This window comes from Sorex fumeus, unplaced genomic scaffold (genome assembly GCF_029834395.1).
Source record: "Sorex fumeus unplaced genomic scaffold, SorFum_2.1 ptg000035l, whole genome shotgun sequence".
Taxonomy (NCBI): Eukaryota; Metazoa; Chordata; class Mammalia; order Eulipotyphla; family Soricidae; genus Sorex; species Sorex fumeus.
In genome coordinates this window covers 34273445-34417623 of record NW_026606092.1, presented here as the reverse complement: position 1 = coordinate 34417623, position 144179 = coordinate 34273445, and the positions used below count along the sequence as shown (strand labels likewise).

Sequence of the window (144179 nt, the reverse complement as noted above, 5' to 3'; positions counted from 1 at the left end):
CTGCAAATGTTAATGCCAACAGGGCCTAAGAGAAGCTACTGAGAACTCCGGGGGCTCAGCTTTCTCTCGTGGCTTATGCAGCCCAATTATCATGAACATTTTGTTTAGGTTAACGTCTTTAGAACCAAACCTAAAGTCCATTTTTGGTAATTTCAGCAATCACAGAATGATATCACAGAATGATAACCACTGCTGGTTCTCATTCCCCTCTGTTCTACAAGTCTGCTTGATTGATTCCATTAGGTTCTTGATTTGTTGATCGATTAGGTTCTCTTCGGCTTTTATTTCATCGTATTAATCCCTCTTCTGTGCTTATCAGGTCCTGAGCTCATTACAACACACCCCAGCCCTCTGTCTAGAGAGTCCTGCCCGTGGCACTGGATTTCTCAGCCTGGTGTTAACTTTCTTTATGGAATGGTGTGAAACCCAGTAGCGCACAGTTTCTCCATAGCCTTTTCCTTTTGGCTGCTATTTAAAATAGGCATCCCTTCTCTTAGCAAACCAGTCCATTGTTTCTTGTTTATTTATTTATTTATTTTTCATTTTGCTGTGCTGGGTATTAACCTAAGGACTCACAGATGCAAGGCAAATGCTCTACTTCTGAGACACATCTCTGACCTTTCTTCTGCTTTTGAAACCCATCACTGTGGGTTTTATTTTTATTTTGTTATTTATGTATGTCTTTATTTTTGCTTTTTGAGTCACACTTGGCAATGCACAGGGTTTAATCCTGGCTCTGCACTCAGGAATTACTCCTGGTGGTTCTTAGGGGACCATATGGGATGCTGGGAATTGAACCCAGGTTGGCATTGTGCAAGGCAAATGCCCTACCCACTGTGCTATCACTCCAGCCCCCACTGTGGGTTTTAGTCAGAAAGAGCACTTCACCTCTGTCCTGGTTTTTGATGATCTTTTCCTTCTCTGAATTTTTTACAATTTGTTTTATTTTTTAATTTTTGCTCAGTTGGGCGTTCGCCTTACAAGCGGCCAACATGGCCGACCCGAGTTCGATTCCTCCGCCCCTCTCGGAGAGCCCGGTAAGCTACCGAGAGTATTCGATATGCCAGACCCAGTAACAACAAAGTCTCCAATGGAGACGTTACTGGGCCCGCTCGAGCAAATCGACGATCAACGGAAGGGCCTTTACCTTTACCTTTTTATTTGTTTTATAATCACACCATTAAACAGTGTGCTCAAGAGCTATTCCTGACTCTGGACTCAGGAGTAACCCCTGGCAGTGCTTGAGGATATGTGGTACAAGAAATTGAACTGCTGTAGACTGCAATTAAGGCAAGCTCCTGCCTTCTGTACTATCTCTGCAATACCCCTTTTGCCTTCTTTTTTAAAGACCAAGGACATAAAAAGCAAGGTAGAATTATTGTGAGGTTAACAAAGGTTAACTCTAAGTAACTCTTACTTGGATAGCCCCTCTAAGATTATATGCCTAATTTTTTATTTATCATTTTATGGGACTCTTTTTGTTATAAATTTGTAATTTATTTGTTGATCAATTCTTATCTGCAGTGACTACAGATTTTTGAAAGAGCCTGTTTGGTAGATTTTCATCCTCAGTATATTTCTTTGACAACTGCACACAAACACAGATGGAATACATCTTCTTTATCGCCGGACAACTTTGATGAGCCTTAGAACAGGAAAGATTAAAGTATCTATCTTCTTCATGGTGAACTTCCATTTCTCTTTCAGTGCTTGAAAGGACACTTCCAGAAATTTGCACCGAGATGTGCTTATGAGTGTTGGTAGTGTAGTTCCTGGCTAATATGTTGCTGTTGCAGAAAACTCTCCTTATTAAGTACTTTGAGGGAGATATTCTGCAGAGTTCACATAGGAAAGGAAGAGTGTGATATGTTATGAGTCAGGGAAGCAAGGTCTCAGATACCTGCATTACTTTTTTTCTAAAAGATCTTCCAATGGGCCCACATAATCTGAATTTAGACATTTCCTTGAAATGTTTTCTAATTGGTTAATGTATTAAAGTTTTCTTGCTACAAGCTTTTGTTTATGTAATGTTATATAAATAACATGGTATTTAAAGGAATCCTTGGTGGGACCCATGAACCTACAGCCAAGTATCACCTTTGACATTCCTACTTGAATGGCAAGTTTTACTTTTTAACTTTATCGAGACTGTTTCCTTGTCTGTAAAGTGGAAATGAATATATTGAGGACTGTCTTCGACTTTCAGAGTGTCTTGGTAATTTGGGGGGGTCAGGAGGAGATGACCACACCGAGTAGTTCTCAGGAGCTATTCCTAACTTTGTGCTCAAGAGTCACCCCTGGCTGTGTTCAGGGATACTTATGTGGCAGTAGATATTGTAACCTGAGTTGTCACAGGAAAAAGCAATTACTAACCTTCTGTACTATCTCTTTGGCACCATGTGGTACTTTTACCTATATAGGCCATGTCCTCAATTTAAAAATGGAAAATTAAATTGGGCAGGTGATAGGTCAGGCAAGGGACCACTATATACACATAAATGGTCACTCTGAACCAGGACCAGTCACTGAAAGGAGGTTAAGTGACATGAATGATACCCTATCAGTAACAGTTTTGTAAGCCACAGTATCTAAAAAGTGAGAAGGCAGGAAGATAAAGATAAAATTGCCTGCCATAGAGCTAGGCTTGTGGGCGGGAGGGAAACTGGGGACATTAGTAGAGGGAAGTGGACACTGGTGGAGGGATTGGTGTTGGAATGATGTAAGCCTATAACTAAATCATGAATATTGTAACTTTATAATTCACGGTGATTCAATGAAAAAATTTTTTTAAATTCACTGTCACTGTCCTCCCGTTGTTAATAGATTTGCTCGAGTGGTCCCAGTAACATTTCCACTGTGACACTTGTTACGTGTTTGGCATATTAAATATGTCACGGATAGCTTGCCAGACTTTGCCGTGAGGGTGAGATACTCTCAGTAGTTTGCCATGCTATCCGAGAGGGGCGGAGGAATCGAACCTGGGTCGGCCAGGTCGGCTGCATGAAAGGCAAATGCCCTACCTGCTATGCTATCACTCCAACCCTATAGTAAAAAACAAGGCAAATTATTGCATTAATATAAAGACTAATATAATCCTGGAGCCAGAAAGATAGTATAGTAAGTATGGCACTTGCTTTGGCACATGGCCAACCTAAGTTCGATCCTGATACCCCCTCTGGTTCTCCCAAGCCATACCAGGAGTGATCTCTGAGCTTAGAGACAGGAGTGAATCCTGAGCTCTGAGAAAGGAGAAAGAGAAATGACCCCAAAGAAAGCTCAAAGAAAGAGAAATGGCCCCCAAACAAAGCATTGTCAAACATTATGACTAATATGATCCTCTGGATCATATTAGTCATAATATGATCATAATATTTCTTTTATTCCCTTCTGATTCTAAATAAATTAAAACATTCCAATGGACCTCTGAAAGTACCATGGACCTGGGCATTATGCCTAGTGAATTTAGTGGATCAGTTGACTCAGATGGCAGTCTTTATGCTGTCTGTGCAGTCTGTTAATAACACAGTACATGTAAAGCCCTTTACTAGCTGCCCGACAGATATTAGTTACTTCATACACATTGGTCTTATTAAATGACTTCTTTGTGTCCTTTACAGTGATAGAATATGCCTGTTTACTAAATTGGTTTGAATAGAATATATTTTATGCTAAACTACTTGGAATGTTTAAAAATAAAGAGGCATATTAAATATATTCATATCACCTAGACCAAAATAGTTGGAATAAAATGATTATTTGATAAAATATCATGTCATGAAACAGTTTTATTAAGAATACGGAAGGAGGAACCAAAGAGCTATTACAAGGGTTAAGGTGCTTTCATTGAATGCAACTCCTGTTTGATACCTCACTCTGTGTATGATCTACTTAGCATTGATCCCTGAGCACAGAGTTAGGAGTAATTATTGATCACCAGTCTCTGTTGCCCAAATATCAAACAGAGAAGAGTAAAGAAAGATTCAACACTAGGATAAGTGGTTCTACAAGGTGAAATAAAATAAACACACATTTACATGCAATCTTACCCCATTAAAAAACACAGCCTTGACATATGTTAATCACCAAATGGAGAATTGAACATATATTTCTTTCACAGTGATGTGTCAAATATTCAAAACATTGCTAAGTATAAATAATAATTTCTTTGGACTTCAAGAAGGGAAAACGGTAACACAGAATAGTGAAATAATTTTCTAAGGTCATATAACTGGCAAGTGGCAAAGTGGGATTCAAACTCAGCAAATCTATTGCTAGTCCTCAGCTAGCATTTAGAAAGAGAAAACTTTAGAATATATTTACATTAAAATATTTAAAATAAATCAGCATACAATATTTTAATAATATAATTTAAGAAGTTATAAATAAAAGGTTAAATTTATTGAAGCACAAATAAAGATTATTTCACCAAAAACTTTGAAATACCTTGTAAGATAGACTTCTTAAAATATTTAGGGAAAATGAAAATGAGAGAGATAGAAAGAGAGAGAGAAGCAAAAGAGGCATGATTAAACCTGACATTTAAATGTTATTTTATAAATAATTTTGGGCAATAAACTTAAAAACAAACATTTCCAGACTTTACCAAAATAATTAAAACCTAGGCTAGAGAGATAGTACAGTGTATATGGTGCTTGCCTTGAGTGTGGCCTACCCAGACATTGCATATGGTCCCTCAAGCATCACCAAGAGTGATCCCCTGAGCACAAAATAAGGAAAAAGTCCTGAGCCCCACTGGGTATGACAGCAAAACCAAATAAAAAAAAACAAACAACAGCAACCAACAACAACAACAAAAAAAACTAATAAACATGCATAGAGTAGTAAACAATCTCACATCCCAACCTTACTTTCTCCATTTACAAAGAGAGAAAGTATAGACAAATTTACTGTGCAATTTTAATGAACTTTTTTTCTTTGCTGGGATTTTTTTTTTGTTTCTTTATTTTTGGACCACACCTTCACCTGTTGATGCTCAGGGGTTACTCCTGGTTGTTTGCTCAGACATTACTCCTGACAGTACTCAGGGACATGCAACTGCTGGGGATCCAACCTGGTCTGACACATGCAACGTAAACACCCTACATGTTGTTCTATCATTCTGGTCTCTCATTTTAATAAACGTTCAAGAAAAGTACATATGTTAAAGATCTTAGAGACTTACAGAAAAGGAAATGGAGGATCAGAAGAAAAATCACACAGCTTATTTTGTGCGTTATAATTACCACTTGATCACTTGACATCCCATTACTCATCAATTTGCTCCAGCGGGTGCCAGTAACGCCTCCATTCGTCCCTGTCGCACGCCAGTGTAGCCCCATGGCATCCTAGAATAAAGGAACACAAACAGCCTCAAACCGATCATTCAGGGTCTTGATGAAGAAGTCTGACCATCTCATAGGTGGGCGGCCACGCGATCTTTTGACGCCCCGTGGAATCCAGTCGGTAATGGCTCTAGTCCAGCGGTCCTCTCCAAATCTCATTACGTATCCAGCCCATCTGATTTTCGACGCCTTGGCAAATGAGACAGCATCCCTGATTCTTGACTGTCGATGGAGGTTGGAACTCCGGATTCTTTTTCTCATTTGAGTGAAGCGTGATACTCCAAGAATAGCTCTTTCTATTCCTTTTTGGGAGACCCAAATAGCATTCTCATCCTGTTTTCGCAGGGCCCAGGTCTCTGAGGCATATGCAGGAAGATCAGTGGAATTGAAGAGATGTGCCCAGAGCTGGAAGTTCTTCGTCCTCTTATCTATTTCTTCGATGCCTTTGAAGGTGTTCCAAGCTGCTCTCTTCCTCCTGTGCAACTCAGTTACCAGGTCATTCGTCATGTTGACTTCTCGACCGAGGTACACATAACAGTTGCAATTGGAGATGTTCGTCCCGTTGAGAGTGAATGGAACATCAGGAATGAGATCATTTTTCATAAACATTGTCTTCATGAGATTCAGCTGTAGTCTGACCTTTTCATGCTCATGGTCGAAGTCAACCAGCATTTGTGCCACTTGGCTGATGTTTGGTGTTATTAGAACGATGACATCAGTGAAGCAGAGGTGGTGTAGTTGCCAACTGCCTATCTTCACTCTCATTCCTTCCCATTCCAGTCCTCACATGACATTCTCGAGGGTGGCACTGAAGAGTTTGGGTGAAGTGGTATCACCCTGCCGAACCCCTCTCTTGATGTCAGTGATCACCTCCCTGTAGAATGGTGAGATCCTGGTAGTGAATCTGCAATACAGCTCACGGAGGATCCTGATGTATTGAGTTTGAACGCCCTGTTTGGCTAGGGCCTTGATGACCGCTTCAGTCTCAACAGAATCAAAGTCCTTCTTTAAATCAATGAACGTTAGACAGAGCAGCATCTTGAGCTCCCGAGAAACCTCAATCAGCTTGGTTATCATGTGGATATGGTCGATCGTGCTGAATCCTTTGCGGAAACTGGCTTGCTCACATGGTTGTCCTTCATCTAGTGTTCTGCCAATCCTATTCAAGTGAACAGCTTGTAGATGACAAACATCAGGCAGATCGGGCGATAGTCGTCGATGTCGTGGATGTCTCCCTTCTTGTACAGTAGTACAGTCCTACTGGTTTTCAGTTGGGATGGAACCTTGCATTCAGAGTTATAATTACCATGACACCAAAAATGGGACAACAACAATACAAGAAATAGAATTGAAGATGAAGAGCTGCTTAATATTAGCTAAAAGTCCTTTCGTCTGAGCTCCAGTGGAATCTGTCACCTGGAAGTACAAATCAAGCAAAAGAGTTCTTATCTCAGTGACACTTCTGGGTTCTGCATAGTGCCTGGGTTTGCAATTTTGAAGAATTAGGCATCCCCTATAAAATTATTATGCTAGAACAATTTTATTTAATTGTTTAAATTTTTTTCTATTTGGGTCTCACCCAGTGATGCTCAGGGGTTATTCCTGGTTTTGCACTCAGGAATTACTCCTGGCAGTGCTCGGGGGACCATATGGGATGCTGGGAATCAAGCCCGGGTCGGCCGCATGCAAGGCAAATGACTTACCCGTTGTGCTATCGCTCCAGGCCCTAGAACAATTTTAAAAGGAATTTTCTATAGTTCAGGGAAATGAGCTATCAAGTTCCACTGCTATTACTTTTGATACTTTGATGTTCTTCATGATGATAGGTGATTAAAGGTGCCTGGGATACCAATCACCATTAAACCTCACATTGATCCTATAATTGGTACTATGCAATCAGTACTCTATAGGAAAGATCATGTGAAGGAACAAAACTTTCCTTAGAGCTACTTTCTCCATAGAATGGATGAAGTCATGAAATTCACATACATGTGGTACTACATGGAAAGTATCATGCTAAGTGAAATGAGTCAGAAAGAGAGGGATAGACATAGAAAGATTGCATTCATCTGGGGAACATAAAGTAACAAAATCAGAGACTAACACCCAAGAATAGCCGAGATAAGTACCAGGAGGATTACTCCATGGCTTTGAGGACAGTCACGCACGCTAGGGGAAAAGACAGTTCAGATAGAGAAGGGAGCACCAAATAAAGGGTGTTGGGAGGTTCCTCTCAGGATGGGAAATGGGTGATGAGAGTAGACTCTAGTCTGAACAAGATTGCCACTCAATGTCTCTTTTGCAAACCACAGCACTCAAAAGGAGAGAGATAACAAAAGGGAATGCCCTGCCACAGTGGTAGGGTGGGATGGGGGAACGGGGGTGGGAGGGATGCTGGGACTGGTGGTGGTGGAGAATGGGCACTGGTGGAGGGATGGGTACTTGATCATTGTATAACTGAAACCCAAGCACAAAAATTTGTAAGTCTACAACTGTCCCTCATGGTGTTTCACTAATAAAAATTTAAGGGGGAAAAAAAAAGAACTACTGACTGACCCCATACTCCTTCCTCCATGCCCCTTTGATTAGATTAGCTTGTGCACAGCAGGGCTGATCATGGCTTCAGCTGCTTTTGTCCCCAGATCCTTAGTACATTCATTGCTGCCTTATTTCTATTTTTACAGTCAACTCTTAGTTAAAATGGGAAGCTCTGAAAGCTACTTACTTGGTGTCAGTTGTCAAACTTGTTTTGTTTTAATTGAATGTTCCTTATGCTATGAATAAAACGACTCTTTGTTCAAAGGTGGTAATTAACATGTTTTAGCTCTTCCTGCTTTACAATAAATTGATTAGAATTTTAAGAGCCATTAATTCAAAGAGAATAGACATAAGTAAATCAGTTGTTAAAAGCACATGGGATATAACATTGAATATTCATTACAGATGAAGACTTCGTTTTCCAAAGTACTTGGATTCGAATCATGGTTTCAGTAGAAAATGGTCTGGTGATACATACCCAATTTTTCAGACAGGTTAGATCAGGCAGGGGAGGTTCCAGCATTCCACCTTTAATTTACTCCACTTGAGAATATTTTAATTTGTTACGATGTGTATATGTATCTTCGCAATTTAAGAAGAGGAAGGAAGGAGGAAGAGAAACAGTTCTGCCACTAAAGGCAAGCAATTCTTCCTCTCTATCCTTGTCCATAATATTGAGAATTTGGAAGGATTATGATGAAAGCTAGATGAGATAATATAAAAAATTATTTTGCACTTTACCTGACAAAAATTCAGAGTCCAATGAATGTAGGCTGTTATCACCAGGTGAAGTCTTTAACTAAGTATAAGATATGATAATGGTACATTAAAAAATACCCTGATACATTACAAAAATATCTTCAAAAACACAAAACATAGCATTTGTGTGTTTTTATATTTTGCACTCCATCATTAATACAATTCTCTAAGTAAATGATTCCACTTAAATAATGAATAAAAATGAAAATAAACTTCTCTAAGAAGTGGTTTCTGGAGAGAGGTCTACAAAAAAGGAAGTTAAGAGTATGAAGTATGAGACATTGATCAAAATATACCCCCATTTGTTTTTGCGGAAAAGGCCTGTGTGTGCAGCAGAAAACAGAAATGTAATAGTGACTATTATATTTTTGGTACATATTTGTATACTTTTCTATATGTTTATATATTTAAATACAGTGCTAGATATATATGTTTTCAAATACATAGGATAGTTCTATAATGATGCCTAAGAAAGTTGAGAAAATTGCTAGTTCCAAAGAAGAAACTGAGTTACTAGAAGGCATAGGATGAAAAAAGAGTTTTATACCTTGATATTACCATTTTGATTCTTTTGTATTTTGTGTAATATTTAGGTATTATCTATCAAGTGATTTTAAATAAAGACTGTGTAGAGTGTTGGAGATCCAATTTGGAACCAATGAAAAAGAGTGAGCATTTGTTAATAACACAAGTGAAAGCAGATGGAGAAAGAACTTGTACTGAACAATTCTCCAAATATAGAAATAATCTACTGGAGAAAGTCAGACAAATATGTCATATTCAAAAATCTGTTTCTAGCTTAAAGGTTATCTTTTTATGGAGTGAGGATTATCACATGACCCATTTCTTCTTTTCTTTTCCTTCACAAAACTAAGTTAAAGTGGTATTTTGTAGGGATTGTGAATTATACTGTCATTTTTAAAAATTAATTAATTTTTAAGAAGTTAGCATTGATAGCACATCCATATCATGGACTACTACTCAGCAATAAGGAGAAAGTATTGATAAATATAACAATTTGGATGGATCATCAAGGCACTGTACTGATTGAGAGGATTCAGTCTCAGATTACATGCTTTAAGACTCCCTTTATATGACATTCTCAAGGACAAAACTGCAGTGAGATGACCTGTGGTTTTCAGAGAGTAGGGAAATATCTATAAACAAACAACAGAATAGAGTTGGGGGGGCGGGTTGGTGGTGATAAATTGCTTTCCATCTTAATTATAGTTGCATAAATCTATACAGGTGTCAAAATTCCTAGAATTTTAAATCAAAAGAAAGAAATACTGTGTAATAAATTTTCTCTTCCTTTGCTGTTATTGTCACATTTTCCCCAAGGAGTTCACTCTTAGTTACACTTGTTACAGTTGGCTGTGCTGTACCCACACTTGGTTGTGTCCCCTGCAATGACACAAGTGTAGTGGGCATCAACCTCAAAGATATGGGCTTAGGAGCTGGAGTGATAGCACGGCAGGTAGGGCTTTTGCCTTGCACGTGGCCGACCTGGGTTTGATTCCCCAGCATCCCATATGGTCCCCTGAGCACCGCCAGGAGTAATTCCTGAGTGCCGAGCCAGGAGTAACCCCCTGTGCATTGCTAGGTGTGACCCAAAAAGAAAAAGAAAGAAAGAAAGAAAGAAAAAAGATATGGGGTTATGCTGGGGATCACACATGCAACTTGAACTGTTTTTTTTTTAACACATGTATGCGTATTCTTATAAGGAGATAGCCCCAAATAAAGCTCATAATTTTATCATTTAAATTTAATTCTTCGAGTAATTCTATTTTGAATTGATTTTGTGACTGTCATTGTCCTTTACTCAGCCAGTACGGTAGCTATTAGTCCCCATTATTTTGTCAGAAAGAGTAATTACTTCAAGGTGTAATTTTAATTTTATCTTTAAAAACAAAAATAAAGGGCTTGTGTTTGGTAATTGGCCTATGTGAGTGAGCTACTCAAGAAAATATTGCAGAATGGTCGGGACACACCCAGTAACACCTCTTTGCAGTTCATTGTCCCAGCACACCCTAGGTGGGGGCATAAGGGTGATTCAACATGAATGAAGAGTGAGGAGTCTAGGACAATGTGAGATCTGGAAGAGCACAGCTGCTTTTGCCCACAGTGTCATAGCAACTTCAGGCTTAGCAGCTTCACAGCTATTTAAGGTGGAGAGGAAAATCAAGTCAAACCAGCCTTCCTGAGACAAGGTGTGAAATGCAAGATGCCATCTTTGTTTATAGTGCTGACACTGAAGAAGTATCGTTGATAGGAACTATTAAATTTTATCTTTACCTAAGCAGTCAAAAGTGAACCATCTCTGGGGTTCTGAATGTAGCTCACTGCCCTGCAAGTGTGAAACCCTAGGTTTGGTCCCTGACACTGCCCCTCCCCACAAAAGTTCATCACCTTCACAGGTGTGGCCCTAGTAACCCTTAAACATGAGCCCCACCTGCCAGCCCTAGCTCCAACAATGGCCCTGACAATTGACATTCATTGACAATCAGCACCAATGAGTCTGACCCCTATAAAAGAAAGCTATCCATCTCTTGGGAGTTGCAGAGAGAGCAAAATACCTACCTGTGATGCATTTTTCCCCAGTGTTATTCTCAAATAAATCACCCGTTAGATTCATTTGTCCAAGAGTTCATCCCAAATAACTAATAAAAAATCCATTTACTGTTAACTTCTCTCTCCTCAATTTTCTCTGTATTAATTGAAGATTAAAGCAACTCAATGAACTGTGATAAGATTAAATATGATGTGACTAGGTAAATTAAATGTGATAATGGATATAATGCACATAGCACCAGACTTGACATCTAGTGTATATTCAGGCAGTGTGAGCTATTTTTACATGCTAGGTTGTTAATGACATATTCATATAGGTGAACATGAAGGGGTAGGAAGGTCTAGGAAGCATATTTAAACTTTTGGTGCCCATCCCCCAGTCTTCTTAGGATGATCTACAACTTTCCCGGAGAAAGTCGGCCTGCTTCTCTGCTAGATTGGTGTCCAGTCCCCTTGCATCCTTGTGCTCACTCCTGACAGTGCTCAGGGGATACCAGGAATGGAACCCGGGTCAACCATATGCAAGGCAAATGCCTTATCCGCTGTACTGGTACACTATCCCTTTGGGTCCTTTGCCAATTTGTCCAGAAGTCTAGCAAACTGATCATTGTGAATAGATTAGAGACTTTATTTGATTTACTGATTTAAAGCCAATAAATCTGCAAGGGCCACATAATAAATTTCAGGTAATGCCTCTTGCCATACAGATCGGCCTTGCTTTCTGGGCTGTGGCCTTTGTGAGAATTGATCATTCTGCATTAGTGGTGATTGGGTTGGTAACCAGGCCACGCTTTAGTTCTGGAGTCCTTGTGTTGCTGGAGGACAGCTCTCAGGGAGGACTTAGTTGTTAAAGAGATCCAGAGTGAGTTTCTGCTTCTCCATATGGAATTGCCCTACCAGTCCCATGAAAGTAGCACTCAGGCTGCACTCAGGTCTCTCAATCTTCATGACCTGGCACCCTGCAGCAAAGGACTTGGGGGTGGGGGAAGTCATAGAACTGGAACCCGGATATGTTTTACCTTTCTGGATTGAAGTAAGCAAGTGACCTCAACCAGGACTCGTTTCTCTGTCTTCATTGAAGAAAGAAATCAAGGACGTTTTAGGGAAGTGTACATAAAAGTAAAGATTTTTTTTAGCTTTTCTACGTATTCACAAAAGACTTAGGTGCTGAGACTTTCAGTAGAGTATCATACATGCCTTTGGTGAGATAGGTGTATTATAGGGTGAGTTAACTAAGGCACAAAATATTCATGAAGGGATTGGGTTAGTCTGGGCAGTACTGCATTGTGCAGACTTCTTGGTATTGTAGGTTTGCTCATACATTAAATGTATCATTAGCATCTCATTATACAGCTAGTGGGCATGTGAGTTAATATGTATTTTGGTCTTCCTGAAGGCAAAAGATAAAATCAGGGTCAACATTCTCTTTATGCATGCACCAGTAACCTCTCTGAACTAGTTCTTCTGAGTTCCCCTATTATTAGAAGCTGGGAACTGCAAGAATCACAGAATGTTGGTGAGATTTTCATCCTCTTGGCGATTTTCTGCATGCCTCTTCTACTTTTCTTCTGTGCATTTGTCACTCAGCTATATTTTCCTATTCTTTGTTCTCTCTCTCCACTTCCAGATCAGAACGGAATGGGGTCATTAAAGCTTTATAGGAAGGGTTCCAGTAACAAATTTTAGAAATGGGTCTTAGTCTAAAGAAGAATTGTTAGTAAGGATGAATTCTATGTTTTGGGAGTCTCTGCCCCTGATTTGTATTTAATATTTACTGGTTCCTCATAATATTTGGGTTCAGTCTTGTCAATTTTAGGAAGAATGGGGAAAAGTCCTATGAATATTTATTTATTTATTTTTTATTTATTTATTGAATCGCTGTGGGAAAAGTTACAAAGCTTTAAGGTTTAGGTCTCAGTCATGCAAATATCAATCACATTTCCCTTTACCAATACTTATTTTTCACCACGAAGAACCCCAATAAACCCCCACCGCCCACACACCCCCAATGTCTATGTGGTAGATGAATTCTAGTTAACACTCCGTCTACTTTGACTAGCTTCATTGTTTTGATAAAAGTTGCACCATTATTATTTAGACTTTACACCCCCCCCAAATCAGCCATGCTGAAAAAGCATTGTGAAATGATCTGCTTTCTACAGCTGGGCTCAAGAATTAAATGATGTCACACGGCCACTATCACGGCCACGTGGTTTTGGATTTCTGCTATTTTATTTATTAACCCTGCAAGTATTTCTACTGAGAGTCAGATAATTAAGAGATTGGTCTCTGTGCTTCTGGGGCCGTGGCCATGCCGGAGAGCTGCTCGTGGGGGGCAACTGGTGACCTCGGTCGGGCGTGAAGGACGGGCCAGAGCGCCCCCCGTCCCATAAGGTACCCATCACGCCACCACCCCCGGCTCAGACCTGCTCTCCACAAGGCTCCCGTGCGGCCACCATCTTTCTTTCCAGAGAGGAGAGGGCGAATGGGGCAACACCCTTTCCCCTCCGGGCAGGCAAGATGGCAAGGATTAATGCATAATCCGTTCGCTTTTCTGCTCCAAGCTGCTGGATTTCTGTATTAAGTCCTTGTGCTTCTGGGGCCGTGGCCGTGCCGGAGAGCTGCTCGTGGGGGGGCAACTGGTGACCTCGGTAGGGCATGAAGGACGGGCCGGAATGCCCCCCATCCCATGAGGTATCCATCGCACCCCCACCCCCGGCTCAGACCTGCTCTCCACAAGGCTCCCATGTGGCCGCCATCTTTCTTTTTTGAATATTTATTTTTTATCACATAATGTGTTTACTTTTTAACTTCCACGTTTGTGTTTATTATATAAATTATTAAAAAGAAATAAAAAATCATCAGTACTGCTCTCAGGCCAAACATACTAATGTATAGCAATATATTGGGCACAATAGTATACAAATTGGAAAGGTCGATCCTAGAAGAATTTGATGCAACATAATAATGACACACTATTAAACATGAAACTTTTAGAGCCAGGGAAATAGTACTAGGTTTAGGGTGCATGACTTGCATGCACTTGACCCCTGATTAACCCTGGTATCACATAGCACCATTAGCACTCATTAGAGGGTGTTGCCCTGGAAGCCCCAGAACAGTGTGAATGGGTGCGGGGATTCCCAGCATTGTAAAACTTCAGCAGCACCAGGTCCTCAAGTGATAGCATGCAACTGCTGAGAACTGCTAGGAGTGACCCTGGGCCCCCTGAATACAGTCTGGACCCCTACTACAAGGGAACAATGAAACAATTATGAATTTCCTAGGACCCATGAATATATTATGGTACATGGCAAGACAGTAGTAAGCTACAGATGGAATTAAGCTTTCAATGAGTTGAACTTAAATTATTCAAAGTCTTATGCTTTCCGGAAGGGATCAATATAATCACAAAGGTACTATAAAGAAGCAGGAGCATGAAGAATTCAGAGAGTAATTTGAAATGCTCTGCAGAAAGAATTTCATCTTTCTTATTATCTATTCAGGTGTATCTCTGTTGCTCTCTCTTCTCAAAGCTGGCTCAATCTCTGTTCTCTGCCTATATTTTCTCACCTTTCATTCATGACAATCAAAGTTACCTCACTTTGCTTTCAAGTTCTACTGAAACTGATTTCCAAGGTCACCAATGGTCTCATAACTAAAACCAGCAACAGTTTTCCAGTTTTTCTTGAAGAAAGCTGAGAACCCTTTTCCCTGAGACATTCTCACCCATTCCTTTCTTCTACCACTCTAACTCTTCCTTCTCAAACTTGACATCACCACATCCTCTACCTGTTCCATTAATGATAGTTTTGTCTTTTGAAAATAATCGGGTTTTTTTTTATGTTTGGCAATATGTGTAGCTATTTGAAACTGCACGCTATTTCACATTCTGAAAACTTTCTATATATTCCCTTAAGTTGTATGACTAACATTGTTATATTACAGTGGACACTCCTTTTCTTTATTATGCTCCTTGCAAAACATGTATATTCACAAATTCAATGAGAAAATTTATATTGATGCCTGCCAAATATATGCCTCCAACACAGATTCTGTTTCTGAGCTGCAGACCTTCATATTCATTTTACCTTCTGGAACATCCACTTGCTTATTTCACCAACATCTTCACCTTAAACTCCATTACTCTGACTGATGTACAGTAGTTTATAGTTCCCAGGATGCATTCTAAGGGAATAGAAGAGTTGATAGGGTTGTGTACACAGCAAGTACTGATGCTGGCACTTGGGGCTCAACCTCATGGGGCATGCTCTGAGACACTTGGTGAAATAGAAAGTTAAAGTGTTTGTTCCTCAGTTCCCACTGCTAACTGTTGGTGTTCGCTGTGGGACATTAAATCCTGTTACCTTCCAGCCCCAATCACTAGTCAAAGGATGAGGTGAGATAGAGAGTTGCAGAAACTCTTTGCACAGTTAGGAACTGTCTGCAGCAACTTCAATGACTAACGGAGGGTGAACAAGTGGGTTGCTGACAGTTTATATTGTATACCTAAGATCTCATCCAAATTGAAATCATGGATAGGGCAAAAGCTTAAGGTGCCGAAGCACATGCCTTGTCTGTGGAGACCTCGAATTTGACCCCAGCACAATACGATCCTCTGTGAGCACTGCAAGTGTAACCCTGTTGGACTGGAACATTGGACTCAGACTACTCACTCCTGGGCTCAACCTCTTGTCAACCTTGTGTTCAAACTAATGTTCAAGTCTGAAATCTTAGGATCATGGATGTTTCCCTACTTTGCTGCATCATCTATATCATTCCCCAGCATCTATTATGCCTTCTAAATTTGCCACAAATCTGTTCGACTTGTGCCTATCACCATCAATACGTTAGCCTCAGTTACCATAATCTCTTGCCTGGATGACTACATAGCCTCTGTACTAGTATTTCTACACCCGTCTCTGACTTTCTCTTTCCTAATCCACTGTCCTTCCTTCTCTTCCCTCTGTTGATGTTGCAGTGTCCTGGGGTCACACACACACACACACACACACACACACACACACACACGTGCCAGCTAGTGGTGTTCATTAAAAGGTAAAGGTAAAGGCCCTCCCGTTGATCGTCGATTTGCTCGAGCGGGCCCAGTAACGTCTCCATTGGAGACTTTGTTGTTACTGTGTCTGGCATATTGAATACTCTCGGTAGCTTGCCGGGCTCTCCGAGAGGGGCGGAGGAATCGAACTCGGGTTGGCCATGTTGGCCGCTTGTAAGGCGAATGCCCTACCCGCTGTGCTCATTAGATTGTGGTATTCTCCTGGGATCACACATATGGTTCAACATTCACAAACACAGCCTCAGTGGTTGCTGGGGACTCTACCCTTTAATTGTGGTGCTCATCCGTGCTTGACGTTTACAATCCTGCATATAGTGCTCCCATATCTTTTCAGTCAGGCGCTCACTAGCACATTTCTACTGACTGTGTTTTTGTACACATGACTGTAGTTCCAGGCATCACAGACAACAGGATCTCCAGGCATAAACAGTACAACTCTTAGAATCATGCTCAGCACATGCTGGCAACACAAGCAGTCAAACATACGAGCTCGTTGTTTCAAGGCACAATGGTGGTTTTTGAGCCACACTGAGCTTTAAACCAACAACAGCAACAACAAAAACGCATTTGGTCTTGAGGCCACACACGAGTCACTTCCTTCAGCATCTCTCCTAACCTCTTCCGCTTAAGGATTTTGAAAAGTTTTACTATACCCTGTTTTGTATTGTCATCATGAATACATTCTTATGATGATTTGTGGATTATTTACCTGTCTAGATCTACCTCTCCTCCAAGACCAAATTCTATTACATATCGACAACATCAAACAAACAAAAAACAAACACTGTCCTCCTGTTGTTCATCAATTTGCTCGAGCGGGCCCAGTAACGTCTCCATTGTGGAGACTTGTTGTTACTGTGTTTGGAATATTAAATATCTCACGAGTAGCTTGTCAGGCTTTGCCGTGCGGGCAAGCTACTCTAGGTAGCTTGCTGGGCTCTCCAAGAGGAGCGGAAGAATCAAACCCGGCTTGGCAGCGCTGGCTGAGCACAAGGCAAATGCCCTACTGCTGTGCTATCGCAATATCAAATTTTTTTTAGTCTTATGTGTTGGGCCACTCCCCATGCCACTCAGAGTGGCACAATGGGTAGACTTTGCAGGTGGCCGACCCGGGTTCAATTTCTCCATCCCTTTTGGAGAGCCCAGCAAGCTACCAAGAGTATCCCACCCACACAGCAGAACTTGACAAGCTCCCCATAGCATATTTGATATGCCAAAAACAGTAACAACAAGTCTCGCAATGGAGATGTTACTGGTGTCCGCTCCAGCAAATTGACAAACAATGGGAGGACAGTGCTACAGTGCTACAGTCTTATTGTTGGGCTACTCCCCAGCCACTCAGAGGGCCATGTGGTGCCAAGAGTGGGATCAATATGTAAATTTAACTAGCTCTTGACTCTTTTCCAACTGACTGGAAGTTGAGAACTCAACACAGTTTTTATAGTTTCTTTCTACATAGCAAAGATACGCCTTTTTTTTTAAGTCAGTGGGTCAGAGAAAGAGGGATTTCAATAGACCTCCCTCCCACCTGCTGCTAGAGGAATTTATTGTAACTCTGAAGAGTATCCAAAAAAAGATATGTTTCCCAGAAAAATCAAGCCAGTGATCTTTCCAGAGTGCCTACTTTTAGTAACCTGGCACAATAGGTGTATTCATCTTTCTGGTAATGATTTTTTTTCTTCTCAAAGCATTCAATTCATTTTATATAGCTGACATGAAATCCAGAAATAATAGAATTTGGTCTCATATAACTCATATCCAGAAAGGGAAAGTGCCAACACCCCGGAAGTAAAGCTCTGAATTAAGTGTTACCAAAAATAATTCTCAGTACATCAGGGAATATAAAGAGGCTTATTCAATGTAGTTGGTGTTTTTTTCTTGTTGTTTATTATAAATATGCCTCCACAATTAGGAAGAGTTAAATTTGAATTTGACCATCTCTACCCTGGCAGTCTTTGTTTCTTATCTGGACATAGTCCCAATTTTTACATTCTAATTAAATCCTGTTCAGAGGTACTAAAATTTGAATCAGTGCATAAAACCCCTAAACTCTCACAGTGTGGCAAATGAAGTCAAAACAGATGGCCAGAGCCCCGGGGAGTTTGTTACACTGGCAAGAAATAAATCTGTTGTTTTCACCACTAGGATTTGGGGGTTCTTTATTTCTATGGAAGAAATGATACTGTTCTGTTAAAACTCTGAGTTTAAAATCAATGGAAGGACGAGGAGATTATTTAAAATCTTAGAGCATATGCGCGGCAGGGGCAAAGTCCTGACTTCAGGCACCACATACAGCCCCCGACCCTATGCTGGCACTGCTGGCCTAAGCAGCACAGCATTACTGCCTGAGTACTGAATTGTCAGGCCTGTACAGCTGGGGAGTGTTCCTCAGGCTCTTGATTCCTGCTTCCGAAACCCTACCTCTCCAAGATACCTGTTGAGAAGTGAACTTAAGCCTCAAACATTGTGGTCAGAGAGATAATAGAGGGATTAAAGCAATCGCCTTGCATGCAGCTGACTCTGGTTTGATCCCTGACATGATGTAAGGTCCCTGGGCACCACCAGGAGTGATCCCTGAACCAGGGAGTAAGCTCCGTACGTGTTCATGTGTAGGCCAAAGCAGAATATTCAGTTAAAAATATATCTTAGTACTCAGTACCAATACTCAAAGGCCAGTTTGTAGAATGAAACAATGAAACATAGAAAATGTCCAAAATCAGTTTCTAGTATGGCTCACTCTGTCTTGACCAAGTCATCACAAACTTCAGATTCTTCCACTTCAAGTCAAGGTTCTACTGTAGAGAGCTTACATCATGAAGACACAGAATAGAAGATTCTCAAGGCAAGGAGCCCAGAAAAATATCAGTACAGAAGGATGGCTAAATATGCAAAAGTAAGATCAAAATTAATTACAGACCTCAGTATCAGACCTGAATCCATAATGTACCTAGAGGAAACTACGGCAGAGCCCTCCGTGACACTGAAGCTAAAGGCATCTTCAATCGAAACATCACTAACCAAGCAAGTGGAAATAAAGATAAACAAATGGGACTACATTGAACTAAGAAGCATCTGCACCTCAAAGGAAACAGTGACCAGGGTACAAAGGCAGCAGACCACAAAATGAGAAAAATTATTTACCCAGCATCCATATGATAAGGGGTTAATTTCCAAGATATATATAAGGCACAGGTAGAACTTTATAAGAGAAAGACACCCAACCCCGTCAAAAATGGGGAGAAAAAAAAAATCAACAGAAATATCTCAAGAAAAGTGTGTGTGTGTGTGTGTGTGTGTGTGTGTGTGTGTGTGTGTAAAACTTGCAGTTCAAATAATGAAATGCCAGTCTAACTCAGTCCAGGAATAAAATCTAAAAATTTGTAAGGCCTTCTTTTGACTGAAATTATTATTTGATGAGGGCATGACTGGGAGTGCTGAAGAGACCACTGGGTGCCAAATATTCAACCTGGGGCTTCTGCATGCAAAGCATGTGCTCCAATCTTCAGGCCTTGCCTCAGATTAATTGTTTTAAAGGCCAGCGTTGTAACATAGCATCTGTCCTGGAGCCAAAATGAAAGGCCATCTCTTTATTTTTAGGGGAAGAAGAGTCCTCTATGTACTTCAAGGATCTGATTTAAAAAAAGGTGATAATAGGTTCATCTGAGTTCTAAAAAGATACTTGTTTGCCTTTGTTTGGGGGGCACATCCAATGATGCTCAGGAGTTACTTCTGGCTCTGCACTCAGGAATCACTCCTGACAGTGCTCGGAGGCACCATGTGGGATGCTGGAGATTGAACATCAAAGGCAAGGGTCTTAGCCGCTGTACTATCTCTTCAGCCCTTCAATGAAGATTTGAAAGAGAAAAAGTTCCTATAGAACAACAGGATGGTTGTTTTTTGACAGTATATAGCAGGGCAGTGGGGATGGCTTTCGACCTATCACCTCAGGAACTGGAATCTGATGCCCATCCTTTTCCCCAGTGACCCTCTTCAACTGCTGCTTCCTTCATTGGGTAATGAATAGTTTTTAAAACTGCATTAAATCTTGGATATGTTGTAGGAGTAATAATAGAAGTATTATGGCCTTTAGTTCATGACAACAAAGAATATTGCTGAGAAATAAGACACCACTGAAGCTGGATAGTTTTCAGCTAGAAGAGAAGAATCATGCAGTGATACCTAAGAGAAAAAAACAACCAACGGGTCTTATGATTGTCATGTGGGATTTATCTACTGAGTAATAAGCACATGTTCATGTGCAGAACAACAAAATACCTTTGGCCTCTGTAAAGTAGTAAAACATACACACATTCTTAATAATCAATTAGCAGAGATAAACATATAGGGAGAAGGGAAATTAAAAGGGGGAATGTTTGTCCTCCTTTCAACAAATTTATAAACTATATTAACAAACTGAGTCATTTTTGGTCAGATGCCTCTCTTATGTGTAACAGCTAGGAAACCACGAGGCCATCATGTGGAAAGAAAGAGTTTGGCATTACATTCTAAATTGTAATTATCTTGTTCGCATAATATTGGAGAGAAGGTTTTCATATTAGTTTATTTTTGTAAAACAGTCTGCTTCAGCTCATCCTAAGAGGACACCACTTCATGAACTAAACACAGAGAAGCAAAGACACTGTCAGGGTAGGCCAACATCATTGTTATTGCTATTGAAACCTACTGTGTTTAGTAAGAAAAACTTTTCTTACTCTGTGTTTAATATCTTAGCAATAGCTTGTTTATTATTAACTAGATGCCTGAATAAAAAATGGAAAAGCATACTTCAGATTTATTTTCATATGATGAAATTTTCCCCAGAGGTCAGCTAAAACTCAAAATTAATGTTTCTCATTGCAAAAGAAAGTATGTGTTTTCAAAATATTGTTAGCCAATTATGAATGACTGCTATTTTCTCTGTAAAATGCAAGTAATTTCATTTTGTTGGGTAAAATGATAATCCATTGATGTTAAATTCCTCATTCTGATATTTTATTGTGTTATTTTATTTTAGTATAATAATTATCTTAGTGTATTATTTTAGTATCTGTCACTGTCACTGTCCTCCCATTGTTCATCCGTTTGCTCAAGTGGGCCCAGTAACATTGTGAGACTTGTTACTGTGTTTGGCATATTGAATATGTCACGGGGAGCTTGCCGGGCTTTGCCGTATTTTAGTATATTATATATTTTGGTTTAGTATATCATGTTTTAGTCTGAGTGTGGCTTATAAATTTTATAAAGTGGATATTTTAGAGTAATGATCAACTTCTAGGAAACTTTTAGTCTGAGAACTATCTAGAAGTTTGAGAATACTCCATACTTATAGGCATTTGTTGGTTTTTATGGCAATAACTTGTTGACATTTATTGGTTTGTTGGCATTTGTTTTCTTTGGTTTTTTTTTGTTTACTTATTTGGGCCAAAACTGGTGATGCTTAGAAGCTGTGCAGTGTGCTGGATCAGAGGGCTCCTGTATGCAGAACATACACCCCAGTCCCTTACGCCTTCTCTCCAATCCAAAAAGCATGTTATTTATGCTATACACTTTGCTGTGACTTGAGTCATGTTCTCTGTTGCTTTATTGGTACTTTATTCATCTGAATTATGATTTGCTGTCTTGGATTCTTGGGTCATAGATTCTGCACTGTGGCCATTCTTCCAAGGTATATACGAATAGCAAAGAGTCTCAAGAACCTGAAGAAAGAGGTGGGGATGGAGGGAGGGAAAGGAAGTCATTTAAAAAATGAGCAAAAAAGAGTAATCATTTCTGCCCCTTGTGACTGGTGATGAATACGTACAGACAGCTGTTCTCTATGGATCATTTACTCCATGTGTTAGTCCTAGAGTAATTAATCATTCTAATTTGTCTAATACTGAGGGAGTTATAGGGACATAGATTATCTTTTTTATTTCCTTTATTATTATTATTTTCCTTTTTGGGACACACCTGGTGATGCACAGGGGTTACTCCTGGCTCATGTACTCAGGAGTTATACCTGGAGATGGTCAAGGGACCATATGGAATGCTGGGAATCTCACCCGGATCAGCCGCATGCAAGGCTAACGGCCTACCCGCTATGCTATTACTCCAGCCCCCCCCCCCATATTATATTATTATTATTATTTTTTTAGCTCTTTTTTTTTATTAGTGAAACACCATGAGGTACAGTTGTAGATTTACAATTTTTTGTGCTTGGGTTTCGATTATACAATGATCAGATATCCATTCCTCCACCAGTGCCCATTTTCCACCACCATGGATAATATCCCTCCCACCCCCATCCCTTCCATCTCCCCCTGCCTCTGTGGCAGGACGATCCCTTGTGTTCTCTCTCTCCTTTTGGGTGTTGTGGTCTGCAAAAGAGGCATTGAGTGGCAAACATGTTCAGTCCATAGTCTACTTTCGACATGCATCTCCCCTCCTGGGAGGATCCTCCAAACACCCTTTATTTGGTGCTCCCTTCTCTATCTGAACTGCCCTTTCCTCTAGGATACCCGGCTGGCCTCTAAGTTATGGAGTAATCCTCCTGGTGCTGATCTCAGCTATTCTTGGGTATTAATCTCATATTTTGTTACTTTATATCCCCCAGATGAATGCAATCTTTCTATGTTATATTATTATTTTTTAATTTGGCCACATCTAGCTCTGTTCAGGGATTACTCCTTCCAGTGCTCAGGAAACCATATGTAATACTGGGGATCAGACTGGAGTTGGCTGCTTGCAAGGCAAAATGCCTTACCCTGGACTACTTCTCCAGTCCAGATTCTTAATTCTTAGCATCCTCAACAAGACCTCTTTTATTTTTCTTCTATTTTTAAAATTGACTTTGGGAACAGAGTGGGTGTGAAGTCTTCTTCATTGTGAAATTTATTCGCACATATCTAATGACTAATGATTTTTAATATTCTTTCATGCAATTATTGATCTTATCTTCTTTAGTTGAAATATCTCTTCAAGCTATCTCCTTTTTACTAAATCAATTAAAACATAAAAAACAAACCACATTTGGTGAGCTGAATTTACAGCTACAGGTTAATAGGATTTTAGGTCTCCTAAATGTTCATTTTTCTGTCATGTGTGAGATAAATTAATCTTATGACAAAACCACAGTTGTCAGGGAATTTATCTCTGACTCAGATCCTCTATAATAAAGTGGTCAACAGATCCACATTCCTTTATCTGGGAACTGGGCAAGTGGCACTGTGGAGCAGTTCATGGCTCCCATATCTGACGCCCTGACTTTGATTTCTGGCATCCAAAACCACCCAACTCCTTCACCTAACAATTCCATAATTTTTTTAGAATGATTACATTTAGACATCCCACAGAACTGGTAAGGTGCTGATCGATATGATTCATTTGTCTGTCCAAGCATATAATGCAATTATTCTTCCTGTCACAAGTCAGCAAGAAGGGGATGGTGAGGTTGTCTTTTGGCTGGAGTTTAGAAAGTAGGAGGTCTTGAGTGCCCAAGAACAGATGACTGGTTAAAGAAACTTTGGTATATCTATACAATGGAATACTATGCAGCTGTTAGAAAAGATGAAGTCATAAACTTTGCATATAAGTGGATCAACATGGAAAGTATCATGCTAAGTGAAATGAGTCAGAAAGAGAGGGATAGACATAGAAAGATTGCATTCATCTGGGGGATATAAAATAACAAAATATGAGATTAATACCCAAGAATAGCTGAGATCAACACCAGGAGGATTACTCCATAGCTAAGAGGCCAGCCGGGTATTCTAGGGGAAAGGACAGTTCAGATAGAGAAGGGAGCACCAAATGGAGGGTGTTTGGAGGATCCTCCCAGGAGGGGAGATGCAGGTTGAAAGTAGACTGAACTGAACATGTTTGCCACTCAGTGCCTATTTTGCTGATCACAACACCCAAAAGGAGAGAGAAAACAAAAGGAAATGCCCTGCCACAGTGTCGGGGGGGGATGGGGGAATGGGGGGGAGGGATATTATCCTTGGTGGTGGAAAATGGGCACTGGTGGAGGGATGGGTATTTGATCATGGTATGACCGAAATCCAAGCACAAAAATTTGTAAGTCGACAACTGTACCTCATGATGTTTCACTAATAAAAAAAAAAAAAGAAAGAAAAATAAATAAATAAAAAAAGTAGGAGGTCTATTGTTCATCATTAAAACTTCCATTGGCTACCATTGGAAGGAATAAGGACAACCTTGTTACCCTGGAGAGACAACATTTTTCTCCATTCCAGTTAACCAGTTGTTATGATTTTGACTTAATAGAAAGCATTGCAGAACACAATGCAAAAAGTTTGACTCTATAAAATAGAAATAAGAAATGTCCTGGAATATTGAGTAGTGGATAAACTCTAATGAGAAAAGGCTTAGGGTGACTGTAGTTGGCATAAAAATATGCATAAAAGCAGACAGAGTATACAAGGTAACTGAGTCCATTACTAACTGTGTCACTCAGAATAAATAGATCATGTCTGATCATTGTTTATTATTCTCCTCTAGCTCAGAGAAAAGCAGAATAGGAATAAACTTCTTTTAGAGGGAAGGGAATTATGAGATTGATAACTCATCAACAGTAATTCAAGGTTTCATTTGGGAAGATCAATCCAGGAATCCATTTCAGAGCAGCCTGGAAGTTGTCAGTGTCCTTTAAGAACTTCACCTTGAGCTAAATTGCTCTGGTGCAAGATAGTTGAACCTTGTGACAGACAATTAAGCAATCTCTTAGAAGAGGCAGTTGGCTTATCAATATATCAATATGCTATTTCTTAGCTCTTACATAGTGAGTACAAGTGAATACCATAAATGCATGAAACTTTAATTGTTATAGCAACGAAAAATGATTGAGAACTTACAATTATCCAAGCATCCTTAATTTCCCCTAGAGATTCTTATCCAATTTGATTTCTGTTTACCTAATATTCAAAAACTCTTAAAGAAAATCCATCTACATGCTTACTAATAAAATTTTGTTTTTACCCAAATAGTACTTATAGATGGTAAACCAGTGACAAAATGAAACCTGGACTTGAATCATATGACAGTATGCATTTTTTTAAAATAGCAATTTGGAAATTTTCCCCATTTGCAAACAAAAATATATCTATTTCTGCCCCCAGATTTAGGTAGCATTGATTAAATTTGCTATAATTCTGTGGTTTGCATAAGAATAAAGTTTCAGGCAAAAAAGGGTAATCTGAATCCTTTGTCTACTTAATAATTCTTTTGGCATTATATGTCTTACTTGCTTAAATGTTCTATAAACTCAATTCTTAAGCAAAGACTTTGGGTCCAAGACTCTTTCAATTGATTAATTTAAATTTAGTAGATGCTGTTTAATTTATTTTAAAAATGTATTGAGTACCCAGTATGTTCCAAGTATTTGTCTAAATGTTGGAGATATAGAAGTTTTAAAAAAGCCAATAATCTGAGTAGATTTTAAATATTAAATAAATCAAGTAAATAATTAATAACTTTCTAAATTAGAAAACACCAAGCCCAAATGAGTTTACTATCAATTCTTCCAAACATTTAAGGAAGAAATGAGTTCAAATTCTCTACCATTTCTCTCTAAAGATAAAGAGAGCATTTTTTCACTGATTTTAGGGTGCCAGCATCACCATACCAAACCTAGATTAGCCAACACAACATTGAAGAAGAACAAAGTCAAAGAATTGACAGTATCCATCAAACTTGTGGTGAAGCTATACTATCCAAAATAGTGTGTAATAATTGGCAAACAGAACAATAAGGTAGAACAGGGAAACAGAAATAGACCCAAAAATTATAACCAAATAATATTTAGCAAAGGAGCAAAGGTTATGGGATGGGAAAAAGAAAATCTTTTCAACAAATTTACAGCAACAACCAGATATGCATGTTTAAAAAATACATTTAGATATTAACCCAAAATAAATTATAAACCTAGTGTAAAATGTATCACTATAAAGTTCTTTCAGGTAACATGGAAAAATTTAGATGACATAAAAAATTTAGGATTTGACAATGCTTTATTGATATGACACCAAAGCTGTGATACATGGGGAGATAATTGATAACTTATTAGGATAAAATATTTCTTATCTGTAAAATAAAATACCATCATGAGCTTATAAAAAAGAAATCACAGATCAGGTATTCTTAGAAATATTTTCAAAATGTATATTTCACAAAATATTGTTACCCAGATTATACAAAGAATTCTTAAAACACAGCAACAAGAAAACAAATTTTAAAAATGGTCAGAACAAATTGGGCTGGGGAGCAAATAGATAGCGGAGCATTCAGAAGCATATGCCTAGCATGCATGCAACCCTGATCTGATCAAAATAATCCCCAGAGCCTCTCTGATGTAGCCCTAAAGGTCCCCCTATCTGAACACCAGTGTGACAATGGTGGTCTCTAACAATGTGGGATCTGAGCAGCGCCACAGTGATCAACACAGCTCCGTTACTCAGGTGTCTTTGAAAGTGGCCTCTGGACAACCTGCACAACTTGGTAGGCCCCTCAAAAACTAAAATAAAAAGAAATTTATGGGACCAGGGATAATGTGATTATGTGGCAAAGTACATGACTTACTTGCATGTGTGAGACCTGGGTTTGATCCATGACACAACCAAAAATAAAGAAAAAAATGAATAAAGAACAGACAAAACACACACAGAAAAACCACTGATGAAAAATAATATTTCCTGGGTAGCTTGCATATTGTATGCCACCCAGGACATAGAAATTAGAATAACAACGAGATACGACTACACCACTGTGTAATGGTATCTCTTTATAGTGGTACCACTTTATAGTGATAAAGTCAAAATCACAAACACTGTCAACGTTAAATGATGGTAAGAAGTGAAACAATAGTAACACTCATTTGTTGCTAGGGGGATTGCAAAATGATTTGAATACTTTAGAAGACAGTTTGAAAGTGTTGTACAAAGAACAAAAAAGAACTGAACGTGTACTCACTATTTGATCCAGCAGTTACTTCCCAATGAAGGTGAAAATTTAAGCCTGTGCTAAAATTCTGCATGTGTGAACACACACACACACACGTGCTTTGATCATACATGGTAAATTTCCTTCCAGAGCCTGAAATGGAAAAATTGCACACTCCTTTCTATTTCGTTTCCTTATGATATGGCCACATCGGGGGCCAGCTGGGTCAGTGCAAATCTGGGGGTCTCCAGAAGTTTTATGACCTCTCAAGTGTGGAAAATGGGGAGGATGGAGCAATGAGGAGAATAGGTCATGCAGAAGAACAGGACATAGAAATTGCGTGATCTCAATGCCTGTGTTGTGTTGAATGGGACTCACTGGAGTTAAAGGGATAGAAACAGGAGATGGCAAAGTTAATGAGATGTTCATGTAGCCTTTGTAGGGACACATTTTCTCTCTAAGAAGCCACTGCGATGTTCCCTCTTGTGAACAGGTTTCAGAGAGGGAAGGCAAGGATATTAGGGCAGAAGCAGGGAAGAAGTTAGGAGGCTCTATGCTAGTATAGGAAAGGGATGGTGCTGCCGCTGCCTCAGGCTGCAAGTAAAAACGTGATTGGATTTGAACACTTTCAAACAATGCTACCATTGTACCATCCCCGGCATACATTTTTCACTCACATTTTAGCATTTCTGAAATCATGATGCATCATGAGGGATGGCATCAAGACTGTTAACAACTCACTGCCAATAGCTGTGGTGGTGTGGCTGCTTCTTTCACACCATAATTCCAGAGAAACCTTCCAGCAACTGTCACCGTCCACACATACAAACAGGCAAGTTGTGAAAAATTCTGATTCCAAGTCATAAAATTTTATTTATTTATGTATTTATGTATTTATTTATTTATTTTTGAGTGTCCGGAAAGCATCCTAGAGTGTGTCGGCGGCCAGGTACTAGGGGTAGTGGAGGTAATGAAGGTCTGCCAGGCTGCTGGGAGGCCAACTTTGACCGCGAGTGTGGAAAGGTCAGACTACAGCTGAATCTCACAAAGACAGTGTTTATGACAAATGGTATAGTTCCTGATGTTCCATTCGCTCTCAACGAGATGAACATCTCTGAATGCAACAGTTATGTGTACCTAGGTGAAGAAGTCAACATGACGAATGACCTGGCACCTGAGTTGTGCAGGAGGAAGAGAGTGGCTTGGAACACTTTTAAGAGCGTCAAAGACATAGCTAAGAGGATGAAGAACCTCCAGCTCTGGGCACATGTCTTCGATTCCACTGTTCTTCCTGCATTAACATATGCCTCAGAGACCTGGGTCCTACGAAAACAGGATGAGAACGCTATTCGGGTCTCCCAAAGAGGAATTGAAAGAGCTATGTTTGGAGTATCATGCTTCACTCAAGTGAGAGAAAGAATCTGGAGTTCCAACCTCCATCGATGGTCAAGAATCAGGGACGCTGTCTCGTTTGCCAAGGCATCGAAAATCAGATGGGCTGGACACGTAATGAGATTTGGAGACGACCGCTGGACTAGAGCTGTTATCGACTGGATTCCATGGGATGTCAAAAGATCACATGGCTGCCCACCTACGAGATGGTCAGACTTCTTCATCAAGACCCTGAATGATCGGTTTGAGGCTCTTCGTGTTCCTAGAACAAGCAGACGCCATTGGGCTACATTAGCACACGACAGGGATGAATGGAGATGTTGCTGGCACCCGCTCAAGCAAATCCATGAGTAACAGGATGTCAAGTCATCAAGTGATTTTATTTTTGCTTTTTGGGTCACACCCAGCGATGCTCAGGGGTTACTCCTGGCACTGCACTCAGGAATTACTCCTGGTGGTGCTTGAGGGACCATATGGGATGCTGAGGATTGAACCCAGGGGTCGGCTGTGTGCAAAGCAAATGCCTTTCCTGCTATTGCTCCAGCCCCAAGTCATGAAATTTTAAAGTTTAGTATCTTTTTTCATTCATGCATTATAAATGTGACTTCTCCACGTAGTACTACCTTATTCGTGGCCTTCCTCCTTTAGTTTGTGAACTTTGACTTCCTCCAGGTTGCTCCAGGTTTCCAGCTGCCCACCTGCAGTAAGCACTGCATACTCATGTCTGAGTTATTTTCCTAAGAATTAGTGTTGCTCAGTGCATTGAAAGTCAGATGCTTTGCGAAAACAGTCATTCCAAACCTTTCAGCTTCTTTCAAGACCCTCACAATCCACCTCCCATCTTTACTGCAGCCTTCTAGTGCAATTGAACTCTTGTTTCCTCCTTGGTTAGGACCTTGACAGAGTTGCCCACTTTACATCTGCTTTTCTTAAGTATCAGTCTTAAATATTCACCTTCTCACAAAACATGCTGCATCAAAATGCAGGTCATTAGTCTACCTGCCCATCTCTTCCTGAAAATTGTGAGTTGGGGACCTCATTCACTTTTACCACATAGAATTCCTAGCATAATTATGTACTTGGCACAGAATATCAATGCAATATTTGTAAAGGTCTATTATTATGACATTGAGTTTGGTAGAACACAGTTCTTGTATAATATAAATAATTATTTTATATACCTCATAATGTTGCTTTAGGAGTTTTGATAATGTGAGATAATGCATAATTCAGGTTTTAAAGAACAATGATTGGTATATAATTGTTAAATAAATGTTTTGCTTGAAAGAAATGTATGTTACACTAATGCAAAGTAAATGATGTTACTATTATACTTTTAATTATTTTAATATATTTTTAACCCCATCTGAAATTGTACTATGTATTTTCAAACTTAAAATGGAATATATTCTATCATGGAAACTTCTCGTGTGTTCATCAAAAAAAAGAAAAAAAATCGCAGTAAAATGAGGAGGTAACCCCATTTTATTTCTCTCTTGATGACTAAGTGCTAGGATCTATGCCTATTTGCTTCTAATTATAGAGCACTAATGACCCAAAAGCTCTCCTTAAATTTAATTTTTTCTAATAGCTTCTGAAAAAACACTCCCAGGAGTGTCTATTTAAGTGTCAATGTAGGTAGTTTATGTCATTTACAGCAGTGTATTATATTTTGTCACACTGGCTTTATCTTACAAGAGTCTGTTCATGTCCAGCTTGTTTTGGTCATGATAAATAAATGCATCAGCTAGCGGTGTTTTTTAGTTTCTATGCTAATACAGAAATAAGCAATTTAGAGCATTGGTTAAGTTACTAAAATCAGTTTTGTAAAGTCTGATTAAGATGCATGACTATGTACAAGACTTTGGGGATGTACTTCTTTCTCTGACTTAGGAATTTTCCTTATTGCAAATTATGATGACACATTTTGATACTTTATTTTTAAATTCCCCTTTGACATTTAGTAAAATTCTTCAACAGATTTATCTTGACTGACTTTTGTTCTTAATACTTAAATTGGTTTTCCTTATTTTAAAATTTTGTTTAGAACAATGAGAAAACAGATTTTAATGGGTTAATGAAAGGCTATATTTGCATAATTTTCATATTAGTTTATGAAATGTTTATGAGAAACAGCCTTGTTCCTGACGCTCCATTCGCTCTCAACGGAACCACCATCTCCGAATGCAACAGTTATATATACTTAGGTCGAGAAATCAACATGATGAATGACCTGGCACCTGAGTTACGCAGGAGGAAGAGAGCGGCTTGGAATGCCTTCAAGAGCATTGAAGAAATAACTGAAAGGACAAAGAACCTCCAACTACGAGCACATCTCTTTGATTCCACTATTCTTCCTGCATTAACATATGCCTCAGAGACCTGGACCCTACGAAAACAGGATGAGAACACTATTCGGGTCTCTCAAAGAGGAATCGAAAGAACTATGCTTGGAATATCACGATTCACTCAAATGAGAGATAGAATCCGGAGTTCTGATCTTCGTCAACACTCAAGAATCAGAGACGCTGTCTCATTTGCCAAGACATCAAAAATCAGATGGGCTGGACATGTAATGAGGTTTACAGACAACCGCTGGACTAGAGCCATTACTGATTGGATTCCACGAGACATCAAAAGATCACGTGGACGCCCACCTATAAGATGGTCAGACTTCTTCGTCAAGACCCTAAATGATCGGTTTGAGGCTCTACATGTTCCTAAAACGAACAGATACCATTGGGCTACGCTAGCACGCAACCATGAGGAATGGAGACGTTACTGGCACCCGCTCGAATAAATCGATGAATAACGGGGATTAAGTGATTAAGTGAAGTGATTAACCTGAGATGTAAAATATTCTGGAGAATCATTCTAGTATGTTTCAAATCTCCCCTTTCCTCCCCCTCCTTCTTACTGATGACCTTCATGAGAAATAGAAGCACATAGGTACTCTCTCAACTTCCTCTGCATCTCTGTGGCCTCTTGAATCACTACCCATTTGGTCTTTAAATTTGCTGCTCTTGAGGAAGTGTCCCTGCTTCTACCTGAAACCCTGAGGTCTAGATCTCATTCACTTAACTTTCTTTATTTATTTTTTCCTTATTTTAAAATAAGGAAAACCAATTTAAGTATTAAGAACAAAAGTCAGTCAAGATAAATCTGTTGAAGAATTTTACTAAATGTCAAAGGGGAATTTAAAAATAAAGTATCAAAATAACAGGGGTTATTTCTGTCTCATGCACTCAGGAATCACCCCTGGCGGTGCTCAGGGGTCCATATGGGATGCTGGGAATTGAACCTGGTTCAGAAGCATGCAAGGCAAATGCTCTACCTTCTGTGCGATCTCTCCAGCCCCACCCCTTAACTTTCTTAAGGATTTTACTCCTGCAAAGAGACCTTTATCTCCTGAATTATCAGTTTCCTCTCTCCATAGGGATATTTTCCATTAGTAAACCAAATTGCTCTTGGCCTCCCATTCCTCCTATTCTTATCATTCTTTCCTCCCTTCCAATAAAACTTCTTGAACAAAAGGGTTTCCCCATGGCATCATATACTTTCTTTCCTCAATTAATTTCAAGTAGACCTTTACCACATATGAATCTTCTAAAAGGTCTGTGAGCTCCATGTCACGAAGTACAATTGTCAGTTTTTGTTTATCTTACTCAGCCTCTCAGCAGCATTGCTCCTAAATGATTAATTTCTTCTTGAAACTCTCACTTTTTGGTTCTCATGAAACTATGTCCTCGATTTCTTCTAACACTGTCTACTCTGGTCACTATAAATTGTTAATACCTAACTGTGTTTTTCTAGATATAATTGCTTCCAGGTTTACCAAATCAGATACCACTTGACAACTCCATTTTGTTGGCTAATGAGTTTATACCAGTTTGTTAGGGAAAACCTTTCTTTGAAAGTAGACATTTAGGACATTTAGGATCTTTCTGATGTTTACTCTGTTCAATATTCCCTCTTCTCATTCTTTTTCTGTTTTCTTCTTTTCCCCCAAACCAGCTACCAGTTGATCATGTAATTCCATAGCACCCAGTAATTTTGCTTTGTGGTAATTAACACACGTCACATTAATTCTATAGTGCATTGTTATTTGTTTTATGTCAACTTTGCTCTTTTAGTCTCTAAGGACATGGAGATCAGACATTTTCTGTGTCATTTATTATATCCTTGAACTCCAGCAGAGACTTGGACTAGTAGGAGCTCAATAAATATAGGGGTTTTTTGAAGGGGACAGGGTTAGGGCCACAACCCATGGTACTCCTGGCTCTGCATGAGCTTGGGGGACCATATGGATTGCTGAGGATAAAATCTGGTTGACTGTGTGCAAGGCAAATAGCACATATGTACTATCACCCAGCCCCAAATCATTACAATTATATTAGATTCTGAAACCAAAAAAGAATATTAATGTTTTAAGTAGTGAAATCTGAATACAATGTGGAGTTTAATTAGTAGTACTCTTGTTGAAGTAATGGATTAACTGGCATCAGAACTTTATTTATACCAGTGATATGAGTGAGGGCCATAATAATATACCCAAAACACAGGTTCAACAGAACCGAAAACATGAGATTTAAGAGGCCACCACTGAAGCTTTGTAATGAGCCTGTTAAGTTAACAGGCAGGGGTGAAGTGGGGGTTGGGATGGGAAGAAAATATGGCAACACCGGTGGAGGAAAGTTGACACTGGTGGAGATTCGGTGTTAAATTATTGTACGCCTAAAGCGTGACTATCAGTAACTTTGTAAATCATGGCTCTTTAATAAAAATTTAAAAAAATAAATTAAAAAAGAGTACTCTTACTAATGTTTTAGTTTTAACTAAGAAGCTATACCTTGGTGCTATTAGATGCCCATAATAAGAGAAACTGGGTGGGGATATATGGATATTTTCCGTAAATCTAAAATTATTCCCAAAACACCAGTGTGACTTTTAAAGGTATTAAAAGTTTTGCTCTAAGAAATGTTATGTATCTTTATTACCCTGTCCTTCTATTTTTATTTAAAAAGAAGAAGAAATGATACGCTTTATGTAATTTAAGCTTATCTTTTTTTTTCCTTTTTGGGTTACACCTAGTGATGCTCAGGGGTTGTTTTTGGCTCTGCACTCAGGAATTTTTCCTGGCAGTGCTCAGGGGACCATATGGGATGCTGGGAATCGAACCCTGGTTGGCTGCGTGCAAGGCAAACGCCCTACCCACTATGCTATCACTCAAGCCCCTATTTAAACTTATCTAAACAAGAAAATGTCATTTCTTACTTTGTATTGATTCTTCTGGATGTCATAACCTATCTAGAATTTTGCAGATTTTAAATTATATGAGGTTTAAGTACTTATCATTTGAGTATAATTCACTACCGCTAAATTATATATTTATATCCCATTTTGAATTCTGAACTAATAAAATTGAAGATTGAATCATAAGCTTAAAATAAATCTCTCTTCCCAATAAAAACTAAAACCAAAACCCAAACTCTCTTCTGGTTTCTGACATCAAAGGTATAGCAATAAAGTCTTATTGACCTCTGTCATTTTTTTGCAAAAACTTAGAGGCCTGGAGCTAAGTGTGGCAGTGATAAGGTAGAAAAGGTGATCGGGTGGTGCTCTAGCATAAAACTCCAGGAGACAGAAGTGTAAGCACTTTCATCCAAAGCTTTCTGGGTCAATCATAAATCTATTAGGAATTTGGAGTTCGCCCATTCAATTGGCAGAATTTTCCCTTCTTCTTTGGGGTTCTCTTCCATCACAATATGTTGGAAGTGGGCAGGGGTATAGGGAGTATTTTTTCTTCCTGTGTAGAGTTCATGTCTTGAAATACTGTGATGAACTCCCCTGTACCTCATTTCTTATAATCTCTCTCTGAACGGAGTGTTCTTTAGCTAAATAATGATGTAGTATTTTACAGTGCTCATGGATTAGCTCTGTGGTCAGGGTTGTCATCATTTCTCATTTTTTTGTAGTTTGCTTCGTAGTTAATACTTACAGCTTTATAGACTTCAGAGTTATACAAAATTTCGGTAATTTAAAATCTAGGTGATTCAAGTGTTATACTTTCTACTTTCAAGTGTTTTTCTCTCTGTCTAGAGTTTATATCTTGAAAGACTATGGTTAATTCCCTTTTGCCTCATTTCTTATATTCTCTCTCTGAAACAAAGTAGTCTTTGGCTAAATACTAATGTAATATTTTAATTTAAGTTAACCGTTTTGAAATACTGTGCAATACAAATATTATTAAAGTATTAACTTATACACATATGTTGAAATAGAGTGAATTTCCCTTACCCCAAGTAAAAATTGTTTATGGTACATAAAAGATTTAGTTTGGGGTTGGGGAAGGTGCTACCACCCATCTTCTTTTTCCCAAGGATTGCTTTAGCTATTCATGGAAATTTATTGCTTCATATGAATTTGAGGAGTGTTTTGTCTATTTCTTTGAAAAATGTCATGGGTATCCTGATAGGGACCACATTAAATTTGTATAGTGCTTTGGGTACTATTGCCAACTTGATAATGTTAATCCTCACTAACCATGAACAGGGAATATGTCTCCATTTCCTAGTGTCCTCTTTTATTTCTTGAAGTAGTGTTTTATAATTTCCCTTGTATAGATCCTTCACCTCTTTAGTTAAGCTGATTCCAAGGAAGTTGATTTTATGAGTAATATTGTGAGTGGGATTGTTTCTTTAATGTCTCTTTCTTCTCTTTCATTGTTTGTATATAAAAAAAAGCCATGAACTTTTGGGTGTTGATTTTATAGCCTGCCACTTTACTATACAGAGCTATTGTTTCTAGGAGCTTTCCTGCAGAATCTTTAGGGTTTTCTAAGTATAGTATAATATCACCTGCAAATAGTGAAAGTTTGACCTCTTCCTTTCCTATCTGTATGCCCTTGATATCTTTTTCTTGCCTAACTGCTATGACCAGTACTTCTACTACTATATTGAATAGGAGTGGCTAAAGTGGGCAACCTTGTCTTGTGCCCTATCTTAGAGGAAAGGCTTTTAGTTTTTCCCCATTGAAAATGATACTTGCTGTGGGCTTGTGGTGCACAAAGCAGTAGTAATTAAAACAGCATGGTATTGGGCTAGAAATAGAACCGCAGACCAGTGGAACAGAGTTGAACATTCTATCATAGACTCCTAAATATATGACCACTTAATCTTTTTTTTTAATTTTTATTAGTGAAACACCATGAGGTACGGTTGTAGATTTACAAATTTTTGTGCTTGGGTTTCGATTATACAATGATCAAATACCCATCCCTCCACCAGTGCCCATTTTCCACCACCATGGATAATATCCCTCCCACCCCCATGTCCCCCATCCCACTCTGCCTCTGTGGCAGGGCATTCCCTTTTGTTCTCTCTCTCCTTTTGGGTGTTGGACCACTTAATCTTTGACAAAAGAGCAAGAAATATGAAGTGGACCAAGGAAAGCCTCTTCAACAAGTGGTACTGGGAAAACTGGATAGCTACCTGCAAAAAAATGAACTCTGACCTCTGTCTAATGCCGAGCACAAAACTTAGATCAAAGTGGGTTAAAGACCTCAATATCAGACCTGAATCCATAAGGCACATGGAGAAAAATGTAGGCAGAACTGTCCATGATATTGAAGCTAAAAGCATCTTTAAGGATGAAACACCACTGACCAAGAAAGTGGAAACAAACATAAACAAATGGGACTACATTAAACTAAGAAGCTTCTGCACTTCAAAAGAAATTGTGACCAAAATACAGAGAGAGCCCACAGAATGGGAAAGAATATTGGCGCAATAGCACAGTAGGTAGGGCATTTGCCTTGCATGCGGCTGACTCAGTCAGCCGAGGTATGATTCCTCCACCCCTCTTGGAGAGCCCTGCAAGCTACCGAGAGTATCTCGCCCGCACGGCAAAGCCTGGCAAACTACCGGGCACTACCAGGTATTCGATATGCCAAAGACAGTACCAACAAGTCTCACAATGGAGACGTTACTGGGCTCACTTGAGCAAATCGAGGAACAAAGGGAGGACAGTGCTACAGTGCTACCCATCTGATAAGGGATCAAGATATAGGACATACAGGACACTAGTAGAATTATATAAGAAAAAAACCTCCATCACCATCAGAAAATGGGAAGAAGAAATGAACAGAAGCTTCCTCAAAAAAGAAATACAAATGACCCAAAGGCACATGAAAAAATATTCCACATCGCTAACCATCAGGGAGATGCAAATCAAAACAACAATGAGATATCCTCTCACACCACAGAGACTGGCACACATTCAAAAGAACAAAAGCTAGCAGTGCTGGCATGGATGTGGGGAAAAAGAGACACTCTTTCACTGCTGGTGGGAATGCCAACTGTTCCAGCCTTTTTTGGAAAACAATATGGACAGTCCTTCAAAAACTAGAAATTGAGCTTCCATAAGACCCTACAATACCACTTCTGGGAATATATCCCAAGGGTGCAAAAAAGCACAGTAGAAATGACATCTGTGTACCTATATGTTCATTGCAGCACTGTTCACAATAGTCAAAATCTGGAAATAACTCAAGCGCCCGAGAATAGACGATTGGTTAAAGAAACTTTGGTACATCTACACAGTGGAATACTATGCAGCTGTAAGGAGAGATGAAGTCATGAAATTTTCTTCTAAGTGGATACACATGGAGAGTATCATGCTATGTAAAATGAGTCAGAAAGAGAGGGAAAGATATAGAAGGACGCACTCATTTGTGGAGTATAAAATAACATAATATGAGACTGACACCCAAAGACAGTAGATATAAGGGCCAGGAAGATTGCTCCATAGTTGGAAGCCTGCCTCATGAGCGGGCGGGGAGCAGACAGTTGGAATAGGGAAGAGATCACTAAGAAAATGATGGTTGGAGGAACCAGTCGGGATGGGAGATGTGTGTCGGAAGTAGATAAAGGATCAAACCTCTCAATATCTGCATTGCGAACCATAATGCCCAGAAGTAGAGAGAGTATGGGGAATATTGTCTGCCATGGAGGCAGTGGTGGGGTCCGAAAGGTAGGGGTATACTGGGGATATTGGTGGTGGGGAATGTGCACTGGTGGAGGGATGGGTGCTTGATCATTGTCTGATTGTAACTCAAAGGTGAAAGCTTGTAACTACATCTCACGGCGAATCAATAAAATTTTTAAAAAAAGAATAAGTTTGGGGCCAGAATGATAGTACATTGGATAGGGTATTTGCCTTGCATGCAGCCGACCTGGGTTTGATTCCAGCATCCCATATGGTCCCCTGAGTAAAGCCAGGAGTGATTCCTGAATGTAGAGCCAGGAATAATCCCTGAACATCCCTGGGCGTGACCGAAAAAGGAAAAAAAAAAAGAAGTTTGATATAATCAATGCATTACAGTGACTCAAGTTTATAGGCATTGAGACAGTTATTTCTGTGTTACACTTATTTTCAGGAGAAAGATATTTCTAGATGTCTTATGCGTATTTTGAGCAATGTTATATTTATAGAAGCAATTCCTAGAGTGACTCTCCAATGAGTGGATGACCTCTTTCCACTACTGTAAATCTGTTTTATTATTATTTTGATGTGATTTCTAATGATAAAAAATTAGGTGTTGCTTAATCCTGAACTCAGTACTATGTTGAGTACACAAAGCACTTAACACAGTACAGGAGTGATAATTATTCTGTTATCTATGAAACAGAAATCACTATATCTTTTCCATTTTGTAATGAAAAGTCTCATGGTTGTCAACTTCAAATAACTCTTGTCCAAGAGAATTTTGTTGGAGTTGGTGCTGGAATAAAGATTTCTATCTCTGTCGGTTTCGAGAGTTTTGCCAATCAATTCAATATTTTCCACATACCCTTCTCTTTTTTCAGTCTAGACTAATTTTTGTTTCTGTGATTGGGGTTGTTAGTTTCAAGTTTAATCTGCTTCATGATTCCAAGGCCATTCATTGCCTAAGGCAGTCCCAGGTGATGGTGGTACAGAGAGAATAAGCCATTTACCTTGAAAATTATTCCAAACTAAAGAAGTCGTTTAATCTTACTGTTTGTTTGTTCACTTTTTTTTGTTTGTTTGTTTCATGTTTGAGCTTTTCTCTATTATTTGAAATTAATGTGTCCCCCCCCACACACACACACCTTGTGGGGGTTCCCCTCCTCCCCTTTCCCCTCCTCCCCTTTCCAGAGTTCTTTAAATAACACTGCTTCTTTTGTTTTTGTTTTTGGGTCATGCCCAAGGTACTCAGGGATTAGCTTTGTACTCGGGAATCACTTCTGGTGGGCTCTGGAGACTTTACAGAATGCTAGGGATCAAACTTAGGTTTGAAAGGCAAGCACCCTACCACAGTAATATTGCTCCAGCCCTAAATTATACTGTTTCTTTTCTTTTCTTTTCTTTTCTTTTCTTTTCTTTTCTTTTCTTTTCTTTCCTTTTTAAATTTTATTCAATCACCGTGAGATAGTTACAAACGTTCATGTTTGGGTTACAATCTTGCAATGATCAAATACCTTCCCTCCACCAGTGCACATTCCCCACCATCAATATCCCCGGTACAACCCCCCCTTTCCCACCCTCCCCCTGCCTCCAGGCAGACAATATTTCCCATACTCTCTCTCTGCTTTTGAGCATTATGGTTTGCAATACAGACACTGAGAGTGATGTCGGTGGGCCCCACGGGTGACTTATGTAAAGTGGGGAGGAGAAAGACGTTCACTTTCTCCCCAACCACCTCTGCCACCCGGGACCCAGGGTTACTGGGTTCTTGTCTTGCCTCGCAGAAAGGAATTTCAGGAGTAGACAAGCAGTGAAATAAATAGATTTTATTTGGAGGATTTTTAGGTATGGAGGGAGAGAGAGAGAGAGAGAGAATAACGTACTCAAGAGAGAACACGGGCTTCTCCAAGGGCGGAGAGAGACCCTACACACATCTTAGCATTAGACACAAAAGCATAAAAGTACAGATCTCAAGAGGGGAGATGTGGACACACATGTGCGCGGGCACCAGATGTGCTCGGCCACGTGGGCACAAGCGGCACATGGGCTCGGGCAGCATATGCGCGCCCTTCCTTTGTTCAGGGTGGCCTTTATAGGGTTTCTCCAACCTTCCCCCACGTGGGGCTTCTTCCCAAGTAAAAGTCCGTTGCTAAGGAGGTTACCAGGGAGGTTGGGAGTAAAGGGGAGGTCCAAAAAGAGGAACTTCAAGGAGAGGAGTCCTATATCCTCAGGGTCTGTGGATGGTCTTATCAGGTCTTTGTTTTCTGTATCCGCAAGGTGGGTCATTCCTAGAATTCTTCTTCCATGAAACTTTGTTTCCTTGCAAAGGGCCTTTCCCTATCTACCTGCCTACATCAAGAGGTTATCATGTTTGGTCCTTAATCCACTCTCAGCACACATCTCCCATCCCTCCCGGTTCCTCAAGCCGTCCTTTTCTTAGTGATCCCTTCTCTATTCCTGCTGCCTTCTCCCCTTTGCTCATGAGGCAGGCTTCCAGCTATGGAGCAATCTACCTGTCCCGTGTATCTACTATCCTTAAGTGTCACATGAAAAAATGCTAGCCATCAGGGAGATGCAAATCAAAACAACAATGAGATATCATCTCACACCACAGAGACTGACATACATTCAAAAGAACAAAAGCAACCAGTGCTGGCGTGGATGTGGGGGAAAAGGGACACTCTTTCACTGTTGGTGAGAATGCCCACTAGTTCAACCTTTCTGAAAAACAATAAGGACAGTCCTTCAAAAACTAGAAATTGAGCTTCCATATGACCCTGAAATACCACTTTGGAAATATATCCTGAGGGTGCAAAGAAGCACAGTAGAAATGACATCTGTACCTATATGTTCATCGCAGCACTGTTCACAATAGCCAAAATCTGGAAACAACCCAAGTGCCGAGAATAGACGACTGGTTAAAGAAACTTTGGTACATCTACACAGTGGAATATTATGCAACTGTTAGGAGAGATGAAGTCATGAAATTTACTTATAAATGGATACTCTTTCTAATGATAAATTTATTTTTCCCAAACAGTAGTTAATATTTTGAGTATAAAATAAAAATGTCTTTTTAACTTCCCTCTAACATTTGTCTTTGAAAAAAAGGATAAACTCCTCCTTAAAAATGATGCATAGCCCTAAACAAGGAAGAACTACTTTCCAGTTTTTTCCAATTTGCAAATGGTTAAACATCAGGACTGGAAAAATGTCAATTGAGCTAGAATTTGGACTTTAATGCACTACACCATTTTACCAGAAATGTATAACCCCTTTTGTAAATTTGTATTAATTAAAAACTAATGTCCTGATTCTGCTCCTTTTAAAGTACTGTAATGATGTTTTCAAAACTATTATTAATGTGTTTTTTTGTCACTCAACAAACGTGAGTTTCATGAAGATGGATATTTTGTCATAGAAGACTAACATGTACTAAAAATAACATTGATTTTTAATGAATACATTATTATTCAACATTGAAATCTATTTAAAGTAACTTCAAAAGGAGGAAATATGTAGAAAACGGCTAATTAAAAGAGTTCTGGAGAGGAGCAGACAGATGAAGCGCTTGCCTTGCACGTGGCTGATCCAAGTTTGATCCCCCGTTCTTCCTATGACACCTCACTCACTATTCGCAGTGACGAGCACAGAGCCAGAAGGAAGTCCTGAACACCATTGGTGTGACCCAAATCCCAAACCAAACAAACAGTGGCCTTTGGTCTTTTGGAACCAGGCATGAGCTTTGAAGTTTTGTAAAACAGGACTTAGAACAGCAATAACAAGTGAATGTTAGGCCAGAATTACTGCCTGTGATGATGGAAATTAGCTAATTTAAAACATTTTAATGTACCTGTTCAGTAATTATTTTATGCTCCCTGTAGTACTCTTCAGAATCAACTCAGCATAATAGTTTCAAATTGATGTGCCTTATCAATCTTTATTTTCTTCAGTAAATCACTTCTTTCACATGCTCTACTACCAGCACCAGAGACCTGACAGTCATTGTATTTACTTTTTATTCTAGAGAAAACATATTGTGCAAGTAGTTTCTCCCAATCATATTTACATAATTATCTATATCCATACATAATTTCTATAATAAAAATGTTCATATTCATTGTTACAAATTTAGAAATAAAAGAAAAATTTTATGCTAGAATATATTTTAAATATTTATGCTATAATACTTTATTATGTATTTGTTTAAATATATGATTTATTTTTAACAATCACTTCCATTTTCTTATGACATAAAGTAATCAATAATATTCTTGTGATCTTGAATAGAACTTTGCTAAAAGTATAAAAGCTACTCATTTATTTTCTTCATTAATGTATTTATTTTGAAGTGGATACATTCATTCTCTGTTATAACAGCCACAAGGCTTCAGGGCCAGTGCAATAGTACAGCAGGTAGGGAATTTGCTTTACATGCAGCTGAGCTGACCCAAGAATATTCAATCCCATATGCTTTCCCAAACCTGTCAAGAGTGATCCCTGATAATAGTGTCAGGCAGCCCTCAGCATCCTCAGCATCATTGGGTGTACCTACACCCCCACACACACACCACCACCACCACCACACCCAAGGAAAGAGCCAATAGGCCCGTATGACTAGGCAGACTCAGTGGTTCACGAGGTTGATGTTAGGGGTTCGCAAAATACATTTGCTTAAGGACTCACTGGTGGGGTCAAGTCTCACCTATCGACACCCAAAGCCAGGAACCTTGTTACCCAGGCCCTTGATGGGCTGCCTGTGTGGGCAGGCAATTAGGCAATGGCAGGTGCACCCAGAGCTTTGCCTAGCAGTTTGGAGCTACCTTCTACACCCTGCTTTTATATTTCCTCCACAGTCCAAGTGACATCTGAGGGTTGCTTCCTATCCACACAGCCACCTCAGGGGAGACCATGCTCTGAGAGTAACCCTCTGGCTGGCAGACTGGTAGCATCTTTCTCAGATATGTTGGCTAAGTTTTTTTTTTTTAATTAGTGAAACACCATGACTTACAAACTTTCGTGCTTGGGTTTCAGTTATACAATGATCAAGTACCCATCCCTCCACCAGTGCTCATTCTCCACCACCAATGATCCCAGTAGCCCTCCCACCCCCTGTCCCCTCCACCCCTCTCCACCTCTATGGCAGGGTATTCCCTTTTGCTCTCTCTTTCCTTTAGGGTGTTGTGGTTTGCAAAAGAGGTATTGAATGGCCATAGTGTTTGGTCTATAATTTACTTACAGCATGCACCTTGCATCCTGAGCAACCTTGTGAACCACTGAGTCTGCCTAGTCATACGGGCCTATTGGCTCTTTCCTTGGGTGCGGTGGTGGTGGTGGTGGTGTGTGTGTGGGGGTGTAGGTACACCCAATGATGCTGAGGATGCTGAAGGCTTGTTCCTGCCTGACACTATTATCAGGGATCACTCTTGACAGGTTCTCTTCTCTATCTGAGCTGCCTTTTCCCCAAGCATGTGCTGCCAGCTTCCAAGCCGTGGAGCACACTTCCTGGTACTTATCTCAACTCTTCTTGGGTGTTTGTCACCCATTCTGTTGCTTTATATTCCTCAGATGAGTGCAGTCTTTCTATGTCTGTCCCTCTCTTTCTGGATCATTTCACTTAGCATGATACTTTCCATGTAGAACCGCTTGTATGTAAATTTCATGACTTCATCTTTTCTAACAGCTGCATAGTATTCCATTGTGTACCAAAGTTTCTTTAACCAGTCATCTGTTCTTGGGCACTCCGGTTTCTATTACAAAGCAGTAATAATTAAAACAGCATGGTGCTGGAACAAAGTCGGAGTCGCAGACCAATGGAACAGGGTTGAATATACTGACACCACCGCCCCCCCCCCAAATATATGATCAGCTAATCTTTGACAAGGGAGCAAGAAATGTGAAGTGGACCAAGGAAAGCCACTTTAACAAATTGTGCTGGCAAAACTGGATAGCTACATGCAAAAAAATGGGCTCAGATCTCTACCTAACACCATGTACAAAAGTAAGACTCAACATCAGACTGGAATTCATAAGGTACACTGAAGACAAGGTTGGTAAAACCCTCCATGATATTGAAGCTAACAGTATCTTCAAAGATGACACGCCACTAGCCAAGCAAGCGAAAACAGAGATAGACAAATGGGAATATTTTAAACTAAGAAGCTTCTGCACCTCAAAAGAAACAGTGACCAAAATACAAAGACAGTCTACAGAATGGGAAAGGAGATTCACCCAATACCCATCTGATAAGGGGATGATATCAAGGATATACAAAGCACAGGATGAACTCCACAAGAAGAAAACGTCCAACCCCATCAAAAAATGGGGTGACAAAATGAACAGAAACTTTCTCAAAGAAGAAATCCAAATGGCTAAAAGGCACATGAGAAAATGCTCTACATCACTAATCATCAGAGAGATGCAGATCAAAACAACAATGAGATATCATCTCAAACCACAGAGACTGGTCCACATCCACAAGAACAAAAGCAACCGGTGCTGGTGCAGATATGATGAGAAAGGGACCCTCCTTCACTGCTGGTGGAAATGTCGACTGGTTCAGCCCTTTTGGAAAACAGTATGGACGTTTCTCCAAAAATTAGAAATTGAGCTCCCATTTGGCCCAGCAATACCACTCCTGGGAATATATCCCAGAGAGTCAAAAAAGTACAGTTGAAATGACATCTGGATTTCTATGTTCATTGTTGCACTGTTCACAATAGTCAAAATCTGGAAAAAACCCAAGTGCCCGAGAACAGATGACTGGTTAAAGAAACTTTGATACATCTACACAGTGGAGTACTATGTAGCTGTTAGAAAAGATGAAGTCATAAAATTTACATACAAGTGGTACTACATAGAAAGTATCATGCTAAGTGAAATGAGTCAGAAAGAGAGGAACAGACATAGAAAGATTGCATTCATCTGGGGAATATAAAGTAACAAAATAGGAGACAAACACCCAAGAATAGCCGAGATTAGTACTTGGAGGTTCACTCCATGGCTTAGAGGCCAGCCGCACATGCTAGGGAAAAAGGCAGTTCAGGTAGAGAAGGGAACACCAAGTAAAGGATGTTGGGAGGATCCTCCCAGGATGGGAGATGCATGCTGAAAGTAGACTATAGACCAAACATGATTGCCACTCAATGCCTCTTTTGCAAACTGCACCCAAAAGGAGAGAGAGAACAAAAGGGAATGCCCTGCCACAGAGGCGGAGTGGGATGGGGGGTGGGGATGGGGGAGGTGGTAGGGATTCTGGGATCACTGGTGGTGGAGAATGGGCACTGGTGGAGGAATGGTACAATTATTGTATAACTGATGATACAATCATTGTATAACTGAAACCCAAGAACAAAAATTTGTAAGTCTACAGTGTACCTCATGGTGTTTCACTAATAAAAATTTTAAAAAAATTAAAAATTGAGCTCCCATTTGACCTAGCAATACCACTCCTGGGAATATATCCCAGAGAGGCCAGAAAGTTCGGTTGAAATGACATCTGCACTTCTATGTTCATTGATGCACTGTTCACAATCTCTAAAATTTGGCTAAGTTATTTTGAGCAGAAACCACACTTGCTCATATTTCAACACTCAATTCTTTCTCTTCCTTGGCTGTTTCAAGTCCACCGCCATGTTTTGAAAGAGCAGTGACCTTTCGTGACCTTGAATCTCTGTAATAGGACTAGAAACAGGAGGTGGGGAAAAATAATGTTAGTTTAAAGCATTCAATATATTTAGATATTTTGTTTCCTATAATTTTTTTTTTTTGCCACACTGGGTATTTCTATAGTTAAACCTCTACACATATGTGAAGATTATTCTTGCAGGAGAGCTTCCTAAGTAGGTCAAATTTAGTAGACATAATTGAGCACATTTAGGTAATTAGGGATTTTATATATACTGTTAAAGTATACTACAGAAGAATTTGAAAGTTTATAGTCTTATTAGCAGCATGAAAAATAAAATGTATGTATTTGTATATGTAACATGTGTATTGTATTCATATATTTGTGTGTGTTTCTTCTGGTAAGGTATAACATTGCTTAGCCTAGTAACTACTTTGGAGTAACTCTAGCTGCTACAATAAATAAGGCCTAAACATAAGGACTGTTCCCCCCTTTTTGCTCATGTCTATTTAATGGGGAGTTCCTAGCTGGGGACGATGCTTCCTGAAAGTAATTTGGAGATTCAGGCTCTTTCCATCTTGTGTCTAAGGCTTTTCTAGTGCCTCACTATTGTTATTTTCATCTGGAGGGTGGGTAGTAAAAACTAAAAGACAGAGGCACAATTTTACATTCAGTTGTCTAGAACTAAGTCACATGGTCTGCCTCATTGCAAGGGAATATAGCAGATGTGAAAAGGAGTTGCTGCCAGTTTAGGTGGTATATCTCGGAATGACCAGAGTGGTCTCATAAATAAAAAACACGTAGCTAACAGTCATTGACATTTATTAGCAATGACACTCCCACAGACACAATAAAACTGATTTAAAATTTTTTAATTATGGCCATTTTACATATTATTAAATTTATCATGACTTTCCACCTTCATGTTTTCAAATGTTTGGGAGACTTTTATTTATTTATTTATTTTTTAATTAGTGAGACACCATGAGGTACAGTTGTAGACCTACAAATTTTTGTGCTTGGGTTCCAATTATACAATGATCAAATACCCATCCCTCCACCAGTGCCCATTTCCTACCACCACGGATCCCAGTATCCCTCCCAACCCCCATTCCCCCACCCCCTCTGTGGCAGGGCATTTTCTTTTGTTCTCTCTCTCCTATTGGGTGTTGTGGTTTGCAAAAGAGGCATTGAGTGGCAATCATGTTTGGTCTATAGTCTACTTTCAGCATGCTACTCCCATCTGTTTGGGAGACTTTTAAATCAATTTTATACTTTTTAAGGAGGTCTTTCCCTGAATTAATATTGTAAGCTTCCACTGAATATAATAAGTATTATAATGTTATATAAAATGTGTTAAATGTCACATTAAAATAATCATGCGCAGATTATGATTTTTCATTTTATAGTGTTATGTTTGTTTCTCTATTGTAGTGCCTCAAACAATACTCAGACAGGCAAATTTGCAGGTTCATTGAAAAACCATAAATACTGTCCTTATATTTTATAGTTATGAATACCTTTGTCCTCTTTGCTTGACAAAGGTATACTTAAGGTCAAATTGTCAAAGTACTAATGGCTTTGTTTATTTTTTCTCCTTTTACATTAAGTGCAAGGTAAGCACTAGGCCAATATCTTCATTAAGTGATCTCAGAAATGTCTTTTTAGGACATTCAATGAGATTTTCACAAAACTTGCAAGACTACACTTCTCTCCCTATCAGTTAGCATCAGCATACTTTTGTTACAAAGAAAAATTTAGGAAGAACAGAGTAAAGAACAGACTAAGGTTTTTGTCTTTTAAAAGACAAAACATTAATTCATTCCTAAATAACTCTCTGGCTTTGTTGACTATGCAATTTTGTCTTTACAAGTTGAACTGTGGTAGATGGAGAGAAAAGAAGCTTATCTTTGCTCCAAAGCTGTAAATGTGCCAAAGGGAAGAAACTAAAAAGCTTAAAGCCAGACTTTGTTTTGTTTGTAGACCACACCTGGCAGAGCTCAGGGATCACTCCTGGTAGTGCTCAGAGGACCTCATGGGATGCCAGTCATTGTACCCAGCTGTGTGCCAGCAAACGATCTACCTGCTATCCTACCACTCCAGTCCCAGAGAGCCAGACCTTGGGTTATGTTGTGACAGATAGGTAGAGATATATGTTTTCAGACCATGTTGTTTTCAGACCAGACATATGTTGAATACCATGTTGTCACTGATACTTTGCTATTGTTTATAGCAACAATGCAGGTGACTGGACAGACAGAGGGTGTAGAGAAGAGGAGGCAGTGAGCAGGGGAGCCAGAGATAGTGGTGGAGGGAAATGGACACTCGCTTACAGGATAGTGTTGAAATATTGTATGCATGAAACATATCAATGACAGTATTGTAAAATCTGTAAGTCATGGTGACTAAAATAAATTTTTTATGGAAAGTATCGTGCTAAGTGAAATGAGTCAGAAAGAGAGGGACAGACATAGAAAGATTGCATTCATCTGTAGAATATAAAGTAACAAAATAGGAGACTAACACCCAAGAATAGCCGAAATACGTACCAGGAGGGTCACTTCATGGCTTGGAGGCCAGCTGCACATGCTAGGGGAAAGGGCAGTTCAGAGAGAGAAGGAAACACCAAGTAAAGGGTGTTGGGAGGATCCTCCCAGGATGGGAGATGCATGCTGAAAGTAGACTATAAACCAAACATGATTGCCACTCAATGCCTCTTTTGCAAACCTCAGCACCCAAAAGGAGAGAGAGAACAAAAGGAAATGCCCTGCCACAGAGCAGGGATGGGATGGGGGGATGGGAGGGGTGGGAGGGTTACTAGGATCACTGGGGGTGGGGTATGGGCACTGGTGGAGGGATGGGTACTCGATCATTGTATAATTGAAACCCAAGCACAAAAACTTGTAAGGTCAACAACTGTACCTCATGGTGTTTGACTAATAAAAAATAAATGAAAAAAAAAAACATGCAAACCAACAAAACAAATAAAGTATGCCCAAGAGTGTAGTCTGTTGGAAAACATGAAGTAGATTTATTTATAATGTTACTAGTAGAGAAGCAATGTAAAAAAAATTCTTTTTTAAAAAATTTACTCAGCATCCACGGACCAAAAAGTTTAGTAAATAGACATATGAAGTTGTCAAAATAAAAAAGCTATTTTTTAAAAAGTAGGTGGATATAATGTACTAGAATATTTTAATGGATAAATCAAGTTAAAAAAAATAACCTTTCCTCTTGGGTCGCCCTTAGAGATAGTACAGTGGGTAGGGAACTTACTTTGCTTGCCAGGTTCAATACCCAGCATCCCATATGATTCCTTAAGCCTGCCAGGAGTAATTCCTGAGTGCAGAAACAGGAGTAGTCCTGAGCATCACCGGTAGGCCCAGCAACAAAAACAAAATAATAACTCCTACTCAAATGTATGTATGATGTGTTAATAAACAAAACTCATGCCAGTTTTTTGCTTTAGCTGTGAGACTATGATGCATCTCCTTTCTACAATACTGTGTTTCTAACACCTTAAACAATAACAGCAAAAAAAAAAAAAAACCCTCTTGAATCATGAAAGTGGCCCAGTTTACCTGTATTCCAGGAAATAGCTGTTCTTCCTCAAGCCCCTGTTTGTTAGTTAATTTCCAGTTATGCTCTGATGGGCATCAGATTCAATTCAATAAGAAAGATGTGACTTTTAACTGCACAGCAGGAATCCTAGAAGCACAAACTTGTGTCTGGACTTGAGTGTTATGTGGGATGGGAAAACCATTTACATTTTATTGCCTAAAGACCTTGAATGATTATTTTGTAGCTTCACACTGGGAAGAAAGTGAAATAGAACAGAAGCACTATAAAATATTTCGTCTTCCAATTGAACTTTTTTATTTCTGAGATTAGTTTTATTATTTTTAAAATTACATTTTATGCTTTGTGATTTTGAAAGACGCCCTGAAGTTTGTTAGTGGCTTTCCATTATTAATTCATTGTTTTCTATTTGTCTAATCGCTCCTTGTTCTTCTGAAAGTTATAATTATGCACCTTTCCTTTTTGTATAATCACCTACATCAGACCTTGAATATGATACCTCAATATCTATCTATTGCTATTGTACTTAAAGCAAAAATTGGATCTTATATATTTAGCCTCAATCCGTTATTTTATGACAATTCTTTCCTGACTTCATTTCATTCCTTCCTTTAACCACTCAAAAAATATTGACTACATACTACAGAGCAGATGCTATTCTCAGTTTTGAAGATACAACTGTGAACAAAACCAATCACTGTTCTCAACATCTGATATTTGAGCATGGGGATAAAGATAATAAACTATGTAGTGTTTACAAATATCCATGAAGAAAAATTAAAAAATAAAATAAGGACCAAGCATGATATCATAGTAAGGAGAGTATTTTTATAGAGTCAAGAAGGTAACATGAAAATAGACATTCAGATTTCTCCTTTGAGAAAGTTTCTATTCATTTATTCTCTCCATTTTTTTGATGGGGTTGGGTGTTGGGTTTTTTTTTTTTTTTTTTGTAAATACTGACAATGCCTTGTATATCTTTGATACTAACCCTTATCGAAGAGTGTTAGGTAAATAGTTTTTCCAATTCCATGGATTCTCTTTGTATGTTGGTCACTGCTTCTTTTGAGGTACAGAAGCTTCTAGTTTAATGTAGTCCCATTTGTTAATCTTAGCTTCCACTTGCTTGGCCAGTGGTGTTTCCTCTTTGAAGATTCCTTGAGTGCCAATGTCGTGGAGCATTTTGCCTATGTTTTCTTCCATGTATCTTATGGATTCAGGTCTGACACTGAAGTCTTTAATCCACTTTGACCTGACTTTTATGCATGGTGTTAGGTAGAGGTCAGAGTTCATATTTTTACATGTAGCTGTCCAGTTTTCCCAGCACCACCCACTTTTGTTAAAGAGGCTTTCATTGCTCCACTTCATATTTCTTGCTCCCTTATCAAAAATTAGATGATTTTATATTTTAGGGTCTGTGCCAGGATATTCAAGGCTGAAAGATGCTCTAATCATCACTAATCATCAGGGAAACGCAAATTAGAACAATAATGAGATATCATCTCATGCTATTGAGACTTGCACACATACAAATGAACAAGAACAACCAGTGCTGGCACAGATACGGGGAGAAAGGGACCCTCATTCATTGCTGGTGGGAATACCAACTGGGCCAGCCTTTTTTGGAAAACAATATTAACATTCCTCAAAAAACTAGAAATTGAACTCCCATTTGACCCAACAATAGCACTTCTGAGAATATACCCTGGTGGTCCAAAAACACACAGCAGAAGCACCACACGTACTCCAATGTTCATTGCCGCACTATTCACCATAGCCAGAATCTGGAAACAACCTGAGTGCCTGAGAACAGATGTATGGATAAAGAAACTATGGTACATCTACACAGTGGAATACTACGCAGTTGTTAGGAAAAATGAGGTTGTGAAATTTGCCTCTCAATGGATAGACTTGGAGAGTATCATGCTGAGTGAAATGAATCATAAGGAGAGGGACAGATATAGAATGACTGCATTTATTTGTGGGATGTAAAAAAATCAATATAAAACTAATATCCAAGGCCAGGGAAAATGGGCCGGAAGGACTGGTCAATGGTTGGTGAATGGTGTGGGAGATGGAGTGTAGTTAAGACAGAGGAGGATACATTATGATAATACTAGTTGAAAATTATCACTCTGGACAAGAACTGAGTGTTGAAAACAGGTAAAAGGATATACAGGATAACCTTTCAGCATCTGTTATTGCAAACCATAATGCCTAAAATGAGAGCAAGAGAAGAGAGAGAGACAGAGATAGAGAGAGAAGAGAGTTACCTGCCGTAGAGGCAGGCTGGTGTGGTAGGTGACTTGAAGGGGTGGGAGGGAAACTAGGGACACTGGTGCTGGGAAATTACACTGGTGAAGGGATGGGTATTGAAACATTGTATGCCTAAAACACAATTATGAACAATTTTGTAATGCTCTATCTCAAGGTGATTCACTTAATCACTTAATCCCCGTTATTCATCGATTTACTCGAGCGGGCGCCAGTAACGTCTCCATTCATCCCGGTTGCGTGCTACCGTAGCCCAATGGTATCTGTTCCTTCTAGGAACATGCAGAGCCTCAAACCGATCATTCAGGGTCTTGACGAAGAAGTCTGACCATCTTGTAGGTGGGCATCCACGCGATCTTTTGATGTCCCGTGGAATCCAATCAGTAATGGCTCTAGTCCAGCGGTTGTCTGTAAACCTCATTACGTGTCCAGCCCATCTGATTTTTGATGCCTTGGCAAATGAGACAGCGTCCCTGATTCTTGAGTGTTGACGAAGATCAGAACTCCGGATTCTATCTCTCATTTGAGTGAATCGTGATATTCCAAGCATAGTTCTTTCGATTCCTCTTTGAGAGACCCGAATAGCGTTCTCATCCTGTTTTCATAGGGTCCAGGTCCAAGGTGATTAAATTAGAAAAAAACAGATATTCAAATGAGTGTAGGAAACATGGGAATTGAGAGATAAACTATTCCAGCAGAAGGTATGTCATTGCCTCTATTTGTTATATATTGTTGCAAGACATATTATCTCAAGTATTAAAACTCCTAAAATAATAATGAATATTTATTATCTCAGAATTTCTGCAGGTTTAGAATTTTGAGTAACTTGACTGCGTAGTAAATTCTGACTAAGGTTAGCTCAAGAAGTTTGAGACAAGTTGTTAACCAAAGGTACAATCTCTGCAGGATTTATAGGGGCAGGAGAATCCACTTCCCAAATGATTCTCTTGCAAGATTCTGGGAGATAAGAAGAGCATCACATCCTCCAAAAGACGACCTCCCCATAAACTGCTTTGAACATCTTCATGGCAAGAGTAGCTAGTTGATCACTCCTGGAACAAATAGTCCCATCTGGTGGCAAGACAGGAAATATATATTATACATACATATGTATCACTGTCACTGTCCTCCCATTGTTCATCGATTTGCTCCGGTGGGCCCAGTAATGTCTCCATTGTGACACTTGTTACTGTGTTTGACATATCGAATACGTCACGGGGAGCTTGCCAGGCTTTGTTGTGCGGGCAAGATACTTTCGGTAGCTTGCCGGGCTCTCCAAGAGGGGTGGAGGAATCGAACCTGGGTCGTCCAGGTTGGCTGCATGTAAGACAAATGCCCTACCCGCTGTGCTATCGCTCCAACCTATATATGTATATATGATATATATATTTTATCACATACATACTTACTGTAATTACTTACCTAGCATGGAAGTCATCTCTGCAAAATTCTAATCATTTGCCAATAAATCCTATTCATTGTAGGAGGGGACTTTATTTATTTATGTATTTTTTATTTAGTATTGAACCACAGTGAGATGCTCAGTTACAAAGTTGTTCATGATTGGATTTTAGTCATATAATGTTCCACCATCCATCGTCCTTTCACCAGTGCACATTTCCAACCACCAATATCCACAGTTTAGGAAGGGGCTTTATAAGGGCATGAATGCCTGAAATGTGAATCACTGGGAGTTATCTTGGAGTCTGACTGCCTTAAGGGACTGATAAGGAGAGAGACGGCAGAGGTCAAGGAGCATAAAGAAGCAGAGTATGATTACAGGAGAGGATGTGAGAGAAGAGGTGAAATCTAAAGGATACACACAGAAAGGTCAAATCGTATTGGACTCTATTAGGTCAAAAAAGGGAATTATAATTATTTCCTAAGTTAGAAGGATGGCCATTGAAAGGTACAAGTATGATTTATTGAATTCCTACACATTTCCTATTATTCCAACATTTTCCTTTCCCCCTAATTTTCTTTAGATGTTGTCACTCTGTGCCTCTGGGCTTCTGATGATTCAGAGCAGAAATAGCTTAATAACACAGGGACTCAGTGGGGCTAGTAGAAATTAACTTACTGGAGACTGGAGAGTTTCAAAAGTTTTCTCTTAGGTTATCTGTAGTAAAGTATAGGAAATATTGCTTTGAGAAGCTTCAAGGCTGGGAGGTTATCAGAAGCTCTGTGACTCCAGGATGTTGTCCCGGAGTGTGCCCTTGCAGTGTGACTGGAAGAGCATGGAAATGGTCCTGGGGGTTCTTGGGTGGGCAAGACTGAAACAAGGGGTCTCAGGATATGAGTATGATTTCCAAGGCAGGTAATTCAACAGCAACTAACATAGCACTGTATCTTAGACCTTTAAACAATTCTCCTTGCTAGTGAGGTATCCAAAGTCGTTGACACTGAAAGCAGTTCACAATGAGGAGTAGATGACTTAAAGAAATGTAACATTTCTTTTGTGCACGGATACTCATTTATAACACAGAGTTTCACTGTGTCCCATGATGTTAAAGTTTGCTGGTTACAGCAGAGTTATAATCCTTGGTTTATTTATTTATTTTTTTAATAATTTATTTCTTTATTGAATCATTGTGGGAAAAGTTACAGAGCTTTCGGGTTTAGGTCTCAGTCGTGTAAGTATCAAACACATTTCCCTTTACCAATACTTATTTTTAACCGCGAACCCCAATAGAACCCCACCTCCCACCCCTCCCAATTCCTGTGAGGCAGATGAGTTCTAGTTAATACTCTATCTACTTTGACTAGATACATTGTTTCGATAGAAGATGCACAATTATTGTTTAGAGTTTACAACCCCCCCCCCCCCCCAATCAGATATGCTGAAACAGCGTTGTGAAATGATTTGCTTTCTACAGCTGGGTTTAAGAATAAAATGATGTTGCGCGGCCGCAATAGCGGCCGCGCGGTTTTGGATTTCTGCTATTTTACTTATTAACCCTGGAAGTATTTCTATTAAAAGTTAGATAGTTAAGAGATTGGTTTCTGTGCTCCGGGGCCGTGGCCGTGCCGGAGAGCCGCTCGTGGGGGGCAGCTGGTGACCCGGCTCAAACCCGCTGTCCACAAGGCTCCCGTGTGGCCGCCATCTTTCTTTCCAGAGAGGATTGGGCGAATGGAGCAACACCCTTTCCCCTCCGGGCAGGCTTGGTGGCGCGGTTTAACACATAGTCCATTTGCTTTTCTGCTCCAATCGGGTGGCGTTCTGTGCTAAGTCCTTGTGCTTCTGAGGCCGTGGCCGTGCCGGAGAGCCGCTCATGGGGGGCAGCTGGTGACCTCGGTCGGGCGTGAAGGACGGCCCGGAACGCCCCCCTTCCCATGAGGCCCATGCCGCCCCCATCCCCGGCTCAAACCTGCTGTCCACAAGGCTCCTGTGCGGCCGCCATCTTTCTTTCCCTCCTTGGTTTATTTTTTAAAAATCACATGGACACTGAGATTTTGAATGAATGCAGATTTCTGTAAGAATAGCCTTCCTGCATATCTGGCATGGTTAATGAGATGACCAGTCTGCTGGTCACAATAGTGGAATCCCTCCAGTTTGGGCTTCCAGCTGCAAAATTCTCTGACATCTTGTGTATGATAACCAAAAAAAAAAAAAAAAAACCCAAAGCAAAATATGAAACTCTGGCTCTGGCTCAGGCAAAGCCATCCTTGACAAGAAGTCTCCTTCGATGGTCGCCCACGTGGGAAAGGCTTTATAAGCTCCTTATACTATAGCAGCTACAATGGAAGCATTGGTTGCTGTACCCTATTGCGTTACAATTAGACCTTTAATGTCTCTAGCTAATGATAGTGAAGGCTCAAATGTACCTTGGCAAAGGCAGCTGAGAAGGCATTAGCTGCTTTTATGGGTTATTGCGTTTTCTAAGTGATAGTTTCTATGGTTGCACCGCGGTTATTAAGGTTGAACTGGCTATGCCTACAAGTGCTGATAACTGATTTACATTTGGAAATGGAGCTTGACAGTTGTTAAGTGAAGCCTGACAGGAACTTTGAAAGATCTTGGTGAAAGGGTGACAGAACAAACTGGCCTGCTTGTGTTATTTGGAATAAGAAGGAGAAAATTCTCTCAGAGAAAGGCACTGAGTGCCTTAGTCATTCTCTTATCTTCTCATCCCATCTTCTCATCTTCTTTCTTTCTCATTAAGCATTTTTAAAAAATTCCCCTTAGTTGAGGTGGCATTGTTTCATCAGTCCTATGTTTCAGGAGTGATCTTTAACCCCTTTCAAAAGTAAGTATCTCACATCCATAATGTCAAAATACCAAGCCCCGGGACTGAAGCGATAGCACAGCAGGTAGGGTGTTTGCCTTGCACGCGGCCCACCCGAGTTCGATTCCCAGCATCCCATATGAACTCCTGAGCACCTCCAGGAGTAATTCCTGAGTGCATGAGCCAGGAGTAACCTCTGTGCATTGCCGGGTGTGACCCAAAAAGAAAAAAAAATACCAAGCCCCCTACCACTATCTATTGCAATATTTTTCTGATAGCTGAGAAGTATTCCATTATATATATACATATATATCATATCATATCTTCTTTGTCCAATTATTTGTCCTGAGTATGCCACCAAATTTGAATGAGGCAATTCAGCAAGTTTTAATACCCCTTAAAATAAGAGATGGATTCCCAAAATGATGATTCTGAAGAAGGGCAGAGATGAATCTTGCAGTTCATAACTTTCAACACAACTGTCTGCATGTTGTAGGGTAATATTGGACTTCAGAAAACAGTTGTTAATTCTAAGTTTACAAAATTAGGCAACACAGAACACACAATAATTCTCGAAACAGTTGTACATAATGATTACATACAACACTACACACCAGAATTCAATAATAATAATATGTAGTATGGCTCAGTAAACTTGCTGCAACCTTAGTAGCAAGCACAAAACCCCTGCTCATGAAACTCAAACATAAAACTGAAAATGTAGTTCTCTTAGTGTGTGTCCCTGCACTAGGCAACTCTCCTCTCCACTTCATGCAACTGCTTTTTATTTTCATATTTGTATTTTCCTAAATATGAAAAGAGGATATATTTGTATTCTCCAGCACAGACCATCTGGTTGGATTCATCTGGGAGGTCAAGGGCATCTGAGCCTATAAACAAGTGTAAATCAGTTGACAGTTAACCAATTTCTGTTTTATTTTATCTGTGGTCACATGACACAAAGCAAGTCAAGATTTGTTTAAGAACTTATCCATAGTGTTTCTTGTTTGTTATATAATGTCTTTCAATATCACATCTGAACCCAATTAAGTGTAATACAGGAGAATGGAAATTGGAACATCCTTGTACAAAATCAAGATGTTAAATTAATAAATTAACTTTAATTACATTTTTGAAGATAATCATGAGTCAGATAAAATAGAAGTCATGAAAGTTTCTGATCACATTATTGAGGAAGAATTAACTGCCAAAAAACCTTTAAAAATAAACTTAGTAGGAAAAAATAGACTTAGTAGGTATTCAATACTATTTTTGAATAACAGAAGGTATTCAATACTATTTTTTTGAATAATCTTTTAGAAAAAAATTTCAGGGCTTAAACTGCCATAGGAATGGCCTATCTCTTAACATGAACAATGAAACTCTAGCTGTACCTCACCATGCTTTATTTCATGCTTGAAATGTGTTAGTTTTGCCTGTTACAGATCATGGTGCTGCTGTTTCTTCATTTACTGAATTTAGACTTTGCAAAGTTTTTATTATAGTACTTGATTATTGAGTTCTCTTAGCGTTTACTTTTTTAATTAGTTATATTAAATTCAGTAATCCTTAAGGTGTTTTCGAACATTAAATTACCATTAGCCATTATCACTTTAATATGAATGAGCCTTTCAAATATTTCTATGTTTTATGGAAAACTGATGGCACTTAAAAAAGTTTAGTACCTACACAGAAAAATAAGTCTTACAGAGATACAGTGAAAAGACAGAAGAAAGAAAAATGTGACTTCTATGGTTTAATCCAGTTACTGTGGTGTTATCTACAAATTTCTAAATAACCTATCATAATCCTTTTTCTGGTGGGGGGTGGACAGGGTAGTTTGGGGTCAGACACAGTGTTGTTCAGAGCCTATTCCCTGTTCTGTGCTCAGAAGCATGCCTAGTGATGCTTGGGGGACCATATTTCTTGCTGAGGATTGCACCAGATCCTGTGAATGCAAAACAAGTTCCTTAACCCTTCTACTATCTATCTGAGTCTCCTGATACAATCTTGCACTCAACCATAATTAACTGTCATATGAAATATAGCCTTTTAACTGGTCACATTATCAATGTTAATGAAATCTTGGTTTTGTTGGGATAGAAGGACAAAGTGTAAATAGAGTATACAACAAGTAATCACTTTAAAACTTTGTTTCAAAATAATTTTCCTTTGTAAGAAATGCCTTTCTAAAGAAAACTGTAAGGAAAACCAACAAAATTGAAAATAAAGGATATTCTTATTTGAGACAAGTGGCTCTAGGTTTCCTTGAAGAAAAACATCAATGGTTCCAGAAAGCTCACTGGAAGAGCTGGTGTGCATGCATTCATCCCCAGAGAACTGAGTTCCATCCTGGCCCCTCATCATCTCCTGAGCACCGCTAATATCAATAGCCCATGAGCACAAGGGCGTGGTTCAAAATTTTAAAAATCAAAAAGAAAAACATTCATATACACAGACTGGACCTTCTAACAATGCCTTATACTCTAAGAGAGCTTTCAGGTTTTCAACATTGCTTGAGAACATTGTGCAAATTGATGCTACTAACAGTCTTGTGATTAAGTAGGTCAGAGATTGGAACCTTTGGTATATAGATGCTGAAACAGAAGCAGAGAAGACATGGCTTCCTCAAGTGTGGCTGAGTTATAACTCTTTCTCTTGTTTTCCTACATCAACTTGTAGGAAGGAGAATCTCCCATGAAAAGTCATGAGAGTGTTGGCACAAGGAGGAAAATTGGTGGCTGATGCCAATGTCATTTACCTTCTTCCCAGACTGTTCTTCATTGTCCTTTATCTCACAACTGCTCAAATAATATGGCACCAAAACAAATACATAGTATCTGTCTGGGTTGCGCTAAATCTCTCCTTTTGCCCATTGAACACAACTGTGTAACTTGAGACGAGTCATACAGAGCTAAAGATAACACAGCTGAACTTTGTTCAAATACTAGCCTACATGATTGCTAGACTTGCTGTTTTAAACCGCTTTGTTCAGACTGTTTACTATTCTGAAATAGATAAAAAGGGATTGGGCCAGAGATAACAGGTAACTCACTTGCCTTGCAAATCCAGGTTCAATTCCATGTGGTCCCCTGAGCCTGCCGAGAGTAATCCCTGAGCGCAGAGCCAAGAGTAAGTTCTAAGCACTGCTGAGTGTGGCCCCAGAAACAAAATAAATAAAATGGGATAACCACAAAACCTAAAAAGATCTTATCACTCGTAAAATAATTAGCAATAATTATTTTAAAATATCCAGTGTTCAAATCATGAGTCATTTTTATTGTCTCATAATTCCTTAAAAATATTTTATTTTAATTGGAATTTAAAGTCTTTAAGTGGCATTTATTTTTATACCTCTAAATATTTTTGAATTTTTTAAAAGAAACTGGACTGTTTATCTGCAGTCTCCACCAATCCTGATTTTAAAATAGTTTAGTATTTCCACCTATCACCTGTGTTTCCTGTAAACTGACAGATCTAGAAACTTGAACAGGTTGAGATTTTATTCGTGGCAAAGCTGTTTCATAAGAGATGCTGCCTAATCTACATATATGCAGTTGCTGTATGTATGCTACATTATATCAGCTTGTTTCTTGTGATGTCAGCATCCACTCATAGTCATTCCTTATATCTATTTATTAATTGCAAAATGTAGGTTGTTATCAGCTATTTATGTAATGAATGATCAAAGACTCCCAGAAACATATATGTATTTATATACCTTATTTACTATCCTTTATACTTTACCGAACAAGTTACATAGCAAGATCTAAAGATAAGACTGATTGCTTAAGCACAAATTTGTAACAAGGAGCCAGTAGATCTGATGCATGGCATATTGAACATAAACACTTACATTAACCATAACATTGTACCAAAATAATGTAATACAATAAGTAATGACTGGTGGCAATTATATTGCTACATATTATAGGTCAAAGTAGCATGCTGCCTTTCTATCAAAGTTAACAAGTTAAAGTTAAAAAGTTGTACCAATTATCTTGTCTCCCCATGGAGGTAAAGAGTCAGACAGGCTCTAGGCTGAAATCCTAAGTGACTTTTCAGACCTTTCCATAAGCAATCACAAGTCTTTGCTGGTTAGATGTCCTGAAGGGAGAAGTCTTTCCTCTTTAAAACTCGGTATAGCACCCATTACAGTCTCCTGAGGCGGAGAACAGGACTCAGTCAATTCCTTCCTCCGTGTTTTCACATACATTTATGTTCTTAGCCCTGCTCTCGCCATTAGAATTTCTCTTTCTTGGGGGCCTCAGTGGAGACACTTCTGAGGCATTTCCGTTAGAATCCCTCTATCAGGACCTAGGCTAAGGAATATTTCTCCACTTTCATACTGCAAAGCCTTCCTTGACTCCTTTCCCCATCCGCAGTCCACAAAAAAAGGTGGGGTTTTCTGTTCAAGCCTTAGAAGTAAGAGGATTCTTCCTCTCTGCACTGCAGCCATCAACCCTAATTGCATGATGCTCCAATGGGAAAAACATGCCTCTCTCTTTGCTCTCTTACCTGCATTATTGCCATAAGTAAGACTTAATTGTTGCTTTTATTTAGATGCCTTGCGCTGACTGACTACCATGGTAGCTCTGCAGGAAGGCACTGGAAATTTTTATAGGAAAATTGAGGAGACTGGGAGGAGTAAAGAATCTCATCAAAAAATCAATCTATATGAGTGATACTCTACCTTTTTTTTTGTTTTGTTTTGTTTTGTTTTTGCTTTTTGGGTCACACCCAGTGATGCTCAGGAGTTACTCCTGGCTTTGCACTCAGTAATTACTCCTGGCAGTGCTTGGGGGACCATATGGGATGCTGGGGATTGAACCTGGGTCGGCCACATGCAAGGCAAATGCCCTACCTACTGAACTATCACTCCAGCCCCTACTCTACCTTTGTTTTAAGGTAAGAATAATTGAATAGACAATTTAAAATATGGTCTTTAACAAACAATCTCACTTTCCAATCCTTTCTCTGTTGATAGTATCAGATCAAAGCACAGGGAGATAGATACATTTATCCATCCTCAATATAAACCATAAGTATGCTTCTTTCTCCAGTGAAGAGTTGTGTCCCTTAAAGAGTATATCGTGGCTCTAAAATGGTAACTCTTAATCAAAACACTTATAAAATTAAATTTCTTAAGTTTTATAAGTGGCTGGAGCGATAGCACAGCGGTAGGGCGTTTGCCTTGCATGCAGCCAACATGGCCGACCCGAGTTCGATTCCTCCGCCCCTCTCGGAGAGCCCGGCAAGCTACCGAGAGTATCTCGCCCGTACAGCAGAGCCTGGCAAGCTCCCCGTGACGTATTCGATATGCCAAACACAGTAACAACAAGTCTCACGATAGAGACGTTACTGGGCCCGCTCGAGCAAATCGATGAACAACGGGAAGGACCGTCACCATGAAGTTTTGTAAATATTTTATCTATACAAAGAACTTCAAATGACAGTCTCTAATGTCTTTTTAGGTAGAAAGGAGAGAGAAGTTAAAAGATTTGTGGAAATTTGTGTTTGGATCAAGGTAGAGCTCGAACCAAAAAGAACCCAATCATTGATACTGTCTCTTAGTATCAGTATCTTAGAAGTATCTTGTGATACTTCTTGATTCTAAAAGAATGTGTGGGTTTCAATCCTCACTTCCCTGACAGAGACTTTAAAAAGTTTGATATTTTATTCTTTCTATTTTTTATTCCTTCATTAATTAGTCTACATCTATTGACAAGAAATTTACTAGTTTTTTTTTTTAAATTGTTGAAGATATTTCTAAAGGTACTAAGTGAGTTTTAAAAGATTTTTTTCTAATTGGTCTCTGGATTTCAAACATATTTTGTATTTCAAAGCTTATTGCAACCCTTTTGGGGTGCTTTTAAGTCGTGATCAGGGGAGCTGGGGACCAGTCCTGATAATTCTCAACCTATGAGTCCAGACAACTGAATACTAGGTAGGGTGCAAGAATGTAGTGTTGCTCAGGTCCTATATTGCTGGTGATCAATGGTTTCTTTGTTTATTTAAGTTTTTTTTGTGCTTTACTGTTGAACACACTTTATGGAACATCACTTTGAGGCACAGACAATCACAGACTGAAACACAGTCTTTGGGAAGCAGGAGGAAAGATGATGAGATGGAGAAGACCCAGACCTAGCAGGAGACTGGAGTGTAGGAGAGAGTGAGGGAACTGAGAACAGCACGGCCTCAGTGAGAAGCCTATGTGAGGGCAATCTGCGGTTCTCATTCCCAGGGCCATCTGCTCCCAAGTTTAATGGCCTGCTGGGACTGGGAAGTGTGCCCAGATGAAGCTGAACTCCCATCAGGACCTCATGGTAACCGCCCCTACCCACTCCTATCTTCCTCTTCTGAAAACAAACAGGGTGATACTGGTAGTATTCACAGGCCACCAAAGTCATACCCTTTGATGCTCAGGGATCTCTAGGGCTATATCTGGAGACACTTGGGGCTATTTGGTACCTGTGATTGAATTTGAGTTCTATTCCTAAAGGACATATGCATAATCCTTGTCTTTTCTCCCTGGCTCACAATTATTTTCCTTTTTTTTTTGCTTTCTTTCTTCCTTTCCCACACCTGGTGGTGCTCAGGGATTACTCCTGGTTTTGTGCTCAGTATTAACCGCTGATGGTATTTGGAAGAACATATGTGAAGCCAGGAATTAGGAATCAGGGTCAGCCACATGAAAGTCCAAAGCCTTTCTCCATTTCCACTCTTTAGTCTGGAAACAGGAGCCTCTATAGAATGTGGCATCTTCAGGTCAATATTAAGAACTAGAATTCTGTTTTGGCTTATCCAAAACTTCTGGACACAAGTTACATCTTTCTTATTTTAAAATTAAACCCATTGCTGAGTGCAATTGAACAGTACAAATTGAACAGTACAAGAGAAATCAGCTGGGTTTTGTACAATATGTAACATGAGTGAAAAATATATTCTCTATTTATACAATCCGTATAAAGAAGATGGATACAAGAAAAATAGATTATGATTCAGGATTATATGAATGATTTCATCAACCATGGGGAAACTGATACATAATACTCTAGGATTTTTAGAAGAGAGGGATTATTATTTTTCAGCGTGGCCAGAAATGGATTTATTCCTTCTAAGGAACTAGGAGAAATTATTCCTTAATACAAATATGAAGAATAAGTGTCATATCTGTGGGTTGAAGATAGAAGAGGGCATAAGAAAATGAGAAAAGTTATAAGCCCATAGTGAATCAGACAGGAGAAATATTAAGGAGGCTAGCCATTTTGCGTGGAAGGCTTTGGCTGGAAAGCTGGGAAGATTCACTTAGAACCCATGGGGCAGGATCTCTTGGAAGGTTTGAGTGTTAGGTTGAAGAGATTAGATTTCAGAAAAGTGTCCATTTCAGCTGCCTGGGTCTCTGCTATTAACTAGTAGCTAGTATGTCTATTTGTAGAAAAAGATGCAGGCAGATGATAAAAGTATAGAAAGAATTATAAGTTTCAAGTTTTAAAGGAAAGATGCAGAATAGAGACTTAAATGAATGGCAATGAAAATGAGGCAGTAAACAGAATCTATTCATTTACTTAACAAATATTTACTGAATACATGTATGTGTTCACTCAGGATCCAGAACACTCTTCATTAAGAACTTGTCAATGGCCTGAATAATTGAAGAAGAATCATTACCTTGATGTAAATGGCTTAATAATTAAATCCTCAAGAGTAGAATTTCAGGTTATACAATAGTCTTGTAGAGATGATCTGTTTTTTCTTTTTTGGTCATAGTTGCCCTCTCATTATCTAAAAATGATGCCATGTGTTTAGGTATCTACTACCACTATGTGATGCTAAGCCTGCAAAGTGAGCCCATCCCCTTGAAACTTAATTTCTTTCTCTGAATTCTCATATTCTTGGCCTTTAGGAACTCCTAGGAAAACAAGAAAGTAGTAGCAATGTGTATCTGAAAAGTTGAGCACAAGGACCTTAAGAAGAATATCAACACTCAAGACGCTTCTTTAAGAAAAACTGGTCAGAAATTAATTGTCATGTAGTCATTACTTCAGTAACTTTTAATTTAGCTACTTCTGAGCTTTAGACATGAATCTAGGCACTGGGGTTACAGTAGTAAGAAGTTTAGAAAAAGTATTGGTTCTTGTGATCAGAGAGATAGCTCAAAGAGATGGATCACGTTTTGCATGTGGGAGGTTCAGGTTCAACCGCTGATACCACGTGGTTCCCAGAGCACTACCAAGCAAATTCCAAACCCTTCACTAGAGTATTCCTAATTATTGCTGGATATAGCTCAAAAGGGAAGGAAAGAAGGAAGGAAGGGAGGGAGGGAAGGGGGAAGGAAGGAAAGAAGGAAGGAAGGAAGGAAAGAAGGAAGGAAGGAAGGAAGGAAGGGTAGAGAAGGGAAGGATGAGAGGGAAGGGAGGGAGAGAGAGAGGAAGGAAGGAAAGAAGGAAGGAAGGAAGGAAGGAAGGAAGGAAGGAAGGAAGGAAGGAAGGAAGGGAGGGAGGGAGGAAGGAAGGAAGGAAGTAAGGAAGGGTAGAGAAGAAGGGAAGGATGAGAGGGAAGGGAGGGAGAGAGAGAGGAAGGAAGGAAGGAAGGAAGGAAGGAAGGAAGGAAGGAAGGGTAGAGAAGAAGGGAAGGATGAGAGGGAAGGGAGGGAGAGAGAGAGGAAGGAAGGAAGGAAGGAAGGAAGGAAGGGTGGAGAAGAAGGGAAGGATGAGAGGGAAGGGAGGGAGAGAGAAAAGAAGGAAGGAAGGAAGGAAGGAAGGAAGGAAGGAAGGAAGGGTAGAGAAGAAGGGAAGGATGAGAGGGAAGGGAGGGAGAGAGAGGAAGGAAGGAAGGAAGGAAGGAAGGAAGGAAGGAAGGAAGGAAGGATGGGTAGAGAAGAAGGGAAGGATGAGAGGGAAGGGAGGGAGAGAGAGAGGGAGGAAGGAAGGAAGGAAGGAAGGAAGGAAGGAAGGAAGGAAGGAAGGAAGAAAGGAAGGAAGGAAGGAAGGAAATCTTATTTTCTTGGAATGATATTCCGGTGGAAACATATATATCTACTATATTCTAGAGGTGAATTGTTGTAAAAAGCATATTTTGTAAGGTAGAATGATGAACAATGCATTTGTGTATATGTGTGCATACACATGCGTGCACAATGCTGGGGACAGGAAGGATTGGGGAGAATTCTCTGCAATGACAGGGAGCACATTAGCAATTGCCTTTAGGGGAAGTAAATGGAAAATAGAGGCTTTCAAACAGGAATAGCTAGGGATTATAGCGAGAAGATGGTGCCCGCCTCCATAGGGATTTTGGGTATTCTGTGTGGGAGGGATTTGTGGATGGCGTGATATGAGCTGATTGATGTTTTTAGAGACTTAAATGAATAGCAACGAAAATGAGTCAGTAAACAGAATCTATTCATTTACTTAACAAATACTTATTGAATAAATAAAGCCATTTATTTAATAAAGGAAGCTAAATGCAGTTTGTAGAGCAAGTCACATTGAGCAAGAGTGGAAGCAGCTTCATAAGCCATAATTCTGGTAGGGTAAAAGTTGCTGGACCAGAGTCTGGTGGTGGAACAGTGAGGAGTGACAAGATAAAAAACACATCTTACTCTTTATTTCCCTATGAATTGTTTATGAATTGTTTAATTTCTCTACCTTTTAACTCGTTTCCATGACAGGAGTCACACGTTTGGTTGTTGGGCTCACTCAACTTAGGTTTTCATAGTTCACACACTACACTCGAATGTTTGCATACAAGTTTACACACACTACACTAGCATGTCAGGCTCACTCAACTGAAATGTTCATCAGAGTTCACACATACTTGCATAGTTCACACATGTCTGTCCACTGTGGTTTATACAGTATGTTGTAGCACAGAAAGTCTCAAATAGTAGTATGACAGGGACAGTGCTTAGCATATGGGGAAGCAACAGAACTAAAACTTGGGGCTTTATATTTGCAAGACAGATACTTTTGTCACTTAGCCATGGGCACTCAGGGCATATTTAAAAGGTGAAGCTGGTAGGACATGTTGATATACTTGGGTGTGAAGAAAAGAAGTTTTGTACTCCCACCCCCACCTCATTATTATCAGCCTTTCACCCCCAATTATGTGTGGGTAAAACTTAATGACTTGATTAAGTGTTGAATGTAGTGAAAGTGACAGTTTGATTTTAAGAACAAAGCATAGAAGACATGTGAGTTCTTCTTTGATCTTACTCTTATACTGCTTGTCCCAAGTGTGGTTAGCAAGCTACCATATTATCAGGAGACTTAAGCAGCTTGTGGAAAGGCCTACCTATGGAAGATTGAGGCCTACTGCCAACAACTTACAAGCCACTGAACCAAAAGTCGTGGGAGGACAATGTCTTAGCAGATCCCCAACCCCAGTCAAGCCTTCGATAATGGCAGCCCAGCCAACATCTTTTTTCTTTTTTTTTTTTTTGCATTTTGGGTCACACCTGGCCATGCACAGGAGTTATTCCTGGCTCCGCACTCAGGAATTCCTCCTGGCGGTGCTCAGGAGACCATATGGGATGTTGGGAATCGAACCCGGATCGGCCACATGCAATGCAAACACCTTACCTGCTGTGCTATTACTCCAGCCCCCCAGCCAACATCTTGACTTAACACCTTGACTTAAAGAAATCCACAGTCAGAAATTGTTCCCAAATTCCTGACCTGTAGAAACTAAATGATCATTTTTAAGCTGTTAAGTAAAAGTTATTTGTTATATAGAATATATAATTCATAACTGGAATCCATTTATTAAATGAAATGGATTTGAGGAATACAAGGAAAATTTCATCATTCCTATTTACCTTTTCCTTCTAACCTTGCTTTCTCTTTGTTCTTTGCTCCCTGAGTAGGAAAGAATAACTATGATTTTTTTAATGATTAATTGAATCACCACGAATTATAAAGTTACAATATTATTCATGATTGAGTTCCAGGGGTACAATGTTCAGTCACCAATCTTTTCATCAGTGCCCACTTCCCTCCACCAGTGTTCCCAGTTTCCTTCCCATCCCCCAGTCTGCTTCTCTGGCAGTCATCCCCCCATGCCCCCCCACCCCCCCGCCCCTTTCCCCTTTTAGGCACTGTGGTTTACGAACTGTTTGTGATAGGATATCATGCATGTCACTTGACCTCCTTTCAGATCCCAGTTCTCATCCAGAGTGACCACTATCTTCTATCATTGTCTGAGTAGTCCCTTCCCTGACCTATCCCCTCTTCCCCAACTAAAACCCTATCCCCTCTCCCCCCACTCTCCATTTGACTCATTTCACTTAGCACAATACTTTCCAGATCTAGAAAGAGTAGCTATTTTGCCTAAATGTTTTGAACAATTTTAAGGCATTGAAATTGTCTGCTTTCATGTACTAATAATTAAATTCCTAACCCTCATTCAACAAGCTTCACCCCTCTGCCAGCTGGGAGATATTTTAAGTTAGAGAGCTTGTATTGGGATAGAAGCTTGTCTGGATTCTGTATTCCCCAAGTTGTACTTCTAGTCACTAAGTTGTCTGATGTGTCCAGGATCAGAGAATAGTCTAAAAGGAAGCCAGCTGAACAAGGGACAGAAAGATCTTGACTTGGTTTGACTGCAATTTGACATTTGCATCTTCTGGGAATGGTAGAGTGGTATGTTGGAGCTTGCCTGCACTAACATGCAAGAGCTAATTACCCAATCATCAGGAATTTTTGGTGGTAGTTTAATACACCATTAAGTATATTAAAATTTAAGTTCTATATAAACTTACAATTAAATAATTGAAAATGAAGGTTATGAAACTCATCACCTCCTAATTATTTTACAACATTTTACTATTATGCATGTTCTTGTGTTTACTTATCGTACTATACCTGGATGGTGGAAATTCTTTATAATGATGCCATGCCATGAACCTTTTCCTATCTCCATAGCCAGTCATATCGATAGTTTGAAGTTGGCTATGGAGCAAATCAGGAACCATGGGGTCACACCAAGTCATAAATTGTGCTGAAAATTTGGTTGTCAGAATACCATTCCAAATATTTGCTCCATGGAAGTCTTCTTCTGAGAATTAGATGTTCACTTCTTTAGGGGAGAGGGTGCTCTGGGGGCCTGGAGAAAACTCCTGACAACGCTCAGTTAACTGTATCAGATGTTTCTACTCAAAGGCTGAAGATGCAGTGCTGCCAGGGCTGCCAGAGACATCCAATGCCACACCTGGCAGTGCTGGGGGCCTGCTGAGCTACACTCGGCAATACGCAAGAGACCCTGTGGTGTTGGCTAAAGCTGAACTTGTTATGCTTTATACTGTGCTATTGGAATAGCTCAAGGAATAGTTTTTGCTGTTCTTGTTGTTATTGTTATGTTGGCATGGTCCTGTCTCATGCACCTAACGACTTACAAATTTCTCATATACTTTTTTAAAAAAAATTTAAAAATTTATTTTTTTTGATCACCGTGAGCTATACTTACAAAGCTTTTATGATTGAGTTTCAATCATACAACAATCAAATACCCATCCCTCCATCAATGTACATTTCCATCAGCAATGTGCTCAGTATCCCTCCTCCTCCTCCTTCATCTCCCAATGCCCCCTGCCTCTATGGCAGACAATTTCTCTCTTATTCTCTCTAATTATGGGCATTATGGTTTGCAATTATAGATACTCTCATATACTTTTCATTTTCATTCGGGGCTGGAGCGACAGCACAGTGGTAGGGTGTTTGCCTTGTGCGCGGCCAGCCGGCTGAGCCAGGTTCGATTCCTCCGCCCCTCTCGGAGAGGCTGGCAAGCTACCGAGAGTCTCTCACCCGCACAGCAAATCCCGGCAAGCTACCCGTGACATATTCAATATGCCAAACACAGTAACAAGAAGTCTCACAATGGAGATGTTACTGGGCCCGCACGAGCAAATTGATGAACAATGGGAGGACATTACTTCAGTGCTACAGCCTTAGTGGACAAAATCTGTCCTAAGAGATACAAGGTGGTTCTTTTTGGAGGTCCACTTCTGACTTATGAGAAATTCATCTTCATTTGTCCTGAAAGTCTGAACTGTTTCCATTCGCATTCCCTTATTCCCCCCTATAGTCGGTATCAAGTCTCCTAAAGGCTCCATGTGCATCTTCTCACCCCCAGATTGTTGCATTGTCTGCGTGTGCTTATAAACTTGGAGCCATTATGTGCCAAGATCCTTGAGCGACTCCCTTGAAGTACTTACTTCCTCTCTTTTGTTGAAGGAAGGAGAAAAGTCTGCTGATCAAATCACTGTGGGATGCGGCTGTAGTTACATCATGTGAGAGCTCCTTATGTCCCATTTCTTGACTGCTCATGGACTCTTTACATGCACAAAATAGAGAGCTTGGGGCTACAGTGACAGCACCATGGATCGGGTGCTTTCCTTGCATGTGGCTGACCCAAGTTCCATCCCTGGCATATAGTCCCCTAAGCTAGGAATGATCTCTAAGCTCACAGCTAGAAGTAAGTCCTAAGCACCGCTGAGTGTAGCCCTAGAGCAAAAACAAACAAAAGTCATATACTATGGTAAAACTGAGTTGATATCCTCTTTCAAAATCCCATGCAATAGTTATCAGGAATCTGCCATTGCTATTGTTTTGGGGTCTCTGCTCAAAGCAGGAAATAGGAGGACGCCACGTCTAATAGCTTGTTATATATCAAATAACGTTAGTCTGTGTTTTTCAATTTTCTCACATGGGAGTTAAGGAGACCTGGATTGTGCCTGGAACACATGATAAGGTAGGATTTCCAGGGATGGAAGACTCAGCCTGGGTTATTTATTTCATACTTAACAGCTGATGGGAGTTCAGGTGTTGGTGCAAATGGAAAGAGCCAATGGTACTGAGAGTATCAGGAATCAAGTATCAGGAGCAGAGAACAAACCCAAGATGGTCGATAAGAGAAAAACTTAGAAACTGAGGAGGTGAAGATCACATTGGATAAGGGTTGGATCTCAGTGAGTTCTTTATCCATGCTGTAGTCAAGCATTCAACCTTTATATACCTGTGGACAGCACTTGTTATCAGACCTGCTGCAGATCAGTGGTTTTCAAGCTTTCTACATCTGTCAATTCATATTACAGCAATACAACCAGCGTACCTTCTGGCTGATACTGGTCCTTGGATTGGTTTTTGAGGTACACTGTTAGCACTGGGTCAATCAGACAACAGTAAGATTAAAAACAGAAATGTTGAAGTAGGTAAAGGGACATACATGAGAATGTATTTCAGTATCTGTATCGCAAACAAAGCAGGAGAGTGAGAGCAAAAGCGAGAGAGATAAAGAGAGAGAGAGCGAGTGAGCGAGTGAGAGAGAAGTGTCTGCCGCAGAGGGCAGGCATGGGGCAGGAGGGAAAGTAAGGACACTGGTGGGGGAAAATGTACAGGTGAAGGGATGGGAGTTGGAACATTCTATGCTTGAAACTCAATCAACAACAATAATTGTGATTCAATTAAAAAAATTTTTTTAATAAATAAACATCTGGCAGAACATTCAAGTGAAAGGTATAAAATGACTTTTTTTTAACTATGTGACATAGCCAAAAGATTTTTAAAAATCAACAATATTTTGAATTTATAAAAATGTTTAAGATTTGACAGAATAAATCATGAATTAACTCTGTTCATAACTAATTGGGCTGGAGCGATAGCACAGCTGGTAAGGCATTTGCCTTGCACGCGGTCCACATGACCGACCTGGGTTTGATTCCTCCGCCCCTCTCAGGAAGCCCGGCAAGCTATGGAGAGTATCTCACCTGCACGGCTACATAACTAATTAATGAAAAATGAACAGGTTGGGTAGACTTAATATAGTGAAAACTAATAAACAGTCATTTATATTTTATGGTAAAAAAACAAAAACGTCATGCTCACATACTATTTTCAGAAAGAACATTAGTTTGGTGCACTAAATTGTACAGAGTGCTAATATATGATACTAGAGAAGTAAAATATGGTTCAGCACCTTCCTTAGATAACCAGTTTTTACTGTGACATGATTTTCCGTGAAGCCACATCTTAAGTGGGGCACTGCATTGATAGATATCATGTGGGCAGTCAGTGGTTTCTAATTTAATAAAAGCTTTCATATTTAAAAGCTTTAGGTTACATCACGTTCAAAATAAAAATCCAAAGTCCCTTGGCTTAGTTTTCAGAGCATGCTGCAATCTCCCTTTAACTCTATTTCCCACTGCTCATTTGTATATACACCCAATTTCCCCCTTCCACTTCCTTTGTTACTGTGGGTTGAGATGCACACTTTTCTGCACTGGGAGGTCACACTTACAGCTTTTGGGGAAGCAATGGAAGACTCAGGGATTGCACTTGCCAATGTAAGACGGGGCCAGGAATGCCTGTGACCACATGCACTGACGCAGATATTCTTCCAGAAAGAGCCCCGACCCAGACCTTCCTGTTCTTCAGTTATGCTATGCTCTGTCAAATGGGTTTTGGTGTGTTGTTTTGTTTTGGGGATACACTTGGATGTGCTCAAGGCTTATTCTTGGCTTTGCACTCAGGGATCACTCCTGGTGGGACTTGAGGGGACCATATAAGGTGCTGGGGATCAGATCCAGGCCAGCTACACGAGAAGCAAGCACCTTACCCACTGTACTGTTTACACAGCCCCCAAATGGATTTTATAATTAGTTTCCGGACACACTATATTTTGTTGCTCAGGCAGGTGATCTGAATTTATGCCCCCTCCAAATATACCACTCTGAGAAAAGGATTATTTTGAGCAAATGAAAATGGACATATACAGGAGAAAAGTCTTCTTGGAGCTTCCTTCACTTGATAATTTTTCTCCAGAAACTTCTAAAAAAAAAATCTGCCATAAATCCCGTTCCTAGTTAAGTTTTCTGGCTATGATGAAAATGGAAAGTGTCATGATACATCTGCACAAACAAAGCTTTATTCCATCATTTTCTGTTATATATCTATGTTCCCGCTGTTTGCTGTTCTTGAAACTCTAACACCCTTTATTTTGACAAATTATTGTTCTGTTAAGATACTATATTAGCTTACATTCCTTTTGAACTATTATTATCGACTTTTCCCCCACGTGATATGCACTGAATGTGTTTGTGTTTTTATTAATAGCTTTTTTGCCAGTTTAATTTTATAGGTCCCATGTAAGAGGAAAAAGAATTTTCTTCCCCTATACTTACTATTTTAGGGGGAAAAACACTTCTCTCCATCCCAATCAAAATCCTACCCATAATTAAAACGATGTTTAAACACAACTTATTTTCTGAATAGAAACATCTAATAATCTGCCTGAAGGTAGTATGTCCTCAAGTCTCAGAACTCTGGTTAGTGCCCACAAGAACACCACAGTGAGTAGCCAACAATCAAAAAGGACTGTAGGATGTTTATTCTATGGGTATTCTATTAAAATCTTTGCTAATATTTTGCTCCTCCATCCAGTCAGCGACTCTTTAAAAATCTAAGACTTGATTATATACAGTAGCCTTTAGTTCCTTTGTATCTTTAAACTCCCGAGTTCATAACTTCTACTGTAGCATGGCCTATCTCATAAAATGCATTAAGGGGTAAGATTTGAAAACATATATGATAATTTAAAAAACAATGACACTTAATCTGAGGCCAAGACTCAGGAAAAAGTCTAATAAAATATGTGCTAAAATTTGTGCACAGAATTCTGATAGGTACCAAAAAGCCTATGATGAAAAACAAAGCAGGCTCTTCAGAGATACTGAATATACAAAGAATAATGGCCAGAGAATGTATTACAAAAATAGAACTTTGACCCACAACCTGTGCAGGAATTAGTATAGGAAAGCAATCACAATCTCTGTGGCAACCATTCCATAGTTCTTGATCAGTAATGGCCAGCCTTCCTATTTCCAACTTAGAACCAGACTGAGAAAAGCAGATCTGCATCTCTCAGCTACAGGAGGCCTTGCTTAGTGTAAGACTGCCTCCAACAGAGCCAGAGAGATACTAGTGGGTAAGGCACTCGCCTTACATGCAGCAGACCTTTGTTCAATTACTGGCACCATATATGGACTTTTATGCCCCACCAGGAGTGGCAGAGTCAAGGGCAAGCCCTGGGCAACTCCAGGTGTGACTCCCAAATGAAAAAGACTGCCTCCAGCTTGGCAATAGGGAATTTCCTATCAAGGCATAAGTGAAACACTTCCTGTTTTCCACTAGAATCTTCTACACTCCCTTTGCCTCGAAGCACGTGCCAAATGCAAGCAATGGTGGTCGCTACTTTACTAGAGCAAGCTCTGTAAGAATATCTTTTGTTCTCACTTAGGCATTCTCAATTTACTTCCAGATTTGGAACTTAGGGATTATTATAGGTAGTTTCAATGATTAACTAGAGGCCTCAAAGATTTATGAATGGTATAATTTCAGTAGGGTTTGAATGCAAAATTTGGCCACTAACCCTGGTATACAGAAAGCTCATTAGCACCAGACTTTTTTTTTTTTTGTCTGTTTTTATACTGATACAGTGACAGATGAACTTTACTGGGAAAATTACACTGTATTTTAGAGTGTGTTTTTGAAGGTGTCAGACTTAATAACTGAAAAGATTTAATGTTCTTCTACTGAGAGATTCCAAATGGTAATTTGGAAAGAGTCAGCTTTGAAGTGTGAAAAGAAAATTAGTAAAAGTGAAAGACTAACCTAAAACCCTGGAAAATAGTGGTACGCAGAAATAAACACAGAATCTTGGGTATAAACGGTTTAAATGCTAGGAATATAATAGAGAACAATCTAGACAAAAATTTTGCTTTAGTGGAACTTATACAGATCTTACTGAATTCATGATATGATTAGGTCCTGATGATCAGTTTTTCATCCTACATTGAAAATACATTAAATCTAAAAACGCCTACCCTTAATTTACTGCTCATCTTAGCTTTGCTCTCCTTAAAGTGCTCAAAACACTTAAATTAGCCGAAAGCTGGGCAAAATCATCTAAAACAAAGCCTACTTTTAACCATGATGGTTAGCTTATCTCTTTTGTTTTGCTTTGTTTAAGGGCCACACTGGGTTATGCACTCAGGAATCACTCCTGGCAGGCTTGGGCACCATTTGGGGTGTCAGAGATTATCCGACCCACTGTAGTATCTCTGTCCCCTATCTTGTAACTTACTGAAAACTACAAAAAAAGATTAATCTGTAGAATATAGGTTTGCTACCCTGAAGATTTAGTGGCTGACAGGGAGCTTTGGTTCCCTGCTGCTGTTTAGTATCTTGAGAGTATTATAAAGAATATGTAGGGAAAAAAATCAAAACTCGAAGCACATTTCTATTAAGTGTGTATAAATTATCTACCACTGTAATGTCAGAAAAATCCTGGGCATTTTGGGAGTTGGGAACTGGTTAGGATTAGTGGGGAGGGAAATCTATAATTTTATGATGTACATAGAAGTTGAAATGATCAGATCAGCTAACAGTCTTCTTTAGAAGTCTTTAAACTTCCTGAGGATTTTGTCTGGGCAAAACATAACACAACATAACATAACACATTCCCACACAGGGAGGGAAGATGGGAATGTCTGAGTTTAGGATAGTAAACTAGACTGGATGGCCACAGTACACAAAACAGTCAAGTTTTAATTTTTTTGATCTATAGACCATAAGGGCTGGAGCAATAGCACAGCGGTAGGGTGTTTGCCTTGTACGCAGCCAACATGGCCGATCCGAGTTCGATTCCTCCGCCCCTCTCGGAGAGCCCGGCAAGCTACCAAGAGTATTCGATATGCCAGACACAGTAACAACAAAGTCTCCAATGGGGAGATGTTACTGGGCCCGCTCAAGCAAATCGATGATCAACGGGAGGGCCTTTTGTATTTTTTGTATAGACCATAAAAGTACTACATTATGAGACTGACAACCCAGTGGGGGAAAAAAATAGATCTGGAAGACTTCAGGTCTGCAGTCAAACCTCAGTAGTAATTTTTTTTTTCTCTGAAAAATAGTTTCTCAACGACATACTGGGTACTAATAATTTATTAGAAATGAGAAATGGATTGGACACCACTAAAGTTGTCAATTAGTATTGTCTTCCTAGTCAATTTAGTATTCGATTTCAGACAAAAGATATGTGATTACAGAAGACAATTCCTTTGTACCATCAGGTAAAGATAGCACAAATACACTGATGATAGACAAGGCCACTACCATTGCAGAATTATTGAGCTTCGTTTCTGTTTTCTAAACAACAAATCAGGCCGCTGGCAAAGGTTTTTTTTTTTTTTTATGTTATTCAAAAGATAGTCACTAAAACGTAAGAGTCAGCAGCACTGAAATCAAGAAACCCAGAGGCTGGAGCGGTAGCACAGCGAATAGGGCGTTTGCCTTGCACCCGGCCGACCCAGGTTCGATTCCCAGCATCCCATATGGTCCCCTGAGCACCGCCGGGAGTAATTCCTGAGTGCAGAGCCAGGAGTAACCTCTGTGCATCGCCGGGTGTAACCCAAAAAGCAAAAAAAAAAAAAAAAAAAAAAAGCCAAAACTTGAACAACCGAACTTAGAAAAGTGCCTGTCAGGCAGGGGGGGTCCGGGGTGGGAGGGATATGGGAAAGGGATATGGAAGGGAACCTGGGAATATTGGTTGGAGGGAAGCTGACACCGGTGGTGGGATCAGTCCTGCAATATTGTATGTCTAAAACTCAACTATGAACAACTTCGTAAATCATGGTTTTTTTTTCTTTTTTTTTATTAGTGAAACAGCATGAGGTACAGTTGTAGACTTACAAATTTTTGTGCTTGGGTTTCAGTTATACAATGATCCAGTACCCATCCCTCCACCAGTGCCCATCCTCCACCACCACGGGTCCCAGCATCCCCCCCACCCCCCATCCCCCGCGTCCCACCCTGCCTCTGTGGCAGGGCATTCCCTTTTGTTCTCTCTCTCTCCCTTTGGGTCCTGTGTTTTGCAAGAGAGGCATTGAGTGGCAGTCATGTTCGGTCCATAGTCTACTTTCAGCATGCTTCTCCCACCCTGGGAGGCTGCTCCCAACACCCTTTATTTGGTGCTCCCTTCTCTGTCTGAGCTTCCTTTTCCCCTAGCACGTGTGGCTGGCCTCCAAGTCGAAATCATGGTGCTTTGAAGAAAAGAAAACCGAGTGTTAAGAATAAAACCCTTTTAGCTTAATCCTTAATACCCGCTGAACCGCTAGGAACTGAGAGCGGACCTGGGAAAGGACTAAATTCCGACACTCGCAGGACAAACAGGCAGAGGAAGCGCAGCTCAAGAGATGCATCACGTTTGCTCGAGATGCATCACGTTTACCCGGCAGGCTTGCAGGCAGCAAGACTCCTGCTCGGCGCTGACACGTGCTCTTCCGTCGGGGGCGCGAGAAAGGGGCTTCCAGAGAGTTCTGCGGCGGAATCGAGGACGGAAGAGCAGCTGCCGGATTCCGCCCCACGTCGCGCCACCTCCCGGGTCCTCCGCGCCCGCTTCCCTCTTCCTCTTCCCGCCGGGAGTCCCTTGGGGGCGAGACAGGCAGCCTCTGCCCACCCCAACTCCTCCTCCCCACGCCACCCCGGAAAGCGCGACCCGGCGACGCGGGGCGCCGCGTCACCAAGGAGACCGGCCGGCCCACCGGCGCCGTGACGCCACTTCCGCGCGCCGCCGTGACGCCACTTCCGCGCGCCGCCGCCGCCGCCGCCAGGGTCGGGCGGAGGGGGCGGGGCCGCCAGCGCTGACTGGCCGGCCGGGGGCGGGGCCGGGGTCTCTGGCTCGGGGCCTCCGCTGCCCGCTCGGCCGCTGCTCGCCTGGTCCGGTCCCGGGCCGCTGCCGCCGGCTGGCATCGCTTTCCAGAGGTGGCTTCGGGGGCTGGGCCGCCGGCGCGGCCTGGCAATGTCAGGCCTGGCGCCCGCGCTCTGAAGCCGAGGCCGCGGCCGTGGCGCTGGGCGGCGGCGGCGGCGGCGGCGAGTCCGGGTCGGATCCGCTCATGGTGCCGCCACGACGCTGCCACCGCGGGGCAGGAAGGCCAGGTAGGCGGGGCAGGCGGGGCAGGCCCGGGCACCGGGACGGGGACGGGGACGGGGACGCCGAGCGCGGCGGCCTGTCCGCGCGCGCAGCCCCGACGACGGCCCGCGGCGTGGCCGAGCCCGGCCCGGGAGCCGGCGTGTGCGGGCCGAGTGGCGGGGGGTGCTGCTGGGGGGCGTGCAGCGGGGTCCGCGCCGGCGGGGGAGGGAGCCGAGGTGTGCGGGCGGAGTGACGGCCGGGACGCTGCAGCTGCTGCTGCTGCTGCTGTTGCTGTTGCTGTTGCTGTTGCTGTTGCTGCTGCTGCTGCTGCTGCTGCTGCTGCTGCTGCTGCTGCTGCTGGGGGCGTGCAGCGGGGTCCACACTGGCGGGGGAGGGAGCCGAGGTGTGCGGGCGGAGTGACGGCCGGGACGCTGCAGCTGCTGCAGCTGCTGCTGCTGGGGGCGTGCAGCGGGGTCCACGCTGGCCCTGCGAGCAGCCGATCGCCGGGCCCGAGTGACGTTGGAGACGCTGCTGCTGCTGCTGCTGCTGCTGGGGGGCTTGCCACCCCGTCCGCACTGGCCCTGGAAGGAGCCGATTTTCTGCGGGCGTCGGAGTGACGGGGACGCTGCTGCTGGAGGGTTGGGGGCGGAGGCTGGGGGTGGCGGGGGGTGGGGGGCGTGCTGTCATTTCCACGCTCGCTGGCATAGGAGCGGATCCGTGCGGGCTGGGTGGCGGTCGGGAAGCTGCTGGGGGCGGGGGGCGGGCGGGGGGGCGTGCAGCCGGGTCCACACTCGCCGGGAGAGGAGCCGCCGATCTGCGCGGATGCGGCTCGAGGGGGTGGAGGGAGGTGTTGGAGGGGGCGTGCAGCTCGGTCCACTCTCGCCCTGCAAGGAGCCGATCTGTGCGGACGCTGCTGGAGGGGGTTGGGGTGGGGGCTTGGAGGGGGCGTGCTGCCTGGTCCACACTCGCCCTGCAAGGAGCCGATCTGTGCGGACGCTGCTGGACGGGGTTGGGGTCGGGGTTTGGAGGGGGCGTGCTGCCCGGTCCACACTCGCCCTGCAAGGAGCCGATCTGTGCGGACGCTGCTGGAGGGGGTTGGGGTCGGGGTTTGGAGGGGGCGTGCAGCCCGGTCCACACTCGCCCTGCAAGGAGTCGATCTGTGCGGACGCTGCTGGACGGGGTTGGGGTGGGGGCTTGGAGGGGGCGTGCTGCCCGGTCCACACTCGCCCTGCAAGGAGCCGATCTGTGCGGACGCTGCTGGAGGGGGTTGGGGTCGGGGTTTGGAGGGGGCGTGCAGCCCGGTCCACACTCGCCCTGCAAGGAGCCGATCTGTGCGGACGCTGCTGGAGGGGGTTGGGGTGGGGGCTTGGAGGGGGCGTGCTGCCCGGTCCACACTCGCCCTGCAAGGAGCCGATCTGTGCGGGCGGAGTGACGTGGACGCTGCTGGGTGGTGTTGGTGGTGGTGGTGGTGTAGGGGTCGTGCAACCCGGTCCACACTCGCCCGGCTTGAAGCTCTTGCGTGGGAGATGCACCTGGGGTCGTGCAGCCCGGTCCACACTCGTGCAATCCAAGAAAGAGCCTGGGCGCCGCCGCCGCGGGGGGAGCGGGACCCACGTCACTGCCCCAACTTTTTTTTTTTAATTACCCAAAGAGTAATTAAAATTACCAAAGGGTCGGCACACGGGGATGGGCCTCGGGGGGAGTGCGGAGGGTTCCCCACTTTCTCGTGGGTGATTGATTGCTTAGGTGCGCCCCGAGGCTCAGCAGCGCGGACCACTTCTCCCCAAGATCCAGGTTCCACCGGAGGCAACTGCGGACCCAGCCCCAGGCTCCTGTCTAGACTCTTTCCGGGGCGTGGATTCCCAGGGAGGAAAAGGAGAATGAATTCCGTATTTATGGAACTCGCAGGAACGGTTTTCCTGCCGTGGTTAAGAAATGACGTTAGACCCAAAACGAGAGAGAGAACACAAGGGATCGCCCTGCCACAGAGGCAGGGGGGGATGGGAGGGGTGGGGGTGGGAGGGATATTATCCATGGTGGTGGAAAATGGGCACTGGTGGAGGGATGGGTATCTGATCATTGTATAATCAAACCCAAGCACAAAAAATTGTAAGTCTACAACTGTACCTCATGGTGTTTCACTAAAAATAAAAAAAAAATTTAAAAAAAAAAGAAATGACATTAGTTAGCTGGGAGTGGGGTGGGGGATAGTCGTTCATCCTGAGTACTTCTAAGGGTAGAATTTCAAGTGCACTAGAGTTAACGTTTGACGTCTGAAAAGCAAGTGACACTTGGGTTTAACACACTCAGCTTTGAATTTTGCCCTCATTCAAGGTTGTTGTTGTTTTATACTAATATAAACTAATATAGTATATAGTAAATATACTAATGCATATTTAAAGCATTCTTGCAATATTGTTGGATTATCTGGATTATCTTTGCCCTTGAGGTATGTCCATTCTAGTGGAAACTGAATGCTGGATGTTATTTTGAATGGGTGATCATTATTTGGGTACCCAATATGCCAAATACCAGTAACAATGATGGGTCTCATTCTCCTAAAGAGCCTTGAATATAATCTCAGGGGTAGGGTGAAGGAGACGTTACTGGGGCCTGCTGGAGGCAATCGACGATTAACAGGATGATTTGTGATTTTGTGATCATTATTTTGTGGTCGCAGGTGCGCTGAGTTCTTCACCTCCTTTTAGACTCAGCTCTGCCAAGTTTTCAGGCCTGGCTCTTGAAGACCTCAGGAAGGCCCTGAAAATAAGGTAAATTCCGCGTTGTTTTATTGTCTAATTTTCTCTAGCAGATGCCAGTTTGTGGTCATTGTAGTTTTCTCTTTGTGTGTGTGTGTGCCTAGTTTTTCAGGAATCCCTTCTAATGTGATCTATATTTTCTGAAAAAACAGACTGCAAATGGTATGTGTGTTTATCATGAACCGAATGAATTCCCAGAGCAGTGGTTTCACTCAGCGCCGGCGACTGGCTCTTGGGATTGTTATCCTCCTGCTTGTTGATGTGATCTGGGTGGCATCCTCAGAACTTACTTCGGTATGTAATTCTTATTTGGGAATGATATGCCATTGTAAGAACTTAGCTTTCACTTCATCATACCTCTAGTCATTATTCTTCTATGCATATTTAAAGCATTCTTGCACTATTGTTGGATTATCTGGATTATCTTTGCCCTTGAGGTATGCCCATTCTAGTGGAAACTGAAAGGGTACTCATGCGTGTATACAGTTTCATCTTTCAGGCACATTTCTTTCCAGAGTGAAATAATATGTTTATTAATACATTGAAGGTATTTCTGTTTTGTTTTTTAAAAATTCCATTTCTTTCTCTATGCCTTTTATTTTTTCAGTGAACAACCAGGGAAGAGGCAAAGCCACTTGCCACCAGTTAGTAACAATGTTTTGAAGAAACAAGTGAAAGTGATTTTGTTTGAGACTGCCTTTCTGTTCCCAGGTCACTGTAGTACACAGGGTTGCACATTTGTACGTTTTCTGATTCAAGCATTTTGCGAAGTGCATGGTCATTTCTTCAGTTAAATTTTATTTTCTCTTTATTGATGATCCACTATCAGCGCTGAGGCATTCTCATTGTAAGAAGCTCAATTTTTTACTTGTACACTTTATTGGTTTTGGCTACTGAGACTTATAAAAAGACAACTTATTTTCAGAAATAACTGCAACTTAACTTTCATGTTTTAGTTTTAAACCAAAGGCAATAAGTTCTTCTAAAAATGAACTTCTGTGTCAAAAGAAGCATCATGACAATATTGGTCATGTCACATCATAGCCAATAGTTGACATTAACATGGAATCTGATGAACACATAAAGCTCTTGCCTTTTTAAAAAAATTTGGCTGTGAAATACAAATGCCGTTTATTTTTCAATATTGTATGACCTCTATCTTTTGTAACCTTTCAAAACCTCATTTCATTTTGTTTTGTTTTGTGTGAGGGGCCCTACTCAGGGGTGCTCAAGGCTTTGTCCTTTCTGGCTCTGTGCTCCGGGATCGCTTGTGGTGGTGCTTGGGGGCAATATGTGATCAAACCCTTGGTAGTGATAAGTGTGCAAGTGAAGGACCAACTCTCTTCTCCAGCCCTTAATTACCTTGTAGGATTAATGTTCCATGCTTTAACCAGAAAGAAATCTTGTTATTGTTAACAGAAAAAGTCAAGAGAATGATATAATGGATCTCCTTGTACCCCCTCACTTGCCTTTAACAATTCATAACGTTTTCTGATCTTCTCAGCTCTCATATTTTTTGTGGAGTGTTTGTTTGTTTGTTTAGGAGGTTATTCTTGGTGGTGCTAGTTGAGGCCACACCATGCTGGGGTTGAACCCATTGAACTATTTTCCTAGTCCTCCTGAAGTATTTTAAAGCCAGTTTTATTGTATAGTCACTAACACCTCTATGTTCTTTCATCTAAACTCAAAGTGCCGTTAAGATTTTTAAAGATGATGGCAAATAGGGGCCAAGAAGATAGTAAAGTGGGTAGAGCATTTGCCTTTCCTGCGGCTGGCTTGGGTTCTATCTCCGGAACCCTCTATGGTTCCCTGAGCCTGCCAGGGCTGAACCCTGAGCTTGGAGTGAGGAATAGGCTCTGAGTACCACTGGGTTATGGCCTCAAAATAAACACAAACCAAAGAAATGATAAAAATATATATAATTCAGATTCAGATTTTCCTGGCGTGTCAAGCACATCTTTCTAAACAAAATTTCACTTTTTTCTTTATCATTGCCGTTAATGTTCTTAATAGGAGCTTGGTGCTGAGCCCCAGAGGTGTTTGGAACCACCAAGGCACTCATGGTGGTGCTTAGGAGGGAAAGCATTAGTGCCAGAGCTCTGACACAGGCCTTGCACATGCCAGGCCTGTGATCTGCCACCTGCCATATCCCTCACTCTGCCGTATTTTTTGGAGGGTGAAGGGGTAGGAGCAGAGTGAGTTTCCTAAGCAGCATTCAGGGGGGCCTTTGGGCCTCTACCAGCCATTTTCCACCTGCTGTGCTCTGCTAGGGATTCAGTGCTGCTTTGTGTGGGAGGAGGATATGTTGCCAGAGATTGAGTTGGCATCTTAACCCCTCTAAGATCTTTCTTCATCCTTATTTTGTCTTTTAAGTCATGTTCATACTTTAGATATTTCCCTCACTGTTGCCCTTTTCGCCCCCTCTTTTTTTATGACATCAATCTGTTGAGGCAAACATTTGTCTTGTAGTATATAATATATATATATTATGTATAGACATATATTTATGCATATAATATATACATACATAATATACATGTATATATTATGTATGTATCACACTGTCTTCATTTTTTTCAAGTGGCTTGCTGCTATAACAGGAATACTGTAGACGCAGAGGCTTAAACAGTGAACCTCTCTGATACTTCTAGAGATCTAGAAACTCTGGGATCCGGGGTCTGACGGAATTGGTGTTTACAGACCTGCTTCCCTGATTTCAAGATGTCAGGGATTTATTATTGTGTATTTTATTTTAAAAATCATGTTTTCACTGGACAGGTGCTGGAGGGCCTCCTGAGATCCCTTTCGTTGTTGAGCTTATCAAAAGCACTCCACAGTGACCATGGGATTTCCCCACTCCCACCCTCTGTTGGGAGGGTACCATCACTTGAGTTTTGCCGAGGGGTGATAGAGCTGATTTTCATTTATAATAGACATATACATTTGGCTGATTACTTTCTTGGCGCATCATTGGAATCGATACCTTTTTCTTAGTTTTGGCAATGTGGTAGACCGAAGTCTTGATGTTATACAAGTTCATTTTGGCGGTGCTAAGTACTTCCCATGACATCACAGCATGAGGCACTTGACAGCCACCAGTTTCACCCTTGGTGCCAGTTTGCGTACTAGAAAGTTCCTTATCTGCTTTGAGATGATAGTTGAATATTCATATAAGTATTGCCCCTTCTTTGCATTGGAGGTGGTGAGGAGTAATTTTTCAAGGATCTGTTCTGTATTTATTAGCTGGAATTCTTTAAGTAGGACTTTTACATAGCTGCTCTTTGTTTATCCTGATAGACGTTTCATACAGGGAAGTTTGATTGATTAAATTGATTCATTTCCTTCATTTATTTTGGAGTACTGTTGCCTAGTAACTTCCATTAAAGACCATACAGGAATGTTTAAAATATTCTTATATTCATAATTATTTGCATATTTGATATGTTTGAAGTAATTATAGTTATTAATCCTTTTCATACTTAAGCTGTTCTATCCACAATAAGCAGGGGCCCTCTAAATTGTTTCAAGTCACTTTTCAGCGTTACCCCATTAGACTTACGCATCCTGCTTACTTTATGACACAAATTTCCCAGCCTTATATTGTACATTTCCTGTCCCATAGTTGGACTTAGCCATTTCTTCAAATATCCTTATTTTTTTTCCATGTTACATGGTAGAGATACATGGCTGGAGCGATAGCACAGCGGGTAGGGTGTCTGCCTTGCACGCAGCCAACACGGCCGACCCGAGTTCGATTCCTCTGCCCCTCTCGGAGAGCCCGGCAAGCTACCGAGAGTATTCGATATGCCAGACACAGTAACAACAAAGTCTCCAATGGAGACGTTACTGGGCCCGCTCGAGCAAATCGATGATCAATGGGAGGGCCTTTTACTTACTTTACATGGTAGAAATGACCATCTAGATTTTAGAGGTGCTCAGCCTGATTTGTCATTTATCTTTTTTTCTTTTCTTTTCTTTTTTTTTTTTTGGCCACACCCAACTGTGCTCAGGGCTTACTCCTGGCTCTGTGCTCAGAAATTATTCCTGGAAGGCTTGGGGGACCAGATGGGCTTCTGGGTATCAAACCCAGGTTGGCTATATACAAGGCAAGTGTCTACTCACTGTACTATTGCTCTGGCACCTGGATTCTCTTTTTTTTTCTAGAGCTTTTTGTGCATATAATTAGAATTATTTTTTCAAAAAAAGAAAAAAATATGAGTGCATACTGAGATTTCCAACTTAAATGAACAACAAAGGTTTTATATAACTTTCTAATAATACTGATCTTCATGCAGTTTTTTTCATAAAAATGTTTCATTGTCTTATTTTTTATTCTGTTTCACTTACTTCATTAGTGACTATCCAGCCCTTCACGCACAACCCAAGAATTGCTTTTCTTGTGAACTTCCATAACCTTCCAATGGTCTCTCTTCCTCTGGTACTCTCATAAGTATCTGGTATACACTGTTGTGGTGATAGTTAGTACTTTATGTTATAGACACTTTACAGTTTTCATGAAAACCTGTCCTTTTTCCCTTACTGTGGCACAAAGTACTGTTGCATAGCAGATTTTCAGTAAATATTAAACAAAACTTTCATAAACTGTTGCTTTGTTTGGGATTGTTATCTCTTGTATCCGAGACAGATACAATATTTAGAAAGGTATTTATGCAATTTTTACAGTTCCTGTAGATATTTCCTTTCAAGTAAATGTTTAAAGAGATAAAAAGTAATGTGCTGACCTTACTTTATGGGAGATCAGTAATAACACTTAAAGTCTTCTTCTAGTTTATATGATTTTTTTTTCCCCTTTACAGTATGTTTTCACTCAGTACAACAAACCATTCTTCAGCACCTTTGCAAAAACATCTATGTTTGTTTTGTACCTTTTGGGCTTTATTGTCTGGAAGCCTTGGAGACAGCAGTGTACAAGAGGATTTCGAGGAAAGCATGCAGCTTTTGTAAGTTTTTAGTCTTAATATTGAAGAATGGACAGATTTTTAAATTATTATTAGTTTAAAGATGTGTTAAGTTTCTTGAAACTGAATCAGATTAAGGTACAACACTTCCTTTACCTCACCTCATGGTCTCTTCTGTGTTGTTAAAAATCACTGCACTACCCGAAGTCAGTTAACAGGGAGAAGGAGCTAAAAGTAAGGAAAAAGAGTAATGTCTGAAGTCTTTCGACATTTGATAACAGGAGAATGTTATTTCATTTGTTTTACAATTAAGGAATCAGAATAACTCAAGATTTTAATATTAAATAAAAATCACATATTTCAGTGGTTTTTCATGCGTCAGATATTTACCTAATCACATACCTAATCACAGAATCACATATTTCAGTGATTTTTCATGCTTCAAATATTTACCTAATCATGTTATGTTAAAACATGTAGATTTATATCATTGAAAGAAATGGCAATTTCTATTAGTGATGTATTTTCCTTGTAGAAGTAGAAACTGAATATTTGGGACAAAAGAATATATAACTCCCTTGTATTAATCTTTTTTTCTTTTTTTATTATTCTCACTTTCTCCTTTCTAAAAAAATGCAGTAAAATAAGCATAACATCATATTTAGTATCTTGGCCTTTTTTCCTTTTCTCCACTTTCGTAGGAAAAAAAATCCAAATCTACTACTTTAATCGTTTTTCATTCATAGTTTACTGGTGTTAATTACATCAAGTATGTAGTGCAGCTATCACAACTTTAACCTTTTAATCACCCCAATTAAAAGTTTTATTTGTTTTTATGTTTTTGGGCTATCCTTGCAGTGCGCAGTACTTATTCCTGCCTCTGTTCTTAGGTATCACTTCTGGTGGGGCTTAGGGGACCATATGGGATGCCAAGGATGGAAACTAGGTAGCATCCTACCCATTGTACTATCTATCACTCCAGTCTCTCAAATAGAAAATTTTAGCCATTAAGCATTAGTTATTCTATGTTTATTCTTCCCAGACTTTGGTAACATTTGCTTTTTGTCTCTATCAGTCTTTTATGTATATATTTTGTTGTATGTATCAAGAGAATTTTACTTATCTTCGTTAATGAATACATTCTTAGAAGATGTACTTGTTGAATTTTTGTCAGGAAATTACTAGTAAATTATTTGAGGAAAAGCTAGAAAGGTATACTTGCTCACATAAAATTTATCAAAGATATGAACATATATCTTTCATTTCATTTAATAAAAATAATAGACATTGTAGAAATGCATAGACTTTGTACTGTTAAATGTAGAGATACTCTATGTACACGTGTGTTGTATGTACATTTAGTGTGTATATTGTTGAAAAGTTAGAAAGGACCAATGAACAAAAAGAAGAAAGTAATAAATTCTACCACTCAAGGAATAATTGGTTCTGGTCTTTGGCATTTATCTTACCATTCATTTTTATTTTTTTTATAAGATTAAAATTGTACAGTTATGTCCTGTTTTATTATACTTTTTTCTATTAAACAGTAGAGTACATCATCAGCAGCTTTCTATGTAATTTAGTATTATCAGAACTTTTTCTTATGTTAAGTATTTTTAAAATATAATAGTGATGTTCATTGTTGAAACAAATTATGGTAACAGAAGTATAAGAGCAGTGTAACCCGAGGCCAAGGATGGCTCAGATGTTGAGTGCCTGCCTTGTAGGTACAAGATCCTGCATTCTGTCATGGCACTGTTCACATGCTAAGTGTGATCTTAGCAGTACTGCTGTTCTTGATGCTTGTCCCCTAGCAAAAGTGTGATTTGGGGGACATTGCAACTAAAGTGCATTATCTCCAGTGAACTGCATCCAAGAGTGTGAAGTTCTGATGAGCACCACAGGCAAATGAGCAAACACTGCAACCTGACCACCAACACAGTAGGGAGGAAGGGAATAGTCCAACTTTACATCTCTGTACCCATGTAGAGGTGAAGCTATACCCCTGAAATTCTATAATACTGTAGACCAGTGGTAAATCAATTTTAAAAAAGGAGTGGAGAGGGAAATTTGAAGTGCTTGAAGATAAAAGAAAGACTAGTCTAACCATAACTTCACAAATGACCATAATTTCATTATTATTTGTTGTTGTTTTTCTTCTTGTTGGGGTTCTGGGGCTTGATGTGGCCATATTCAGTGGTGCTCAGGGCTTACTCATGGCTTTGTGCTCCAGGATCACTTCTGACAGTGCTCGGGGAACTATATGTAGTTCAGGGGATAGAACCTGCATCAGCCACACGAAAGCAAGGCACACATTTTACCCATTTACTGTCTCTCCTGCCGTGAATCAATTTCTAATCTAATCCAATTTTATATTGCACTTTTAACATTGATATCATTAATACCTTTCCAAGATGACATTTATTATATTTTTATGTTATAATGAACCAGTCCTTGATAGATTGTTTTTATTTTTATCTTGATAAAAATAAATAGAAATATTTTTATTCAAATTTATAATTACTTTGGATAAATTCCTAAAAGCGTAAGTGCTAGATAAAGCAATAATGCTATTTTTCAAGTTTCCTGGTTTTTGAAAAAAATTATAATTCTTAAGTTATTACCAATAGTGGTTCTACCTTTTCATATCTCTGCTGTGTATAAGATTGAATCCATTGCAAAACCCCAACATTTGCCACTTTGGTAAGTGAACAATGATAGTTCATAAATCCACAGGTTTTTACTTACTTAAAAAATCTATTTTTGCACATTAGAATTGATTTGTAAGTTGTCTCTTTTCCATTTTTTTACATAAGTTCCTTTTCTTTTTTACATAGAAAGTTTAGCTATGTAGCGCTAAACTTCTACATAGAGTTGTCTTTTTTTTTCTTTTAAGGCTTCTTATGAGCATGGGTCTGGTGTTTGAATTTTGATCTGTTGCTTGATGATTGACCTTGGGCACATTAATTAACATCTTTAGATTTTAATTAGGAAGAATAATAGAGGTTGAGGTGGGCAAAGTTATATCACACTAGCATAGATTCTCAAAATGTGATCTAGTCTCCATGATCTATTTTGGGAGGATTTGGGGTCTCATACTGTGATAATTATGAGTAGCATTATGGCGGTACTAAGATGTTGTTTATTGCGAGTATACCCGTCCTTTCTTGGTATTCTAAAATGTAATAATAGTATTGTGCAAAGGTGTATGTTTTTGAGTTGGAGCAGCTTTGCCTTTATTCCTAGCTCTATTGCTTAAATAGTAAGTAATCTTACTATTACTTCATCAATAAAATGAAGATAATAATACCTACCTTGCATGGTTAAATATTTGGCATTTGCTACTGCTGTGATTAATGGTTGTAATATAGATCTGTTCTAGAATTTTAAGTTTCTGCCTTTGAGCCAGTACTGACACTAATTTTATTTTCATAATGTGAATTTAATCAAATTTCATGTGTCATTATTTGTAGTTTGCAGATGCTGAAGGTTACTTTGCTGCTTGTACAACAGATACAACTATGAATAGCTCTTTGGTAAGTGCTTCTTTTCTCATCAAGAATGGAGTGGGTGGAATTGAACCCCGGCAGGAAGAAACCGAAATAGCTTTGATAGCGCCATAGCTATATTAGGGTGTAGATGTTTTTCCATAGTGGGCACTCTTCATTTCATACTGCACTGTAATTTGCTACCTTTTCTCTTTGGGACACCTGGGGTCTAAAAGCAAGCAGTATAGCCACTTCTGGGGATTGAAGGAAAAAGAAAATTGGTTAAGGAATGAAAATAGTAACGAACAGCCTTTCGTCCTGGGTTTCTTACCAGCCTGTCACTCCATATTCATTATATTATTAGCACAAAGAATCATATATTTGCCTGATGCAGATTTTGTTGTCAGATTGTATACTTATTTATTCACATTTTATGAACACAGCAAATTTTTAAGAATAGTTGTTCTAGGCTCTGAAAACAGAGCTTTTACTTTTATGTGTAAAAATATGTTTGGGGAAGAGGATAAAATATAATAAATAGCCAAATCAAGTAAATTAATATCCCCTTGTTTTAAGATTTTATCATGTATAGAATTTGAAAGTGGTCTGTAAAAATATATTCTTTGAGATGTTATATAAATTTACGAACACCGACGCATTATTGACAGTACAGCTTTTTCTTTGTCTGGCTTTCAGAAACACTGTTGCTCGCAGAATTGGTCTCCAGATACTGTGAATAGTTTATGAAACTATATAAAATGTCTTTTAAATTTTCATCTTGGATCTTAAGCATCAACAGATTAATATCAGTTATTAAATGTGGAAGACAGGTAGAGTTGAAATGGAAGCCTTCTGCTCTATTAGTAAAGTAAAGTAAAGTAAAGGCCCTCCCGTTGATCATCGATTTGCTCGAGCGAGCCCAGTAACGTCTCCATTGGAGACTTTTGTTGTTACTGTGTCTGGCATATCGAATACTCTCGGTAGCTTGCCGGGCTCTCCGAGAGGGGCGGAGGAATCGAACTCGGGTCGGCCAGGTTGGCTGGATGCAAGGCAAACGCCCTACCGCTGTGCTATCGCTCCAGCCCAAAGCTGAAACTTAAAGGAATTGACAGAAGGGCACCACCAGGAGTGGAGCCTGCGGCTTAATTTGACTCAACACAGGAAACCTCACCCGGCCCGGACACGGACAGGATTGACAGATTGATAGCTCTCTCTCGATTCCGTGGGTGGTGGTGCATGGCCCTTCTTAGTTGGTGGAGCGATTTGTCTGGTTAATTCTGCTCTATTAAGATGAATATATCTTTATTGTTCTAGGCCAAGTACTTTAACAAAAAGTTGGATGTTGCAGAGACTATTTTAATTTTCAGATCTTATTCTCTCTCTCTCTCTCTCACATTTATGGGTCACACCTGGCAGTGCTCAGAGGTTACTCCTGGCTCTGAACTCAGGAATTACTTCTGGTAGTGGCAGTGCTTGGCAAACCATGTGGAATACCAGGGATTGAACCCGGGTCAGCCATGTGCATGGCAAAGACTCTACCCACTGTACTGTCGCTCTGGCCCCATCCATTGTCTCGTTCAGTATTTTTTGTTGTTAGAATTCTGTATCAGGAGTTAAAAAGAGAAGTTCAAGAAACACACTAAGCATTTTATTTACTATAAAAACAGTCTAGTTGGAGAAGTGTGTTTTTTTTTTTATTTTATTTTTCAATTTTGGGACCTTATCTGACAGTACTTAGGGCTCACTCCCGACTCTGCTCAGTGGTCATTCCTGGTGGGTGCTGGGGATTGAACCAAGTGCTGGCTGCTTGCAAAGAAAGCATCTTAATCCCTATACTGTCTCTCTGACTTAAGAATTGTGTCTTGAACTATGGTACATTTACACAACAGAATACCACTCACCCGTTCAGAAAAATTAAGTCATGAAATTGGCTTATACACGGATGGACATGGAAAGTATGCTGACTGAAGTGAGTTAGAGGGAGAGGGACAGACCTAGAATGATCACACTCATTTGTGGGACATAAGATAACAGTATGAGAATAATACCCAGAGATGGTAGAAAGGAGGGACAGGAGGGCTGGCCCCATGTAGGAAGATTACCACAAGTGAGGGTAGGGAGTGCATTTAGAAAAGAGAAGGGACCACTGTGGCAGTGGTAATTGGAATCGATCACTCTGGACAAGAACTGAGTGCTGAAAATATGTAAAGGGGTACACGTGATGACTTTTCAGCAACCATATTGCAACACAATGTCTCAAAAGGAAAAAAGAAGAGCGAGAGTGAGAGCGAGAGAGATTCTGCCATAGAGGCAGGCTGGAGGGATGAGGGAGACGTGGGTGCTGGGAAATACACTGATAAGGGATTGGTGTTGGAACATAGTATAACTGAAACCCAATCATGATCAACTCTATAACTGTGTATCTAATGGTGATTAAAATTTTTTTTTAAATTGTATTATCTGATGATGCATATTTGGTTGAGCAATTTAGAACAACTTAAAACTGTTCATCATTAGCGCATGGTTATGAAAACCTGGTTTTAATTGTTTTCTCCTACTTGGTTATTTTAAATTTCAGGTTCTAGAAACATTTGTTTGAAATATTAATATAAGGTTGTTATAAGGACTAATATGAAATGTTTAACTACTGAGGATTTAATATCTGGCAAATACTAAGAGCAAATAGGGAGTTAGCAATCTTATTTTTTCTTATTACTCCTGTAAAGGTTTTTAGGAAGTCTGGTTTTACTTGCATGTTAAGCAATGAGAGGAAACCGTTGGCAAATACATATTACGTACATACATGTAATGCTATATGCTCTGTTACCTGTTTTCTCTTTTAAACTACTTGACCATTGACAAAGGAACTTTAAATTCACTATTTTATCTCCTGGTTGTGGAACAGCTCCTGATATAGTAGGAGCTCAGTATTATATTTGTTAAAAGAATGAATGATGAGCAGGAGTCCATCATTACAGCGGGCATAGCACTTACCTTGCACGTAGCCAACCTGGGTTCAATCCCTGGCACCCTTTATAGTTCCTTGAGCCCTCCAGGAGTAATCCCTGACTATAGAGCCATGATTAAGCCCTGAGCAATGCTGGTGTGACCCAAAAACAAACAAAAAAAGAGCGACTAGAGCAATAGTACCACAGATAATGCTTTTCCTCGCATTATGCCAATCAGGGTTGGATCCCCAGCACCCCATATAGTCCCCTAATACCCCTACCCTCAAACCCCAGAAATAATTTCCGAGTGCAGAGCCAGGAGTAAGTCCTTGAGCATGGTCAGGTGTGCCACCTGCACCCCCACCCCCAATAAAAAAAAAAAAAGAATGAAAAGGAATGGCAGTAATCTCTTAGTAAAGAGAGATCTGTTTTTTTTTTTTTTCTGCAATGCTGTTCTTTTACATTTCTAAGCCTTAAACAATTCTTTCCACTGTACAGAGTGTATCATTTTCATTTGTCGTTTTATTTTTGGTGTATTTGTGGACCACACCCAGCAGTGCTTGGAGTTCAGGTGACCAGGCAGCACAAGGGATCAAATTCTAAGCTCTGCATGGAGTGCGTGCAGCCCTTTGAGTCATCTGCTTCACCCTTTAGTTCTTTATAAAGCCTCGGAAATTCATTTGAAAAAATGGTATTGTATATATGTGGTGTTGAATGGCCATATTTTGGATGATATTTGTATGCCTCTATTATCCACTTAAAATATTAGTCAACTATCATATCAATTGATTTATTTGGTTTTCACATTTTTTCTTATCTCTGTTATATTTTAGAGCGAACCTCTGTACGTTCCTGTGAAATTTCATGATCTCCCAAGTGAAAAACCTGAAAACACAAATATTGATGCTGAAAAAAGTAAGCAAAGCATAGAATTCATAACTCAAAACTGGGTACAGAGGCCGGAGCGATACTACAATGGGTAGGGTGTTTGCCTTGCACTCGGCTGACCCGGGTTCAATCCCTGGCATCTCATAAGGTTCCCTGAGCATTCATTCCTGAGTTCAGAGCCAGGAGTAACCCCTGAGTATCACTGGATGTCACTCAAAAATATAAAAAAAAAACTGGGTACATATTTTCATGGTTGAGTTACGAGTTTTTTTTTTTTTTCAGTGTTTTTAATTAGTTTTTGTTTTGTTTGGGGACTACGTGGTGGTATTCAGGGGCCATTTCTGAATCTCAGGAATGACCAGTGGTGGTGTTCTGGGGAACATACAAGGTATTGGGGATCAAACATGCAAGGCAAGTGCCTTACTGCCCGTATTATTCTTCTAGCCCCTATTTTAATTATTTTTAACCTGTCCTCAGACTTAGTAATTCAGTAGACTTACTGGGTCATTCTTCTATTCCACTGTTTAATAGCTTGACCTATATTCTGACTTTCAGAAGTTTGATGGAAAGCTTTATTATAATGGTAATCATTTCCAAATTCTAGAAATCTGTGATAGATGTAGATATTTTAAGTGAGCAGTGTCCCTTTGCAGTCGTACCATCAAGAATCTTGATCACAGAGGTGCAGCAGTTTTTCTGGTTCTTCTAATTTAATAAAGAATGTAAAGAATGTCAGTCTCAGAGTGAAGTATTACATTTATCCAAGATGTTCCCTTTCAAGAAGTGGACTTAAAGAACTTTCTGCTTGCTTGGCCAGGAAAAAAAATTTCATAAGTTTGAGTATGAGGAAACTATCCATGTACTGTTTTATACTAAGCGCCAAATAATCGTATGACAATTCTGAATTGGCAGGCGGTTGCATATGTATTTAATTACTGAAGCTTTGTTTGAGTATTGGCTCACTATTTCAAACATTTTTTTATATATGCAGATCTGTTTTTCTGTTAAGTCTTTGTTTTTTGCTTTTTTGGGTCACACCTGGCGATGCTCAGGTGTTACTCCTGGCCCCGCACTCAGGAATCACTCCTCACGGTGCTCAGGGGACCATATGGGATGCTGGGAACCAAACCCGGGTTGGCCACATGCAAAGCAAACGCCCTACCTGCTGTACTATCGCTCCAGCCCTTGTTAAGTCTTTTGAATAAGCAAAACTATCCCTGCTTATAGGACTCTAGCTTTTTGTTGACTGTCCTAGTCTGATAGAGATGGATTAAATATTATGTGCTCAGTAACTTAAAGGTGGGGATTATAAAAAATAATAGCATAGTATTAATAATTAAATATTAATCACTAATAATATTTAGTGATTTGTGTTATGCTTTTCTTTTTAAGCTCCCAAAAAGTCACGTGTAAGGTTCAGTAATATCATGGAGATTAGACAGCTTCCATCAAGCCATGCATTGGAAGCTAAGTTGTCACGCATGTCATATCCTACTGTGAAAGATCAAGAATCATTATTCAAAACTGTGGGGAAACTAACTGCAACTCAAGTAGCAAAAATTAGCTTTTTTTTTTGCTTTGTGGTAAGTGTTTTGAATATTTTTGGAATTTGACTTATAGGAAAATATGCCATTGGGGTATAAAATTGTTCAGTTACATTTTCCTTTAAGGAAACTCTTGATCATTTTTAATGCATTACTCCTAATAAGCCATGCAAAATAAATTATTTAGGACCTACAGGCTTGGGTGATAGTAGGAAAATTTGAAATAATGGTGGTGGGAAGGTGTTATGAAGGTGGGATTGGTGTTGGAATGTTGAATGTAATAAATTATTGTGAAATACTTTAAAATTGGGAGGAAAAAATAATAAAGACAGAGCTCAAGTGAGAAAAGGCTGCCAGGGAACAACAGTATTTAGGTTATTTTTTAAATACATAGCATAATTTAAGTCCTTCATGAAATTTGTTATTAAGATTTGCTCATTTAAACACACACAGTTTTCTACATAATAATTTCAGTATTTTATTATATTTTGTCTTTGTATTTGTAGAATTTTAGTAAAGCTATCATTTCTTATTGTCAAAACTTAAGCAATAAATGTTCAATGTTATTTTCAAATGATAATAAATGTTCGATGTTATTGTCAAAAAATTATTTAGTTTGCTTAATCATAACTTTAAAACTTATGCTTGAAATCATTTAAAAGGAGTATTAAAGTTAATAAATGTCATATTTCAAAGAATAGCACGAAATGACGCTGCAGCTACTGATATATCTAGAGCCTAGCATTTCCACATGGTCAAAATAATGCATTGCGTTACTCTGATATTTATGTAGTGGCCAGGAAGGATAAAAGTTTCCTATATGTGCTGATTTCAAGTAACTTTTGCAGGTGTATTTAACATTCATGTAAAAGTGATTGTGTATTTTAGAATGTACTCATACCAAATATTTCTATAAAATTTAATGTGATTTTACTGCTATCATCTATTATTTCACTTTGGGGGAGCTTCACAAGCAGTGCTCAGGAAACACCTGGGGGCCCTTTCCTGCAACTCTTGACCAGCCAGGCCAGCTGTTCAATGTGAGGGCCTGAGGAGGTGTTGCTGCTTGGGTCCTGCAGTGCTACACCCATCCGTGTTGTTGGGATCATATGTATAGTGCCAGGAATCATCGCGGTGCTATTTAGAGTCTCCATTGCTACACTCAGCAATGATGATCAGGGGACCATGTAGTGCCAAGGAAGGAACCAGGCTTGGCTGCATGCAGCACACACCCCTTAAGCCTTGTGTTATCTCTTTGGCCCTATCTGTTGTTTTAATATGGAAACTGAATAATAATGCATGTTTCACATAGATGGTTAAAATATTTGGGAATAGATTGGAATTAGAGATGTCTAGAGTAGTGAAATTCTGAAACTTAGGAACTGGAGAGGTCGTATCCTAGGTAGGGCATTTGTCTTCCATGCAGCTGATCCTGGGGTCATATGGGCCCCAAGCCCACCAGGAGTGATCCCTGATGAGAGCAGAGCCAGGAGTAAATCCTGAGCACCTCTGGGTGTGGCCTAAAGAGCCAAAACTAAATAAAAATGAATTTCAGTATATAAGTGTATATACTGAAGATATACATTTAATTTGGATTAGTATGTGCGTTAATAAAGATAGATATTATATATGTGAATTAGCCAAATAAGGGTTATTTAAGATTTAAGATTTTTGATGGCATGTTTAAACATAAGCTAATACAATGCTAATGTCACCATTTTAGTTTGATTATAAGGTTTTGCTTCACAATGTTAGCATGTACTCATAACAAATATTTCTACAGAATTCAATGTGGAACCCATTTTGTTTATTTTTTGTCTTAATAAGTAAGCTCTATTTAATAATCTGATTAATTCTACTGTGCAAATCCTATCCTTGATAGCTCCAATAATTACATCTCCATACTTATATGTAAAGGCGCATCTATTTCTGTTATACTTTTGGTTGTGATAGATATTTGCTTTTAATGAGTATAGGGTTCAACTAAGATTATTAATTATATATTACTTGATTTTCAAAGGATACTCAGGTGAGGCAGAGCAAAAGCATCTATATGCTAAAGATATTAGAGAAGGCAAAGTGATAAAACTCAAATTCAGTGAGTAATGTGGTAGATAAGCTGGCTGGGTAATGGAATGATTTAAAGGCAGAAAGTTAGTTCAGGTGATAACTCATTTCTAGGCAAACTGGCTGTGTTGCAGAAAGGGAAACCTAAGTTATATTGTCTACTGTCAATTAAAAGGGGTACTTTTTCATAGACGAAGCTAATTTTTTGCAAGCTCGAAGCTCTGAAAGATTACATTGTTCTTATATAAAAAGGTATAACTGATTTAGTCCCTAGATGCAGCTTTTTAAAAAACAAATGTATCACTGGTAAAATGTATCACTGTAAAAATGGCTATTTTGGAGCTGGGCACAAAGGACTGGTAGAGTGTTGGCTTTGCATTCAGAACTCCTGGGTTAAGTCTCGGCACTGTGTGTTCCCCCGATCACCACCTGGAATGACCCCTGAACACCAAGCCAGGAGGTGCCCCCAAGCACTGTTGGCTGTAGCCCCCAAACCAAACCAGGCAAGCAGAATTGCCTAACTGGTTTAAAATGTACAGTTCAGGATCATTCCATCTATTTGCACGTCCTGCAGTCATTTCCATTGTCCTTCAGCAAAACTGAAACTCATATCCATGAAATGGGAACTTCCTTTGCCTCCTCTCCCAGCTTCTGACAGTCTTCATTCTACTTTCTGTTTCTGACTACTCGAAGAACTCAGAGGAGTGGAGTTGTACAGTAGTTTTTTTTTTCTTTTGTTACTGGCGAATTTCATTTAGCTTCATGTCCTCAAGTTTCATTCCTGTAGCATATTATTCCTTTTTTTAAAAGGCTGAATAATATTCCACTGTAGATGCCCCATTTTGTTTATTCATTCTTATGTTGATGACCTGTTGGTACAGGCCAGGAGTTCAGTGAGAGGGCTCACGTGTGGTGCTGCTTTACGGGACTGCTGCTTGCAAGGCATAATGACTTACTAGACCCTGTGCTGTCTCTCTGGCCCCCAGAAACCTACTTTCGTTAGAGAGGCTTCATATTATTCAGTAGGAACAATGTTCTAGTGGTGCTTGCAGGAACTGTATGTTGTGCCACGGATTGGATTGGGGTCAGCCACATGCAAGGCAAGTGCCTAAACTCTGTACCCTCTCTGAAGCCTCTTCAATTTCAGTTTTTAAACATAGCAATTTAGACTACCACATTTCACTTGTTCAGTTATCACATATAGCTAATGGCCAATACAGTGGGTAGTTCAAGTTAAAAGGAGTGATTACTGTATTTGCCAGTCTCCTTGAATATCTTTAACTCATTGGCATTTATGTTCAAATTCTTTCTGTAAAATATCATTTAGATCAAATGGGCTTTTTAATAATGTTAAAAGGGGTGGTAACTCATGGAATAATTGATATATAAATTAATATATAAATGTTAATTTTCAGTCAGTGGTTATCCTCAGTTCTGGACTAATAAAGACAAACTTGTAAAAAGAGGGTTTTTTTTTTTTAAGTAATTGTTATGGTGGGAGGGGTGGTAATTGAGATGAGTCTTTTTTATGTGATTAGATTGCCTTGGTTTTGAGAACCAAATAATGGCGTTAGGAAGATGTAGAGAATGAAAATGTATTTCTGGAAAAGGTTTATAGCTAAAGATGAGCCTTTATAAGAATTAAATGCTTGTAATATAAGTGATTTTTTTGTTTATTTTGTTTTTTGGGCCATACTCAGCTGTGCTCAGGGCTTACTCCTGACTGGTTTGTCAGGGATCGATCATCGAACCCGGATCAGTCACATATAAGGCAAGCCTTATACACTGTGCTGTCTCTCTGGCCCCTGTTCTTTGAAAAAAAAAATTTTTTTTTTTTTATTTGTTGAATCACTGTGGGAAAGTTTACAAAGCTTTCAGGTTTAGGTCTCAGTCATGCAAATATCAAACACATTTCCCTTTACCAATACTTATTTTTTACCATGAAGAACCCCAATAAAACCCCACCCCCCACCCCTCCCCGTCCCTGTGAGGCAAATGAATTCTAGTTAACACTCTATCTGCTTTGATTAGATTCATTGTTTCAGTAAAAGATTCACCACCCCCAAATCAGAAATGCTGAAAAAGCATTGTGAAGTGATTTGCTTTCTACAGCTGGGTTCAAGAATTAAATGTTGGTTTTGGATTTCTGCTATTTTACTTATTGACTCTGGAAGTATTTCTACTGAAAGTCAGATAGTTAAGAAATTGGTTTCTGTGCTCTGGAGTCGTGGCTGTGCTGGAGAGCCGCTAGTGGGGGGCAACTGGTGGCCTCGGTAGGGCGTGAAGGGTGGACCGAAACGCCCCCCTTCCCATGAGGTTTTAGTCGCCCTCACACCCCCAGCTCATACCTGCTGTCCACAAGGCTCCCATGTGGCCGCCATCCTTCTTTCCAGAGAAGAGAGGGCGAATGGGGCAACACCCTTTCCCCTCCGGCAGACTTGATGGCCTGGATTAACGCATAGTCCGTTCACTTTTCTGCTCCAAGCTGCTGGGTTCTGCATTAAGTCCTTGTGCTTCTGGGGCTGTGGCCATGCTCCAAACTTAACTCTGATTTTTAGGGAGAAAGGTTGGGTGGTTTACTTCCCATTGATCACTTTGTATATAGAGAGATGTCGCGCGGCCGCTTATGCGGCCGCGCGGTTTTGAGAAAAAGTCCTAGTTCCCACATACTCAAGCTGTGCTTGTAGAGGCTTTTGGTCACCGGGGTTCCATCTGGGGGAGGCGGGATGCGGCACCTAGCCCATCTGGGACTTGCCGGTGATCTCAGCTCTTTTTGGAACCTGTTTTTTTTTCCTCCGGGATCTGTGGTTCCCGCGCCCTCCATGTGGTCCTTCTCTTAGGCTGTATGTTTTAAAGATGGCCTCGCCTTTTCCTTCCGAAAAAATTTTTTATCTTGTATTTTTTTAAAAAAATTGTTATTTTGTAATTACAGTCACCATAAGATAGGGGTTTGAAAAATAAAAATATTTAAATAGTGAATTTGGGATTTTTAAACTTACTGATATTCCAAGTTCTTCCCCACATGGGGAGTTCCTTTTTCTTTCTCTTCTACTTCCCAATAAACTTTTCTACTTTTTTTGGAAAAAAAATTTTGTTTTGTTTTGTTTGGGGGCTACACCCAGCAGTGTCCAATGCTTTCTCCTAGCTCTGTGCTCATAAATCATTCTTGAAGGCCTTGGGGGTACATATGAGGTTCCAGGGATCAAACCTGGATCAGCTGTGTGCAAGGCAAACACTCTACCCACTGAACTATCACTCCAGTGCCTTAGATGTTGGATTTTTAAGGACAGTGGGTCAAGAAAACAATCACTATAAGCATTATCCATCCATATAGTCTCCAAAAGATAAACTCCATTTTCTGCCTTTTTTTTCCAACACTTTACTTATAAGCAGATTGTGATTCCTGGATCCATTTATGCTTGATATTGTATTTTTTAAAAAAATTGTTATTTTGTAATTACAGTCACCATAAGATAGGGGTTTGAAAAATAAAAATAAAATATAAATATTTAAGTATTTTCACCAGATGCTACCACATTTTCTTATTCTGTTAGTCAAGTGAAATTATCTAGAAAGTGAAGTCCACTTGCCAGATGGAATCAGAATCATTTTTTTGTTTGGTTTGGTCTGACTTCGTTTTGTTTGGGGGACAGCCGTGCTAAGGCTTAGTCCTGTCTCAGTGTTCAAGGATAACTCATGGCAGTGCTCAGAGGATCAAACCTAGCTTGGCTGCATTCAAGGCAAGTGCCTTACTCACTGTTCTGTCTCTCTGGCCCTGGATCAGAATCACTTTGGCAGGATTTCACTTCATAGACCTAACAGCTCTGTTACCTTCAGTCAGTGTTGTCTGATTAGATGTTCTCGCTGCTTCTTTGAAAAGTAAATCCTAATGATTATACTACTTATTTATCTACAAGTTCTGAGAGAGATCAAGAGATGTCCTTCCATTAATAGAGACAACTCATTCTTTGGTGGAAATGATTATCCATTCATTCTGTTTAACACAAGCAGTTTATTTGATTGACTGGGCAGTCTGCACTTGGTATATAAATTACTTACATGTATGCACCTGGAGACTTATTCTATAATATAATAGTGGCATGTCTTGAAATATTCCTAGTGTCCACCAACAGAAAGAGTATCTGATAGGAGAGGAAATAAATAAACTTTGGAGATAATTACATTTTGAACTCTGTCTAAAGGAATCTTATTTTATGTTCTTTAGATCAAAGTAGTTGCAGGGTTGGTAATACAAGAATATTGTCTCTTAGATGAGCATATAAAAAGAAAGGAAACATTTTTATAGCTGGCAAACCCCCTTTATAATATTATGAGATTATTTATATTGTGTTTTCATATTAATCAGCAGAGAAACAATTGTACATATACACAAAAAAGTTCAGTTTTCTTGTATGTTATAAAATTTCCTAAATGAATATAACTTATTATCTAGCTAACTTCACCTATCCATTCTCACAGACATTATTATTCAGTTGAATGCTTAGCCTGCTATTTTTGGAATGTTTGAGACTTCCCCAAACTTAAATTTCACTCATATGAACTTAATGTAGTGCTAGCATGGATAAAGAAAATTTTGAATTTGGTTTTTGTTTGGCACGTTTAATATTCAGTGTGTTTGATATTCAAGAAATGTTTGATATTCAGTTTCTCTGAATAAAAGAAAAACCTAAATGTATATATTTAATCGGTGACTAACAAAATTTTCTTTTCTTCGATATGTGCTGCCTCTCAAGCAGTGTTTAGGGACCCAGGGGCCACTTCCAGCAGTACTTGGCAAAATGAGCTGGAAAGTTCAATGCTAAAACCAAGTGGAACCCCAGTGGTTCTGGGGCTACCATGGTGCTAGTGGGGTACCCGGGGGTCCTTATACCCCTGAAGTATCTCCTCAGCCCCTAGTTTTTAATTTATTGAATAACAGATATCTTAGATCTGATAATAAATGACTAATTTTGGGATGGGAGAATTCAGTATAAAGAAGCTTTTAAAACCTTTTCTAACTCTTTAGAAGGAAAAAGGTGATACTGTAAAATTGTAATGACAAATCTAAACATGTGATCTAATAGGTTTCACTTTGTTTTCTATTTTTTAGTGGTTTTTGGCAAATTTTTCATATCAAGAAGCACTTTCAGACACACAGGTTGCTATAGTTAATATTTTGTCTTCAACTTCTGGTAAGAAAATTGTCTTCAAATTTTCTGCATTAATAAATCAAGGTTAATTTTTGATATATATGTGTGTATATAGTTTAATCTCATAACTTACATTTCATTCTAATGTACAGCCTATTGAACTATTTCTTAACTTCATAGTTTCATTCCATAGCCTTGTGCTGTTTACTTACTTTCAGATATTTTACAGTAGATTTTTTTATGAAATAATATGTTGAAATTTTTATTGGCAGACTATTTTAGCTTTTCCTTTCACATATCCTTTTAAAAGATCTTTTTCTAGATCTTTTGGTTAAATGTAATTGCTCTTTCAGAACTATAATTTGTCCTGTGAAAGGTATTTTATGTTTTAAATTAAATCACCTTTTATGTCAGGAAGATAAGCCTTTTGAAGATGTAAAAGTAACTAGTGCACATGCTTGATTAAGATGAAGTCAGAATGTTATTCAAACTGCTTAATTTAGCTGTTTTAATAGCACTATACGTTTAGGGGCTATTTTGTGTATTTTAAAACTTCCAGTCTTGGTAACTATAGTTTGTTTCTTAGCTTTTTCCCAGCATTTAAAAAAAAATGGTAAGCTTTGTTTAAAAAAGTTTGGTATATAATTTATTACTTAAGCTAACAATTTGATAGTAAATCACTTTGACAATTATTTTAGCTAATCTTTCTGTTTAACTCTCTTTCTCCCATAGGACTTTTTACTTTAATTCTTGCTGCAGTGTTTCCAAGTAACAGTGGAGATAGATTTACTCTTTCCAAACTATTAGCTGTAATTTTAAGGTAAGAATATAGCTATTAGCTAGTTTATTCTGCTTAGAATTGTGATGTTTAAGAACTTTTGGATAGTGATATAGGATTGTTTGTATTTATATAGCCAAAGAAAAGTGAGGACAAATGAAAATTTTAAGTGGATGTGATATTCGGCTTCTTGTCACATCCTAGACTAGTTTTCCAGATTTTCCTGGGGAAAGTAGATAGACCCAAAGACAGTTTTGAGCCTCTTTTGTGATCTTACAGTCGTATACACACTTTCCTTGCATCCTTTCCATCCTGGTTCAAATCCTAAGCACCATAAATAGCTCCTGAGCTTCATCTGTGTGATTTCTGGTCACAGAACTAGGTGGTAAGCCCTGAGCATTGCTGGGTATAGCTCCCAAACAAAGCCAAAAACAAGTTAAAAGCTCTTTAGTGTGTTTCCTTTTTCTGTAATAAGTTGCCCATTTTGTTTTGGTTTTACTTCTGTATCACAAAACAAAGCATAGTCTTATTGTCTGATTATCTTATCTGAGGTGATCATTCAGTTAGTTTCTTTATGATCCATTTGACAATTTTGTGTCACTGCATAGTATCAATATTGTTGATTTCTATATTTAAATACTTTATTTTTTATTTAACTTTGTGCATATTTTATCTTCCCTACTGGAACTGTAAGCACTTGAAAGCCAAAGTCTTACTTTGTGTTGCTTTGTGTCATCAAAGGTCCAGTATAGACTTGAAGTACGCAAAGTATTCAAAAGAGATTCATTTGTTGGTTTGAAATAACTGCTTTGTGAGAATCAAATCAGAGAAGGTAGCAGAATTATTTCAGTGGAGAAAAATGTTTCTTATTTATAAGAATGTTGCAGCTATAAGAACTGCATTTGAATCAGAGATTCAGGAAAATCAGAGGAAAAAAATCAGGAAATTTACTTAAACTTTCTACGAGGATTTCATCAATGGACAATGATCATGGTCATGGTTCTCCAGTTGTTCATCAATTTGCTCGAGCGGGCCCAGTAGAGTCTCCATCATGAGACTTGTTACTGTGTTTGGCATATTGAATACGTCACGGGTAGCTTGCCAGGCTTTGCCGTGCGGGCGAGATACTCTCGGTAGCTTGCCGGGCTCTCTGAGAGGGGTGGAAGAATTGAACCCAGCTCGGCCGGTCCGGCTGCATGCAAGGCAAACACCCTACTGCTGTGCTATTGCTCCAGCCCAGACAATGATAATCATGTCTTTTATTATTTTTTCTTAAGTGTGCTTGACTTGTGGTTCAGAAAAATTAATTTTTGCGTGTATTTATTTTTCTCAAGAATACTATTTTGGGGCTGGAGCGATAGCACAGCAGGTAGGGCATTTGCCTTGCGCACAGCTGACCCGGGTTCGATTCCCAGCATCCCATATGGTCCCCCGAGCACTGCCAGGAGTAATTTCTGAGTGCATGAACCAGAAGTAACCCCTGTGCATCGCCAGGTGTGACGCAAAAAAAAAAAAAGAAAAGAAACCTATTTTAAAGATTATTTTAATACTTTGGAAATAACCGTGTTTATCCAATGAAGTTTAACTTTTTAAATTATAATAAGAATTAGGCGACCAGAGAGGTAGCTCATTAGGCTAAAAACATGCTCTGCATATAGGAGGCCCAGTTTATTCCCAGGCACTGCATATAGTCAGTCCCCCGAGACCTGCCAGGAGTGACCCCCATGCAACTAGCTGGGAGTAGCTCCTGAGCACCACACGGTGTGGACCCCTTTGCACCTTCTCCAGAATGATTTGACATGGCAGCAGTCGTTTACTTATTTTGGAAGGGAGGGTGGTTTGGACTATCCCTGCCAGTGCGTAGGGGCTACTCCTGGTGAAGTTTGGAAGACCATGCAGTGCAGGGATTGAACTAAGGTCAGCCATATATAAGATAGTCCCTTAAATCTTGTCCTATAATCTCTGGAGCCATGGCAAGAATTGTGAAAAAAAAAAAAAATCCTGGTAATCTAAAAAAGTCTCATTTTTTTTAAGTGTAGAGATAAAATAGAGCGTAACTTGGAGTCACACTTCCTATATTAATACAACTTCTGAGATGTTGAACAAAATTCTTCTCTGTATGTTTTCTCATCTATATATTGGGAGTTATAATTAAAGTATTATTACAGCATTTGTCTCTAAAGATTATACTGAATAAAAAACTTACATACAGTGCTTCACACAATGTCTCGTACACAGTAGTCACTGTCACTGTCCTCCCATTGATCATCAATTTGCTCGAGCAGTTCCAGTAGCATCTCCATTGTGAAACTTGTTGTTACTGTGTTTGGCATATTGAATACGTCACGGGGAGCTTGCCAGGCTTTGCCATGCGGGTGAGATTCTCTCAGTAGCTTGCCAGGTTATCCGAGAGCGGTGGAGGAATTTGAACCCGGGTCGGTCGGGTTGGCCGAGTACAAGGCAAACGCCCTATTGCTGTGCTATCCCTCCAGCCCCACAGTAGTACACAAAATTATTTAATTGAAAGATATGAATATTTAATAATGATTAGATTTGGCTTATGATGGCTTGGTTTTATAAAGGAAAAATTAATCTTCATATTGCTTTTAACTTTTGGTTTTTGGGTCATATCTGGCAATGCCCAGGAGCTACCCTTTGCTCTGTACTCAGGAATAATTCCTGGTGGTGCTCATTTCTGGTGGTGCTTGGGGTACTTTATGAAATGCGAGGCATCGAACCTGGGTGAGCCGTGTATAAGGCAAATGCCCTACCCACTTTACGATCAGTTTCCTTTCTTACTACTAGGTATTCCTTTCTTCGTATTCCTTTCTCTATGGTAATTGGTTTTTCTGACCATTAAGTTAAATAATTAGGGGCCGGAGAGATAACGTGGGTAGGACACTTGCCTTGCATGCAGCAGACTGGATTCTATCCCCAGCATCTCGTACAGCCCCCAAAGCACCACCAGAAGTAGTTCCTGAGTGCAGAGCCAGTTATAATCCCTGAGCACCACTGGGTGTGGCCCAATAAGTAACTTTTTTTTAAATGGCCAAATAATTAGGCTGATTTGTCTTTCTTAAAGTTAGTTTGCATCTGCTTGGAAAATCCATAATTTATAAAATGCATAAAAATGGACAATAAGCTTCATGAGGACCGAATTTTCTCTATTGTAAGGGCCCACTGTGTAACTCAGTAACAAATGAATTATCTTTAGTTTCTCTACATCCTTAATCTAGTATTATTTTTTATCTATTAAAATAGTGCTTTTATTATTAAGAATTTAAGGGCAATTTAGGTTTTAGCAAATAGAAGAAATTAGGGCCAATGTCTAGTTTCTATGACGTAATGTATAGGTAGCTTCAGAAGATCGGAAAAGAATAACAAACACGTTAATTCTTAATTAAAAAGTGGTAGCAGGTAAAAGGATTTATCTCTAAAAACAGATCATTTCGATCTCATCTGTATAATTTGGGCTGAATTACTTCATTTTCTGTTTTTTTTTTGTATTGGTTTTTTCATGTATAGAATGATAACAGAAATAATAGTAGCAATAATATCTTTACAAGGGAATATTCTGTCCTTTTGAGGATTAAACTAGTTAATGTGAATGTAGCACTTTACACTATTTTCATCATTATATATTATTGTGAAATCACTAAATTCTTTGACATTTTTACCCAGATTTGATACTGGTCTTGATAACTCGCAAAAAAAAAATTTATTTTTTTTATTAGCTCTTTTAAGGAATTTTATTATTTTGTTTCTCACTAATGATTATTGTTCTTCAGTATTGGAGGAGTTGTGCTGGTAAATCTGTCGGGGTCTGGAAAGTCTGCTGGGAGAGATACAATAGGTAAGAACTTGACTACTTTCTTTCTGTAGACAAGAATGTTTGGTACATATCATCACATACACAAAGAGTAAGCACAGATTCTAATAAGACATTTCTCTCAAAATAAACTTTCCAAAAAATAGTTCAGCGTTATCATAGCTTTCATTCCTGTTCTCAATTAACTATATATATAACTGTAGCCTAGGGCTGGAGCGATAGCACAGCGGTAGGGCGTTCGCCTACAAGCGGCCAACATGGCCGACCCGAGTTCGATTCCTCCGCCCCTCTCGGAGAGCCCGGCAAGCTACCGAGAGTATTCGATATGCCAGACACAGTAACAACAAAGTCTCCAATGGAGACGTTACTGGGCCCGCTCGAGCAAATCGACGATCAACGGGAGGGCCTTTACCTTTACCTTTTACTGTAGCCTAGTTATAAAAAACATGAATTAATATTGATTATAGTATCAGTTCCAGATAGCACAGCAGGTAGGACGTTTGCCTTGCACGCGACTGACATGGCCAACCCGAGTTTGATTTGATTCCTCCTCCCCTCTCGGAGAGCCCGGTGAGCTACCTAGAGTATCTTGCCCGCACAGCAATGCCTGGCAAGCTACCCGTGACATATTCAATACGCCAAACACAGTAACAAGTCTCACAATGTTCTGGGCCCACTCGAGCAAATCGATGAACAATGGGAGGACAGTGACAGTTATAGTATTATTATCTTCACTGTAGACTATTTTTACATTTGTCATTATTTTGATTACTGTCCTTTTTCTGTTCCAGGATTACTTGTGTATAGTTACTGTGCTCCTCTAATTTCTTTTGATCTGCAACTTCCCTCAGTCCTTTTTAATAAATAATACTCTTCAGTTATTTTATTAAATGTTCCCCAATTTAGGGATATTTATATTTTCTTATAATAGAATTTATGCTGTGCATTTTGGTAGGAATATCATGGCTTTGGGATCAGACAATAGAGCGGGTAGGACACTTACCTAGTATGCGAGTGATCCAGTTCTATTCCTGACATCCAATATGGTCCCTCGAGCACCACCAGGAGTAATTCCTGAACGCAGAGCTAGGAGTAACCCCTGAGCACTGCAGTGGGTGTCCCCCCTGCACCTTCCCCCAATATTATGGTTTCTATATTGTGTCCTGGCCAGTTCTTTATTATCAGAAAGGATGTGGCACTGATTTGTCTTAAGTTAATTCTAAGTTATTATCTGTCAGATTATTAAAGTATAATAAAACTGCCAGTTTCTCTTGTAATTATCATTTTGATGCTTGCCTTTCATAGTTAATTGTGGTAAAAATAACTCGTTTCTGATTCATTGTTTAGATTTAACAAAAAGCTAAAGTAATTAACCATAACCTAGCTTAATGGTTTTTCTCTGGTTACTTTCCCTAACTGTTTGAACTTCATTGAGTAGTACAGTGCTTTTCCTACAGTTCTCCTGGTTATTGCCTACAAGGCTCTGAGTTGAACCTACTACTCCACTTACCACCTAGAGTAACTAAGATATAATATAAAGTAAAACAGTATGTCTATTTGGAGTGTGTGTGTGTGTGTGTGTGTGTGTGTGTGTGCGCGCACACACACACGCACGCATGCACACATGTGTGAAGTTTTATAGAGAGGCTTTCAATTTGCTATTTTAAAAATAACACTTAGTTTTATTGCCTTTGGGCATTTGATATTCCCCTATGAAGTTCCTTTGTATCCCACATCCGAGGGAGCTCATGCTAAGTCTGTTCCTCTCTCTCTGGCTGCTTTCACTCAACATGATACTCTCCAGATCCATCCACGTAGCAGCAAATTGCATGACTTCATCTTTTCTTATGGCTGAATAGTGTTCCACTATGTATATGTACCATAGCTTCTTTATCCAGTCAGCTGTTTTTGTACATTTGGGTTGTTCCCATAGTTTGGGCTCTTGTGGATAGTGCTACAGTGAACATAGGAATATGGATGTCTTTTTTGGATTGTGCTTTTGGGCCTTTGGAGTATATTCCCGAGAGTGTAATTACTGAGTCTTGTGGAAACTCAATTCCTAGTTTTTTGAGGAAAATCCATATTGTCTTTCAAAACGACAGGCCCAGTCAACATTCTCACCAGCAGTGAATGAGGGTCTCTCTTCCCCCATATCCTTGCCAGCACTGCTAATTCTAACTCTTTTTGATGAGTGCTAGCCTCTCTGGTCTGAGGTAATACCTCATTGTTGTTTTATTTGCATTTTTCTGAGGATGAGTGACATAGAGCATCTTTTTCACATGCCTTTTGGTCATTTGTATTTCTTCTTTGAGAACATTTCTGTTCATGTCGGATCTTCTGATAGGGTTGGATTTTTTTTTTCTTATTAAGTTCTACCAGTGCTTTATGCACCTTGGATATTAACCCTTTATCAGATGCATCGCTTGTATCACTTATCATCCCATTGCCCATAGATTTGCTCAAGCAGGCGCCAGTAACGTCTCCGTTCGTTCCTGCTGCGTGCTAGCGTAGCCCAGTGACGTCTGCCCGCTCCAGGAACACGGAGAGCATCAGATGAGTGGTGGACAAATAATTTCTCCCTATCTGTGGGCTGTCTTTGTATTCTGATCACCATTTCCTTTGAGGTGCAGGAGCATATCCAAAGCTGAAGCACAGAAGAACTGGTCTTCGGTAAGCTTCGGTAGGAAGCTTGCCACTGGGACAGGAGGGATAAGTTGGGGACAGGAACACGAGCACAGTGGTGAACGGGAAAAGTACCTGGCACAGAAGCAGACTGGGGATGGGAGAAGAAATGGAGGTGTTGGTGGAGGGCAGTAGACACTGATGAAGGGACTGGTGTTGGAATACTGTATCCCTGAAACTCAGTCATAAATAATTTTGTAATTCATGGTGATTCAATTAAAATTTTTTTAATAATTCTTCAGTTTAAAAATATTTATACAATAGGGTTGGGGATATGGCTTATGACTTAAGTGGTTGAGCATGTGCCAGAGCCTGAATTCTGGCCCCGATATTTTATGGCTCCCTAAGTAACCTCTGAGTATAGTTTTAGTTCCCTTTACCCTTCTTCTAAATCCTGCTGAGTGTGCCCTGGGTGGCCCCTGAGCATTGCGGGCCACACAACGCTGAACTGTCAGGCCAGGTATTACTGAGAGTGGCCCTCGAACACCAAACACAGCTGCTGGAGGTCTTTAAAAGTACAGTAACAGTGATAAAAATCAATTTATCAATATATAAAATATTGGACTTCTGGAAAATAAATTAAAATTTGAATGTGGAAACTTTTTTCACTTAGTTATTTATAGGCTGTCTTAGAGGGAAAGCCATTTTTAGAGGGAATAAATTTCTCTTATAAACGTACCATAAGTCTTACGTTATGAATATATTTTAGAATATTTAAATGTATAGCTTTTAGTTTTAAGTTTTTTAATTTTAATCAATATGTGATCAAAAATGAAGACACTCCAAATAACAGGTTGTGTATCTGTAATAAAATTAAATAATCTAAAATAGATTATAAGTAAAGGGCTGGCCGCCTCGGAGCTTTTTGGAAAGCCAGGTATGAGCCAGCGGTGACGGGGCAGCTGCAACCTCATGGGAAGGGGGGTATTCCCGACTTGTCCTTCACGCCCTACCGAGGTCACGAGTTGCCCCCCCCCCCGCCCCCCCCCCGATGAGCAGCTCTCCAGCACAGCCATGGCTCCAGAGCCACAGAAACCAATCTCGTAATTATCTGGCTCTTGGCAGAAATCCCTCCAGACTTAATAAGTAAAATATCAGAAATCCAAAATCGCGCAGCCGCTATTGCAGCCGCACGACATCATATGGTTCTCATAACCAGCTGTAGAAAACAAATTATTTCACAATGCCTTTTCAGCAGTTCTGATTGTTGGGTGTAAACGCTAAACAATAATGGTGTATCTTTTGTCAAAATAATGAATGTAATCAAAGTAGATAGAGAGTTAAGTAGAATTCATCTTCCTCACAGGTGTTGGGAGTGGTGGGAGGGAGGGTATATTGGGGTTCTTGGTGGTGAAAAATAAGTACTGGTGAAGGGAAATGTGTTTGATCATTGCATGACCGAGACTTAAATCTGAAAGCTTTGTAACTTTTCCCACAGTGATTCAGTAAATACAAAAAAAAAAAAAAGATAATATTTAAATAACTAAACTAGTGCACATTTCAGAAAGAAATGTATAGAACTTTTAGTACTATCCACAATGAATAAATAAAAACAAATGTTTAAAGGTGAAAAAAATAAAATAGATTACAGGTAGGGTGAAATTAATGGAATAGAAAAGACTTTTGTAGCAGAGGTGGCACTTTAATAAGACATTGAAGATGATGTTGAGCAAATACTAAAAATGACACATTGTGGCTCTATCCCCGGCATCCATCATTCTAACTATGATATGTCTTGGAGTTTTTGTTAGGGTCTCTTTTAGCTGGCACCCTTCGGGCTCCTTGAATCTGAATGGCTGGGAAGTTCAGCTCTGGGAACTTTTCAGCAATGATTTGTTTAACCGTGCCTTTTTCATTGGGATTGTTTCCCTGACCTTCTGGTAGTCCAGTGATTCTAAGTTGTTCCTTTTGGAATCCATCTCCTAGGACTCTGATTCGCTCTAGAGCTATTTTGAGGTCTCTTGCCATTGTTTGTTTTTGTCTGTTGGCTTCGTGCAGCTGATCTCCCAGCTCACTGATTCTGTCTTCAGCTGTGGCCATTCTACCGTTGAGGGCACAGACTGAGTTTTTTATTTCGTCTACTGAATCTTTTATTCGTGACATTTCTGTGCATAGCTTCCCAATTTCTGCTCTCATTTCTTCTTGTATTTTCTCGATTGTTTCTCTCATGTTCTTTAATTTACTAGATATCTGTCTCACTGTTTCATTGAGTTCACTGGACATCTTCATGACTTCATATCTGAATTCTTTCTCAGAGAGGTCCCTTAGGTGAGTAGCACCTAATGAGGCTTCTGGACTCTTCATCATCCTCCCCTCGTGGTGGGGATTTCCGTTGTTTCTTCATGTTGGTGTGAAGGTATGGAGACTTAGATGTTACACGAGGTTGCTGGGTATGAGTAATTTACCTGTGGTTGTGTGAATGGCCACTGGCCCAAAATTAGGTCACGCCCACTTCTACAGAGGCCACGCCCCTTACGGGTACCTATACCTGGTGTGTGTGGTGGAGGGGGGGGGGGAGTACAACCTGAGGGAGGAAGAAGACCTGGCATAGCGATGGGGATGAACAGGAAGAGGCTCAGGGATGGTGAGCGTCCCCGGGTCCTAGAGGACGCCTGGTGCACGTACACAAGCAAAGCCAAGTCCTGGGTATGACTGACCTAGGGGAGGAAGAAGACCCGGCACAGCGTTGGGGACGAACAGAGCTACACATTGTGACAGGAAGAACAATATAAGCAATAGCTTAGATATAGAAAAAAAGCAATATTAAGTTGAACAGTATCAGCATCAAAAATTATTTAGGGAAAATGAGACGTATGCATTTTAAAATTAAGGTATTACATAGGTGAGTTTCAGTATTATAAAAGTGTTTGTTTATATCATGAGTTATGTGTTTTGCGTTTATTCGTATTTTCAACTCCTTCCTATACTTCTAAAGGACATGGGGGAAAGTATGGATTGGGTTTTATCTTTTTATATTTTTGTGTTCTCTTTTTTTGAAATAGTATCTGGCATATTGTTAGATTTTAAATAAGCATGTTTTGAATGAGTTTCAGAAAAAAATGCTTTAAATCCTATTGATTTTTACAGGTTCCATTTGGTCTCTTGTTGGAGCCATGCTCTATGCTGTTTATATTGTTATGATTAAAAGAAAAGTAGACAGAGAAGATAAGTTGGATATTCCAATGTTCTTTGGTAAGATTATGTTTAACTTTTTAAGGTATTTTGTATGATTTAGGATTTTGTTTTTGTATTTTGGAGGAAGTAATATTTTTTATCATATTTTAATTATCATACTCTTAATGTGATTTTTTGAAACATTACATTTTAATTCTAAACTATTAATAATTCATAATAGGCAAAATTTATTCTACTGCAGGTATATTCTCCCATGTTTTTAATAGCATATCTGTTGTATCCTTAAAAAAATATATCTGACTCATGGACTTAAAATGCAAAAATTGTCTTAGAAGGAATACTTATCTCACATTGAGGAAATAGTATTGCTTCATTGGTTTACAGCTATGCAGAACAAGAGAAATGGTTGAGACTGGATTGCACAATCTTTAATGCAATGATTCAGGCGTTTCTGGAACCAAGGAGGAATCCCCTCCCTTCTGGGTAGTCCCCGAAACCTGCATACCCAATCGCTGATATATCATAGGCCCAGCTGCACATCTCCAGAACCCCTGCTGTCTCCCCGTCCCTCCCAGCACAGCAAATGCATGGGGTAAGATGTGTTAGAAGCCCACCAACTTCAGTGAGTAAAACAGCAAAACCTCTTTGAGGCCTTTGTTTTTCAGTCTGTAAGTGTGAAACACAGTCCTCAATTATGTTTCTAGGAAGCATCACACACAAATTAACAACCGTAGACCTAAAGACCAAGTCCATTTGACTATTATCTTGATGCTCCATTACCTGCTCAAAATATTTTCCTGTTTTATCTAAAATGGACATCATGGATGTACTCTGCTATATTCTGCTCACACATTTCTATGCCCAAAGAACTCAACTTATCCCAATCCTATTTCTCAAACTCCAATCAATAGTGTCTAACATATCCTGTCACTTATAAAAAAGGCCAATCAAGCTGTAACTATATGCATGCTCTCTGATGAGAGTAAATTTGGCTATTTTTTCTGGAAAGTTTCTTTAGATAGAAATTTTTCTTCAATCTTAGGAAAGAACACTCAAAATATATTAGCATTTCATTCTGGTTTTGATGGAATTTTGTATGGTTCTAAATTATAAGACATTGAAGTGAGTTTCATATTTAAGATATATTTAGTGAATTCTGTATTTAAAAAAACATAAGTAGTCACCCAGTCTAGCAGTTTTTCAAACTCTTGGTGGTGGTGGTGATCCTCAGGTACAAATATTCAAACTATTTTTAGCAAAAGAAATAGAAAATTCATCCCTATATTTAATAGGAGCACTGCAGGTATAAAACAATGATTTCAACAAAACAGTAGTTTAAGTTAAATCAGCAAAGGAGTCCAAGCATATAACTCATCCTGTACCAGACTTAGCCAGGATCTTAAATCAGTTCAGAAGCTACTCATCTAGTTTACTTCCCTCATTTTTCAAGTAAGGGTAACATAATTGAAGTTAGACATAATTGAAGTTAGATTAAAAGAAAAACACAGAGCTATATTTTGGGTCTCTTGTTTCACATTAAGCTATATTTTGACCTTTAAGCACCAGATTTCCTTATCTGTTGAATCTTCATTTTTGTAGGGCATCTGGTCAATGTGCCCTTCTGCAATCATACAAATAAAACCATAGATTCTTTGTGAATTGATTTTAGATTAAGGAGATTTATAAAACATATTGTGTATTTTGTTTACTAAAATAAGTGATGCTAAAAAAAAAAAGTTATGAGACTCAATATACTAAAAGAATCTGAGTCCTAAAGACGAAGAACAAAGGAAAACCTTCAAATGACCCACATTTTTAATACGTAAGTACACAGACTGAAAATACTAATATGCAAATGTAAGGCATTTCCCTCTTAAACATTGACTCACTATTTTTAAGATCATAAAAGTTACTTATTAGAAAATAGTATGTAAAATATACAGTATCATAGCATGCTTTTTCTTTCTTTAAGAGGTAACTAGAGGAACAGGTCAGGGACGTTCCTGCATTTGCAAGGACCCAAGTTTTTGTTCAGACTTTTCTTTTTTTTTTCCACTATTCCTAAATTGTAGACTTAACATGGCAGCCCAGAGTAGTCATGCTTCAGAGCACACACTTTTGACTATCAAATATATCAGATTCCTTTTGCAAATAGTCTGTGTTTAGATATTTGGTGAATAACTATTTTTCTTTCTATGTTACCTTACCAGATAGCAGTTGAACTCTGGGAAGTCAGGAATTAAGAATTTTACTTTTGGGCATAGAGCAATAGTACAGCAGGCAGGACATTTGCCTTGCACACAGCCAACTTGGGGTCCATCTGCCCATCTACCACCAGGAGTAATTTCTTAGTGCAGAGCCAGGAGTTACCCCTGAGCATTACCAGGAGTATCCCCCTCCAAAAAAAAAAAAAGAAGAAGAAGAAGAAGAAGAAGAAATTTTATCCCTTTATCCCTTTTTGAACTTTCTTCCAGACTCCTACTTTAGCATAAGTTCTTCAAACATAAAATAGGATTTGAATTAGAGGGAAAAAATCATTCAGTTACATAAATAAATTAAGTTGAATGTATAAACATGCACTGTTCCTTTTTTAAATTTTAAGGACTATATTAAGGTTAACAACTCAACTTATAAATTTGGAATATTGCTACTGACTTTTGTCTCTTTTACACATATTCAGGTTTTGTAGGTCTGTTTAATCTGCTGCTCTTATGGCCGGGTTTCTTTTTGCTTCATTATACTGGATTTGAGGACTTTGAATTTCCCAATAAAGTAGTATTAATGTGCATTATCATTAATGGCCTTATTGGAACAGTTCTCTCAGAGTTCCTGTGGTTGTGGTATGTACTGCTTATTACACTATGATTCATTCGTTATCAGATTGTGGATTTTGGAATAAGTTTAGCCTTTTTATTTTGCCTTCTGATTTTATGTATACTTCCTTTCACTAGTACAGGAACTTTATTTCTATTTTTAATTCCTGTATACCAATTTTATAAACCAGTGCCTTGCATACAGAGGGAGCCCAGCAAATATTTAAGTTAATAAATATTAGTGATTGAAATTTAAAGCTGTGATTTAGAGAGTAGAGTGTTATGCAAATGAAGGATGTCCTTATCTAGTGGACATTCAAACTTGCCTATTGAGATGTATCCAAATGGGAGTTCCAAGTGAGAATCCAGAGGGCTTTACTTATTTAGAGACTTTCAAGTGTCTGGTTGTTCGTAGACATTTTTATTTTATTCTTGGGACTTTTCTTATTGATGAGACAGATACGTAAATCCTAAACTAATGTGAGTTTTTAAAATTTTTATAATATTTTATAACATCAAATATGTTCGTAAGTGATAATAAAATAATCATAAGTAGTTTGAAGATAGGATCATGTATGGGGTTTAAGAAGACTTTCACAGCTGATACTTTTCACAGCTGATACTGATGTTTTTCTGCGTATTTGGCACTTAAAAAGGGATAGCTCAGTGGGCTAAGAGACCCAGGTTTGATCCTCTCCACCATCACTCCCCTAACAAAAAGGGAAAAAAGCACAAATTGTACTTGAAAGCCTACATTAATTTTATTATATACCAATCAAGTCTATTAAATTCTTTTTCCTTCGCAAGAGACTTACAACAATAAAAGTTTTTTCTTTTATACATTTTTCCTTCTACTCTGATGTCTTCTACAATCACTCGTTTTCATGTAGTACTTAAAATTTTACTTTTTATCATAAATTTATGGACTTACATTCCTTTGCTGATCTAAAAAACCTTGTGATCAGAATCTACTTGCTCATTGTTCTCTGTTTCGAAGATACACATTCTATGTATTCTGTTAGTGTGTAATCTCTAGTTCTCCTGTCATATCATTTTTGTTGATTCTGGGCTGATAGAACCACTTACTAGTAGTGCTTGAATTGAAATCTTGGCCTTCATCTTTTTCTCCTATGGAGAAGCCTGTGATCTCTCTTGAACATCTCTCTCTCTCTCTCTTTCTCTCTCTCTTTCTTTCTTTCCCTCTCTCTCATATTTCTCTGAATTTTTAATTCATTTTAATCATTTTGACTATTTTTATATGATTCAATGCAGTGACCTATATGCAGTATATTATTTTGCACTCACTGTATTTTAATATAAGTTTATATTCTCTAGTTTTCTGTTTAAATTAGAAATTTCAAAGCATGAGTTTCTACATATTCAGAAAGTAGGCTGAAGAAGGGTTTATTTAATAGGATCTTATTACTTTGAGACTAACAGTGAACATGGATTATGCCACAGACGGATACCAAAATTCCCAGTCTCTGTTGAGAGCTTTATATTTAATAAACATAGAGATATGCAGTAGAGTTCAACAGAATTTATATAAGCTTTGGAGGTAATTATTCATTTAAAGAAATAATAGATAACACATTTTTTAATATTGCATATTTAAGTATTCTAAACTCAGAATAGTAATACAGAAATCCACAAAATATAGTCTCCCTTCTACATTTCTTAATATTTCCCCAGACTCAACCATTAACTCAGCCAGCCCAACCAAGCCGGGTTCGATTCCTCCGCCCCTCTCGAAGAGCCCGGCAAGCTACCCAGAGTATCTCACCCACATGGCAAAGCCTGGCAAGCTACCCACGACGTATTCAATATGCCAAACATAATAACAAGTCTCATAATGGAGACGTTACTGGGCCCACTTGAGCAAATTGATGAACAATGGGAGGGCAGTGACAGTGGCAGTGACAACCATTATTAGATTTAAACTTGCTTGCCTTGGAAAGATCAAAAAATTAAATATACATCCACATATGTCTTCAGATACATAAATACACATTTATGTGTGTGTGTATATACATATATACACACATTTGTAGGATAACTCAGTCACACAGACTTTGAATTTTATTAGAAAATTACAGATGGAATACATTTTGTATTCACAATTGTATTATGAGCATTTATTGTTGAATACTTAAATACTGAAGGGTCATATTCTGTTCAAAGGTCCTTGTAGCCTTATCTTGGATGAATTTTGTAGATTTCAGTTTTTTTAATATGCTTATACACTTAAGCATTTAAGAGTTTTATTTAATTTCTTTATTTGTGTGTGTGTGTATGTTGGGGGATTGGATTTTTGGGCCACACCCGGCAATATTTAGGGGTTACTCCTTGCTCTGCACTAAGGAATTACTCCTGACAGTGCTTGGGGATCTTACAGGAAGCTGGGGATCATATAGGAAGCTGGGAATCTAATCCGGACCAACCTACCCTCTGTACTATCGCTCCAGCCCCACATTTGAGAGTATGCATGGTAACAACTCTGTAAATTAACCAGTAACAAACTAATGCTCATTTTTCTTTAAAAATCAGTGCTGTGATATACTTTTTGCAATTTAATATTTTTGAGGTTTGGACCACAGCTATAGGTACTCTAGAGCTTCTCCCAGCTCAGCTCAGGAAATCATTTCTGGTGGTACTTAGGGTCCTTGTTGTGTCATGTGGAGTGTGCAGTCAGCCCGTTGAGCTACCACTCTGGCCCTATTGTAAATGTCCTCCCCCACATTCATGATGCCATGAGTCAAACTCAGGACCTTATACAAGCATGGTGTGAGCTCTGCCACGGAGCCATATCCTGAATTTTAATAAAGATGTTCCCTTTATTATTGCAGAATTATTAAAACTTTCAACAGTTTAATAAAATATGTTAATGAGATATAAGCTATGCATCCAAAGTTGAATTATATTCTGTTTAAGATATTAAAAGTGAAAATTTTGTACTTTTGTATTGAATTTATAAATATTTGGAGGTAAACTTTAAGAATCATGTAAAAATTTAATTGTGTCTCAGTTCATTTAAAGCTTTTGTTTTTGCTACTGATCTCCCTCCTCTATCATAGGATAGTCTTTGATAAATGTCTTTTTTTGTGACTTATTTTTTTAACATGGAAATACGTATCTTACTTTTGTTTTCTATTTAGGGGCTGCTTTCTTACCTCATCATTGATAGGCACACTTGCACTAAGCCTCACTATACCTCTCTCCATAATAGCTGATATGTGTATGCAGAAGGTAAGACGAACTTTTCCATACTTTAGGAATATTATTTGATCAAAACTAGTAAAAGTTACAGGAGTAAGGGATATATTTTAACATATAGTATATGTTTTGATATCTAAAAAGAATTCCACAGATCATTTTATATTATGGCAATACTAATCTAGATCAGTATATCACAGGAGTAAAATTATTTTCTAATGAATGTTAATTTTTTTCTAGACTCAGGAGGGCCCGTGCTCTTTCTTTCTTTTGTGAAGCTCTGGTCTCTTTTCTTGTAGCATATTTGCAGTGGTAATATTGCAGAAAAGGAAAATCTGGGTGTGCTTCCAACCAGCCTGTAAGGAGGAATCTCAGTACTCTTAGAGATATGCCATTGACTGATTCTCAGAGATTTGCTGTAGCCATGTATCGTCTAATATTTGTAAATTTTAAATTCTCAAGTATTAAGTAACCAAAACAGAATGGTGTTTGTGGAGATACGTAGTTTTAGTGTAATTTGAGAGGAAAATACTTGAAAGCGCAAAGAAAGTGCCATGTCGTGTAGATATTTTAATCAGATTTTTAAAGCTGTTTGTCTTAAACTCTTTAGCTTAAGTTTTCAGGATAAAAGCATAGTATTGTCAGTAAGAGTTTTCATCTTCATAAAGCAATTCAGTGCTTTTTACCTGTTTTATGTTTCAGTATTTTTTATTTGTCAGGATTAAAAGGGAGATTTTCTTCATTGACAGTTGACTTATATGTCATGCATTTTCAAAAAATGATCAGATATCCATAACCTTAAAGTTAGTAAAGTAAAAGTAAAGGCCCTCCCATTGATCATCGATTTGCTCGAGCAGGCCCAGTAACGTCTCCATTGGAGACTTTGTTGTTACTGTGTCTGGCATATCGAATACGTCACGGGGAGCTTGCCAGGCTCTGCCATGCGGGCGAGATCCTCTCGGTAGCTTGCCGGGCTCTCCGAGAGGGGTGGAGGAATCGAACTCGAGTCGGCCATGTTGGCTGCGTGCAAGGCAAACGCCCTACCGCTGTGCTATCGCTTCAGCCCCAACCTTAAATTTACAACATTAAATTATCTTATAGACTTAAATAATATCCTGGTGCTTCAAACATCTCAGGGTCATAATCTTACATATAGCCAAAATAGTTCTAGTGCAACTGGGGAAGTGCTTCCTGTTTTGGGATTGTGATATACTGCCTTTAAATTAATAAGGGTAGAATGGTAAAATAATAAAGTAATTTTACCATTCTGATAGAAAACATCAGCCCTTGCAGGTTTAAAAAATAAAAATTGAAGGTTACTATTGGGATAAATATTTAAGGAATTCTCAGAAGAAAACTAATGTCATTAAATATTTACTTGAAATCTTAAGATAAAGGCAAAACACAGGAAAATAGAAAATGTCTGTAAATATAATTACAGAAGCAACCATCGTCTTGATTGACTTCAAATCTAGGACTAGGCACCAGTTAAATGAGTAAGCTGGACCTTTGGTGGGAATTGAGTCTAGGGAGATAACTCAGAATTAAAAACAGCAGGTGTGCCCCAGAGAGGTAATAGAGACATGGTAGGAAAACTTTACTTGGATTTTTAATTCTAAAAATTGACTCTCTCCCCTGCCCCTAAGTGTGTGTGTGTGTGTGTGTGTGTGTGTGTGTGTGTGTGTGTATAGTATATGTACACATACATATATATAAACAACATTAAAATGCACTGTATATAGTTTCTAAGTGTATAGTGTATTCTTAAACACTCTTGTTTATTGTGCTTGAAGTAAATTGATTATTCAGACCTATTGCAATTGATGTTTTGTGTAAGAGGATCAGCATCCTGATTGTATTTAGATTTATATTTAGATGTATTCAGGAATTATTCATATTTTTGCTTAGGTAGGCGATTTTCTTTCTCACCAGATGTTTTATTTTATTTATTTTTGAGGTGCTGGGGATCAAACCCAGTGCCTCAGACATGCAAGGCAAGTGCATCCCCGATCGAAATGTTTTCAATTATTTAAAGTTTCTTTATAGCTTATTGACTAGAAGTTTTTCATTATGTGGCAGTAGAGATAACTGTATTGTAAACAGTGAGCTTTGCCTTTAAAATCCATCTAAGATTTAACCTTTATTAAGTTTGTTTTTATTTAGTTACAAAATAGTCTTTTAGTTCATGTACATGAAGCTATCCTGCCAACCATATCGACATTTTAAGTTCTCATTAGTTGTAAATTTTCCACACATTTTCTGGTCTTGGCTCACTTAAGTGCATTGTTGATTTCCTAGATTATTAAGTACCTGACAGATATTTCAAGATTATACCAACACTGATAAGTGAAGACTTTTTGGTTTGTCTACCTGAGTGCTCTTTCTAGAATGTTTTTAGGCTGACTCACCTTTCGTGGGTGTACCATATTAATAGGATGTGAACGTGAAAAGTTGACAGTGATTATTCTATGTGAGATATTGTGATGAGTCTCTCATTGGGGGTAAAATTATTGACACAAAATCTCTTTAATATGACGAAAAGTGCTGTGAAATGGAATAGTGTACTTTTTCCACTAGAGGGAGCATTGCTTGGATTCTAAATTTCTAAATGCTATTTTTTTTAAAGGTTTAAAGCAGACAGAACCTTTTCGTCCCTATTTTAAAACTAGAAGTTACTATTTTCATAATTTGAGGGAAAATTACCAGTATGTTATAGCAGCTAAGTCCAATTACAGTTAACTGGTGCAGGTTTCTCTGACACTTACCTTTTAAGTTGAATGTAGATAATAAAAATCAAGCATGAGCTAGTGAAAGGGGAGAATGATTTGGAAGGTGGTTAGCATCTCATTTTAGTTGTCCTGACAACCCTGATAAAATGATGCAGAGGAGGTTGGACCTAAATGTCTGAGTACACTTTACTGTTGAGGTGCATTTTTGCTGCCTACTATTTCTCCCACTCATATTTCCCACTAAAAATATGTTTTAGTCTTTATTTTACACAGTCATGATTTCCTTTGTAATTTTTTTATTTATCAATAGATAATTAAGCTAGTTTTGATTATCAGGATTAGAAGTTCTTACAGATTACTAATGTAAAGTTTGCAAAAATTGCATTGAAGAACTTGTAGTGCTGTAATGAGAATGATAATTTATCACCGCTACAGAATAAGAGACTTTTGAAAAATCTGGGAATTTGTCTTAGTCTTGGTGCCGGGGCTCAAAGAGTTGTCTCATGCATGCAAGGCATGTGCTTTACCAATAAGCCATGTCCCTGGCCTTAAATGTTTTGTATTGTTTTAAGATGACTTATGAAACTAAAGGAGAGTAGAATCAAATTGAAAATAGACAAAAGCAGGGGGCTGGGGTGATAGAGTGATAGCACAGCAGGTAGGGCATTTGCCTTGCCCACAGCCGACCCGGGTTCGATTCCCAGCATCCCATATAGTCCTCCAAGCACCACCAGAAGTATTTCCTGAGTACAGAGCCAGGAGTAACCCCTGTGCATCACCGGGTGTGACCCAAAAATCAAAACAAACAAAAAAAGATAGAATCAGTAGAGAAAAAATGAAAGATATGATGTGGAAAAATAAAAGTTTAAAGTTTCATAATTCTTATCTAGAATGTACTTTGCCTAATAAATAAAGAGTTTTCCTTCTTGGCTCTCTTATAGGCTATTTACCAAGAAAAAATATTTCTTTGGTAATTTAATTGAAGGTAATTTTACAGTGAAGCTCTAATACTCATATTTAACATAATTGATATATTATCAGTGCCAAATATTACATTCTTGATATTTTAAATGATTCATCAGAGTTCTTATAAATGAAAAATTTGTATTAGCAAGGAAATTTGTGTTAGTGTTAACTTTGTGTTCTTTTTCTGTCTTTTATTTGTAGGTGCAGTTCTCATGGCTATTTTTTGCAGGAGCTATCCCTGTATTTTTTTCATTTTTTATTGTAACTCTTCTCTGCCATTACAATAATTGGGATCCTGTGATGGTGGGGATCAGAAGAATTTTTGCCTTTGTATGCAGAAAACATCGAATTCAGAGGTAAGTATAATTCCCATAAATTTTTTGTAAATGCTAAATTAATGCTATCTGGGAATCTTGTCTTACTGGCAGAGTTGTAGAGTTGTGTGTGTGTGTGTGTGTGTGTGTGTGTGTGTGTGTTTATTTTCAGAGATACTATGCCAGATAAAATAGTTTGTTGAGTTCCTTTGAATGATAATATAGTTTCTTTTACGTCTAGCTCGAAATGAAAAGCAGGGGTCAGAGCAATAGTATAACAAGTAGGGCGCTTGCCTTTCACATGTCGGACCCAAGTTTCATTCCTGGCACCCAATATGGTTCCCTAAGCTCACCAGGAATGAACCAGGAGCACAGAGCTAGGAATAAGCCCCTGAGCACCACTGGCTGTGCCCCAAAACAAAATAAAATAGCAGTGTGTTGATTCACAGGTAAAATCAGAGTGCTTAATTATTTTGTTATAACTAATTTATTTTTTTTTCTTTTATTTATTTATTTATTTATTTATTTATTGAATCACCGTGGGAAAGGTTACAAAGCTTTCAGGTTTAGGTCTCAGTCATGAAAATATCAAACACATTTCCCTTTACCAATACTTATTTTTTACCATGAAGAACCCCAATAAAACCCCATCCCCCACCCCTCCCAGTCCCTGTGGGGCAGATGAATTCTAGTTAACACTCTATCTGCTTTGATTAGATTCATTGTTTCAATAAAAGATTCACCACTATTATTTAGAGTTTACCTCCCCCCCCCAATCAGACATGCTGAAAAAGCATTGTGAAGTGATTTGCTTTCTACAGCTGGGTTCAAGAATTAAATGTTGGTTTTGGATTTCTGCTATTTTACTTATTGACCCGGGAAGTATTTCTACTGAAAGTCAAATAGTTAAGAAATTGGTTTCTGTGCTCTGGAGTCGTGGCCGTGCTGGAGAGCCGCTCGTGGGGGGCAACTGGTGACCTCGGTAGGGCGTGAAGGGCGGACCGAAACGCCCCCCTTCCCATGAGGTTTTAGTCGCCCCCAGTCCCCCGGCTCATGCCTGCTGTCCACAAGGCTCCCATGTGGCTGCCATCTTTCTTTCCAGAGAGGAGATGGCGAATGGGGCAACACCCTTTCCCCTCCGGCAGACTTGATGGCCTGGATTAACACATAGTCCGTTCACTTTTCTGCTCCAAGCTGCTGGGTTCTGCATTAAGTCCTTGTGCTTCTGGGGCTGTGGCCGTGCTGGAGAGCCGCTCGTGGGGGGCAACTGGTGACCTCAGTAGGGCGTGAAGGACGGACTGGAACGCCCCCCTTCCCATGAGGTTTTAGTCGCCCCCACACCCCCGGCTCATACCTGCTGTCTACAAGGCCCCCATGCGGCCGCCATCCTTCTTTCCAGAGAAGAGAGGGCGAATGGGGCAATACCCTTTCCCCTCCGGACAGACATGATGGCCTGCATTAACGCATAGTCCGTTCACTTTTCTGCTCCAAGCTGCTGGGTTCTGCATTAAGTCCTTGTGTTTCTGGGCTGTGGCCGTGCTCCAAACTTAACTATGATTTTCAGAGAGAAACATTGGGTGGTTTACTTCCCATGGTTCACTTTGTATATAGAGAGATGGTTTTGAGGAAAAGTCCTAGTTCCCGCATACTCGAGCTGTGCTTGTAGAGGCTTCTGGTCACCGGGGTTCCATCTGGGGGAGGCGGGATGCGGTACCTACCCCATCTGGGACTTCCCGGTGATCTCGGCTCTTTTTGGAACCTGTTTTTTTTTTTTTTTCCCTTCGGGATCTGTGGATCCCGCCCTCCATGTAGTCCTTCTCTTCCTGTTATAACTAATTTAAAAGTAGAAAATTTACTACTTTAAACAAAATTAATAATAGAGCATGTTAACACTGCCTCCAGGGACTGGAGTGATAGTGCACAGGTAGGGTACTTGCCTTGCACGTGGGTGACCCAACGGTTTCCATTTGGTCCCCTGAGCCTTCCAGGTGTGATTCCTGAGTACAGAGTCAGAAGTAACCCCTGAGTATGGCCCCTAAGCCAAACGCATACAGAAAAAAACATCACTTCCAGTCTTTTCCATTTTCATTTTAGGAGAGAAAGCTTTTCCTATGTTTAGAACACACTTAAGATGAGAGATTGGGAAACCTTGCCCTGGTGTTTTTTCTGACTGGGTAACGTTAGCCAGTGGAGCAGATCATTTTTAAGGGGTTGTTTAATTCTGAAGTCTTCTTGAACTTTTTCTTTAAGGGTTCCAGAAGATAGTGAGCAGTGCGAGAGTCTCATCCCTATGCACGGTGTTTCTCAGGAGGATGGAGCTAGTTAGCTGCTGTCGTCTGTGGTTCAGGTTTGTATGTTCTTTCGCGTGAGTGTTGAACAAATACTTACGATTATAATGCTCGAGTACAGAATTGATTTTCCATATTTTTTTGAGAGTGAGCCTATCTAAGAGGCATGGGAGCCCAACTCGAGACTCAGACTGCTTCGGTCGCCGTTTCAGCTTCTCCACGTATGGCCCTCTCTCAAGTCCTTAACCTCTCTGTGACTACGTTTTCTTATATATGTAATGTGGTTTCAAAAAAGTTCTTCTCATAAATTTGTCGAAATATGAAATTTTTGGCAACTTTAAAATACGTGTGTAATCATTTATACTATCCATATGCTTAATTTGAGTTCATTAAGTGATACTAAGTTCTACCTTTTATCATACTGAGGGTCATCATTCCACTTGATGTTATACTTTGGAAAGGTATTTTTTTTCTGATGAGTATAAAAGTTAAAAAATGCTGTAATACTTTGAAGCACACCCAGTCTTTTCTTTATGCACGTGTGTATTTTTCATAATCGGCACAGTGCAGACACTAAATCTGAGTGACTTTTTTCACTTAACTGTGTGGACTGGAGTAATAGCACAGCGGGTAGGGCACATGCCTTGCACGCGGCCAATCCAGGTTTGATTCCTCTGGCCCTCTCGGAGAGCCCGGCAAGCTACCAAGGGTATATCCTGCCCGCATGGCAAAGCCTGGCAAGCTACCTGTGGCATATTCAATATGCCAAAACCAGTAACGACAAGTCTCACAATGGAGATGTTACTGGTGGCCGCTCGAGCAAATCAATGAACAGCAGGACAGTGCTACAGTACAACTGTGTTTAAGGAACCTTATGCTTTAAAGAATTGTATGAAATTTTATATTTTGTTTATTATATGACAGATACATGACACTTTATGTTTCACTGAATTTGCTCAAGCGGGCCCAGTAACATCTCCATTGTGAGACTTCTTGTTACTGTGTTTGGCATATTGAATACTCTCGGTAGCTTGCCAGGCTCTCCAAGAGGGGCAGAGGAATCGAACTTGGCTCCGCCAGGCTGACTGCGTGCAAGGCAAATGCCCTACCGCTGTGCTAAATGCTTGAAATAAATCTAGTATATATCTTTGGCAGTTGTAGAAGTGATTGTATGTTTTATAATCAATTTTATATTATTATAGTTCACTGAAATTTTAGAGATTCAGATTCATTTCTTCTGTGATAACTTTGCTGAGTTAACATTGAATCATTTCCTTATTATAATTAGGCTTAATCCCTCACATAGATTATTGGACGACTTCCATCAAATCTTTGGATTCACATTGTTCTTTTTTTGTTTCACTTATTTATTTTTTTGGACCACCCCTGGCTGTGCTCATGGGCTTACTCCTGGCTCTGCACTCAGGGATCATTCCTGGTGGTGTTCAGGGGACCACTTGGGGTGCTGGGTATTGAACCTGGGAAGGCAGCATGCATGATAATCAGTCGCCTTACGCACTGTACTATTTCTCTGGCTCCAGCATTCACATGGTCTTAGAAGTTTGAAAGTTGCTTTACCTTCAAGTTCAGTTCACCTTTCACTTAAGACTAAGTATTTTGGTTTTCATTTTGGTTTGCTTTGCTCAGTTTTTATTCTAGTCTTTTCTGGTTGCGAGGGTTACCAACAATGCAGTTCAGAGAGAGTTCTGTAAGACTTCCTGAGCCAACCAGCTAACCCCTGCCCTTCGTGACCTCTCCTGCTTGCTTTCTTTTCCTTATAAAGAATCACTTTTAAACTCTTTGGTCAGGGCCTGAGCAATAGTACATTGTGTAAAACCCTTATTTTGCACCCATCCAACTCGAGTTGTGCCGGCTATACCCCATACGGTCCCCTGAACTCACCAGGCGTGATCTGGGCATACCAAGAGTGAGTTCTGAGCACCAACAGCTACGATGTCTCTCCATCCCCAAAGGAAAGAGCACTGTGTCATATCTCTTGTTTCCTTTTTTCTTTACTCTCTTCAGTACCGCCAAGTATCATGCTCATACTTTTTTTGATTTCTTGGTGTAGGGATCTTCCATTGATTTCCCTAGTTTGATTGTTGAGGGAAAATTACTTTCAGGTTTTTCTCTCTTCTGTTCCCACTCGTTACCTGCCTTCCAACCCGCTGTAGTTCTACCTCGTCTTCATCCCAGGAGAGTTATTGCAAGGTTTTGGATTAAGCTGTAATCCAAGTTTACATTGTTATGACTTTATTACATTATAGAAATGTTACTTTTACCTGGGCTGGAGCGATAGCACAGCGGGTAGGGCGTTCGCCTTACAAGCGGCCAACATGGCCGACCCGAGTTCGATTCCTCCGCCCCTCTCGGAGAGCCCGGCAAGCTACCGAGAGTATTCGATATGCCAAACACAGTAACAACAAAGTCTCCAATGGAGACGTTACTGGGCCCGCTCGAGCAAATCGACGATCAACGGGAGGGCCTTTACCTTTACCTTACTTTTACCTGAGTTATTAGGATTTATCTGACAGTTGCCCAGTGTGAAATTTTTTTCCTAACCATATTAGAGAATAATCCCAAAGCTTTTAGGTTAAGAGATTCTTGACCGGCTGAAAAGCTGGGGGCTTTTGAATGTCTTAGTTGCATTTTCTATAAACTTTGTACCATTTTCCTGTTTTGACTTGTTTATTTACCTTGCCTGACAGAGCTACCTGGTGGTATTTATTCATTACTAAGAGTTAACTGCTATTTATTTTTCCTGTTCTCTTTGTGTGATTAATTCCTTTAAAAGAAAATCCTTTTTCTCTTTTTACTGAGGTCTGGGGGACAGAACAACACGAAATATATTAGTCTGCCGCCTTTCAGTTTCTAGAAAGACACATTGTTATCTCAAAAGTGTTTAAGTGGCAGTGTGTACGGTTCTTTACTAGTGCATCCTCTTTACTCACACTGGTACCCACCCCTGTTCAACTCTCAGTTTTGGAAATGAGAACTGGATAGAGGGGAAAATGGTGGATATAGTAATGAAGATGGTGAAGGGGAAGGATTGCAATAGAGTGAAAATGGAACGGATAAAGCAGGAGTCCTTAGCTCATTAAAAATAATGGTGAGACAGACCATGAATGAACTTACTAAGCCATCTACAGTTAGTGCTGGGTATTAGCCTTTGACGTCATTATAGCACTCACTCTCATGTATTCTTAGAGTCCACCTCAAATTCAGGTATCCAGTTATTACTTTATTTTATATGTATTTCAATACTATGATAATTTTATTTTTAAAATATAAATTACAGAAAATGAAAGCTATAATGATTGTAATATAACCTATTTTTGTTTTTTTTTAGAGAATGGAACATTATACAGCGAAGAGACAATCTCTGGCAAGTTTTTTAGAAAAATGTTTCAGTGCCTAGTCTGAAGATAACAGTTTCAGTTCTTTGGAACTCTAAAAGTATATTTTCCATGTATCTGTTTTCTTCATTTTCACAATGAAGAACTTTGTCATGTAGCTGTGTATATATCACTACAGTTATAGGAAGTTCCTGTCCACAGGACCAACTTGCCTTATACATCTCAAAAAATTCAACTGGTAAAACAATTTGAGTTAATCAAGGAATAAAATCGTAATGTCTGGTGACTTTATCTTGCACATACATTTGGTAAATTCTTGATTATATTATGAAAATATTTTCCAGAAATCATTTAAGTAAATAGATCCATGTTTCTTATAGTCAAAATGCTAAATAACATGCCTATAATAGGTACAGATTATATTTTGAGTTTTTTAGAATATTGAAAATTAATGCAAAAAATTTTAACTTATATCAAGTATGTTCGTGCAAAACTTTAGTGAAATTTTTTAAAGAATCAATATTTGAGGAAAAGATTGGTTCACTTATACTACATTTATTGTATTATCCTTTCATAGCATTAGGTGCCTTGTATTTTAAATCTGTGACAAACCATTTTTAAAGGGGAAGTATTATAAAATGAGAAATTATGTATTTCTAAGGCTGTATTACTGTAAATTTAATTGATAAAGAGCTCTGCTTTCTTTAGAGTTTTGAATAAATATTCTCTCTTCAATTAAGAAATTTTCATAATGGAATGATTTTAATTGAAGTCATAAATGGATCATTAAAATAAAATGTTTATATGTATATATTTGTGTATTCGAAATCTATCAATTGATTTCTGGATTTTTTCTTCATATATGTGTGCCAAATTACTCTAGAACCAAATGTTTCTTTAAATAATTTCATTTTTCCAAATGTTCACTGTCACTGTCACTGTCACTGTCCTCCCATTGTTCACCAATTTGCTTGAGCGGGCCCAGTAACATTGTGAGACTTGTTACTGTGTTTGGCATATTGAATACATCACAGGCCCCAGGGCTGTTCTTTCTTGAAGAACTACCTCTTTAGAAAGAAGCATTACTGAACTGAAAGTTTTGAGTTACTGCTCCTTTGCTTTCCAACCAAGTATCTTTTCTCTCAGGCTTCACTTGTCTCACTGGTACTTATATTTAAATACTGTACCCTTGGCGAGTGAAGAATTGAGGACTTCCCTTTTGCACTCTTGTAATGAAGAGTTCACATTCTCAGGAAATTTAAGTTTTGGTGGATTACTTGCACTTTGTGACAGCCTAGAAATATAAGCATTAATACCCAAGGATCACAGCAACAGTGCTACAGGGCTAGGGCAATTTTGGACAGAAGTTACCTTCAAGGACCTGCTTTTGCCTTTTCTGTTGAAATAGCGTTGACCTGTGATTATGTTTCTCTGAATCTAAAAATGTAAGTAGGGTTTTCTAATAGCTTGTTTTCAATCTTCTACTTTTCTTCCCATAAATAATTTAAGTACCATATTGACTAATATCCTTTATTATGACCTTGATTGGAGGAAGTCTATTTTTTTTCTCAGAAACTTTCTCTTTGATGCTACTAAAATAGAACTGGAAAGTGAGACAGCCTTAAAAGTGCTTACATGAATACTATTTGGAGCTTAGAAGAACCATAGGTATATATAAAGCACCTACATTTATTTAGGGCTGGAGCGATAGCACAGCAGGTAGGGCGTTTGCCTTACAAGCGGCCAACATGGCCGACCCAAGTTCGATTCCTCCGCCCCTCTTGGAGAGCCCGGCAAGCTACCGAGAGTATCTCGCCCGCACGGCAGAGCCTGGCAAGCTCCCCGTGACGTATTCGATATGCCAGACACAGTAACAACAAAGTCTCCAATGGAGACGTTACTGGGCCCACTCGAGCAAATCGACGATCAATGGGAGGGCCTTTACCTTTACCTTTTACCTTTACATTTATTTAAATAAATTTTGATTTTTAAAATATGATATAATGGTCTCTATCAACATGACATAATTCCTTACATTAGACTGGTTTCCCCTTGGCAGCTAATGAATTAAGTTCAGTATTTCTATAGAAGTGAGCTTACAAGGTTAAATGTGAATGTTCTCAAAGATATATAGATAGCCTTGTTTCAGGAAGAATGCTAATATCCGCTTTAAAATCAGTCATGCAGAACCAATTTGTTGTTACAAGGTATGACTCCTTCTGGAAACCAGTAAGGCACTAGGCATATAGCACTAACCCTGTATGCTGGTTGAAGAAGTGAAAGATCTTTAAAGAAAAATGAAGAATTAGAAAATATTTTTCCAGAGTCAGATTAGTAAATAAATGAAATTTTTCATTCAAAATTCTGTATCACGGTATCAACGGTCCTCCCGTTGTTCATCGATTTGCTCAAGCGGGCCCAGTAACGTCTCCATCATGAGACTTGTTGTTACTGTGTTTGGCATATCAAATATGTCACGGGTAGCTTGCCAGGCTCTGCCGTGTGGGCGAGATACTCTCAGTAGCTTGCCGGGCTCTCCGAGAGGGGCAGAGGAATCGAACTCGGGTCACCCATGTTGGCTGCGTGCAAGGCAAACGCCCTACCACTGTGCTATCGCTCCAGCCCATTCAAAATTAAATTTTTTCATTGTTATAATCCTGCTTCATTCCTCTCTCCTTTTGAAGTATATAACTGAACCACGGTTTAGGAAGATATCACAGAATTGAGATGAACATTATTTGTTATATCTTCATATTTAACATGTAGTTAAAATCTGATGATTATTCTGGCTCTTATGCAGTTTTCAAGTTTACAGATTTTGAAGTTTCTGTTTAGTATATCATGGCAAGTTTTACTTAATTTTTTTAACTTAAATATTTTAAACTATAGAGGTGACATTAATGGTTATATATAAGCATTTACAAGAGTATATGTATTTATACATATACTTATATTTAAATACTGTAAATTTAGGGATACAGTATTACCATACCATGCTTAACATCAGAGTGATCCTATCATATTATATTCCCCCTAAAGACCCAGTCATAGAGCTCATAGAACCATTCCCTTCCACTCCCAGGCAGACCTCCTTTCCTCAGAACCTTCATTCTGTTTTCAGAATCTTGGGTATTTGTTTTCACTGGAGGTTTCTATTCCCTTACTTTGTTTATTTGTACCCACATGTAATTGAGATCATCCAGTCTTTCTCCTGATTTCTTTTGCTTAGCAGGACACCCATTATTTCCACTCACATTTTAGTAAAAAGAAAAGACTTTATGTTTTCTTTTAGCTGCTCAGTATATCACATCTTTTTTTTTTGGGGGGGGGGTCACACCCGGCAATGCACAGGGGTTACTCCTGGCTCTGCACTCAGGAATTACTCCTGGTGGTGCTTAGGGGACCATATGGGATGTTGGGAATTGAACCCAGGTCGGCTGTGTGCAAGGCAAATGCCCTACTGGCTGAGCTATCACTCCAGCCCAGAATATCACATCTTAGCTCATTTGTTGTGCGGTACATGGGCTGTTTCCAGATCTAAGCTATTTTAAGTAGTGCTGCAGTTAAGCAGTGACTATAAGTAGGTGTGTGTGTGTGTGTGTGTGTGTGTGTGTGTGTGTGTAGTGTTTTTGTGTTCTTTAAATAGACATGTTGGAGTGGAATTACTGGGTAAGCTTCTTGTTCTGTTTTTAATTGGGTGTTCAGGGTTCACTCTTGATTCAGGGATTTGAACCAGGATCTGCTGTATAAGAAAAGCACCTTAATACCTTGTATTATGTCTCTGGCCACTATTTTAATTTTTTAAAATAACTATAATTCCCCACAGAGTCCAAATTAATTTAAATTTTTTATAGACACTTATAATTTTTACATTTCCCCCCCCCCACACACACACACACATTTCCTTTTTGCTGTATCAGTACCATTCATCTGTACAAAATTGGTAGTAAAGTGTTTCATGCTTTGTGCACTGTGTACGCAAAAGTTTCCCAGCCACTCCATAGGGCTGTGAGGTAGTGTAGAGGTTGAGACACATGCCTAGCTGTTAGCTATGTGTGCACCTAACCGAGTTCCATCCTTGGCACTAGATGATCTGAGCATCATTGGTTGTAGCCCTGAAGATTCCTGAGAACCACCAGAATGGTCTGTGCAATCCTTTGCACAGCAGGGCCTGCGCAGCACCATATTCTCAGAACTGATTGGCTACAAATCACTGGGGTACTCCTAGGCCTCCTGAGTGCTGCTCGGGAGGTTGTGAAAAAAATTTTAATAGCCATAAATAAATTGAGGGTAGAAAATGGTTTATTACAAATTAGAATCATCATCATGGGAATTACTGTTACAATAACATGAGACAAATTTGTTTTGACATCAAGAATAAAGATTACATAGTGAATGAAATTTTAGAGTGCCTTACTTTCATTCTGATTTTTCATTATAAAATTCCAAGTAGTGGGAAGGTCATTGATGGAGGATCTTGGGTGCTTTGGTGATGGGGGGTACAATAATTTTGATCAGTACCATCAGTGTCGAGTAAATCAATGAACAGCGAGATGACAGTTATACAGTGATACCATGTAACCATGTTACCTAAGCCCGGCAAGCTACCGAGAGTATCTCGCCCGCACGGCAGAGCCTGGCAAGCCACCCGTGATGTATTTGATATGCCAAACACAGTAACAACAAAATCTCCAATGGAGACATTACTGGGCCTGCTCGAGCAAATCGATGAACAACGGGCGGGCCTTTACCTAAGTACAGGGGTAAGGTGCTTGCCTGGATCAATGCCTGGCATTTCATATGATCCTCTGAACATTTCCAGCCTTCACCCTTGGGCACTGAGCCAAAAGTAGCCCCTGAACTCTGCCAGTTATGGCCCCCAAACAGATAAGGAAAAAGTTAAGGTGAAAAAAATATTCAATAGAGCATATTGAATTTTTGAAATATGCAAGTGGTTTATTTTTGAATTGGGGGCTTTGAGGTAAAAAAGTACTCAGATGAAGAGAAAGTTATGTAGTTTTTAAAATAATAAAAATAAAACTTTAATATTCTAATATAAAAATTTTAAAGCTTCCAAATTGAAACTTTTTAACAAGGCACTTGATGAAATTTTTAGGTTTTAATTTAATTTTACATATGATTTCTTTCTTAAGACCTTTTATTAACTGTGACTGAGATCTTGCATGCTAAGCGTTTGGAATTTCCCCACTTGGTTTTTCAAATATCCGTTTTAATTATGGCAAGTAATAATAAAGTTATTCATGCGGGAAAATTCATTAATTTTAGCATGTCCTTGCAAGGCATGCAGAAGATTTCTGTTCTCCAAGAGTCGTTGACATGAGGTGAAAACAATTCTTTAGAATCTTACTACCGGTATTTGCTTATTTAGAACAGCTTTCACTTTCTTGTCCTAATGTGAAAATCTAGTGTTAGGCCACGGAATGTTCAAAGCAAAATTTTGTGGAAGTATTTTTCTTTTTTGCTTAAACGTATAATAGACCAAGTTACTCTGACCTTTTAGTATGGTGTAAAATTATCTCTTTTTTTTTTTTTAATATAAATGCTGTAATGTCAGATAGTATGTTAGAGCAGGGACTTCTAAACTTGATCATGCATTAGCATTACATGGAAGACTTTGTTAAACGGCAAATTGTTGAGTGCACTTCAGTTTCTGATTGAGTAGGGAAGGGAGAGATGGATTTGCATTTCTAACACATTTCCAGGTAATGCCCTGCTGCTAATCTCAGAAACAAACTTTGTGAATCATTCCCTGAACTGAAACCACCAACTTTGACGTTAAACTTCCCTTAACCCCACTGGAAATTTTTATTTGGGGTGTGTTTTTAATATAGATGGGTCTACCGTGGGGGATTCTCAGAGGCTATCCTCCAGCTCTCTGCTAAGGGATAACTTCCAGTGGTCCTATGTGTGTTTGGGGCTGGAGAAGGGGGGTGGGTACAGACTATACCTGTCAGGGCCTGGGCCTCTAGCATGCAGCCATGTGCCTGGCCTGTTGAGCTGTCTACCGGGGCTACTTGCTTTTAGCTGTAAAATGGAGGCCAGAGCTGGAGCGGGGATATAGAGGTTTAAGCACAGACCTACCATGCAGCTGACCCCAGTTCAATCCTGGGTACTACATGGTCCCCCAAGCATTACCAGGTGTGGCCTGGAGACCCCCAAGCACTACTGGTGTGATGGGGTAATCCACAGACCACAGGATCTGAAAGCGTCATGCCCTCAGGCTCTTGTGTTGAACCACTGGCAGCAGACTGAGTCAGTGAGGCCCTGGGCGTTGCTTGTGAACCTCACCCTCCTGTTAATGAATTAAGTGGGGGGTCAATGCCACCCAGCAAAATCTGAGAAAAGATCCTGAAGTGGAAGGCGAGGCACTAAATTCAGTATCTTTCTTTGATTCAGATGATAATGCCTAATGCTGTAGTTGCACTTGGTGCTAATAACGGATACTGTGTACCATAGCTTCATATTTGCTTCTAGTGGGACTTACTGTCTAGACTCATGTTTTTTTTTTCCAGTCAACCATAGAGGCAGGAGCTTTCCGCCCCACCGAGACCACGAGTTGTGCCCTCCCCACCACCCCCCCACGAGCAGCTCTCCAGTACAGCCATGGCCCCAGAGGCACACAAACCAATCTCGGAACTATGTGGCTTTGGGCAGAAATCCCTCCAGACTTAATTAGTAAAATAGCAGAAATCCAAAATTGCACATGTACTGTTACAGCCACATGACATCATATGGTCTTCATAACCAGCAGTAGAAAACAAATTATTTCACGATGCCTTTCCAGCAGGTCTGATTGGGGAAAATTCCAAATAATAATCATGCATCTTTTGTCAAAATAATGAATGTAATCAAAATAGAGACAGTTAAGTGGAAATCATCTGCCTCACAGGCAGGGGGAGGGGTGGAATGGCGGAGTATATGGGGGTTCTTGGTGGTGGAAAATGTGCAGTGGTGAAGGGATGGGTCTTTGATCATTGTATGACCGAGACTTACACTTGAAAACTTTGTAACTGTCCTCACGCTGATTCAATAAATCTAAAGAAAATACACATAGGAAAAACAAATGATAATAATAAAGCCATAGGGGCAGGAATGGGCCAACATGATGCCAGCATCAGCTGCTCTACTCCCCTCATATGGTGAACAGGTCAAATAATCACCTGCATGTGGAATCAGTAATTCCCTCAAAAAACAAAAAACTGACAAGAGTGCTTGAACAGCTCCTTCACAACAGAGGACAGAGGGTCCTCACCCAGGCCGACTGCAGAGCGGAGCAACCTCCTTCCTGTCCTGCATACTGCCTCACAGCAGCCCTGAACTGCTCCCAGGACAGTGAGCAAACCCCCCACCCTCACCCCGCACCTGACCTGCTTCAGGGAAATGAGCCCTTTATAAAACGCCTGGTTTTGAAAATTAGTGGGACCCATATTCAGGGGAATCAAGGGACTCTGGTTTTAGACAGATTTGTAAGGCGACACTGAAGCAGTTATGCTCTAGCACAGTTTGAATCTAGCAGTTTTATGGACGTTGAATATATCAGATAAAAAAACTTTCTAAGCGACTGACTTTGGTTGTCTCCACTACATTGCCCCCTGGAATGCAAGTTCAAATACTGGTTTTCCTTACCTTCTTGACTTTGAGGAAGCATTAGACAAGTTACAAAAAACAAGCTAAAATTCTGTGCATATGATTTAATGTAACTTTTTTAGTATTTTGTTTAAAAATGATCACTTGTGTTTTCACTATTGTGAATGCATAATCTTAAAAATTGGGGATGCTGAAAGTATCAAGCTAGAGTACTATTTAAAATTTTCTTTCAATTCTGTCTTGTTACAGAAAATAGTCCCAATTATTCTCTACCATTTAGACCTACCACGTGGCAAATATGGGATATGTATATCCCATATAATATATATATACATATATAGAGAGAGAGAAAGAGAGAGAGACATATGTAGGACTTGAATAAGACACTTGCTTCCATCTATAACTTGCTTCTTAACATGTTGACATCTGTACATACCACCATTTGGATAAGGCTTAATGCAAATTGCAGCGCTGTCATTTAAATGGTTAAATTTCTGGCTACTAGGTGCCTGCAGATGTGCATTCTGGGCCATGCGTGGGAAAATTTTTTCTGCACGTTCGGAATCCATCAGTTTCACTGAAGTCTGTTATGGTTAAAAACCTGAAGAGAAGCAGCAGAAACAGGGAACATTGCAGATTCAAATTATTTTTACTTTTACAATGGATAATATTTGTCAATGACAAAAAGAAAATCAAATCAAGCTGGGACATAAGGTAAAATTCAACAGTGTAGGATAACATTGCTTTGTCCTTCTTCCACAAGAAGCTTAGGTTTATCTGGTTACACCCATCAATCTGGTTACACCCATCACAGTCCTCCTGAGGCACTTCCATTGTGTTTATATGTAAACAGTCTTCCCTATGCTCTCTTCCCCACCCAGTTAATCAGCTTTCCCTTTAATCAGACTCTGTTAATTTGTAAAGTCAATTTCCCAGAAATCTATGATTTATATGTATGAGTGAAATATTGCCTTCCTCCTCTCCTTATGCCTTATGAACAGTTTACTTTAAAGCAATATCCTTTTTGCATAGATACAGGAAGACCGTTGACATCATGCTTTGTAACTTAGGATTTGATTGGCTTTGAATATTATTCACTCCCGGGCATCTGCTTTCTCGACTTAAGCCTCAGTTGCCCTTAGTTCCTAACACCCCAAAAGCAGGGTTGCGACTGAGGACCCTGAATGGACCCAGGGCAAGCGGCGAGCTACCCTGGCAGTGAAATGGGCCAAGCCAAAGTGCCATGATTCTTAACTCTAAGTTAAGAGTTTGATCATGGACAAATGCTGTCATGATCCAAAGGTAAGGACGAGACTAGGATCCTGCTAGGGGTGGGAAAGACTATCTGGCCTGAGCACTGTAGTCTGAGATCGAGATGGCCCTAGGAGAGCAATTCTATAAGTTTAAGATATTTCTTACTGTATCCATACAAAATGGTTTATATTATATATTCTTATATGCTTGTCAGACAAGGAGAGGAAAGACACACCCTTGGGATTCTGCTCTAGGGTGGGTCCTCCTGCTGAGAAAGGATCTGTCCTAGGAGCCGCCTTCCCTGAGGCTAAGATTTCTACCCCTATTGATTGTGACCACACCTATGTGTAATTATTACCCCAACCCTTCATGCTTTGGGATTTAACTAGACTGTAGGAGTGGGCTGGGGGTCAGAAGGAAGAAGCAGAGGATCAGAAGGAAGAGGAGTATGAAGGGGGATGGAGAAGGAGAATGAAGTGGCATGGGGGAGGAAGAAGGGGAGCAGAGACAGAGATGAAGAGAGGATCAGAATAAACTGCTACCAACCAGCCTGGCCCTCGTTCCTTCCTCCGCCTGACCATCGCCATCGACCTCCCTGTGGTGGGAGAAGGGTGAGACTACCGAACACGGATGGCGGGAGAGACAGAGCCACCGCCACTGTGTGCCGTGCCCCTTTTGTGTGAGTTTACACAAACAGGCATAATCTAAAAGGGATCTTATAATCACAGAGATAAGGCAGCAATACTTACGTATGTTGCAACACTTAATACAATACCGAGGATATAGATGCAACCTGAATGTCCAATGACAGATGAATGGATTAAGAAACTGCAATATGTACACAACTGACTGCTTCTGCAGCTTAAAGAAAAGATGAAATCCAACAATTTGCTACATCTATACCACATACTGACACTAAAGTGACTGTTTAACCCAAACTATAATAAAACTTTTTAGATGTGAATGTAGGACTAGATATGTATATATTTTGCTTACATTTCTTTATAGTCATCCTGGTAAGTCCTTGTGTATCATTGGTTAGCATCTAAGATACATCCTATGCTAAAACTTTATACTACATTCTAATCCTCTTTGGCTGGTAAGTTAAAGCTGAGATACTAAGTATGAGCATACTGTGATTTTGCTTTTACAAAAGACAAAGAATCATTTGTATCAATTTGCTTTATTTAAGTTTTACCTGAGAGTCTGTTCCAAGTAATCAAGTGCAGATACTCTGAGGAGTTTTCGTATAAAAACCAATTTACGCAAAATTCCATTCAGTTACGAAACCCAGAAGACCAGAAATAATGAAAGAGTACTTTAGAAATATGAAAGATTAATGATAAATTAAGGAAGGACTATTTTAGATATTTATTTTTGGTGATGGATAATTTAATGCAGATTTTTCCTCAATTTTGTTATAAAACTTGACAATTTTTCCATTTTTTAATATCAATATGTTTAGAGCCTAGAAACTTAAAACATAAGCACAGTTATAAAATTAATTCTACTTACATAGCCAATTATAATTTTGGAGAGAATTTGAAATTTTTGTATATAATTTGGGAAGGATTATTTTATGAGCTGAAAAACCTATGTAAAATACGTATGATTTAATGTACTTTGTGTGAAATTATTTGTATATTCTACTATATACATTACTTCCACAAAACAAAAAAGTTCAGATACATACTTATGTTGACGAGTATTTGGCCTCTAAGTTTTCCTTTTATTAAAACATTTCCATTAGTACACTGGATGGGCACTTGCCTTCCACTCAGCCAATCTGAGTTCAATCCCCAGCATCCCACTGGTCCCTGGCACCTCCCAGGAGTGCTCTCTAAATCCCAAGCCAGGGTAGGCCCTAGAAACAGCTTGGCATGGATCAAAAAAGGTTCTGTTCTTTTCTTCTTCTATCTGAATCTCTAGGATATAGCCCAGGTTTTGATAAAATAGATTTTTTTAAATAGAAACGAGCTTCAAGAAACTAAAACATTAAAACACAATAGATTACTTGCATTTTATGCATATTAATGTCAACTCTAAGAAAAAAACTCCCAAATAAATTACTTTTTGTAATGTTTCTTTGGGAAGAACTACATGTCATCCATGAGAAGGCCCTCCTAGTAAATTTTTCCCGCAGAGCAGAACAGCTCACTATTTTACTGAGCCTTATAGCAGTCAGAGTATCTCACCCTCACGGCAAAGCCTGGCAAGCTACCCGTGACATATTCGATATGTCGAACACAATAACAAGTCTCACAATGTTACTGGGCCCGCTGGAGTAAATTGATGAACAATGGGAGGACAGTGACAAGTGGCAGAGATAGCAGTCAGGGTTTCTACAAGGAAAGTGGCACAGGGTGCAAGGGGACACCTAAAATGAAAGCATTTTAAACAGAACTTAAAATGATTGATCAGTTATTGAAAGTACTGAAAGAACAATCAGTAGATGGCAGTCTCAGGAAACCAATGCTATCTATCTCCAACCTGGCGGGGCAAAAGAAAATGTTAATAGAGATTAAGGTCAGGATCTTGCTAAGGAAATCACTCATAACAAGAAAAGGGTAGAAGGCTTATGGGTGGTACAGTTGGAGACAGGTAGAAGAACACTTCCGCTTTTCTTTTCTTTCTGTCATCAATTCCTGTTGTCAGGATCTAGCAAGAAGCTTGCTGCCGCAGAAGAGTGGGAACGTGACCCTTGAGAGTGGAGATTGGACAGGCTCAGAACTCGCTCCCGTGCTGTGTAGCAAGTTGGCATTTGGAAAATGACCTCTGGGTTGTGCTCACCAGCTCTTTGAGACTCCTAGTTGTCTCAGTCAGCACTAAGAAACAGACCGACAGGAAGTCACAAAGACTGCAGGCAGACTCTCAGCAGCCAAAGACCCTGACAGGAAAGAAGCCAGGAGAGTTGATGTTAATGCGGACCCTCTGGATTGAGCCTAGGGGGATACCTCTGGGAAGTACTTGAGTGGCTGTACAACTGCTGCTTTGTTTAATGGTCCGGTGGGACTCGTGAGCAAAGGCTATTAACTATCAGAGTTAGGTGATTTGAGGGTCTGTTCCTCGTTTAGCAGCCATAAAGTTGGAGCATTGCATGTGTGGTTCATGCTCTTTATTCTTAAATTGGCAATCCCTCTGTGAATATAAGGCACTGTGCCAGGGGAGGGGTTTATGGTGAAAGGGTATTTCAGCTTCCATGCACATTTTAGTGTAGGTGTTTTTGAAAAAAAAGGCTATAGCAGTGTCCAGTGTCTGGATTTTTCTATGAAAGAATTGATCTGTCATATAGGTGTCTTTGGTAAGCCTATTAAGTCAGGAGCCTCTTTTCTTGTGTCTTGGTGACATCCACTATGCGTGGCAGTAACAGACAAGTAGTTCATCATTTGGCTCATGCTTGCCTTCCTGTTTCCTAATTTTCTGAACAGCACAAATCATTTTGTTTAAAGTTGACCTTGAGGAGAAATAAGTATAATATAGCATAGAGATATATGGGCTGGAGCAATAGCACAGCGGGTAGGGCGTTCGCCTTACAAGCGGCCAACATGGCCAACCCGAGTTCGATTCCTCCGCCCCTCTCGGAGAGCCCGGCAAGCTACCGAGAGTATTCGATATGCCAGACACAGTAACAACAAAGTCTCCAATGGAGACGTTACTGGGCCCGCTCGAGCAAATCGACGATCAACGGGAGGGCCTTTACCTTTACCTTATAGCATAGAGAATCAACTTTAAGAACTAAAATATATAATGAGCAGAGCTTTCTTATAGATTAAGAAAAATAAGACTGTCCTCAGAAAACAGTCACCAAAGATATGTACACCACGTTTACTGCAGAATTATTTGCAATAACCAACATTTGCAGACATCCCTAGTGCCATGTCTCACCCCGCTTCCCACCACTCTGCCTGCATAAAGTCATAAAGAAGCAAAAGAGTCATAGTATAGATACTATTCAGCTTTAAGAATAATGTCTGGCTACTGATCAAGTTGCTTGATGGTCATGATCCCAGAGACTCGCAAACTAATCTCCGAAACCAGTGACTTTTAACAGAAATGTGTACAGACTTCGCATTAGGTTACTGGCACCCCAAGTGGGAAAAGGTGCCATCCCTCTGCCTATTCCCCCTGGCAGCGCTCAGTGGCTGCCATCTTCCAGAGGCCATTGGACAGTCAGGTATGGGCCAGCAGTGATGAGACACGCGAGGCCTCATGGGATGGGGTGGAGCCAGCCCTTGTCCTCTATGCTCCAAGGAAACCCTAAGTCGCCACCCATGAACGGTCCCTCTGGCTACTGATCAAGCTGCTTAACGGCCATGATCCCAGAGGCTCACAAATGAATCTCGGAACCCAGCGGCTTTTGGCAGAAATCCCTCCAGATTGAATTATTAAAACTTCAGGATTCTAAGATCGTGGCCACGTGACATCATATGCTACTCATAATCAGCAATAGAAAACAAATTGTCTAATGTTGCCTTTTCAGCAGGTCTGAATGTTGGGGTAAAATCCCAAATAATAATGGTGGGTCTGGTGTCAAAATATTGAATGTAATCAAAATAGAGAGAGAGTAATGTGGAAATCATCTGCCACACAGGTGGTGGGGGGGGGGGGGGGCTAAGGGATGGGGTTTGTGGTGGTAGAAAATCTGAAGGCACTGGTAAAGGGACAGGTGTTCCATCATTGTATGACCAAGACTTAAACCCAAAAGCTTTGTAACTTGCTGACAGTGATTCCCTAAATAAAGTTATATATACAAAAAAAGAAGAATGTCAATAGTTAGACCTGTGTAATAGATGGTTAATTATTTGAACACAGACTTGTGTTGAAGAGCCTTGCAAGGAAGGAAGGCTTGTATCCAGCAAAGCAACATAGAATGTGTAATGAAGACCTTCAGAAAATGCCAATTATAAAGTGTGGGTTGATCTGAGTGTGGTGGTGTTTACAATTAATTGATCACAGTAGTTACAGATTTCTTGGGGGTATGGTGCCGCCAGCAGGTCAGTCTGTACCTGTGAGGCGAGTGTATCAGCAGCCTTATGGCAGACTTCCAGATTCCCCAAAATTTCTGCTGTGCTTTTGGCCAGACCCCAAAAACTTGTGGCAAAGTTTACCAAGAAAGTAAATGGCCAAAAGTTAGGTATGTCGGAGACACACCCACAAACCACCTCTTGCCCAGCTATATAATTGGAGGCAAGGCCTCTCTGTTTCCTGATTGAACTGCTTAACGGCCATAATCCCAGAGACTCAGAGACAAATCTTGGAACCCCAGTGGCTTTTGGCAGAGATGCATCCGGTCCCCGCAGTGGGCTACCGGCAGTGGACTACCCAGGGGGAAAAGGGTGTTGACCCTCCACCTGCTCTCCCTTGGCGGCTTAGTGGCCGCCATCTGCTAGAGGCCACTGGACAGTCAGGTTTGGACCCACAGTGATGAGACACATGGTGCCTCATGGGATGGGGGTGGAGTTGGCCCTTTCCTCCCCGCCCCAACGAGACCCCGAGGCGCCACCCACAAAATGGCCTCTCTGGCTCCTGATCAAGCTGCTTAACGGCCATGATCCCAGAGACTCAGGCATAAATCTCGGAACCCAGTGGCTTTTGGCAGAAATGTGTCTGGACCCCACAGTAGGTTACTGTGGCCGGGCCATCCCAGGGGTGGTGAGGAAAGGGTGCTGTCCCTCGACCTGCTCCCCCTAGGCAGCTCGGTGGCTGCCATCCTCCAGAGGCCATTGGACAGTCATGTTTGGGCTTGCAGTGGCTAGACACGCGGGGCCTCACGGGATGGGGGTGAAGCTGGCCCTTTCCTCCTCATCCCAACAAGACCCCAAGTCACCATCCATGAATGGCCTCTCTGGCTCCTGATCAAGCTGTTTAATGGCCATGATCCAAGAGACTCAGAAACAAATCTCGGAACCCAGCAGGTGTTGGCAGAAATCCCTCCAGATTTAGTTGTTAAAACTTCAGAATTCCAAAATTGTGCGGCCACTACTGCACCTGCGCGTCATCATATGTTATTCATAACCAGCTATAGAAAACAAATGGTCTACTGTTACCTTTTTGGCAGATTTGAGTGTTGGGGTAAAGTCTCAAATAATAATGGTGGGTCTGGTGTCAAAATATTGAATGTAATCATAGTAGAGAGTGAGTGATGTGGAAACCATCTACCCCACAGGTAGGGGGAAGGTTTGGGATGGGGGGTATACTGGGGTTTTGGGTGGTAGAAAATGGGCACTGGTGAAGTTACGGGTGTTTCATTAACCCGAAAACTTTGTAACTGCTCTCACAGTGATTCAATAAATAAAATTATGAAAAAGGAAAAAATAAAGTAAGGTGGAATTCATGCCCAATTCAATCAGCCTAATCAATGCCTGAATAGATAGCAATACTCCTACAAAAAAAAAGTGTGATAGAGAGAAAAAGAAGATGGACCTTGGACAGCAGCAGCATACTGGGCTGCATATGACTTAATAGAAAATATCCCAAAGCTTCAACTCACAGTGCATTAACAATCAAAATTAGGACTTCACTGTCAGACACTGTCTTTGGAGAACGTTTTATCGGAACAATTTACCTTCCTTTATTCTTTTTTTAAAAACTCTGAGATAGTGTGGTTTACAGTACTGTAAATGTACACCCCCAGCGTGTTCACTTCCCTTCACCAAGGTCCCAAAGCAAAGGCCCCTCTACTTCATATCTCCCCACCCCGTAATTTCATTTCTGTGGGCCAACTCTCTGGTTCTGTTATATTGGCCACTTGTTGCTTACTCTGTATCTTCTGTATTCTTAAGTCCCACATATGAAATAAATCATTCTTTATCGTACTTTTGCTTCTGACTCACTATACCTGGTGTCATATCCTCTTATCTCGCCCTTTAGTGGCATATTGAGCAATTTTGTCTTTTTTTTTTACAGTTTCGTAGTATTCATGTGTGCCTGTGTGTGTATTTTCCACAACTTCTTGATCTATTTATCTGTAGCTGGACATTTTTTAAAACATATCACACTATCTTGAGTTTTCTCTTTCTCCCCCCCCCCCTTTTTTTTGAATCACTATGAGATATTCCCTTACAAAGCTGTTCATGATTAGATTTCAGTCATACAGTATTCCAACACCCATCCTTCCACCAGTGTACATTTCCCAGCACCAGAGTCCCCAAGTTCCCTACCATCACCCCCACTTGCCACCCCCCCACAGCCTGCTTCTATGACAGCCACTTTATTCTGTTTCTGTCTCTGTCTTCTGTCTCTGTCTTTCTTATCTGTCTCTCTATTTCTCTCTCTCTCTCTCTCTCTCTCTCTCTCTCTCTCTCTCTCTCTCTGCTTTTGGGCATTGTGGTTTGCAATATTGATACTGAAAGGTTATCAGGAATATCCCTTTACCTCCTTTTAACACACAGAGCTTCTTGTCCAGTGTGATCTTTTCCAGCTATTGTCAATATTGTCATATTGGTCTCTTCTTTATTTTACCTACTGTCCATCCCACACACACACTTGTGATTGATTACATGTAGTTGGATATTTGGATTGTTTCCATATCATGGTTATTTTCCTAAGCACTGCCATGAACACTGATGTGGACATATCCTTTCAAATTAATGTTGTGTTTTGGGAATAGATGCTAAGAAGTGTTAACTTTCCTTTCTTGAAGAGCTTTGATTAATCACTTGGTCTTGGATATATTTGTCTGAACCTGAATTTCAACCAGATTGTTTTTTCTTTAAATAAATTGTACTTTATTTTTCAGAGTCACTTCACTTTTATTTTATTTTATTTTATTTTTGCTTTTAGGGTCACACCCGGCGATGCACAGGGGTTACTCCTGGTTCATGCACTCAGGAATTACTCCCGGCCGTGCTCAAGGGATCATATGGATGCTGGGAATCGAACCCAGGTCGGGCCACATGCAAGGCAAACGCCCTACCCATTGTGCTATCACTCCAGCCCCACTTCACTTTTATTTTAGACGAACACAACCTCACACAGCGGGTAGGGCGTTCGCCTTACACGCGGCCAACATGGCCGACCCGAGTTCGATTCCTCCCCCCTCTCGGAGAGCCCGGCAAGCTACCGAGAGTATCTCGCCCGCACGGCAGAGCCTGGCAAGCTCCCCGTGACGTATTCGATATGCCAGACACAGTAACAACAAAGTCTCCAATGGAGACGTTACTGGGCCTGCTCGAGCAAATCGACGATCAACGGGAGGGCCTTTACCTTTACCTTTACCTTCACAACCTCACATCAATATAGCCAACTTCATAGTAGATACTGAAAGAAACTATTCTAAAATTATTCCTGAGTCAAAAAACTACTCTATTGCATGAAAAGGGAAATAACCCACCCAATAAAAGAAAAGTTCCTGTGCATGTTTTTATGGCAATGAGTTTATATCTTTTCAATTTTGAATTAGCTCATATTCACTTAATTCACTTAGTGCCTTTGAAGGAATTGCATAGCCTGAGGTTTCCATCTTCGACACATGTTTTGTGGTGGACAAGCTCATCATGGATTCTGCTAATACAAAACCACCCAGATCTTAAAGAATTTCCCTGTTGAAAGATCGCCGAATCTTTATTAAAAAGCTGCAATCACATGCCAGAATTGCCCTTTGACATAGGTTGATATTATTACCATGAAAGTGCATTTATTTCAGAGCTCATGAGTGCCTGAGAATTTGTGCCAAAGATTTGCATACAAACCTCAAGATATTAAGAAGCTCAATTTTACTGTCCAGTTTAAACTGATGAGTCTGGGTCCATCTCCAATATCCAGTCCTCTTTTCCTGATGTATGATGTCACGTGTTCTGTCTCTTGCTGCTTGGTCCATATTATGACACCCTCATCCTGTGTCTGCTCTATTCTGTCCACCTCTACTGCACAATGGCCTGGTTTTGTCTCCACTCTGTTCTCTATTCAACATACATGTTCCTGGTCCAAAATCTGTAGTTGGAAACTTGTCATCTGTGTTTCTAGGCCTTGGCAATGGCCACAGGCACATGGACGAGAGCAAGCCTGCATGTAGTTTGGGTATATATGAGGGGCCAAAGAGTGTTGGCTGACTAGGGGCTTTCCTTTATCTTCTCTTACTCCCACCCCTAGTCATCTCATTACCTATTTTGACTGGAAAAATTTTTGTAGCCTCAGATTTAAATGACCAATTAGATTAACTAGTTTACTTGATGGGCTGGAGTGATAGC

General features: G+C 39.7%; 1 protein-coding gene across 2 annotated transcripts; it reads left to right on the top strand.

Moving 5' to 3' along the window:
• The first annotated feature begins 76040 nt into the window (after positions 1-76040).
• Positions 76041-126938, top strand: SLC35F5 (solute carrier family 35 member F5). Of its 2 annotated transcripts, XM_056117585.1 has the most exons (16): positions 76043-76289; positions 78944-79034; positions 79175-79316; positions 83840-83983; positions 87415-87477; positions 91211-91292; positions 92658-92848; positions 99987-100068; positions 100759-100846; positions 104593-104657; positions 110403-110507; positions 113131-113290; positions 116419-116509; positions 120373-120527; positions 122736-122832; positions 126123-126938. In XM_056117585.1, exons 1-15 carry the CDS (start codon positions 76247-76249, stop codon positions 122809-122811), a joined length of 1578 nt encoding a protein of 525 aa, XP_055973560.1. In that variant the 5' UTR covers positions 76043-76246; the 3' UTR covers positions 122812-122832; positions 126123-126938. The 2 variants fall into 2 exon arrangements, with proteins under 2 accessions (XP_055973561.1, XP_055973560.1); XM_056117586.1 differs by lacking the exon at positions 110403-110507 and having other exon boundaries at positions 76041-76289.
• The last annotated feature ends 17241 nt before the right edge of the window (positions 126939-144179 follow it).

What these genes read in the sequence shown, in the direction of transcription:
- SLC35F5 (XM_056117585.1), top strand. Translation starts at nt 76,247, where the DNA reads ATGGTGCCGCCACGACGCTGCCACCGCGGGGCAGGAAGGCCAG. An exon ending in TCAGAGTTCCTGTGGTTGTG is followed by an intron (nt 113,291 to 116,418) that starts GTATGTACTGCT and finishes TTTTCTATTTAG; the next exon opens with GGGCTGCTTTCTTACCTCAT. An exon ending in CTGATATGTGTATGCAGAAG is followed by an intron (nt 116,510 to 120,372) that starts GTAAGACGAACT and finishes TTTTATTTGTAG; the next exon opens with GTGCAGTTCTCATGGCTATT.